The 144,179-nt window shown below is 34.4% G+C and overlaps 5 protein-coding genes across 8 annotated transcripts; 3 read left to right on the plus strand and 2 right to left on the minus strand.

The window, feature by feature from the left end:
* Positions 1-2,100: 2,100 nt before the first annotated feature.
* Positions 2,101-28,329, minus strand: LOC127841097 (IQ motif and ankyrin repeat domain-containing protein 1-like). Its single transcript, XM_052369655.1, has 15 exons — positions 28,238-28,329; positions 24,722-24,878; positions 21,922-22,100; positions 19,728-19,892; positions 14,393-14,525; positions 12,040-12,164; positions 11,356-11,418; positions 10,420-10,559; positions 9,776-9,830; positions 9,031-9,123; positions 8,535-8,649; positions 7,638-7,737; positions 5,033-5,167; positions 4,420-4,548; positions 2,101-3,904 (listed from the first exon to the last, which is right to left on the minus strand). The coding sequence occupies exons 2-15, from the start codon at positions 24,867-24,869 to the stop codon at positions 3,736-3,738; spliced, it is 1,749 nt and encodes a 582-aa protein (XP_052225615.1). The 5' UTR covers positions 24,870-24,878; positions 28,238-28,329; the 3' UTR covers positions 2,101-3,735.
* A 5,959-nt stretch (positions 28,330-34,288) lies between these two features.
* On the minus strand, positions 34,289-87,115 carry LOC127841095 (uncharacterized). Of its 4 annotated transcripts, XM_052369652.1 has the most exons (6): positions 86,969-87,115; positions 83,707-83,843; positions 77,287-77,416; positions 76,157-76,750; positions 75,866-75,990; positions 74,276-75,264 (listed from the first exon to the last, which is right to left on the minus strand). In XM_052369652.1, the coding sequence occupies exons 2-6, from the start codon at positions 83,779-83,781 to the stop codon at positions 74,413-74,415; spliced, it is 1,776 nt and encodes a 591-aa protein (XP_052225612.1). In that variant the 5' UTR covers positions 83,782-83,843; positions 86,969-87,115; the 3' UTR covers positions 74,276-74,412. The 4 variants fall into 4 exon arrangements, with proteins under 4 accessions (XP_052225613.1, XP_052225614.1, XP_052225612.1 ...); XM_052369651.1 differs by lacking the exon at positions 86,969-87,115 and having other exon boundaries at positions 83,707-84,035; XM_052369653.1 differs by lacking the exons at positions 74,276-75,264; positions 75,866-75,990; positions 76,157-76,750; positions 77,287-77,416; positions 86,969-87,115 and adding exons at positions 34,289-34,582; positions 35,402-35,449; positions 36,755-36,844 and having other exon boundaries at positions 83,707-84,004.
* LOC127841103 (transmembrane protein 68-like) lies at positions 38,495-51,362 on the plus strand. The gene is made up of 10 exons (XM_052369668.1): positions 38,495-38,547; positions 38,819-38,916; positions 39,812-40,010; positions 42,550-42,717; positions 44,379-44,477; positions 45,231-45,325; positions 45,691-45,754; positions 47,390-47,465; positions 48,560-48,623; positions 49,050-51,362. Exons 2-10 carry the CDS (start codon positions 38,836-38,838, stop codon positions 49,158-49,160), a joined length of 957 nt encoding a protein of 318 aa, XP_052225628.1. The 5' UTR covers positions 38,495-38,547; positions 38,819-38,835; the 3' UTR covers positions 49,161-51,362.
* Positions 63,171-69,651, plus strand: LOC127841094 (uncharacterized). Its single transcript, XM_052369650.1, has 7 exons — positions 63,171-63,191; positions 64,627-65,217; positions 65,426-65,581; positions 66,085-66,487; positions 66,874-67,461; positions 67,632-67,762; positions 68,126-69,651. The coding sequence occupies exons 2-7, from the start codon at positions 64,693-64,695 to the stop codon at positions 68,951-68,953; spliced, it is 2,631 nt and encodes an 876-aa protein (XP_052225610.1). The 5' UTR covers positions 63,171-63,191; positions 64,627-64,692; the 3' UTR covers positions 68,954-69,651.
* Positions 87,116-126,597: 39,482 nt separating the features above from the next.
* Positions 126,598-134,386, plus strand: LOC127841112 (teratocarcinoma-derived growth factor-like). The gene is made up of 4 exons (XM_052369680.1): positions 126,598-126,739; positions 132,373-132,481; positions 132,918-133,066; positions 133,668-134,386. The coding sequence occupies exons 2-4, from the start codon at positions 132,456-132,458 to the stop codon at positions 133,874-133,876; spliced, it is 384 nt and encodes a 127-aa protein (XP_052225640.1). The 5' UTR covers positions 126,598-126,739; positions 132,373-132,455; the 3' UTR covers positions 133,877-134,386.
* Positions 134,387-144,179: the final 9,793 nt, after the last annotated feature.

Genomic DNA, 144,179 nt, shown 5'->3' on the forward strand with positions numbered 1-144,179 from the left:
CAACGTAAACCTGTTGTTAATAAAACCTTAACAACTGCTAACTAAAGGTACCTATTAGTACATTTGTTCAAAGCGTTGTGAACCTCTTAAACCAATAGTTGCAGAACGAAAGTTTTTTATGCATCAACTCAAATAAAACCTATCTAGAAACACTCGTGCACTGTTTTGATTTCTTGATTTCTCGTGAGGACAACCAGAATTACCAAATTAGTCATCTTAAAACAAAGTTTAAATTACCATTGACAAGAGCATGAAAACCTACGGTAATGATGAAACAAAATACATGTCACGCATAAATTAAACTCAACTGCCCCGGTGTCCAATTGCTATCAGCGTTATATCACAGGAGGGGCCGTATCAGCCATATCGGTACCAACCAAGTTTACAAGGTGCAAGGGGGTCAACAGAGTGCCCCGAGATTTTGGGACGCTCTTTGAATGTTCAAAGGGAAGTAACATTAGAAAGAGTTGCTTCCCTCAGTTAATTAAACCAATTGAGATATGAATGCACTCCGCATTCTTGATGTGGAGGAGTTAACATGTTGATAACTGTGCGGAATGTCATTATGAAACCCGATGAAATTGATAACGATTGCATTGGAGTATTAATGGTGTTTAAGTCATTAAGATAGCAAATTACTTCCCCGCAGTTGTTGGGACTATGGTATTATAATGCAGATAATTATACAAGTATAGTTGTTAATTGCAAAATTGCACATAATGCTTTATTACTGGAAAAGTCAAAATTTGTCCCTAGCAACACAATTTACTGTTTTTTTTTGTATAAAACAAGTCGGATTAAAAGAAAACAAATGCGTGTAACATTTGATCCCAATATACTTCTAAATGCTGCATCATATGCGTCATACTTGTTAAATACAAGAAATCAATCCGATTACCCTTTCAATGTTGAGGGATGCTTCAATCATCGATCGCACCTGTTCAGTGAAGAACATTCGGAGTTATTCTCATATCATACTTGAGTCGTGCTCTGGGAAAACTGGGCTAAATGCATGCAGGAAAAGTATCGTACCTCGGAGACTAATCAGGGACCACACTTAGCGCTTTTATTGAAAGGTGATGCGCTGGCTTTTCTTACCCTGGCAGCTTATGGCATAATACCTATGTTGCTTCATACACTTTAAGAACAACATTTTATTATACGGATTCTTTAAAGAATGTCCTTGACTGTTGTTACAAAACAAAGACTATACAAAAAAAAAACAACACGAGATGTGTTTGTCAGAAACACAATGCCCCCAAATGCGCCGCTTTGAAGCCATATATTTGACCTTGAAGGATGACCTTGACTTTTCACCACTCAAAAAGTGCAGCTACATGAGATATCAAGTTGCTATCTTCAATAATGCAAAAGTTATGACCAAGTTTAAAGTTTTGGGACAGAATGACAGACAGGCCAAAAACATTATACGCCCAAACATTCTATCCGAGGGCATAAAAACATGAACATTAAACATCACATAAACAGCAACTGAACTGCCCATTTTCAGCTGTTAACTTTAATGTTTAATAATCAGTGTTTATCAAAGCTTTGTTATATTTTAAAAGCTGTGTAATCAATCTAAGGGACGCAACTGCAAAATATAGAATGGTATTTAATAAAACTAACCTTTTTCAGAAACTAACGAATTATATTTCTTCCGGTACCTTATGTAGAAAATAAATCTTAATTAGGTATAAATAAATATTCACGATGAATAATACATCTACATTAGGAATAAATTGTGACTTAATAACCAAAAGGAACTTCATAGTAATAAAAAACAACAAGATATGTGTTTGTCAAAAACACTATGTCCCCTTTTGCGCCGCTTTGAAGCTATATATTTGATCTTTGACCTTGAAGGATGACCTTGACCTTTCACCACTCAAAATGTGCAGCTTCATGAGATACACATGCATGCCAAATATCAAGATGCTATCTTCAATATTGCAAAAGTTATTGCAAATGTTTAAGTTGGCGCAAACAAACACACAAACAAACCAACAGCGAGGGCAAAAACAATATGTCCCCCACTATAGTGGTGAGGGACATAAAAAGTGTCTGAAAATAAGTGTAAAACAATAAAGAATTCTCATATGGAATATTAATATACTTTAATAAGAGTATGAGACTGAGGGCAATGTACAAACAATAAATAAATGCCATCAATTTACATTATGCATATATCACAGATATTACTTATCACATTTTATTAGAACAACAATCGCTAAATATCTTCATGTTAAATAGTATTCTTTTGCACACACAAAGTCAACATTTGATCCTCCCAATCTTGCAACAACATATGCTCGCCCAAAGAATGCTATATCACATTAATTGGCAATCTTTATATGGGTAACATATGTGAATTAAAAATTGAAGGAAGAACTTTGGCAAGTTTATACCCTGGTACATGGTAAATGTATTTGAATAACGTTACAGCAATCAATACATGAAAGCAATATATAGACCAATCTGCATAATTTTATCTATTTTCATTTTTTTAAATAAAAATGTTTTCTTTTAAATAAATTAAACATGAAGTATACAAATGTACATAATGACACATTCTTGCATTTTCACATTGGTTGGAATAAAAATATTTGCCTTTTCATTTAAGCAAATTAAAATAATCTAAACTTTTGTTGATTTCAACACTATCTATTTTAGTAATACACTAAACTATGGTCAGATCTGGTTGTGCACATGTGTCTTATCGTCAATTTACCAAGACTAGGAGACTTAAATGCAGTACATATACTTTTTTACCAAAACACTTATTTTCCTAGATCTGTAATATGATTGACATAAGCAATTGGAAGCCCCTATTAATATACTATTTTTATGTGTAACAAACGTAATAAAAGATTTGAAACAACTATCTATTTATGATCAGTTTGAAGGCCTCAGAAGTAAATTGAAAGAACACTTAAATATTTAAAGCCTACATTTTAATTCTTTTTATGAAATACAGAAGCATTATATACAGGTTTATAAAGAGTGAGTTAAGTAAAGTGGACATATTGTAAGGTCGCAACAATTTTGCACCTGAATTTTAAAATAGCTATTGTAAAAAAGTTAAATATTGCTTTTATCAACTGGATTTAGATTTAAACAAGGGACAAAATTGTCACAAAACAGGTTTCAAAGTGAAAAAAGTCTGATAAAGGGAAACAACTCAAACTGAACTGATTGTTTATAATTAACCCCCTTTGTTTCAAAATAAATCTATTTTTAGTCGTGGCGACCTTGACCTTGGAGATATTGACATAATTCTTTCGTGCAACACACTGTCCTATGATGGTGAACAAATGTGCAAAATGATTTTAAAATCTCACAATGAATGACATAGTTATGGCCTGGACAAGCTCATTTATGGCCATTTTTTACTTTTGAACTCAAAGTGTGACCTTGACCTTGAAGATATCGACGTAATTCTTTTGCACGATACACCGTCTAATGATAGTGAACAAATGTGCCAAACAATTTTAAAATCTAACAATGAACGACAAAGTTTATGGCCCGGACAAGCTTGTTTCGCCCACCCGCCCACCGACATTCGCCAATCTAATAACCTGTTTTTTTCGTTCGGAAAACCTGGTTAAAAATCAACAACACATTAAATGATAATGTGACAAAACAATAAATTCTTGTCAATCACATGAATTTAACATGCATTTTGATTGGCTATTCATGTGGCTGGAATATGCATTCTAATTGGCTTATCTGTAATCATGTGACAGGAACATGAATTCTGATTGGATATGTTCGATCAAGCAGATTCTCAGGGGGCATTGTATTCTTAGTGATGATGTAGACTTTGAAGTTGCACGTTCGCAGGTCTTGGAATTTGTTCTTCTGATAGTCCGGGGGATCACCTTCCCTCACCAGCTTCAGGTAGCTGTGAACAGTGAGATGAAAAACTGTGAATAATTAATTGAGAAACTTTGCATTGTAAACCTGTGAACATTGAAATGTGATGATATATAATTTTATAGCAACATATCTACAAAATTTATGTCATAGAGACAACTGTAGTACTATTTTTTTTTTAATTTGTCTTTATTAATTACTGATTAAATTAATCTTTTAAAAGCATGAGAAAAGACCACCAAGTCAATAATACATGCTACCAATGAATGTAATATTATATTCACTGACCCAGTAGTCAAAACCTGTATAATAATTATTTGCCTATATAAATAATTAATAGTAAATATAACTTACACGTATAGAAAAATAGGCAAATTAGAGTCGCAAAATATGAAAAGAAATATAAATTAAGGCGTTAAAATGATAATTGAAAAACATAACATAAGGAATAACAACCTTTAATTGGCTATTATTTGAAGGTTATACTTTATTAAGATTGAAATTATGATAATTTCTAGAACTGGCCCCAGTCTGGACACTCACTTTTCCTCCCTCATAATTGACTTGTCCATCATCATGTTGAGTAGCCCTGCAGTGACCTCATCAAAGCGAGTCTCCACAGCATGGAACATGTCCACCTCCATCATGTCTATCACACACGGCTTACCAAACCTGCAGGAAATTTCAAATATAGCTTATTTATTAACAGACAGGTAATTCGATCCCCTAAGGTTGGGTAGGCATTTAAATGTTAAATAAAAGAAAAAAATCTAAATTTTAAATTAATAAAACACACAAACATTTTTTTAATTTGCAAATATTTGAATATTAAAACGGTTGAATTATTGTGAAAAAGAACTTCAAAATGTGAAAAGAACATGTAAATAACCTATTGAGTTACACTATTAAGTTTGCCCCTGTTAGTGTGACCACTTGAGGGTCTTAATACAAATGGTCTTTGAATAAAGATTTCTTCAGTTTATTTTGTTGAAAGTATTGGAGCTGCCTGCGTAGCATCAGACCAGTCTGAGCATTTTACACAGTCTGGTCAGGAGCTACCGTGTCATCTATACACATGGTTGCATGGCCGTATATTGAAAAGAGCCATGTTTGCACAAGGCAGCTTTTTTTTGGAGTGTGATTTCCTACGCCCTACCTTACAGAACCAAGCACGGACATTCGTATCTTCTCTTGCTCCATCTGTATGGGACTGAGAGTGTTGATGTAATTGGTGTCACGGTAACGCAGAAAAGTGGCTGCCTGACCGTTAGGATCAATAATGAGGGGCCATCTGCAAGTGACATGAAGTTGTTTTAACTTTCGTCTTATACTTTACACTGAAGAAAGTATTTTATATAATAGTGTTAATTTATAATTTAACACATAAGAAAAACAGATTTTGGCATTACATACTTAATTTGAATGATAAAGAGAATGAAAGACCAACTTAATGTGTAACAGTTACTGATGACCACCACAACAAGTGTTTGAACACAGATAAATCCAGTAGTCACTTGAAAAGCTCTAACATTTCCATTGAAAAATAATGTTATATATTAACAAGTGCCGCCCATAGACTTTTCTTCTGCTTTGATAGTAAAATGTTCAGTTTCTGTCAGTCATCTGATATAATATTCACAAGGACATATTTAAAGTTGAAAATCTGTAGTAGATCTAGTTATATTGTTTATGCTAGTTAAAAACTGACAATTTATAAAATAAAACAAGGAATGTGAACACTAAAAGAAACTAGATCTTCAACTTTTTATCAATTACCGGTAGGTAGTCAAATTCATTTAAGTTTGAAAACAAGGTCTGCATGTGGGCAACCTTAACATAAAAAACAGCAAAATACTAACAACCAAACTCAAACTAGAGCTTTGTCACAGACGTGAAGGAATACCCCCACATGCCGCATTGACACAGAATATTTTGCATGTTGTCTTCACAAAAAACAGCTGACACCATGCTCAATGTTTAAAATGCACTAAGTGACCCCGTGACCTGGTTTTTGACCCTGCATGGCTTATGTTCAAACTTGACCTACACATCATCTAGATACAACTTCTGACCAAGTGTGGTGAAGATCGTATGAAAACTACTTAAATTAGAGAGAAGACACCATGCTGAATGTGTAAAACGTACTAAGTGACCCAGTGACCTAGTTTTTGACCCGGCATGACCCATATTCAAAGTTGACCTAGACATCATCTAGATACAACTTCTGACCAAGTTTGGTGAAGATCGGATGAAAACTACTTGAATTAGAGAGCGGGCACGGACTGACCGACAGACAAGCTCACTCCTATATACCCCCCTAAACTTCGTTTAGTGGGGGTATATTATTGAGAAGAAACCATTGCTCTATTTAAAATAGCACTGACCTTGACTCAACTGGCCCTTAATGAAATTATACCATTGGACTGCATCTATGCTTTCTACGAACAAAATTACAGCATACTAATCCAAAGTTAACTTATGGAGCAGAAACACTTTTCTATTTTCACTTTTTCAGTAACAGTGACCTTGACCGCATTTGCCTAAAATTTCTATTAACCCTAAATCAGATAGTAACCTTACTACACACACATTTTTAGCGCAAAATCTTCTTCCTAATTGAATTAACTTGGCACTAATTATTATCTATTTTTAATAAACAGTGATATTAATCTTGATCCAACTGGCCTCAAATGCAAGCCCATTATAGACCCTGCATGTCAGCTAGAGATTGGAAGTTTTGCATGCAAATTGTTACCACAAGTTTCTTAGTACAAAATGGACAATAAGGGACAAAGTTTGCTTAATTGAGGCTCAGTTTTATAGGCATTGGTCAGGGACCTATGATGATTGTGAACACATGTGTCAAGTTTCAAATTGAACTTCTGTAGAAGTAACAGAGATCTGTACTTGTTGGATGCAAACTTTAAAATGAATTTCAGCCACAATTCCTTCCTTATGGTAATTCCGCTGTGAGAATTTTAGTATATATAACTAAACAGACTATATCTTAATAAGATGTGTTTGTGAAACACTATGTCACCCCCATATATCTGACCTTTGACCTTGAAGGATGACCTTAACCTTGACCTTTAACCACTCAAAATGTGCAGCTCCATGAGATACACATGCATGCTAAATATAAAGTTGCTATCTTCAATATTGCAAAAGTTATGGAAAATGTTAAAGTTTGACGCAAACAAACCAACAAACACACAGACAGGGCAAAAACAATATGTCCCCCACTATAGACCGGGGAACATAAAAATGTTTTTATGCTTTCTTTCAATTTTACATTTGTTAATCTTTCTTGTATTCTCAGATGCAGAAATAGGTTCAAGAGAATGCACAATCGCGTACATTTTATGTGCCCATTTTTATCTTTGGCTTTTGATTGCAAATCCACAAGAAACAAGAAATATGTTTGTCAGAAACACAATGCCCCCTATTGCGCCGCTTTGAAGCCATACAATGACAAGACAGGCCAAAAACAATATACCCTCAATCTTTCGATCCGGGGGCATAAAAAATATCAAAACATAATAATTTTGTTTAAAATTGTGTGTAAAACAAATGATCATACAACAGCTAAAATATTGATCAAAAGAAGTATTTTACACATTGTGTTTTCGTTTCTTGCCACACTTGCCAGACATGTTTATCCAACCCATTGTAGAAAGCCCATAAATAACAACTAAAATGAAGCTTCAAAGACAACATTAACATTCCCATGTGACTGATTGTCCAGCTTGTGTATCCCTTACTTGCCAGACTCTGATATCCTGTTGCCAACATCTCTCAGCAGGACATCATCCAGCTCTCTGATTGTGACCTTGACACCGGGAAGGTCATTATCATCCAGCTCTGTAGGATAGAAACAGCACACACAGTTACAGATGCTTTGCATTCATCAAATTTCATACATGTATGATTATCACACAGATATTCACATGAACTATTTTTTGTGTGCTAGATAAACTTTCACAACGCGGATAAAGAACTAGTTACATTGCCTCAGACAGGCAAAGTTATGCACATAAAAAGCTACCGGTAGTTCAATTGTCAAAGCAGACAAAGTTTTGGTAAAAAGTACAAGATAAATTGTCACAGCCGGTAAAGTAATGCAGATAAAGTGCTAGATAAATTGTCACTGCCGGTAAAGTAATGCAGATAAAGTGCTAGATAAATTGTCACTGCACAAAACGTCATGCGGAAGTGCTTGATAAATTGTCACAGCCGGTAAAGTAATGCAGATAAAGTGCTAGATAAATTGTCACTGCACAAAACGTCATGCGGATAAATTGCTTGATAAATAGTCATTGAAGACGAAGTCATACCGATAAAGTACACGATAAATTTTTAAAGCGAGCAAAGTAATGCAGATAAGGTGGTAGATAAATTGTCATAGAAGACAAAGTCATGCAGATAAAGTGCTTGATAAATGGTCATAGAAAACAAAGTCATGCAGATAAAGTGCTTGACAAATTGTCATAGAAGACAAAGTCATGCAGATAAAGTCCCAGCAGACAAAGCAAAGTCATGCGGATAAAGTAATTGATACCTTGGCACAGATGACAAAGTAATACGGATAAAGTACAGATAAATTGTCCCAGCAGACAAAGTCATGCAGGTAAATTGATATAAATCATCCCAACACTTACCTTCCCCACCCTTCATCTGTTCTCTCAACCTTAGTTTGGCCTGTGCCAGTTTATCTCTTGCCTTGTCTAGATCAATCTTGGCAATCTCTACGTCACATTCACAGTCCTGAATAGCCTGCAGATGACAAATATGTGATAGCATTAGTAATAAGCTTGGATATCTCTATGTCACATGTGTATCTTTTCACTAGACCTCTCAATGCAGTAAGAGGCAGATAGACCAATATATAATATCATGGTACATGTATTGTATAGCGCATTAAAACATAAAGTGCAAGATGTTCTGACTTCTTAAATGAGTCTTTTCCACATACTAAATAAAATCCAAGTGGAAATTACATCAAAACAGGTACATTAAATGGCAAGAATCAAATCTACAAATGTCTTTTATACAAAATGTAAACTAAGAAAGCTGCGTACAAAAATGAAATTCTATTTTTATAGGCCTGAAATAATATGTTTTCAAAAACATGGTCCACAATTCTTTCAATCCTACCTGAATGGTGATTTCAGGCTTTGCAAAGCCCATCGTGGGTGCCTGGTCATGCTCCATGATCCTCTTCTGTAGCTCACAGTATGCATATTGATACTGAAATGACATTGTATGAGTCGCGTTATGAGTAAACTGGGCTTAATGCATGTGCACAGGCTAATCAGGGATGACACTTTCCGCTTTTATGACATTTTTCATTTAAATGAAGTCTCTTCTTAGCAAACATCCAATTTAGGCGGAAAGTGTCGTCACTGATTAGCCTGTGCGGACTGCACAGGCTAATCTGAGACGACACTACGCACATGCATTAAGTCCAGTTTTCTAAGAACGCGACTCATATGTAATTTAGTTCTAGTGGTCTAGTGGTGTCATTCCTATCACTCTTAGAAGGCTATTTTTTCTAAGCAAAAAATGTAGTTCTCTTTATTTATGATACTAACAAAATATATATGGACAAGGAGAACATATTTGAGGAAAATTGAAAGTCACATCATTAAAAACTGATGTTATCAATAAAAAAACTTGATTTGAGATCTTCTATATAGAAAGGTAAGGGTCCCCATGGGCTACCCATTAAAATGTCCATTCCTGCATTTGAATACTTCTGCTTTGTTTGCATGTTTACTTTAATGACTGACATTCATATATCCTTTTGTAGGCTAGTTTAAATGAATTCATTGTATATTCTTTGATAATACTCCACCAATTAACAACTCACTATTTATTGGTAATACACATTCTTGGTTACCTTCTTCTGGGCAACATCAAAGACTTCTTGTGCTTCCTTTACAACATTCTCAAGTCTGTAATGCATTCAAGCACATTATTGCTCACACAATAAGATACAAAGAAATGAAACATTTGAAGCACTGCTGATAACTGAGCTGTGTTATGTGAAAATAAGTGCCATATGCAGCCAGCATAGCTCCACATCAGCCCGCCTATATGAAGAGACTTGACTGGAGCTACCCAGTTTGCCAATGAGCCTACAAAACCTTGGATGACTTTAAAGCTGGTTGCTTGATAATTTTATATTTATAGATTAATCAAAATTTGAAAGTTGGGCTGGTTAAAAAAAACATTTTTTTTTAAATATGAAAGTCTTTGAACATTTCGTCCCATTAAACATGTTGCCCCTATATGCTTAATATTATTATAATTATTAATTATTCGAACTACAATTTTGTATTAAATATTTTACACAAAATACCACAATAAACAGTGAAGATTTAAAGCCTATATTTCAGCCCCTAACATACTGATGAGCAGCAAACAGCATATAACCTGAAAAGACTGCAAATTACATGTAGGCTGTTCTGGTTTTATGCTGGTTGAATAAAGCCATTTTCACCCATATTATGAGCTGAAAAGGCTTAAACATATGTCCCCTACTTATTAGTCTCAGCCTCCCGTTTCTGGCGCTCCATCTCCTTGATTCGCTCTTTCTCGGCCTCCAACCTCTTCAGAAGAGACTCTGTCTGCTCCAGGTCCCAGCCTTGTATCAGCTGCTGGATGGCCGTTACCGAGGCAATCTGAAACATTGTTGTAAGTGCATTGTAACCTCTTGGTGAAAGTCACTTTTTAATGAATATGTGTTTTGTTTTGATTGTTTGGTTTTATTTCTGGCTGTTTTCAACAGCATTTCTGTACTATCATGGTGGTCAGTTTACCAACTAGCACTTTTCTTTTGTTAGCTGGTGAACCAGTACAAAATGCACATACTTTTCCAGTAAGTTACAACTGCTACATTAAAATGAATAGAGATAAGGGGCGAATGATTGACTGATTTTTTATTTAGGTTTAAAACACATAATATACAAGTTAAAAACAAGAGATTGCCAAGCAATATGGTCCCTTACCGGTGAAACTCCACCATTGTAAGTATTTTTTTAAATATATATTTGTTGCCATAGCAACCAGAATTATTGATATAGGAACAAAATGAAATGACGTGCATAATGTCCATATTGCCATCTATCCATTTTTCAAGTTTCATGAAAGAATATGAAGAACTTTTAAAGTTATCACAGGATCCAGAAAAGTGTGACGGACTGACAGACAGACTGACAGACAGAGCGCAACCATAAGTCCTCTCCGGTTTCACAGGTAGGGAACAATAAATAACCTTAGAAAGCATTGTCTGATTTTACCTCAAAATTCTCAGAGAAGAGACTTGAATCTTAAATAAAATTGTCACTGTAAAGATTTGAGTTATCTAACCTAATGGGCTAGATTTTTTGTAACTACATCATGGCATAAACAGCTGTTAAAAATTGGTCATGGGCTCCATGTTGCTTATTACATAAAATGTGCATTTGCAGAACAAACCTGCTCAGGAGTCTGTCCATCTGAGGCGTACATCCGAGGGTCAGAACCATTTTGTAGCAGGATCTGCAATTTTAATTAATTGCAATATTAATAACAACACTATTATTTAGTGACATACAAGAACTTGGATTTTGAAATAAACTGTTCTAATGTGGTTTGTCTATCCCCATTTTGTCAATACATGTACATTTTGATATTTGGCAACGCCATTTTTTTTTAACATACACTTTCCATGGTTTACATAGAAAAAAATTAACTGATCGGCAATTTGTTCGGTGAGTGCTTCATTATATCTGACAGCATCTTTTTAGTTAGTATACACATAAAGGTGACAGCACATCTTCATTTAATAGAAGGATGCTACTTTGCAGTGCTGCAATTTACAAACTTGTATACCAAAGATTTATTAATAATATAACTTAAAGTATTACTGCTTAAGCTGTTTCCAGTATGGCTTAAAACGTGTTGACTTCTTGTGGAGTTTTCCAGTCATTTTAATAAGCAGTCTTACCAAGCAAGAATAAATACTTATATGAGTCATGTCACATGAAAATGGTTTATCTACCATATGTGGCCATCATTTACACTGCCAAGATCAGTTCTAAACCCCAAACAATCTTACCAATTATCCCCTTTCCTTACAAAGGTGCAATCATAAAATTCTGCCCTTCAGATGAGTCCTACCTCACATGCCTCCAAGTGCCCTGCAAACGCAGCCCTGTAGAGTGGGGTTCTCATGAACTGGCCCCTCTTGTTGGGGTCTGCCCCTCTCTCCAGCAGGAACTTGATGGCCTCAACATGACCCCCACCTAGAATCAAGGCAAAAGGTCAAACTTTGGACCAATATTCACTGACACATTTCAAAGATTAAGACTAAGGGTAGCAGATTACCAGTTGACAATATTTTCAAAACTGTTATTTTTTTAAAACATAATTGTACCCATACATCTTATTTTGTATTCACAATGATTAATTATCAGCATTTTTGCAATAAGAATTTTACTTAATGACTCAATGCCCTATTCCACTGAACAAAACTTAGTGGAATTACCAACTCATAATTATTATGACCAACCTTTATGTGTTCTTGCTGCTTGTGTGCTTGATTAGATGTCCTTTGGATTTCTACAGTTTATTTTTGGGAGTGAGACTTAAAGTAACAAAATGTAGAGGTCTTGTTTTTGTGTCGATGATTTAAATCCTTACATAGAAGAATTAACTGTTCAGTTTCAGTTAAAGACAGGCGGAAAAATGTAACCAGGCACTGATTTGTTACCTATATTTCTGTATTTTGTCTTTGTTAAGACCTTACAAATTTAACACATTGTGTTTACTATATAATAACTCTTGACACTTTACTTTAAGTTACTTAAAGGTCTCAATGCGAACCCATCTTAGGATGAATATAAACAAGAGCACCGCATAACGGGTGCCACGCTCGGCTGTGGGGGCAGTTTTGAATAAATGAAAGCTTGTCAGATTTTTTTTTAAGACGTAACAGTGACCTTGACCTTTGACCTAGTGACCCAAAAATGGGTGTGGCATGTAGAACTAATCAAGGTGCAGCTACATACGAAGTTTCAAAGTTGTAGGTTGAAGCACTTTGATTTTAGAGCCAATGTTCAAAACCTTGACAAAATGTAAAGGTTTTAGCACAAAGTGGACGACACAACGACGGACACGACGAGCTGGCTATGACAATACCTCAGGTTTTCTCCGAAAACAGCCAAGCTAAAAATTCAGAATCTGTTCCTGCTTCATGATTCAAGAAAGATATTTGGGAAATTAATTGATCTATTATGAAACAAACTATAACTACCACTATTTGTATCGTGAAATAGACCATAGCTTATAAAAATGTTTACTCAGTAACCTGTTTTTGATGCCACACTTTTATATAAAACTTTCTAGTGGTTAAACAAGTTGTGTTGTTCTTTCCATTAATTTAAGCTCACCCGAGTTGAGATTGATATATGTCATATACACAATAGTGTAAAAAACATACTGGTAAAAGATATGTCATATACACAATAGTGTAAAAAACATACTGGTAAAAGATAAAATGACTCTGTTTTAAAACATTTTTATCCTACCAGTAAATGATTTTTCATAAGAAAATTCAAGGGACATACTGGTAGTTTTAAGTTTTGGCGTACTGTATATGACTTAATCACATGGCTTATTTACATAAATATCATAATGATTTAAATACCAATAATAACAAGGAAGAAGAATCCTCCATCTATACTTAGTGCATGTGAAATTCAACAGCCATGTTTGTTTTTTTGTTTTAAAGCTTTAATGAAACTAGAATTGATATTTACACAAAACCACACTTTTGAAAGAGTTGAAAAGCTGTTGAAGGTTTAATCTAGAGAAAACGGATTTTTTTTAATCTTTTATACTGCTTTTACAAGTAAATTATAACTACTATTTTAAATGGCTGAAACACCGCAAATAGATTACTTATAACTAGGCAATTTTACATTTAGTAATCTAAATGAGTATTAAATTGTTGTTAGCACTTACATGTAAACATTAATATTTGTCTCACAAACCAAACATAGATTATTCCAGACGTGATAGGATACATTGAATATCAGGCTATAGTACCTTTCTGTGCTTAAATTATCCAAATCATCTCCAGAAGGCCTACAAGGCTCAGCTAGCTTTAATATGTAAACCCTTCTTCAACTCGCCGGATAAGTACATGTACATAAAGACACAAACCTTATATTCTATATATTTGGCGTGCATTTAGTATAATCGAAAAAAACAACAACAAAAACAAGACTATTGCCAAGCAATATATGTCCCCTACCGGCTCCACCATTGTCAGAATTTTTTTTATATATTTGTTGCCATAGCAACTAGAATTTTTGACAGGAACAAAATGAAATGACATGCATAATGCCCATATTGCCATCTATCCATGTTTCAAGTTTCATGAAAAAATATGAAGAACTTTTAAAGTTATCGCAGGATCCAGAAAAGTGTGACGGACTGACGGACAGAGTGCAAACAAAAGGTCTCCTACTTGCAGCCTCAGATATGGGTGTGTTCTCATTGGCATCTTCACACTCCACTACGTTCATTATGTGTCTGGCACGCAGAGCTTTCCCTATCACATCATCTCCTGGAACGCCATATTTGTTGTCTGCCTCCACTACCTGATGGGTACATAATGTTCAAAAGGTTGTTGCAGAAAAACTAAAGGTTTGCAACAAAATTCATTATTTTGCAAAGGATGGCAATATATCACATGCAATACGAAAACAATTCTAAGCAAGACTTAAACTGTGTTTCAATACCTACTATTATTAGAAATTGTACAAGCAAATAAGATTTTTTGAAGTGAATGGTTATTTTTGGCCAATGTTACTACATGTACTTTATTTATTCGTAACATTTGTTCTTTTCTTTTCCACCAGACATCCATAAAAAACAAACAAGCAAATTTCTTGAATTGATATCCCCTGCCAATATGCTTCTGGACACTCATACCAAGTTTCAATGAAATCCGCCAAAGCACTTCCAAGATATGGCTGTGGACACACAAAAAGCATTTTTTCAAGATACAAAGGGCCATAACTCTGTTATTATCAGATGGTGTACAATGCCATTTGGCGTGCATCATCCTTTTATCCATATATATACTCATACCACGTTTCAATGAAATACGCCAAAGCACTTCAAAGATATGGCTGTGGACACACAAAAAGCATTTTTTCAAGATACAAAGGGCCATAACTCTGTTATTATCAGATGGTGTACATTGCCATTTGGCATGCATCATCCTATTATCCATATATATACTCATACCAAGTTTCAATGAAATCCCCCAAAGCACTTCCAAGATATTGCTCCGGACGGACGGAAAACCCGACGGACGGAAGGACGGACAACGCCAAAACAATATCCCTCCGCCAATGGCGGGGGATAATAATGCCAGAAATTTTGTCTGGCCACATGCAATATTAAGCTTTAAAGAATTTGTTGCATTACCTTTGATTTCAAGATATTTTTATTGAAAAATAAAATTAACAAAGTGTAAGAAATCTTATTTAGTTCAGAAACAAAATTAAACAAGAGCACCGCCTTGCGGGTGCAGACCGCTCATCTATTTTCTTTTTAAAGGTGAAGGGACTTTCAATTTCAATCACAAAGGAGGGAGGGGTGCAGTGAAGAGGGGTGTATAGTGTGGGGATGTGGACATTTATTACATTATCTTCCAAAAATGCAAAAATAAAATGAAAAAAAAAAAATAAAAAAATTCAGGGGTGGGGGGGAGGGGATTCTTGGGCTGCGATGGTTGGACGGTATTTCAAAAATAAAACAATAAAAACAAATATTTGTGTTTTTTTAATCGTTTCAAAAAAAAAAAAATTGGGTGGGGGGGGTAGGGGGTATAGTGTGAGGGTGTGGTGGTCATTTGTGAGATGATCTTAAAAAAAAAAAAAAAAATTATAGGGGGGTGGGGGGGGGGATTCGGGGGGGGGGGGGGGGGGGGGCACGGGGGATGGTTTGGGTGGAGTCTATTGTGGTATGTCAGGTAAGAGTAGTTTTGTCAAAGTATCAATCAAATCTAATCTTAAATGAAGAAGTTATGGCAATTTTAGCAAAATTTAATAATTTGACCTTGAGAGTCAAGGTCATTCAAAGGTCAAGGTAAAATTCAACTAGCCAGGTACAGTAACCTCATGATAGCATGAAAGTATTTGAAGTTTGATAGCAATAGCCTTGATACTTTAGAAGTAAAGTGGATCGAAACACAAAATTTAACCATATATTCCAGAGTTATGCAACTTGTCCTTTTACTGTACCCTTATGATAGTTTGCGAGTGTTCCAAGTATGAAAGCAATATCTATGATACTTTAGGGGGTAAAGTGGACCAAAACACAAAACTTAACCAAATTTTCAATTTTCTAAGTATAAAGGGCCCATAATTCCGTCCAAATGCCAGTCAGAGTTACATAACTTTGCCTGCACAGTCCCCTTATGATAGTTAATAAGTGTTGCAAGTATGAAAGCAATAGCTTTGCTTTGATACTGTAGAAATAAAGTGGACCTAAACACAAAACTTAACCAAATTTTCAATTTTCTAAGTATAAAAAGGGCACATAATTCTGTCAAAATGCCAGTCAGAGTTACATAACTTTGCCTGCACAGTCCCCTTATGATAGTTAGTAAGTGTTGCAAGTATGAAAGCAATAGCTTTGATACTTAAGGAATAAAATGGACCTAAACACAAAACTTAACCAAAATTTTCAATTTTCTAAGTACAAAAAGGGCACTTAATTCTGTCAAAATGTATGCCAGAGTAATCTAACTTTGCCTGCCCAGTCCCCTCATGATAGTAAGTAAGTGTACCAAGTTTGAATGCAAAAGCATTGATACTTTCTGAGAAAAGTGGACCTAAACGCAAAACTTAATTGGACGCCAACGCTGACGCCGATGCAGACGCCGACGCCAAGGTGATGACAATAGCTCATATTAAAAAAAACAAGAGTTCCGCGGTCGGAGATGACCGCATTGAAGCCGGATTTTTGATTTAAATGACAGGAAAGTACCTTTCGTGTTTTTGTCAATGCAATACTTAAATTACTGAAATATTGTTCAAAGGTCAAAATGAAATGTAAGTACTTTTCAAGGCATGAGCAAACCTTGTGTTATGTTTTGAATGCATGCATATACATGAACAACAATAACATTTAAGGTCACAAATATGAACTTGAATTGACAATTAGGAAAGTTTGATCTCAATTTTTTTATTAGCAAATTAGTAACATATTGTTTGAAGTTTCCATCAATTTCATTATTTACCTACCAAAGTTATAAGAACTTTAACATTTTTACATTCAAGGTCACAGTGACCTTGACCTTAGAATGAATGACCTTGAAATGACCAGTGGTCATCTAAGTGTGCTTGCAAACCTTCATGTCAAGTTTGAAGACTCTATGTCCAAGCATACCAAAGTTATAACAATTTTAACATTTTAACATTTAAGGTCACAGTGACCTTGACCTTCAAATGAATGACATTGAAATGACCAGTGGTCATCTTCTAGTACTGGCCAATCTTTATTTCAAGTTTGAAGACTCTAGGTACAAGCATACCAAAGTTATAACATGAAATAAGAACTTTAACATTTTTACATTCAAGGTCACAGTGACCTTGACCTTCAAATGAATGACCTTGAAATGTCCAGTGGTTACTTACTAGTTCTGGCCAACCTTCATGTCAAGTTTCAAGACTCTAGGTCCAAGCATACCAAAGTTATAACAACTTTAACATTTTTACATTCAAGGTCACAGTGACCTTGACCTTCAAATGAATGACCTTGAAATGTCCAGTGGTTACTTACTAGTTCTGGCCAACCTTCATGTCAAGTTTCAAGACTCTAGGTCCAAGCATACCAAAGTTATAACAACTTTAACATTTTTATATTGAAGGTCACAGTGACCTTCACCTTCAAATGAATGACCTTGAAATGACCAGTGGTCATCTGTTAATCCTGGCCAACCTTCATGTCAAGTTTGAAGACTCTAGGTCCAAGCATACCAAAGTTATACCATGAAATAAGAACTTTAACATTTTTACATTCAAGGTCACAGTGACCTTGACCTTCAAATGAATGACCTTGAAATGACCAGTGGTTACTAACTAGTTATGGCCAACCTTCATGTCAAGTTTCAAGACTCTAGGTCCAAGCATACCAAAGTTATAACAACTTTAACATTTTTTATATTGAAGGTCACAGTGACCTTGACCTTCAAATGAATGACCTTGAAATGACCAGTGGTCATCTGTTAATCCTGGCCAACCTTCATGTCAAGTTTGAAGACTCTAGGTCCAAGCATACCAAAGTTATACCATGAAATAAGAACTTTAACATTTTCGAGCACGCCGCCCGCCACCCCGCCACCCCGCCCGCCCCGCCCGACAACATCAATCTATAAGCCGAGATTTTTTCGAAAAAAATCCGGCTAATTAAAATAGATGAGCTAACAAAAGGATTCCCTTACAGAGCGCTTGACTGATCTTATGCTTTTGTGATAATCATGTACACTTTCTGACAGTCACATAATATAATGACAAGACATATATTTTGATTTTGAAGTTGACTATCTCTAGTAGTTAATAGAATAAATTAATTGAAAGCTGAAAATTTATAGATTAAAAAAGGAAATGTGTCTATGCTAATAAACTTGATTATCAACTTTTGACAAAATAAGTTACCGGTATTTTTATATAATGAACTTTCCAACCAAGGCCTACATACAAGCTCAATACACACACAATTTAGCACAAAACCTCCATCCCAACTCAAGTTATGGAGCTGAAAACATTGTTCGACTTCTAATAACAGTGACCTTGATTCAACACTAGTCAAACCTGAGTTTTACTCAGTACAAATACAAAAAGGTGCATAATTCTGCAAAATTTCAGGTAAGAGTTATGGCTCTTTATTAAAGACTTTTCATGATAATCCCTGAGGGATGTGTGAAGTTTCAATAATATATTTTATAGTTACAGAGATGAGCCAAGCTCTGAGAAAACAAGGCTTAATACATGTGCAAACTATCGTCTCAGGCAAATCAGGGGCCACACTATCCATCTAGACTGGATTTTCATTTTGAAGAAGGTTCTTTTAAACAAAAAATTCCTGAAAAAGCTGAAAAAGTGATCCACGTGAAGTCTGCATAGGGTAAACTGCTCAAGACGACATTTAAAGCACACACATAAAGTATGGATTTCCCAGAACCCGGCTAAAATGCATTTAATGCATGGAAACCTTATCCTGAACCTGACTTTTTATCTTGCAAGAAGTTCCATGTAGAATACCTGTAGCAGAAACAGGGATACAGAGATATTTCAATGTAACCTAACCAGAGCATTAAGCAAACTTCAATCATTAAAGAAATTATAAGGCGTATAGATCCAACATTCATTTGAATGATCTAGATGAAAAATGGAACAAGAGCACCGCTTAACGGGTGCCACGCTCGGCTGCGGGTGCATTTTTGAAGTAATGAAAGCTTTCCAAAATTTTTTTTTTTTAGAGGTCACAGTGACCTTGACCTTTGACCTAGTGACCCAAATATGGGTGTGGCGTGTAGAACTCATCAAGGTGCAGCTCCATATGAAGTTTCAAAGTTGTAGGTGGAAGCACTTTGATTTTAGAGCCAATGTTCAAAACCTTGAAAAAATGTTAAGGTTTTAGCACGACGCGGACAACACGATGACGGATACGAAATGACACGACACGACGAGCTGGCTATGACAATACCTCGGGTTTTCTCCGAAAACAGCCGAGCTAATAAAAATTAAACATAAATAACTTTCAATAATGCCCGTTTCCCATCAAACCTCTTTGAGCACTATGGCCATCTCATCTGTGTCCCCGTCAAAGGCTGCCTCTAGCATGCGCTTCATTCTCTGCTTCTCCTCCCGCTTCCTCTTCCTCTCCTCTTCCTCCTTCTGCCGCTGCTTCTCTGCCTTCTCTTGCTCCATCTGCACCAGCTTCACAAAGGCCTGAAGGAAAATGTACAGTGAAAAGTCCATAGGTAAAACATACAAAGTTTGCTTGATAATGATTGCATCCGAAGCCTGAGGCTCATTGAGACACGATAAAGTCTGTTGAGTTGGAAGAAACTGTACAAGAAGATGTTGTGAATGCTTTAATTATGAAAATAAAAAACAAGGGACAAAATTGTCACAAAACCAGGTTTTCAACTCAAATTGTGACCTTGACCTTTGAGATAGTGATGTAATTCTTTCGCGCGACACACTGTCCAATAATGGTGAACAAACGTGCCAAATGATTATAAAATCTCACAATGATTGACATAGTTATGGCCCATACAAGCTCATTTATGGCCATTTTTGACCTTTGAACTCAAAGTGTGACCTTGACCTTGGAGATATTGACATAATTCTTTCGCGTGACACACCGTCCAATGATGGTGAACAAATGTGCCAAATGATTTTAAAATCTCACAATGAACGACATAGTTATGGCCCGGACAAGCTTGTTCCGCCCGCCCGCCAGCCCGTCCGCTTTGGAAAACCTGGTTAAAAAAAGGAAATGCCATAAAAACAGGTCTTCCGAGCTAAACATATAAATCCAACTAAATTAAAAATAATTGTGTCAATCTCAAGTAAAATCTGCTTGTAAGCTTCCTATACACAAAATGTTTTAAGTAACCAAGCAAAATAATTACTGCCCTATTCTCATTTTCCACTGACTTAATTGAATGAAAACTGTTTTTTATTTTATTTATACTAACAGTGACCTGGACCTTAATGTCTCCAAAAAGTACATTTAAAGTATGCACGATTGCTACAAACCAATTACATTTTAGCATAATACCCCATTCAAACTCAACTTATTCAACAGTGACATTGACCTAAAACGGACTAGAAAAACATTAAATCCAGAGCTATGTCTCTAATTAAGCTTATTATATTTAATGTATCATCAAGATTGGTTGCTGCAAACTGAATTTATTGAACAGAAACCCCTAATCAGAGGGCAGATAACATTAATTAGGTATGTTGTTGATAATTCAAGCTCCATAATGAAGAAGTGCTTCATGCTATTTGGCAGAGATGATTATAACAGAAAGATTACACAAAGTTTCATGATGATCCAATCCAAGCTATCAGAGAAAGAGAGCAGCCACCGTAAAATTGGCTATTTTGTAATACACAGGCCATAATTTACAAGTTCTCAATGCAATCAAGCTGGTTGTCAAACTTGGCAGATATACTTTGTCCATAAACATTACGATAAAGTTTCATTATGATCCAATTTTAACTGTTTGGGTTATTGAGTGGACATCATTCTCCTGAATGCCGACCACCCGCTCAATCGCGCAAGATACAGTTTTTTTTCCCTTCTTTGGGACCCGCCGAAAATCGGCCCTTTCCCCTCGGATTTTTTCCCCCTTAGCTGGTAAATTTTATCCTAGATTTCATTCCCCCCACCAAAATTTTTTTTATATTTTTTTTTTAGCCTTTAGATATATAAGTTAACCTGATCCACTGTAGAAAATAGAATAATATTGCATAATTAAAATATCTGTTGCCTTGAATTTGTTTTAAAAACAGTAAAATATGTTAAATTGATTATTTTAGACTTTCCTTTTTTTCCCCACAATCCGGCGTTTCACGCGATTTCCCCCCCCCCCCTCCCAAAATCTGGCGTTTCGCATGATTTTTTTCCCCTAAAAAAAGGCCAGGCCCGTTCCCCAAAATCAGATAAAAAACCCTGAGATAAGGTTGCCTTCAACTTAACAGGTAAAATTCTTTTGGTTGCAAAAAAGTAATTTTACAAAGCTTTCAAATACTGCTCCATGTAAACTGAAACAACAAGACACTAAACTAACAGAGGATGTTTTTGTCACAAAACACAGTACACAGTGAAATACTGGGTTGGTTCACAGAAATATTCAAGTTAAGAAACCTTGTAATATCATTTGCTTAGAAGATCAAAGGCATCAGTGACTATTTGTGCTAAAATCTTATGTGGAGCTTTATAAAGACTACAGCACATCCTTACTTCTTTCTCTAGCTTATCCATCAAATCATTATAATCTTGTTTCTCTTTCTTCTTCACATCAAGAAGTTTCTTGGCTCTGTACTGGCGGAACTTTGTCTGGATCTTTCTGGCAGATTCATCCTCTTTTGTCCAAACTTTCTCTTTAGGTTTTGTCTCACCTGTTGCAGGTTTTTTGGCACCTGAAAGAAACAAATGATCCACATAATGTTAGCCACATCTTGCGAAAATGGGTCTTATTCCATATATGGCCAGCGCGTCGCATTCGTACAGTATGGTCAAGAGTTATGTTGTACAATTTAATGAGACCACTAAACCTAGCATGACTTTATAGCAGACAGGGTAACTCCTGACAAGACTGTGTGACTGCGCAAGCTGGTATGAAGCTATGTTGGCCACATATGGCATAAGACCCATTTATGCATGAAGGGGCTCATAATTTCTTTTCTAAAGGATTGTTTACCCAGCACAGAGGCCCAGATAACGAATAAAGACAGCAAATGTCAGAGTAAATATTGCATACATGATTGAAAGATATTATGAGTATATATAACAATTGGGGACTTCATTTGATCACGTGAGTATTTTTCATACTCATAGGGTGCAATGCAGACTGTACATTTGACCGACCCAAATAAATTCTGAAGTGTGTTTATTTTCCTGCAATCTTTTTAGAAGAAAGAAAATATTTAAGCCCAGAACGAATATTTACCTGGAGAACAAATTGCATACCAGTGATTTTTTTTGCCCAAAATTACCGCCGATATTCGGCTGCTTCCCAATTGCAAAACATGACGTTTTTTCCCAAAAATCTGACCAAAATTTCATTAAAAATGACCAAATTTTCCCAATTAAGCCAATAAGATTACAATGTCATTTAGCGTTAATTTCGTAGAACGAGTGCCGATCAAGCTTGTCGAGTCTTCGTCGAATGACAACTGACTTACGAATGTTTGCGAATGTAGCCGAATACGATTTTACGTTGCTATCGACACATCTCTCTCTATATTGCGGAGGATACTGACGATAGTCGATGTATCCCGATTGTTAACGCCTGTTTTTACACACGTCCAAGATTGAGGCAAGCAGACGAGAAGTTTGCTATGAGCAGCGAAAATGAAAAATAACGCTAAACGAGAACCGTTCGAAAATTGAAAGAAACAAACATGATTTGATTTATATGTTAGTGGATCTGTGTATATTCAGATTCATATGCATATTCTGCTTTATTATGTTTATCTGTATAGTTTGGTGAAATAGCATTGAACTGAGGATGTCAATTGTGAAAGATATTAAAAGGTTAACAAATGAAATGTGTTATTTTAGCTCCATTTAATACAACATAAACACAGCAAGAACACTAAAGCGTGTTTGTTAATATTTGTTAATGTTTTCACCCTATCATATTTTACTTTAAAAAACATCCTGAATTAAAATCATACTCTTAAAGAGATTATGATTAAATCTATAGATTCTTCAAGATACATGTATATTGAAGAATCTATTGATTATTGCAAGTTTAATATGCATGTGGAAGGATATTAACTAAACGTTGTAAGAAGACATGAAAGCAACACTTTATAATACAAGGGCTGTTTGTAAAACATGCATGCCCCCCATATGGGCTCACAGTTGTAGTGACAGCCATTTTGTAAATATGTTTTTTGTCACTGTGACCTTGACCTTTGACCTAGTGACCTGAAAATCAATAGGGGTCATCTGCGAGTCATGATCAATGTACCTATGAAGTTTCATGATCCTAGGCATAAGCGTTCTTGAGTTATCATCCGGAAACCATTTTACTATTTTGGGTCACAGTGACCTTGACCTTTGATCTAGTGACCTCAAAATCAAAAGGGGTCATCTGCGAGTCATGATCAATGTACCTATCAAGTTTCATGATCCTAGGCATAAGCGTTCTTGAGTTACCATCCGGAAACCATTTTACTATTTCGGGTCACCGTGTTCTTGACCTTTGACCTAGTGACCTGAAAATCAAAAGGCGTCATCTGCTAGTCATGATCAATCTACCTATAAAGTTTCATGATCCTAGGCATAAGCGTTCTTGAATTATCATCCGGAAACCATTGTACTATTTCGGGTCACCGTGACCTTGACCTTTGACCTAGTGACCTGAAAATCAATAGAGGTCATCTGCTAGTCATGATCAATCTACCTATCAAGTTTCATGATCCTAGGCATAAGCGTTCTTGAGTTATCATCCAAAAACCATTTAACTATTTCGGGTCACCGTGACCTTAACCTTTGACCTAGTGACCTCAAAATCAATAGGGGTCATCTGCGAGTCATGATCAATGTACCTATGAAGTTTCATGATCCTAGGCCCAAGCGTTCTTGAGTTATTGTCTGACAACCACCTGGTGGACGGACCGACAGACCGACCGACATGAGCAAAGCAATATACCCCCTCTTCTTCGAAGGGGGGCATAATAAAAATGCTGTCAAATATGAACTTAGCAATTTTTATTCTGTTCTTATAATCATATTTATAATGTTTCGCAATTTCATAATTTATCGCGCTATTTTTCCCAATTTCATGGTTTATCGCGCTAATTTTCCCAATCCAAATGCCACAGGCTGTAACCAAAAAAATCACTGCATACTTAACACAAGTTGTGACAAGTTTAAGGTCAGGTAAAGTTTAAGAAGAGTTGGAATACTAGAAGCTGTCTGCTTTTAATCAGAATGGTAAATGTTGGTTGTAAAATTGGTAATATTGTAATATTTTCAGATAAAAATAATTTAGTTACAATTTTAAATTAAATATTTCTCAGGAACAAACCTTGAGCAGGTGCTGCCCCTTTTTTGGCTGGTGCCCCCCTGGTTGCAGCACCCCCTCTGGGTGTCCCCCTCCCAGCTGGAGCCCCTCTAGTGGCAGGTGCCCCTCTGCCAGCAGCTGGCTTGGCTGGCACAGGCTTCTTAGGGGGCATGGTTCAGAGCTGTTGAAACACATAAGGTAAACTTTGCATAGGCATATAGTTTGTTAATCTTTTTAACAATTGCAATTTACAAAAACACAAAAATTATTCTTTCAGTGGGTTATGCCTAAGGATTGTTAAAACCGAACGAGCGAGTTGACATTGTATAACAGTAGTCATTTGGTATGGCAAGCGGTTCGACGCATAATCCCAAGAAACTAGGTTTCTCATGAGAACCTAGGTTTTCAAATGAGAACCTAGGTTCTCATGAGAAACCTAGGTTTTCAAATGAGAACCTAGGTTCTTTTGAAAACCTAGGATACCAAACGAGAACTTAAGTTCTCAGAATGAGAACCTAGGTTCTCATGAGAACCTAGGTTCTCATGAGAATCTAAGTTCTATGTGTCTATGAGAACCTAGGTTCTCATGAAAAACCTAGTTTCTCATGAGAACCTAGGTTCTCAAGCGTAAACCAAGATTTTCAAATGAGAACCTAGGTTCTCATGAGAAACCTAGGTTCTCATGAGAACCTAGGTTTTCATGAGAACCTAGGTTCTCATGAGAAACCTGGTTTCTTGGGATTTCATAAACCTTGGTTTTCATGAGAACCTAGGTTCTCATGAGAACCTAGGTTCTCGTGAGAAACCTGGTTTCTTGGGATTTCAATAACCTAGGTTATCATGAGAACCTAGGTTCTCTGATAACCTAGGTTCTCAGAGAACCTAGGTTTTCAGAGAACCTAGGTTCTCTGAGAAACCTAGTTTCTTGGGATTATGCGTCAAACCGCGTGCCATAATTAACCTCCAGTTGTCTCCCATTGCTTGGTACACGCTGGCGGCATATGTGTAACACGAATAGAAATAGGCGTGAAACCGTGAATGTTTCTCCCCAAGAGCATTTTCTGAACAATGTTCAGACAATGCTCAGTAATATTCTACGAAACTTATCTGTTGAATATTTGTGACCACAGGCATTAGCCGTCAGTGACCGCCTCTTGTTCATGTTTCCGTGCATGGGTGTTATTTAGGAATGAAATTAGTAAAGTAATCGGTCGACATTGGTCTGAACACGTTAATAAAAAATTGAACAGTTTATGAAATACATCTTTAATTGTAAATATTATTTTGGGACTAAAAATTCAGATCAATCGTTACATAATATATTGTTACAGCATTAAATGAGTTTCAAATATTCAATTCCCTTGTTCGGGCCTCAAACGACTGTACGGTACAGTTTTCTATTTTAAGTATGTCTGTGACCTACATGTAGGAAGCAATCATTATGGTATAAAATACAAGTTTTATCCCTATTGATTATGTGTAATAATGTATTATTCAATAGTAAGATATCGGCAACACTGCAAGAAAAACTTATGCGCTAAAGACTTTGCAAACATATTTCAATAACTTGAGATATCTGCAAAAAGTTCTTAACGGCGTGTTTTCATTCTGTCCAGCCCGTGTGTAATCATATGTGAACCCCATTGATCCTGCGCCCTGAATAATATGTGTCCCGTATTCCAAACGAGCAAGTTTACGCCGTCCGACGCGTAATTATGAAAACATAGGTTCTCTGAGAACCTAGGTTCTCAGAGAACCTAGGTTCTCAGAGAACCTAGGTTTTCAGAGAACCTAGGTTCTCAGAGAACCTAGGTTTTCAAAGAACCTAGGTTCTCAAGAGAACCTGGGTTCTATGAGAACCTGGGTTCTATGAGAACCTTGGTTCTCATAATGAGAACCTAGGTTCTCATGAGAACCTAGGTTTTCTGAAAACCTAGGTTCTCAGAGAACCTAGGTTCTCAGAGAACCTAGGTTCTCAGAGAACCTATGGTTCCCAAATGAAAACCACGGATATGGCAAGCAGTTCGACGCATAATCCCAAGAAACTAGGTTTTTCATGAGAACCTAGGTTCTCATGAAAACCTAGGTTTTCAAATGAGAACCTAGGTTTTCATGAGAACCTAGGTTTTCAAATGAGAACCTAGGTTTTCATGAAAACCTAGGTTCTCATTTGAAAACTTTGGTTCTTGACGCCATGTGCAATCTTCAAGCGAGAACCTAGGTTCTCATTCTGAGAACCTAGGTTCTCATTCTGAGAACTTAGGTTCTCATGAGAAACCTAGTTTCTTGGGATTATGCGTCGAACCGCTTGCCATAATTTGGTTCATTCTAAATGCTTTGAAATGTGGTATGGATTTTATTTTTTATATTAATTGATACATAATATAGACATGAAATACATAGATTCAAACTCAATAACAAACAAGAGCCATGTTAACATGGCCATTCCCACAGAAATGTATTTCCTTGTATGAGAACATTTGTTTTAGAGAGTAGAATAATATTTGTAAAACATTGCACCTGTGTCATCTGTGACAAAACGGATACAAAATTACAACAAAATTAAATAAAGGGAGATAATTCAAAAACTACAGCCGATAGAGTTATGGTTCATGTTCACTGCATTTCCCCTAGTTGCCATATGTTTATATTTGTAGTTTCAAGTAAATCCCTTCAGTAGATGTAGAGTTATGCTCCAGACAAAACTTTACTTTGAAACTATATAAAGGGAGATAATTCAAAAACTAATGTAGATAGAGTTATGGTTTTTGGTCACTGCACTTCTCCTAGTTGCCATCTGTTTATATTCTAAGTTTAAAGTAAATCCATTGAATAGATTTGGAGTTATGCTCCGGACAATTTACTTTGAAATTGAATAAAGGGAGATAATAAAAAAAACTAACGTAGATAAAGTTATGGTTATTAATCACTGCACTAGTTAATATTTTATGCATTCAGTCTCCACAGGAGTGATATTTACATTGAAATCAGGTAACCAATCAGATGTGTCGTTTTAGGGCACTCTCAACAAATATGGCCGCCGTTACATAGACTTGGGTCATTTCGTTTTTCAACGATGTTTTGTTGATAACACAATCAATTGAATTTAAACTGTGTAAATTAAAGGTAAATGTGTTATGCAATAACAAAATTAATTACATAAATCCCTAAATTGAGTAACAAAACTTCAACAAACAGCTTGTATGCGTCGAAATTGGCCATTTTATTGGGCACTCGAGGATAACATGGAAAAAAACAACAAATCAAGAAATGAATTGCAATATCAACCTGCTGTTTTCGAATTTTTACTAAAAAAACGATCGTGACAATGTCAAATTTTTTTCTTAACGAATGCATCATTTGCAAACGTTCTGTAAAAGGATTTCACGCGGTCTCTATCCCCACGACTCAACAAGAACCCACCATAAATTGGTTAAGATCATTGTTAGTTTCTTAGTCATTGCTGCACACGAAACAATTAAAATTAATTTGAAGGTATATGCTATCGTATTTAATATATATAACAGAAATATTAACCACCTTGTAAATTGTAAAGTCACAGCGAATGTTTCGTCGGTAAACTACGCTGTGCGGAAAATGTTCGTCGCCATTTTACAACAAACGAATCCCGCACTTGACAGTTCTTTTTATTAGAAATTTCATTGGTTAAACATGAATTTACTCTACCTTACTCTAGTTAACTATACCTTACCATTAAGGTTAAACACCACAATTCTTTTCTATACTGTAACAGAGACGTAGATAACATCTACGTCTCTGACTGTAAAGATTGGCAATCGATAACGCTAAAATAGAATATCCTGAGTTTAAAATTAATTAAAAAAACACACACACACACACAAAAAAAACGTTTTATTTATTACAAAAAAGGTTTAAATTGTTGTTGAGTGTTTGTCTTTTCCTAAATGCTAAATACAAATCTGTGTCCGTGTTAAGGGCGAATGTGTCCGACTCATGGGCGAATTCAGTGGGTGGGAATCAAATAATTATTTGTAAAAAAGATTCATATGATATGATTGTTAAAGCATGCACAAGCTGAGTCCCGGCTTCGATCACATTTTTTTTTATTATAGACTTATACCGCTAACCCGTCCGACTCAAGGGCGAGTTACTCTATTCACCGCATGAAATGTGTGTGTGTGTTATTAATTGCACGTGCGTTCGAACCACACGTACATGTTTGTAAATAAATATTATACTACGAGAGATCACTTTATATATGTTCTTACATGGCTTATTATGAGTTTATTTTTCACCATCGAAATATATCGATGGTCCCAATTTAAAATGACGAACCTACATTTTTGGCATTTCGCGATTTTGATACTGTGCAAAGCGTGAAATCAATGCACATATACCCCCAAAACAACAAAATAGTTAACCAATCGCAACAGCTCCATAAAGTCACGTGATGTAATGACGAACCGCAATTGCTTGAAGTCAAAATAACGAAGCTGAAAAAAATTGTTACGTCGGCATTTTGCGCGCTTATTAATATATTAAAGTATCAATATAACCATGTATGTTAAGGCAAATTGACGAAACGTAAACGTTTGCTTATAAAAAAATTAAATGATGTACATTTTATAGCATTGATAAACGCAAAAAGATATCAAAATAATATAAAATGTTGAGGTATTAACTTAGTAACTTGAGGCCGCAACTAATAGCTTGTTCCTACAACTTATTAAGTTGAGGTTTCAACATAGTAAGTTGTTCCTTCAACTTAATAACTTCTGGCCGCAAGTTACTATGTTATAACCACAACTTAATGTGTTGTGGGAACAACTTATTAAGCTTCGACCACAACATAGTTTAAGCAATCAGATAGGCCGTTTCATCTTTACCGTTTTATCACGTTTAGTACCTGTATACGCGTAATATGGTGCGCCGATTTGAGCACTATCCCTGTAAGCTATGGATCCCGGGATTGAGTCCCTGTCTGAGCACTTGCCTTGTTTGCGACTGGGTTCAGGGTTCCATCCCCGGTCTGAGCACTAGCAACGTACGCGTCGGATCCCGGTTTCGAGTCCCATGTTTTTTTGATTTGAACCCGGGACCCTTCTTGTAAAGGGCGATTCCTCTGACCGGAGCTCGATCCCGGGAACCAAGATGCCTAAGTTTTCGACGGTCTGAAAATCTAATTAGGAGTTATCGACGGCCCCGGGTTTCGAATCATAGTACGAGCACTAGCCCTGAAAGCTTTGGGTCTCTAGATCAATCCTCGGTTTGAGGATTTACCCTATAAGCGACGGCTCGAATTCCGATGTGAAAATTTGCACCAACAGTGACCGGTCCCGGGTTCGAGCCCCAGTCTGAGTACTAGCCCTGAAAGCAATGGATCCCGGGTTCAAGCCTGTGTCTTACCACTTGCCAAGTAAGGGAAGGATCCCGGTTGCGACCCTCAGTCTGAGCGTTCGCACCGAAAGCTAAAGGTTCACACAGGGACTTGAACCAAACAGCCGTCGCTAACATACCATACTGAGCACTCGCCTTCTAAGCGACCGGCTGCCGAAATGAGCACAAGCTTCGTAAGCAACATTTCCCGCGTTCGAGTCCCGAAATGAGAGCTAGCCTCGCAAGCTATGGGTGTTCGGGTTCTAGCGCCGGTCTGAGCACTAGCCCTGTAAGCTATAAATCCCGCATTTTTCGGGTCCGGCGCTAAGACTAGGACTTTGATCAGGGTCCGTTCGCTTAAATGGCAAGTACTTAAACCGGGATTTGAGCCCGGGGCCCATAGCATACAGGGTGAGTGATCAAGCAGGGCATCCAAACCGGGATCCGTTACGTAGGGAGCGAATGCTAAGACTGGGATCCAAGTCGCTTACAGGGAAAGTCCTTAGACTGGGGCTAAAACCCAAAGACCCATCGTTTAAAAAGGGAGGTATCAGACCTGGATTCCCAACCGGAATCCGTCGCGTATGTGCCTAGTTTTCACACCAGGGTTCAAACCCTGAACCAAGTCGCTAACTTGGCGATCGCTCAGATAGGGGCTCAAATCTGAAATCCATGGCTTACATGGCAAGTGCTCAGATAGGGCTCGAACGGGGATCCATAGCTAACAGGGATAGTGCTCGAACCCGAGCACCTAGTAAAATAAGGGGTACTAATTGTGATAAAACGGTAAAGATGAAACGCCCGATCTTATTGGTTAAACTTAAATTAGTGGCCTCAACATAGTTAGTTGGTCCCACAAGTTATTTAGTTGAGGCAACAACTAATAAGTTGGGGGAACAAGTTATGAAGTTGTCGCCACAAGTTTCTGAGCTGAGGCCTCAAGTTAATAAATAAGTTGTTCCCACAAGTTATTTAGTTACAGGAATAACTTAATAAGTTAAATGAACAAATTACTAGGTTGAGGTCATAACTTAATAAGTTTTGGGAGCAAGTTATGAAGTTGTGGCCACAAGTTACTAAGCTGAGGTCTCAACTTAAACAGTTGTGGGGACAACGTACTTAGTTGTTTCCACAAGTTATTTTAAAAATTGTTCCCACAAGTTACTAAGTTGAGGCCACACTATAAATAAAGAATTGCGGTTGTCACCTCTGTTCCACCGTGTAAAACAGAAAAACACGCATTGCTTTGCTATATCTAACGGAAAAAATGGACAAATTTATTCTATTGAAACAAAATCTCTTACAATAAGCTGTCCAATTTGCCGAAACATCACATAAATGCAAGTCTAAATGACGAACATACATTTTACAACAGATTTATTAACTTAACGTCAAATTAGTTCCATACGAACATGGTCCATCATGCGACACTTTTAAAAATGTTTAAAATAGTCTTTATTTGACTTTGTGCAAGAAATGTTTAACAAAAATACGTCTCCTGAAAACCTGTGTTTTTGTAGGTTCGACATTTTAAATTGGGACCATCGATATGGTATTTTAATATTTGATAAACACGCAGTGTTCTGTCAATCAAATCATACTTTTAAAGCCGCGAAATGCGAAAATGGGTCCTATGGCGCGTTGGGTAGCTTATTTAAAGTCCTGTCTGCTCGGTTTAATAGTCTGGTCAGGAGCTCCGATGTCCGCTATAAATCATGCGATGTTTCATTAGGTATCTTGTGATCCAATGCAAGATGCGCATGCTGGACCATATAAAGATGTGCAGGTCGCATATGGCATACGATCAATTTTCGAATGACGCGGGTCTTTAAAATGTCTTTGTTTCATATAAAGAAACATCTTAGCACAATATTTTTCGATCGAAAATTGAAGTCAAACTGTGTTATTTATAGCAAACTGGCAACATTCGGTAGCCTTTTCAGTCTTTCAAGAACGATTACCATACCAACTGAACGAGTAAGGCAAACATTTGTGGTTAGATAATTGAACGATTTCCGTCTTATCGTGGCACTAAATTATTTTGGTAGTTTTTGTTTCCTCATCTTTAACGCGAAACTGTTTTATCCGATTAACCGATAGTCCATTATGTTTTCCCCGGACGATTTAGTGACCAAGTATCGTGTCAAAATTTATTTAAACATATATCAAAAACAATAATATCGAAAATAAGCAAAACAAACTTTTTGTGTGTTTTCTGTTGAATATAAGCGAATGTGGATAAATAATTTCCGATGTTCACGAATTTTCTCAATTGACAGCGTTTTACTTATCATTCTGTAACAATAATGAAATAGAATTTATATGCATATTAAATAAAACATTTTTCTTTTAATATTGTTTTGCTTTACACAATAATTGTTCTATTGATCACTTAGTATGAAAGTTTTATGTTTTTCCCCCGTTGACATGATAGGAAATTAGCTGTTATTAAGGTTGGGAACTAATTGCCTCATCTTTGAACGTGTATGTGTGTATTTCAGAGTTCATTTAGAAGTCCCGCTGCGTCTTCGCGAATGCATCTATTAGCGGACCTGTCCATGTGACCTTTAAGGAATGCTGTGCTACGCGATTATATCGAAACACGCAGTGGATTTTTCATTAAGCACAACTGTTATGCAAACTATACTGTTCCGCGCCGCGAATTCTTTCTCGACGCGGATGCGGGTTGAAAGTGATTTGGTGAACGGTAGTACCAAGCATACCGATTTTTGAAACACAACTATTAACATTATCGAACAACTTAAAAAGAATGGCAGGATGAAATCATATAAAAACTCTGCTTGAAAGAAGAGTGACCAGGTCTGTCTTGAATCTGTCAGCTAGGACTAGGAGACTGCTATCGGCAGCTGATTCCAGAGTAGGATGGCTGCAGAGGAGTGCCTGTACACGTCTGCTCGGCACAGTAGGACAAGGAAGCACACATTTCTCCCTTTCAATGGTGACACAGTAGTTGGATGTAGGTTTGATGATACTTTGATTATGTAGCGGGTTATCCTGTATATTAGTACCAGTAGAGAATCAGTACGACGGGTTTGCAAACCTTGGGAGATTATATGGCTTCTGCTGCTCGTTGTTTTGTAGTTTTATGTGAAAAATCTTTCAGAATTGCACTGGACTGCCTTTAGCTAGGATTTGTTTTCCGCAGTAGAAGGACCCCATGCTGCAAATGCGTTCTCCAGTGTGTATGTTTGCTATATTGTAAGTCAATTTTTCGTTTGTCATATCTGGCCATACTGAGGAATGAAAATAAATGTTATAATTGTGTATACGATGTATAGGAGAACTTGTTTAATGTGTCAGGTGTTTGTATGTGTTCTGGTGGATAGTGTTTTACTATAGACATTTAAGGAAAACTGCCACCCCCAGCCTAGCCTTGTTCGCACTGTAGAAGTGACATTTAATTTCTTTATCATGAAACCTTTTCAAATGATATCTAAACAGAGTTTGAAACTGGATCCTGTGATGTGAAACACTCGGTCACATTCAAGGAAAAGCTTGTGTACACTCATGAGGTCACCTTTATTGCCAAATCTTCATGAAATGGTCTGAACATTTGGTCTACTGATTTTTCATACAACTTTGTCTGAACAAGTTTTTCTGCCCAATTATATATAATCAGAATAAACGTGTTCCTCACAAATGGCATTGAAGTAAACAATATTTGACTTATGGTGCCATACTAAGGTTGTTAATTAATTTATATGTAACATACCTTGAATTATTTTATATGTAACATACCTTGGTTTAAATTTTCCAGCATTTAATATTGAAATCATATATACTTGTTATAAGTGATACAAGAATTTATATGTTGGGATAAAACATTGCATTAATACAAATATTTAGTAACTGGATCAAATAATATGGTACTTTTAAGAATAATAAGTTGGCATGACAAACAACGCACAAAAGGACACATTGACTAATTTGTGCTTGAGTGAGCTAAAAATACGTGTAACTAAATACTTGAGTAATGCCACAAAGGAAATTAAACTACCCATAAAACAGAAAATATAAACACCATAATTCCATTTCATGGAAAATATCTGACAATTATTATTTATAAATCATAAGAGACACAGCTATACAAAACAAAAACGATTGTTTTTGCCAATTCTTGGCACACTCAATATGTGCACATTTAAAAAACAAATCTGAATTATACGTGAATACAGTAATTTTTATAGTAGAATGACAAGTTTAAAGAAGTAATACCATGGAATTTTATTACATGCTTACCCACAACATTAATACAATACAATCATATGTTGTTTTATGGTATAAAATCTATTTGACTGTTATAGGTAATACAAAATTAACAATGCAAAACATTCAGAACTAATGTTGCATTGTAATAGGTAATACAAAATTTACAATGCAAAACATTCAAAACAAATGTTGCATATCACTATAATAATGCTGTCATTATTTCAATCCATTCTTCTGTTATTTCTTTTCTTCCTGTGCGGTCCTGGCTGCCCTCACATTTTCATAAATATTTTTGTCCTTAAACAAAATGTTAGTTAATTAATAAAAAGTTAAGCCTTAACAGGTTTTAAATGCTTGTGAATTAAAATAAATTTAAAGTGTGCAAAATTTCAGGGAAGATTTATTTTTTGTGAGAACATTTGAAACAGACAATTTAAACAAAGAATGAGGTAGTATTTTTAGAGACAATATCCATTGGCAATCATGCACTAAGTATCTGCTATCCATGAGGCTGGGCTTACCATGCAGTGAAAGCATGTGAATAATAAATTATAAGATGTTATAATCAAACCACACGGTCAAAAGGACCTAAAGAGCTCACTTGCAACCTAAAGCAACTAAACCGTTTTAAGCAGGTAATATGAACAAGCTTTCACAATTGCAATATACGTGAAAAACTGCAGAAGACAATGACAGAGATACTTTTAATTAGACTGAAATCATTTTCAAACTCAGCAGAGTTATCATTAAAAGGAATGTTTGGAGTCCATGAAGATTGAGCAATGACATCTAGAGTGTTTATGATATTTTCTTCATTGACCAAGTTTTTGACGCTTAATAAGCCAGTTGAGAATTTACTGTCACAAGGTATTCATAAATCGATGCATGATGAAAGCGACATGACTGACAAAAGGCAATCACAAAACCTTACCATGAGCTCATTGTGGTCAGGTGATTGCTTAAGTGAATTAAAAAAAATTAATACGTTTTTTTTATGGATTTGTTCTTATTACAATTAATTATGATTTAATACATTGTACAGTCATGCTTTACTTGTTTTTTAATCATTCCTAAAAATAACCCATTTTTTACCTTTACTGTATACTCTATACTTACTAATCTTCCACTCATTGAAAGCAGTTCATACATCTCTGGTTCTTCCCTCTGAAAAATGTTTCATAAAGAATAGTCAAAACCATCATCAGCCATACTTGCTGGGCTTTTATTGCCATATTAGAGTCACTGGCTCTCATTGAGGGGAAGATATAGCTGTTTTCCCAGCAGGGGGATGCACATGATAAGATGACCTTAACCCTTTCCCACACACAAGCAAAGTGAAAATGGCTATGTGCAAACAGCATAAAAACCAGAACAGCCTGCGAGTATCTCACAGTCTGTTCAGGTGTTATGCTGTTTGCTACTCATCAGTATCTAATAGTTGGAAATGAAGCCTTGAATATAGTATGAAAGGTCTTTAATTATATGTAATTTTATAAGCGACTACAAATGTGTCAAAATACGTATCTAAGTGGTAAAGGGTTAGACATGTGCTACCTTCAATCAAATAAGTACATAAAGAGATACAAATTTGTTTAACATTATGTTAACTTGACATGTCTCAATACAAACGGCACAAAATTCTGCTGAATTGCAAGTTAGACATCACATGATCATCCCGAAAATATATGTTTGAAGTTTACATAAAAAATAGAGATTATAGGGAAATAAAGTACCGGGTATATAATTTTATTGACATTTAATTCTTACAAAAAAGTTTTTTTTTTTTTTAAACTTTAAATTGGGAATTTCAGCATTAATTTGGTAAAAATGTATACTTATTGAAACTGAGGCTGAATTTAGGCCACTAATTTTACAAGGAAACCCTACTGGTTATACAGTAGTGAGTACCCAGTATCAAAAGGACCTCCATTTGAGAAATTGTCATAGGTCCCTTCTGACAACAATGATTAGTTTGGTAATACAGACTAGACCTGTTTGTGTGGCATAAAATCTGAATAAAAATAATAATGTTTTTGTTACATAGTAGACATAGTTTCTTAGTTATAACTAATCCATCCGTTATGTGTACTCCACGATAAAATCGTGGACAGTTACTTCGGAGACATATGATGAAAACCTTGATGGTATCCTCGTGGAAAGTGTGCATTTCATGCATAATTCATTTAAATCCAAACATTTATTTTTACGCATAATATGATTTAAAAAAAACACCAACTAGTTGTATCGTTATCGTCTTAAAAATAATTTATAATTGAAGCAATAAAAGACTAAGTAAGATCGGCAATGTAAATATAACGATTTTCAGTTAGCCTGCGGTACGGAATTTTTTCCCCGATTTTTTTGCTTCAAAAACTTTTTTTCACGATTTTTTAGCTTTAAAAAGTAGATGCGCGTTATACATAAATGCGCGTTATACACAACGTTTTACGGTAAGTACTTATTTTGTACCTTAAGCCTTGGGAGAAAGAATTTCTTCTGAAAGTAGTCTGTGTGATAACTCCACCAAACAAACACAGGAAAATATATGTACAGTCCGAACTGAAAACAAAAAACACAAACATGTTTATTGGTTTATTCAAACATTTTTTTTCATATAAATATATTTCTATTAAATACATAATTAAAACAAAATATTTTCAAAATATAATATTATTATTTTATATGATTACAGACGTTTAAGAATTTAAATAAATAAATGTTCTTAAATTAGCTTTTACCATTGTTTAAAATTAATTAAATAATTGTGTATCCAGGTGATACTGTCTACCAGTGTATTACGCTTTTGTCCACAAATATACATTTTTTATGAAGCGAAGAAACTACATCAGATTGACGTAAAATTAACCATTTTGGTGCAAATATAAACATTAAGTTAGATTTGTTGATGCATTTTAGCTCAGATATAGTCAGCATTATACACCTGGTCATCATTCATTTTATTTGTTGTGATGGTACCGTCTACCAATGTTTTAATGATAACCGATCTGGATGGTTGCGAGAATAAAGTTCAGTTTTGACTTTAGCTTACTGGGACCTTTTCACAGATTTTTGGCAGGTATTTTAGTTTGTCATTAAATGATTTATATTGATAAATGAAGACATTGGATATAAAAAGCTCAAGTAAAAAACAAGAATAAAATAAAAGAAAGAAAAAAAAGTAACTCTCAACTGGGCTCGAACCACTGACCCCTGGAGTGAAACTCTAATGCTTAGACCACTCGGCCATCTGCGCTCATACAATGAGTGATGTATTTTCTACATTATATAAACAATCCTTGTAGTGTCACAAAATATCATGACAACAACAGCTCTCATTAATTTTCAGGTTTCTAAATTGTCAAAAGATGATCATGTAAATAGTGGATATTTTAGAGCACGGTAAATTTTCAGCATTACTGTTTCCTCACAAAAATCATAACTGCAACGAAAATTTGCTAATCTGAAATATTTTTATAAAATTTTGTCAATTTACCAAAACTTGAAAAGATCCCTTAAAAGGTTAGATTAACAAAATACAAAGTGTTTCATATTTTATTTCATATTTTTATACACAATTTACCAAACTTCAACATTTCCTACTTAATCCAATAATAACGTATCAAAATTAGTGTATATTTTGCCTATATTATCATATTTTGTAAAAAATAATCTAATCATATACCATACTAGCTAAAGGAACTTCAGCATACAGTTTATAAAGTGTTGAAAGACCTATAAAGTCGCGCCAGTCAAAAATCATAAAAAGCGACATTTAAAGTTATGGTAGCCAGAACTAATACCATACTACTATCATTCAGAAGGCTATTATTAATCTTTTATACAATATGATGTGAGCAAATATTGGTAACACTTAAAACAAATAATAAAAATAAAAGAGCAGATATATTGCATATTTATGATTACATTGGTAGATGGTACCCACTGGTAGACATTACTAGTAGGATACTTTTTTATTTGGTACGAAACATTTCAGTGTGACTAATCTATATTACATGTACATCTAAATATGTTTTATGTTGAGAACACCATTCACATAAGTCTCACAAATGCATTGAAGAAATGCTATATGTTTTACCCTAAAAACTTCTAACTTCCATCGCCACATCATTGACTTTTCATGTGATATGTTTTCAATGTTAAATGCATTATATAATTCAAGTAAGTATCATTTTTTGTTGGATACTCTTCAATTTAAAGATTAGTCCGGAAAATTGGTAACCCTCAGCTGCAAAAACATTAATGTAAAGAACTTCATTTGTTTCATTCAAAAAAGAAACATCAGAGTTGTCAAATTAAATATTTCATCTTTCAACTGTTCGCTGTTAATTCTTTTCTTTTGTCTATAAATACCGTAAATTGATGTAATGTAATTGTTATATAAATTCGGACAATATATTTTCGGACAATATGATTTAGCATCTCCTTGATCTGAGAACAGTGTTTGTCATACTCAAGACTATGGCTATACTTATGTGTTAGTATATGATGTCATTGTTTTGCATAATATTTCAGAAACTTGATTAGCAGCCATGTTTTGGTCCATGACAGAGGACACACTTACATACATTTGGATTCAGATTGAAAGCTTGGACATTGAGTATTGGAAATGGGTAAGATTTGCCAATAAATAAACAGGAGTAATAATAACTATTTAATTTAGGAAGTAATTTGAAAATTTGTATACAGTAACTTGGAATTTAGGAGGCCGTAGTGGCTTAGTGGATATGGTGTCTGCCTAGCAATTGGGATGTCATGGGTTCAATCCCCACTATGGGAGCGTTATTTAGATCTATACAAAAGATACGAAGTACTGGTTCCTTCCAGGTCTAAAAACTCCTTGTAAAGTTAAAGTTTGTTGATGCTACAGGGGAGCACTGCTTCTAATGGGAAAAGAAGAAACAGAAAAAGCATGGTGTTTACATTTGATTTCCTTCCCGCTATCATTTGTACATGGTTTAACCTACAATATTTAATAAAAACCATACGCCTATCAGCTTCTTCAATTTGGATTAACCAAATAATGTATTTTGTATGGAGCTTTCCATTTTTTTCTTACAAAGTTTAAAACAGGACTTTTTTCTGTTCTTTGGGAAGCAGCCTTTGGTTCCTCAATTTGTAAAAATTGTCAAAAACTTTGTAAAGTTTCTAGAAACATGAGTCACTCAACTTGTTTGAAATTTGAGTCTTGAACTTCTCAATATGGTCACTTAGAATGACCCCCCCCCCCCTGTAAATTCTTGTTAATTAATACTAGTTAATTAATAGATACTGCTAAGTAAATCAGGAGCTTTCTTTCATAGAAATTAGCATTATAACAATGTGAGCTCAAATTCTTTGAATGTTAGAAGAATCTTCGACTTAGCAGGTAAAAAAGATGTCTTTCTGATTACCTTGTTAAATTGGGGAACTAGCTTGAAATAGTAAATGACCTATTTAATGCACTGAATTTCTGATAAACCATCAGAAAGAATTTGTTTTACAATGTATTTTGTTTGATGCACTTAGGTTGCCTGGATGATTTACCCTGTCATTCTGTCGTTCCTCCTGCCACTGATAATTCCCATCCTAGTCTACTGCTGCGCTATCTTCCTGCATGTGTACCAGTACAGACACCGACTAAGGGATGCATACGTGCATGACTTCTGGGATGGAGCTAAGAAGACAGTGGCTGTCTTCTGGGAGGCGCAAGGCAGAATATGGCATGGTAAATGATCTACCTCTGAATATTTAACCAGGTTTTCCGAAGGAAAAACTGGTTATTAGATTGGCAAATGTCGGCGGGTGGGTGGGTGGGCGGGTTGGCGGGCAGGTGGAACAAGCTTGTCTGGGCCATAACTTTGTCGTTCATTGTGAGATTTAAAAATCATTTGGCACATTTGTTCACCATCATTGGACGGTGTGTCGCGCGAAAGAATTACGTTGATATCTCCAAGTAGTGTTTTTCCCAGGCCATTTTAGCGTGGCGAAAAGCCACGCCGCCCTCCCGGATCGCCACGGTGCCCTTTTCAAAGGCAAATTTCGCCACGCGCCCGTCATTTCAAAGGCAAATTTCGCCACGCGCCCTTATCGATAACATCTTTATTGCCTTACGATCTAACTTGGTTCGCTAAATCAGCGTCCTTGATTGTCTGTGACGCTCCGACTGTGCTTGATTTACTTGAGAGACGTCAACGTCTAATCGACTATATAATTTGAGCAGATTTAATCTATTACAGTGCTCGATTTATAGGTAGACTGCTCCAAAGCTGTGAATTAGTCATGCGTGAATAACCCCGTGTCAGTATCAATCTATAATGCCAGAGGCTATGTTATACCAAGCACATTACTTCGGAGGCTTTTGATGAAAAACTCAATGTTATGCTCGTGGCAATTGTGCATTGCATGCATTATTCAGTTATATAAAAACATATATTTTTACGAATAATTACATTTAAAAACACAAACAAATTTATTCTTTATCGCTTTCGTCTTTAAGATAATTAGATCTAATTATTGAAATAATTACTGAGACGTATACTAATTTAACAAAATGCGAATCGCGTATACGATTTAACGTTGCCATGCGCATCTGTCGCTTACATCATTTGACATTTGAACAACATGGTGGACTATACAGAATTAAATTGCGACTCGGCAAAAATGGCAAATAACGTTGTAAACGATCGAATTAACGATGGAGATTATACATTAAGAAGGAATTAATGAGATGTCTGTGATAATCAACGATGCATAAAAATGTTTTAGATAGCAACAACATTATTTATTTATTTGTAATCTACTTGGTGGATGTATGTCACGGAAACGAGTGTTTGCATATTGTTAGCGATCAATTTACTCGCAATGTTATTTTAAACATCTGGCAAGATTATTGTTAGAAAATGGGATAAGACAAACATGGTTTCATTTATATGTTAGTGGATCTGTGTATAATCAGATTCATATGCATATATTGCTTTATTATGTTTGTCGTGCTGTACAGTTTATTGAAACAGCATGGAACTTAAATGTACATTGCAAGGTAAATATATTAATATAAATCATAGTAAGTTAAATACATCAATTACCATTTAATGTGCTTGTTTATATGTTATTTTTTCCACAACTGCTTCAGATGCGATTACATGTTGCCCCGTAATTCTGGTATTCAGGGAACGTTTTTGCCCTTTTTTGCCTAAACTGCGCGCTAAAATGACCTTTTTGAAAGTAATACGCCATGCCCCTTTGCCCTCCTGGGAAAAAACACTACCAAGGTCAAGGTCACACTTTGAGTTCAAAGGTAAAAAATGGCCATAAATGCGCTTGTCCGGGCCATAAATATGTCGTTCATTGTGAGATTTTAATATCATTTGGCACATTTGTTCACCATCATTGAACGGTGTGTCGCGCGAAAGAATTACGTCGATATCTCTAAGGTCAAGGTCGCAACCACTAAAAATAGATTGATTTTGAAACAAGGGGGTAACTATTAAAAATCAGTGACAATGAACATTTTGAGTTTGAGTTGTCTCCCTTTATCAGACCTTTTTTATCAAATCAAAATTAAGGTCGCTATGAGTAAAAATAGATTGAATTTGAAACAAGGGGGGGTAGCAATGCACATTTTGATTTGTCTCCCTTTATCAGACATTTAAAAAAAATAATAATTGAAAACCTGGTTTTGTGACAATTTTGTCCCTTGTTTAATTTATTAAACATACATGTGTGTAACAACTTGCCCAAAATGTTCTTCTATATTATGATTTGTAAAGACTTACATATAACTGAAAGTTTGAAAGCACTCACTTCCAAGTTTTGGAAATGGTGTGATTTGTTCAATTTTTAAATGTATATACTTCCAAGACCACAATTTGGACTACAAATGAGGAGTAAATGATACTAATTGATCCCTAACTTCCATAACTGTAAGTTTATACAAACTCAGCAATTGTTTTCAATTCAATATTGGAGAGCTTTGTTGCTTACTTAACCAATAAAAACTATACAATCTCAAACCGTTTTATTCACAATACACATTTTGAAGTCCTTTATTTAACATATTACATATAAGCTGTAGGTCCTGGGTTCCACCATTACTTCGGAGCTTTTTTAAGATTTGTCCCAAAAATAACAATTACTGGTGCTAACCAGAAAACAGTGTCCATAGCTAAGACTTTTAAATTTCAATCAATTAGTTTAAACTTAATGAAAGCACCGTAAGACTCCACCATTCAATTGTTCACTGTGTACTGGTACATTGTTTTCAGGCTTTGAGATTGTAGGTCTGGATAGAATCCCAGACTCTGGGCCTGCCATGATCATCTACTACCATGGCGCCCTGCCCATGGACTTCTACTATGTGATGGCCAAGTGCCTGTTGCAGAAACAGAGGCAGATACATGCAGTGGGAGACAATTTCCTCTTTAACATACCAGGTACAGTTAACCTATTTATGCCTAGTGGACTCTCCCATCCTTCTAAATTGGATCAATTTATTTCCAAAATTAGAGAAATCTGGTATATTTATTTCTATTTTAAGAATATTTCTTACAGAAATTCCTTTAAGCATACAGCACAAACCCAGATGAGACACCGCATCATGCAGCGTCTCATCTGGGACTACGCTGTTTAACAAGGCCTTTTTTCTAGACGCTAGGCATAAATAGGTAAATGGGGTGAAGTACAACAATGTATTGCTGAGATATGAGAGAATAAATGTGTTACATTGTCTTGGCCTTAAGCTGAATTGTAATTGCATTGAACTGAATCATTATTGCCTTTATCTGTTGTTGCATGCTCCTGTTCCCTGGCAGTAAGGAAGGAATCAGTTCAGTGTGTTCGTCTGCTCAAATAAACAAAAAAAAATCATTTTGCAATACAAATAATATGTTACTAATCACAAATAAAGAATCATTTTAATAGCACAAGAAAGTTGAGGATGGGTGTATTTGAGTTTTTGTAAGGGTTGATTCGCAGGTTAGTTTGCCTACATTAAATATTTTATTTTTATGGAGGAAGCTCCTTCCACATTTCTCAAGAAATGAACTTGGAACCTCAAATTTGTCATTGCCTTTAAGTGTAGATGTGCAAGACATTTTTCATTTCCTGTGATCCGCACCTTCCTGAATTATTTGCCCTTAAAAATAGCTGGCAAAATTAACTGCGTTTGTGTTGGGAGTATTAGATACAATATACCTTTTCACATTCATTTATTGATATCTGTAGTTTAGAAGTTGCCACCCTTTGATAAAAAAAGAAGACAAAATATGCTCAATTTTGTGGTTATATGTTAAAATGGCTCAAATGGGGAATATTAAACTTGTCTTTATGAAAAAGCTCAAATTTGAACCTTAAAAAAAGGACCTCAAGTCAAACCTCTGAAGTTATTGTCCAAGTAATAAGAATAGTGACTGATACCTACCAAGAAAATATTTTGGGAACTCAAGGTCTTGGCTTGTGATGTTGAAGTACTTGTTTTTGTAATGTGAGGCCAAGAAAAGTTCTGGTTGTATTCTATAAAGCTTATGCATTTGAGCCATGCGCTTAAACCCTTTGCATGCTGGGAAATTTGTCGTCTGCTAAAATGTCGTCTGCTAGATTTCTAAAATTAGCATTTTCTTCATTTTTTTTCGAAGAATACTATCAGAAAAGCAAACAGTATGGATCCTGATGAGACGCCACGTTCTGTGGCGTCTCATCTGGATCCAAACTGTTTGCACAGGCCTTCAAAATTCGGTTCCCGCACTGAAAGGGTTAAAAACTGGGCCTTATGCATGTTTATAAAGTATCTTCAAGATAAGAGTGTGCAGTCCACACAGGCGAATGTGGGATTACTATTTCTGCTGGACAGGGTTTGTTCAGAGGAGATTTTCTTTAAAAAAATAACTTCCGTAATAGCGGAAAATGTTGTCTCTGCACTGGCTTATCTGGGAGAGTACATTACACACATGATTTTCCTGGAGACCTGCTAATCTACATCAGTCCAACCTGTATAACCAATCTAAAATAAATAGATTAAAACTAAACCAATTATCGGCTAACATAAAATGTTGTTTTAAAATTTGATTTGGATTGTAACTGTATGTCTTGTTTTCAGGTTTCCGGCTGATGATGGACGTGTTCTGTATCAGTCCTGGCACTGTCCATAGCTGTGCCCATGTGCTGGAGGATGGACACATACTGGCTATAGCTCCAGGTAGTGCATGCTTCTATACCAGAACATGCATGGGTTTTAGTTAAAGAAAATGACAAGGGGGATGGGGATGTCGCCTTTTATTTGTGGTCCCATACCATTTTCAAATGTGTGGCCTGCTTTCCATTTTTATGCTCAATCCTTTTAAAATATGTCTCACACTTGCTGGTTTTTATGCTCCCCCAAACATTTTTTGGGGGAGAGCATATAGTCAGCGCTTCGTCTGTGCGTCCGTGTGTCTGTGCGTCCGTGTGTCTGTCCGTGCACAATTTTTGTCCGGGCTATTTCTCAGCAACTAATGATCGGAATTCAATGAAACTTTATGGGAAGCTTCACTACCAAGATGAGATGTGCATATTATCAGCGTTATCTGGTCAGATGATTTTTCACAGAGTTATGGCCCTTTGAAATTTTATATAAAAAATTCTTGTCCCCCCAACTACTGTGCCCTCAAGAAGTTTCCTTTTATCTGAAAATATAGTGCAATATTGTGACCAAAAAAAAACTTTGGGGAGCATCACCCGTCTCTGACGGTTTCTTGTTTAGTCTTGCTAAGTTCCTATATGCTTATTGTCTGGCACCCATATCTATGATTATGTTTGTTCCAGATATCTATTACATATTGATAAATCTCTGGTTTACACAAAGAACTACATAATTTGAACCAAAGTTTTCGCACTTGTTTCGTATAAACAATATACTTTCTGTGTTTTGGCATCATTCTTGAAGTAATATGCAATTTTACAATTACTGTAGGTGGAGTGAGAGAGGCACAATTTGGAGATGAATATTACCAAGTTATGTGGGGGAACAGATATGGGTTTGCCAAAGTTGCCATCAGCACTAAAGTAGTAAGCGGTACTCTTTGTTTTCAAAGCATGTTGATACTGTTATATCATTGCGAATTTATGTATTGATAAGTTTTTTTTCTAGCTAAACAAATCTGCACAATCTTTTTTTATAGGGCTTTAAAACAGTATGGGACTTCTGTGTGACTTGTTATACAGTTTATTTTTGTCCACGCCAAGTGATCAACACATTTCAAAATTATGTCTGTTTAAACTTAGCCATTTTTATGGGCGAAGCATAAACTGTTCAATGTTTGATGATGATTTTACTTTTACATTTCTTGTGATTGAATTGAAACTGTTTTGTTTAAGTCTGTTTTATTCTGAGGTCTTATATCACTACATGTATTTGTGTTGTCTTATTTCAGCCAATTATTCCAATGTTTACCAGGAATATACGTGAGAGCTTAAGAACACCTGGTTGGGGTCGAAGTAAGTTAACCCTTAAAGCGCTGGAGCTGAATTTTAAAGGCCTTTGCAAACAGTTTGGATCCAGATGAGACGCCACAGAACGTGGCGTCTCATCAGGATCCAAACTGTTTGCTATTCTGATAGTATTCTTTGAAAAAAAATCGAAGAAAATGCTAATTTTAGAAATTCTGCAGACGACATTTTAGCAGACGACAAATTTCCCAGCATGCAAAGGGTTAATGCTGATAAAGTTTTGAGCATTTGTGAAGAAGGGGCTTTTTATTTCACCTGAGCAGAAAGTGCTCTTGGTGAGCTATTGGGATCACCATAAGTCTGTCTTGGTGCGCATTTTCAACTTTTAGCGTGTTACCAATCTGGAGGCCACATTTTTTTTCGAATTTTGCTGAAACTTGGTCAGTATGCTTATCTGAACATGTATCATTATCAGTAATTAGCAATAACATCTGACAATTGTAAAAATTATTATGGCTATAAGCCTTGTGAAAACTTAACTACAACAATATAAGTGTGACTTATTTTGTATGGCTGCAAAACTTGACTGCGAAACTTTTCGCAAAATTTTCACTCATTTAATGTTAATCACATTGTCTTTGTTGATAAAAATGCATGTTTTTATGTTACTGCTTTATAACATTTCAATAAACATCTTCATTTGTAAACAGAACTGCCGTTAAACTCAATTGAGGAAACAAAACAACTCAATTGAGGAAACAAAACAACTCAATTGAGGAAACATAACAACTCAAATGATGAAACTAAACAATAGAAAATGGATCGTGAAATTTCCTGTAGTTTCATTTTAATCATTTATTGAAGAGACCAATTTGTTTATGTAAAACACTGTAAAAACACATGTTAAGAGTGTCTCTAAAGGCAAAAAGTTCGAAATAGCTCACAGCAATAATTGGAACATTCAATGGAATGAAAAAGCAAATTTTCAAATGCTGATTTTGGTATTGTATGCCTTCTCTTTGAGAAACATTATGTAAACTTGATCTATGTATTATACCTTTGCAAACAAATTTAACATACATTATATTTGGGTCATTCTGTTGTTCAGGTTGTTTGTTTTCATAAAAAAGAAATGCATAATTGGGTCAAACTACGTTCACATTTTTCAGGTAATGAAATTTAAACCTACACAATTTCATCATAATGAAGTGTTTATGTATAAAACACTTTTCATTCCTAGTGATCCCCACATTCCTTAGTTATCTGCCCTTTAACATTGCTTGACCAGGCAATGTGTGGGTATTATGGTACTTGGAGTAACCTTGGTGACAAGTATTATTATGCAAAATATTATCATCTTATAGTGCGAAACTGTAGTTCTATATCAGGCATTAGATTGTGCAGTGTAACTGGGGCATACTACATGACTGTGGTTTCTGATGGGTTGTATCACACAAGTTGATTATGTGATTTATTTTATGAGCTCTCAAAGCCTGCCCGTAACTGATTAGTATTTGACAGCTCATTGAACACCAGATCACACTATCAACTCATACGATGCCACTCGCCTGAACACCACAGTCAGGTAATATTCCAGATACCTATATCAACAAGAAGCTGCATTATTAATGTATCGAGACACATTTTATCATGTAATACGCATGAATTATGTCATGTTTTCAGGCAGTCTCAGGTGGTTATATGAAAAGTGTCGTCTTCCTATAGTGCCTATATATGGGTTGTTTCCTGTGAAATTGACGTAAGTTGAAATAATGGAAATAACTGTTACTGAAATTATTTGATATAAGCATGTCAGTTCTTGTATTCATATGTAAACCAATCAGAGGTATTGACATTCAGTTGCATTAATTAGTGCAAGCAGAGTTATTTTCAAGTTAATAAATAATAAAAATGTTAGTACTGGTCTATAACTTATCTATCTTTTTATTAAATCAGCACGCTTTTATTTATTGTTATTAACTGTTCAACTCTTATATCCATTCATAGTGTGTTAATTAAAAATACTTAACTTATATTTATGCTCCCCCAAAATATATTTTGGGGGGAGCATATAGTCGCCGTTTCGTCCGTCCGTCTGTCCGTGCTTCCGTCCGTCCGTCCGTGCACAATTTTTTCAGGGCTATTTCTCAGCAACTAATGACCGGAATTCAATGAAACTTTATGGGAAGCTTTACTACCAAGAAGAGATGTGCATATTATCAGCGGGTTCTGGTCTGAGTATTTTTCACAGACTTATGGCCCTTTAAAATTTTCCATTGTACATATAGTGCAATTCTTGTCCAAGCTATTTCTCAGCAACTTATTACAGGAATTCAATGAAACTTTATGGGAAGCTTCACTACCAACAGGAGATGTGCATATATTCAGCCGGTTATGGTCGGATGATTTTTCACAGAGTTATGGCCCTTTGAAATTTTACATTAACTGTACATATAGTGCAATTTTTGTCCGGGCTATTTCTCAGCAACTAATGACCGGAATTCAATGAAACTTCACTACCAAGAAGAGATATGGCCCTTTGAAATTTTCCATTAATTTTACGTATAGTGCAATTCTTGTCTGGGCTATTTCTCAGCAACTAACGACCGGAATTCAATGAAACTTTATGGGAAGCTTCACTACCAAGAGGAGATGTGCATATTATCAGCGGTTCTGGTCGGATGATTTTTCTTAGAGTTATGGCCCTTTGAAATTTTCTATAAAAAAATTATTGTCCCCCCATCTTCTGTGCCCTAAATACTTTTCCTTTCATCTGAATATATAGTGCAATATTGTGACAAAAAAACCTTTGGGGAGCATCACCCGTCTCTGACGGTTTCTTGTTTTTTAAAGTACTTATTTTGGACCACCTATATATCCGGACGAGTCCATGACGCCTGAAGAGTTGGCCCAGAAGGTACCAAATAAAGTTTTGTTGCTCAATAAATATTTATATTTACAATCATAAAATGAACATGTAAATGATTCAAACCAGTGTAAGTCATGTACGCAGCTGACTTTTAAAAAATGGTTAATTATTAAGTTACCCCGGTAAGCAAACTGGATGACTATTTCAGGTTGAATAAGAAGAACATGACACAAGTACATGTTGTATGGCCAATTGTTATTGCTATGTACCGTTATATCTTTGTGATGCCCAAGTCCACTTAAACTATAGAACATTAAATTATGCAGTGTTTCCATTAAACATCTTACCAAAATAAAAAACACCAACATTAAAATAGTCATTATATTTTGCATGCACAATAATAACTTCTTTATCTTCTAACTTCCTCTAATCTGAGTGAGATGTAAAGCATTCACTCTATCGTGTCTGTTTCAGGTGAAGCAAGGAATCGAAGCATTGATCAGTGAACATCAAATAGTTCCTGGAAATATTTTGCGAGCGCTTTCAGAAAGGGTCACGGGGGATAATGATCTTAAATTTAACTGATGTTAATATGTTCTTACAAATGATGTACATGTAGTTGTAATTTCAGGGAAGGAACTCTATTGGTTGTATTCTTTACAAGCCTTGAAAGGCTTTAAAGGATTTATGACATTAGATTCTTGACAAATTGACATCACATGTTACACTGGTAGTTTGTATGTACCTTTCAGATGTCAGAAGGTACATGCCAAAGTAACTTAATCAAGAATATATAGAGATAAGTGTATAAAGATGTGTAATTAACAAGTAGATGAACATATTTGGTCACCTTTCTGATTAAGATGTAAATTTATTGGATTTGGCAGCCATGGGCTATTTTCACCACTTAGATATAAACACACAATTGGTCTACTCAATCTACTGGCCAATTTTAAATAATGTTTTATCATCACATTACTGGATGGATCCTGGACCCATCAGAAATAAATCATGAAAGTGCCCAAGTGGATATTTACATTCCATGTGTTACTTGGTTCCTTGAAGTCAGATGTGTTTATGTTGTTCTTTGATGTTTGTACGTGATTTTATACAGACATATTGTATATTTGTTATGTTATTTTTTCTGCACTTGTTTCTTGTTGTATTTCGCAATATATGCTAGTCACAGGTTTTGGAAAAATTATTTTCAAGTCCAGCACTAATTCAGTATATTTTGCAATCATTTTGTATACGTAAGTTAGTAAGTATTTTACCATGTTATTAGGGAAAAGAAATCGGGTTGATATCAAAGCTTAGGAAGGCCCCTTTCAATGAATGTAATTTATGACGTTTTGCAGAATATTTTGAAAAAAAATCAAGTTTTAAAAGGACAACTGTCAACAGGCTAGTGTATATTGCCTTAGATAAATTATAAAGCAATTAACAATGATTTTCACCAGACATTGTTATTCAATTTATTGGTAAAGTGAAAATGTTTACCCCATTCATGGCATCAGATTATAATTTCTGAGTAAGAATATTTTTTTAAACTGAATAATGCACTAACAGAGAAGAAAATGTCCCTTAATACATGTGAACCAGTCATGTATAATATGTCAGAGATCTGCACAAACTTCTTTATTAAATTCCAAAGTTACTTTGTGCACTTTACCAGCTTGTCTTGTTTAATTTGTGTCAATTATTACAACTAATAAACTATACGATACTAAGGTATCTGCATTTAAATATGAGCTTGTCATTGTTTATGTTTTGAAATGATGTATTATTAACTTTGTAATAGTGATGTATTTGTGCAATCATTTAAACAACTTAATTTAATGTTCACTTGACTGTAAAGATTTATTTATATTTTGTATTGACTTTCCCATATTCTATTTCGTTATTGCATTGACATGTATACGAAACTGTATGTGCAATACAAAAAGCACAAATTATGAAATAATAACGCCCTCGAAAGGAGGCGATGTTGGAGTTACTCTGTTGATTGGCGAGTTAAAATGAAAATGTTTGAAGTTTCAGGTGCAAATTACTGAAGGCATTCAATTGAAATTGTTAATATGTCATCACCATGATTTGTAGATGTGCAAGACACTTCTTTCCTTCGTTGTTTGAATTATCTTTTATTGAACATAGCTGACACAGCAGTTAAGGAGTATTAGTCATGTTGTGGAAAAACTCTGGATCTAGTGACCATGTTGTTTTTTGTGGATTTTTTTTCTTTATGATGATTGTTGATCTCATTTCTCATCTTGATAATTGTGCAATATACTTTTTATGGCTGAGGATTAATGCAACCAAGAACAAAATCACTCATTTTACAATACCGATAGTCCCATAATATTTGTTGTTGCTAACTATATATGATTTATTTTATGTTACCGGTAGCTATTAAAAGAGTGAATAATCGGATATCAGAGTGAATAATCAGATAATGAAAACTACTTTTGATGGTATATTTTAACATGAATAACATTTGTATATTCCCCGTTTTTTGTCGTTACTCCAGTCCGTTGCTATCCTGCAATAACTCAAAAATTACCTTAGCTAGGTTGTTGAAACATTATATGTGGATAAAAGGTCTTATGGGAAATAAAAGTTATTTCAGATTTTGTTCGACAAAACATGTTGTGGATTATGTTGCAGAAAAAAAGTGCAAACTGTCAGAAGAATACATATTGATTCAGAGACACATATTTTATAAATACTTTATGTATTATTGTTGTATCGTGTTTTTGCATAAAATAGATAATAAATATCGAAACTTTGTTTCGTGTTGCACATGTTTCAGTGTTACTGTGTGGAGTCATTAAATCATGTGTATTGGAATTAATTCTGGATACACCCTGAATAATGCGTGAAAACGCAAGGTAACAGAGGCTGCGAGATAACAGTAAACACGAGGGCTCCGGTAGTTTCTCAATTGATGTTACCAATCTTTGTTTATTCATAGATCTTCGAGCTATATAGCTAGCTAATAACATCCTAAGTAGGTGGCATCCACTGACAAAAGTTTGCAAAATTTGTTAATAGAATTATGGGACTTTGAAATGCATACCAATTATATTAACTTTTTACTCTTCTATTTTCAATACTGCTTTTATACATTCTTTTACAGTAATAGTCTTTTTAAATAACTGGTGTCCTAGCCAATTTCATCCAATAAAGACACTGTAACGGAGCAATACTCACTTGGTATATCTTAGATAGACACATTTATTATATAAACTTTTATTTGGGAAACACTTATCTTCATTTGGATCCCGCATTTAAAAAAAATAATCGTTTGGTGATTTCTTTAGACAAAACGTGCTTATTTAAAATGTCATTACAAGAAAAGAGGAATTTATATTTTTTTTTTCACAATGTTTGGTAAGTAATAAAGACATCTTATCATCAGAACATCATAGTCGAAAATGAGTGATACTTAAGCGGAAAGATGTTATTATATCAACCAGTAATGTGTGCGATCAACATGCACTTCATACCACAGCTAGCATACTTCGTTATTTTCTATTACTGCTTTTTATTCAGAACAGTTTCAATATACATTTTACCAGGTGTTCACCAATTTAAGTCATGTACCAAAGCGGACGCATTAATTACATGATGATGATTGTGATCAGCCTTCTACATAAGTACAGGCGTATTTTGTCAGATGTTCATATTAGCTCCCTTCTGTTTCAAGTGGAAAGTTGCATTTTTTTATGACAAAAGCATTATCAAAGTTAAAGCGGGTATATACGATTTTTTTATATGTGTTTAATTGTTAAAATATGTTACAATAACACAAAATAGGCAAGAAAAATTATACATTAAAGCTGAATTTCATAAAAATGCAGCAAAGGCAAATTAGCGCCCCGAGCCGATAGTGACGTACATATTTTCCTACAATAACAGAAGCATTCGACTTTGCAGTAGGATCGGAGATAGTGTTCGTGTGTCGTATAAAAAGATATCGTTGCAGGAATTCAAATATACCGTTAAACTAAGTTTAGATGCACATCGTACATGTATGGTATACATGCTGGCGAATTCGGCTGTACAGCCGTTTTCAATTTCAGAATTAAATATCTAGCTTATTTTGCATTTTTCGACACATGTTCTTCTTAACTTTTATTTTAATTTATATTGAAATATATATATAATAAGTTTTTTTACACAGTTTATATAAATTCATAAATATTTGACAAAATCGTATATACCCGCTTTAAGGATTGCAAGCAAATAATAACAATGTAATACCAAAATGTGCAGAAGGATCAGCAGCGATTAAAAGGTATGATCAACTTTTTTTTGTAAAGTAGAGAATCAATATCTTATTGCAAGTGAAGCAATATATCCATAATGTCTGCAGAAGAAATTATACAAGATACATGGAAGTCATGTAGGTTTAAGAAGGACGCTTTAATCAATCTGTGCACACCGACTCTTTCAAGTTCATTATGTTGAAGGGCATTGGTACTATGACATAATTTGGAACGGCTGACAATGATAAAGGAAAGATACATTAGCTGCATTCTTAAAAACCACGAGTTTGTATATAATGAACACTTTACAACATATAGACTCAGAAATAAATTGTCAAATTAATTGTCCAGAACAAAATCCGATCACGGCAGCCTGAATCTTATAAAAAACACAACATGCGAACATCAAAGTGTATTGGGATGATGTTGATGGAAAGGCGAAAAAGATAGCTTATGAACTTACTGCATATGACGAAAAAACGACTTTGAAAGTGCGATGATACCACGCAAATATATTATTCAATCTCACAAGAATTCTTGGTTTATGTCGTTAAATGGATATCTTCAGGGGAACGACATCCTCCAACAGCGGTTGTCAATTTATATGTGTCTGCAATATCCGCCAATTCAAGCATGAAATTCAATGCAAATCGTATTAACATCAAAGTTCAACGATATGCGTAGTGCTTCACTGAAGTTTTATGTTAATCAGCTAGCAATCATGAGTGATTGGTGCCAAAACGTAACCTCTTTTCAGTCATCTTACAGGAACTGAAGAACTATAACATTGTTGAACTTTTATGGCGATGCACAATCATTTGCACAGACAATGGAGCTTGAAACAGCCGTGTTACGCGGTCATTAATTCATGAACCATATTTCCAAAACAAAACAACAACAACATTTCAACTGGAAACAATAAGATTGTGCACTTCTGTTGTGTAACATCGATTGGTATAATATCAGGTGCTTGTGCAACATATTCCACACACAGCATTGTGTTGCAAGAGACCACAGATTCATTCGTCGCAATCAATGACGAGCCATCTCAAGTTCCCATAGCAATTAAACGATATGATTGTTAAACCAAAAGAGTTCACAGACCTTGTTTACCAAGCCGTAAGTTAAGCGCAATTGATTTATTCAGGCAAAAAAACGTGTATGACTTAAAAACGGTGGATTTTACCGTATTTATTTTATTTTTCTGCAGGGTAATTGGCAGATCCTTATACAATCAGATTGTCACATCAATTTACTATTCGGTGGGTCACGCGAGTTGCGTATCGTGTTATTTCTTAAAAGTTGACCCAGTATTTGTAAACAAAATATTGCAAGACATGTACATTTCCAGAAAGGAAATTCATTCATGCGTTGAATAAAACCGAGATCGTGAAAATCGCTGCAAAATTGTTGAAGTAATGGCTGTTCAAAGCGATACACCCTGTTTTCGGGTGATTTCGAGTTGAGTACCTTGAATACCTTGTTATATATATACATATTTGATAGTGATTTTTTTCAGAAAAGTTGAGTTTTCATTATAATTATTAATATGATTATTTATCATTCAAAATGATGTTTCACTAATCAATATCATAGTCACACGCTTACCACCTGTGGTTCAAAGCACTATTGACTATAATCCAACTGTGAATGTTTCAATCAGCAAAAAATCGACTGTGCAATGTATACTTGACACATCTGTTTCTGCCGCCAAAGGAGTACGGCAAACATACATGTTCATACTTTTGATTTTGGCGTGGATAATAAAGCATAGTCGTTGTTTTTTTTACAAAACTGCAAAGTGATTGTGTTCCCATTTCAGCGCACATGGAAGTATGCTCAAAATGAATGGTATATGGTAGCGGGTATATACGATTATGTCAAATATTTATGAATTTATATAAAATGTGTAAAAAACGTATTATATATATTTCAATATAAATTAAAATAAAAGTTAAGAAAAACATGTGTCGAAAAATGCGAAATAAGCCAGATATTTAATTCTGAAATTGAAAACGGCTTTGCAACCGAATTCGCCAGCATGTATACCATACATGTACGATGTGAATCTAAACTTAGTTTAACGGTTTATTTGAATTCCTGCAACGATATCTATTCATACGACACACGAACACTAACTCCAATCCTAATACAAAGACGAATGCTTCGGTTATTGTAGGAAAATATGAACGTCACAATCGGCTCGGGCCGCTAATTTGTCTTTGCTGCATTTTATGAAATTCGGCTTTAATGTATAATTTTTCTTGTCTATTTTGTGTAATTGTAACATATTCTATCAATATATTACAATTAAACACATATAAAAAATCGTATATACCCGCTTTAATGAAGTAGTAATTGAGTTAAGCATATACGCCGGTGGATCACTTGAGCAAGTGATGAACAATACTTTAAAACATGAGTTAAAAGATTCGAAACATCAGTAAGATCAGGCAATTTAGACGAAATTATGGATGAAGTACATTATCATTATTGATATTATACTTACACTTATTCAAGCGACAAAAGAACATGATTTTAATCTTCACATACAGTAGCAGCCTCTTACCAATTGTGCCTATTGTACTTCGCGTTTGACCATCAGAATCATGCATACTATGTACTAGTACATCTTATGATATTATGTACTAGTACATCTTATGATACTATGTACTAGTACATCTTATGATATTATGTACTAGTACATCTTATGATACTATGTACTAGTACATCTTATGATATTATGTACTAGTACATCTTATGATACTATGTACTAGTACATCTTATGATACTATGTACTAGTACATCTTATGATACTATGTACTAGTACATCTTATGATACTATGTACTAGTACATCTTATGATACTATGTACTAGTACATCTTATGATACTATGTACTAGTACATCTTATGATACTATGTACTAGTACATCTTATGATACTATGTACTAGTGCATCTTATGATACTATGTACTAGTACATCTTATGATATTATGTACTAGTACATCTTATGATATTATGTACTAGTACATCTTATGATACTATGTTCTAGTACATCTAATGATACTATGTACTAGTACATCTTATGATATTATGTTCTAGTACATCTTATGATATTATGTACTAGTACATCTTATGATACTATGTACTAATACACCTTATGATACTATGTTCTAGTACATCTTATGATATTATGTACTAGTACATCTTATGATACTATGTACTAGTACATCTTATGATATTATGTACTAGTACATCTTATGATACTATGTACTAGTACATCTTATGATATTATGTACTAGTACATATTATGATACTATGTTCTAGTACATCTTATGATACTATGTATTAGTACATCATATGATATTATGTACTAGTACATCTTATAAGATATTATGTACTAGTACATCTTATGATACTTTGTACTAGTACATCTTATGATACTATGTTCTAGTACATCTTATGATACTATGTACTAGTACATCTTATGATACTATGTACTAGTATATCTTATGATACTATGTACTAGTACATCTTATGATACTATGTACTAGTACATCTTATGATACTATGTACTAGTACATCTTATGATACTATGTACTAGTGCATCTTATGATACTATGTACTAGTACATCTTATGATACTATGTACTAGTACATCTTATGATACTATGTACTAGTACATCTTATGATACTATGTACTAGTACATCTTATGCCTCTCGTGAATCCTGGCATTTCGCACCCAGGTGCCAGTGAAAGAAATTGATACAGTCAAAGTCGATCATCTGTCCCTTAATAAAGTAACCCACTGGACACCACAATGCAACAACCAATTAAAAGACACGCGCAATGCACAAGCCACTGAGTGCCCAGTATATCGAAAATATGTGTGACGTCAACATGGATCTATGTTTATTGCAGATTTTACACACGAAATAGTTCTTTATAGAATATAGCAATCAACGAAACTTCAGGGACTCTATCGGGAGACAAATTCGTAATGTTCTTATCTTTTACTTTTACAACATACACTGAATTATAAAAAATGATCAACGCCTTAGAACGGCCAATGCAAAGATTTGGGGGTTTAAATCTGTTTGAGGGCTGACCAAAACTCACACTTGCGCTAGATTCGTCATTGTCGGCTCAGATACTACTTAAAAGTACCCCTAGTACTCCTCAGAATACATCGATCCATGTTGATGTCATCAGAGCACTTGCATAATGTGCTGTTCTGAAAAATCACCAAATATTGCGGAATGTTTGGGTTCTAGTTTTCAACTTTTATTTTTAATAATAAGCAATATATAAAACATGTGCTCATATCAGAGGATGCTAAAATTACATATAAAAAGTCACCAATAATATATTTTTTCTCTTGTGACTATGAAATAAGTGTGTGTACTTCGAAGTTTACGAGGTCCTTCCGGACCAGAGGCGAAGACCCGGAATGTGTCCGAGCACTCCTACCTGTTTTATTTGAAAGTTGGGAGGAATATTAAATTATAACTGCAATTTCCAGGGTTTTAGTTTATCGGAAAGATATTAAATTTTGATGTGGTCTTACGCTGAAGGGGAAAACTGTTGTGCCCGGACGACACACACCTGTCTATGGCGCACCAAAGGGGTCGAAACTTTAACTTCTGCTCGAGCAGAAAAAAATGCTGCTCGAGCAGCATATTGCTGCTCGAGCAGCAATTTACTGGTCGAGCAGCATTTGAATGCTGCTCAAGCAGCAAAATTCCTGCTCGAGCAGCAATATGCTGCTCGAGCAGCATTTATTTTTAGAATAAGCCATTGAACCCGTCAGCCAATAAAATTTAAGCTTACAAACGGACGACATAAGCTATCTCTACGGAAACGAAATAGACCGGTGTAGCGTGAATATTGTCAGATCGTGAGATCTGTCACATAAATGGGAAATCTGACGATTTTCACAGTACCCCCGTGAGATTGCTCCGATTAGTCGCCGTGAAAAATGTCAGATTGATGAAAAATAATATTTTACGCATTTTCGGACATCTTTTTTTCGGACGTTGAACCTAAACACGTTGTTCACAACAAAGATATCAAAACAGTAGTTCTAACACCATGCAAACATTTGAATTTTAAAACGATTTTCGTTTTAAATGTTTTATATATCGATGATGTACATGCATTACGTTGTAAAGAAATATGGTAATATAGTAATGCCTAATTTACAGTCATATTTTCAGATAATATATATATATATATATATATATATATATATATATATATATATATATATATATATATATATATATATATATATATATATATATATTATTTCAGCTTAAAAAGTTAAAAACTGATTATGAACCAAATTCAGTTCCAGAAATGTATAATCCCAATCGGTGTTTTTATCATTATTTTAGCTTATTCACATGTACACTCAATTCAGGAAAACTATTGTTTTATATTTCACACAATCATAGTTACCACTATCATCATTTATTTTATTTGTCAATAAGCTCGATTGGTAATTGTCAGTTTGGCTCGGGTAATTCTTTAAAGTACCCCGTAGTTCTTAAGTATACTTTAATGTACCCCGGGTACGCTAAATATACTTAAACGTACCGTCGGTCTGTCTGTCCGTGCAGTCACTCACAAACTTTTCAGGGCTTTATCTCAGAAACTCAATATAAGTTTTCAACATGAAACTTTATGGGTGTATAAATATAGCTGAAGAGAGGTGCCATGCACAAGAACCATAACCCGTCGCTTTCTGAAATAAGAGTTATTGCGCTTTGTTGTTTTTGTATGATGTAACTAGTGCTATATCTAAGATACTATACAAGATTTTAACATGAAACTTCATGGGTGTATAATTATCAATGCACAAGAACCATAACCGTATACTTTCTTACATAACGGTTATTGCCCTTTCTTGTTATTGTTATTTTATGATGTAACTTTTCAGGGCTATATCTCATTTATAGAACCATGCATAAGAACTATAACCCTTCACTTTCTTAAATAAGAGTTATTGCCCTTTGTTGTTTTTGTATGATGTAACTTTTTAGGGCTATATCTCAGAAACTATAAATACAAGATTTCAACATGAAATTTCATGGGTGTATAATTGTCAATGAGAATAAGTGCCATGCACAGTCTGATGTTACTTTTCAGGACTAGGGGAAAACACATATGCATATAGACACGCATACAAAAACATCTTAAAAACACATGTACACATACATACACAGACATTAACAGCAGTTGCATGAAAGATACAACAATGTTTTGTTTAATTATTTCAAAAATAATTGTGTTAATATTATCTACGTTTCCTTTATAACTAAAATCGTCCTTATTACTTAAACCTCCTACATTACTTAAACCTCCTACTATATGTAGAAATAATCATTTGGGTCTGCTATTTGTGCTTTTAAATTCCATATCGCAAAGTTATTTTAAACATGCGAAAACGAAATTACACAGCATAATTTTTCAGACAAATTTTATAACAATTATTGATATGTACATTGATGAAGTTGAGGGCAATATATTAAATCTTAAAACGTGTTTGAACACAACAGTTTGTAACCATATTACTCATATTGCATACTTTACACACCGTCCAATAGCTATGAATACATTATAAGTACGTAACAATATTATATCGCAACAAATTATAAAACTTTATTTTGTATCTATATTGTACGAAAAACCTGTGTGTTGATCTCACCTAACCCCATACTATATTCTTAGATGGATATAAGAAAACGATGGGGTCGGCGACTTTTAGCTGTAAATTTCAATAATGCTAAGTAATCTTAAATTTGCGAAAGCGAAAATATCTAAGATTATTTTAGGCAGTCATTTTTATTTCCTTTTTGATCGAATGTTAACATAAAAATATGCTTTCCTAACAATAGTTTTTATATTTGAATGTTTATTGCTTAATATATCTATATAAGTAACTCTTTGTATTCCTGTGCTCACATAACATATCGCGTAATATTTTGTTTTTAGAAACACACACGTATAACCATCCTATTGCAAAAACCAATAGACTATATAGAACCATATTTTAAAGCACATAATGTGTACACAATTCGCCCTACTGTTATTCATACAAGACAGAAACATATTTTTTACATAGTATAAACAAATTATTGACATAATTTCAATTAAAAAGGCCTGCACATATATCAACGCTTACAAACATACTCACATGAACATACTAATATATATAATAGACAACAAAGCAACTGTGATGCTATGTTAATAGACCAAAAAATAGACAAGTGTTCTCTGCATGAATAATATTAAAGGAGAACATATTAACTTAAAAAGAAATAAAGTGATTTTATAACACAAGTAATCTCATCAATGTTTTAAGAGCATACCAATATAACATCGCATCGACCTCGGGAGCATGCCATGCATCATTAATTTTATTCAATAGATTGTCCGATTTACATTATAACGTGTTGTGAATATCACCGTTAGAAAATGGTTGCATTACAAGATTCAATGACTTATTATCATTGCGGCCTTTACAGTGTATAAAAAAGAAAAGGCGGTCTTTTTAATTAAATACTATTAATATGTGTACGAGCATTTAATATAGTATAACAGTAGTGTTCGTAGTACATGTAAATAATTCTGTATTTACAACAACATTATTATGTTTTATCTAGAAATTAACATTTTTATTTATTTATGTATGTATTTATTTATTAACTTATTTATTATTTACACGTGTGAATGGTTATGACTATTCCCAGTGTCTAGTGTATTTATGACCATGGTAGATCAATCCATTCTTGGTAGTCTTCGTATCGAACCACTATGATCTTAACTCTTGATTAAGGTACATACTTGCCGTCGAATTGTTATGAATAAATTTGCACATTTCACATGCCACACATGTGCATGTTAAATATTCATAATGACATGCCCTACATCATTTAAATAGTATCGTTCCAGTTCTTTAGACATCTGAACAAAGATGTTACACCGTTCACAGTCGTGTAATCAAGTCATCTGCTGAGCGGTGCCTTTGAGGTCGATCTCCGTTGCACATGGAACACATACGGGCGACAGAAGATTTTTTTTGTGCATTTATATGCTGAAAGTCCTGTCAAATACAAACAACCACTGACATATGCAAAATTAATTCAACAGTCAACACGAGCTTTTTTCCAATGCGGTTTTAGTGCAGTGGTATCGATTTGCATAAGCTTCCATGGCAGGGTTGCCGCGAGGCTAGATTTTCTGATTATGGTTACACAGCGCTTGAAATTTTCATCAACGCATTTAACCTGTGATAAAACTGTAATTTGCATTCTGCTACTGACAAATCAAATCACTAAAGCACTAATCAGCTATTTACGTATGGATGCTTACACAAGACATGCGATAGATAAATGGGTTGCTTCACAACTAAATCCAATTTGGTCCAGGTGTTTGCACCTTCATTGTATATCACTTTCACGCCAGTGAGGTGCGACAAACACTAACCGGATTTTTCTAATTATCAACACGTTACAATTTTACATCATTGTGTGGCCAACCTTGACACTATCCTTTCTTTTAATTTTATATAATGCTCGCCGTAAATCTATTCTACTCAATAATCTGTTCAGGCATCAGCGCTCAGGCATCAGAAAACATGTATTCTACATAAAGTTGTATTACAATGACTACACATGCACATATCAATACTGACTTTTCTCAAACACTTTCAGCATCAACAATTTGTTTCAATTAATGCAAAGGGTTTGCCATATTTTGTAAAACAAAAATGCATTTCACATTTTCTAACCAAAAAATAAAGATCTCAACGTTCTCGGCACTACGAGGTTCTTATTCAGAAATATAACATTAAAGCCCATACTTTCCATGAGAAAGAAGAGACCCTGTACATGAAGTATATTGTTTGAATGATTTTTACTAGTTCATACATCTTACATAAAACATAGGATAACTTTTTATTTGCGTAAATGTCTTAACATCATATTAAAAGTAGAATCAATCCATTTGTTTTGGCCATCAAACATTTGAATAAATGCATGTGTAAATACTCACATAAAAGTTTTTTATATTTAAAGAATATTTAACATGTGCACAAAGCACTGCATGCAACAACCAATATGTAGGTAAATAAGGTGTTTGTGATCTCCAATATATGCCTACGCACACATACCTACATGACTGAACGAACAAGTTACATTTGTATATCAAATATCGCGATGTAACGGGTCTGTGTATACGTATTGTAGGACATTAAAATTAGAAAAATAAAGGTATACAAATGAATGTAGTTTAATAATATGAAGTAGTGCAGATTTTGATAGAGAACATGCAGGGGGTTTGCTTTTTTAATCGACTTACAAAAGGGGCATCACTTTTAGCACACACCCCCTTTCGCGGTGTCGTGAGTCTGTGCATTGAAACAGTTCCTGTGGTAAAGCCTGACATAAATAATTTCAATGCCGTGCCGCATTTGGAAAACTTTGATTGAGCATGTACGACTTTAAATTTATGTAGGACTTGGTACTTAAATTTTGGGAGGTTTATACTTTCTTTATCAATTTTAAGTTAGAAAATAACATGAATATTTACTTGCATAACACTTGCTTTTACAACAATTCTTCATCAACTTAAAACTTTAATATTTTCCTAATTCTAAAAAGTCAATGTTTCAACATAAATCATGCACTATAGGATTTTGTTTTGAAACGTTCGTCTGCTTTATTGTGTATTTTTACAAATATAATCAAGAACATATAACAAATTAATTTACGTTTTAAGACGAGTCATGCATATGATTGTTTTGTTAAATTACTACTTACTTTTTATGTTTGGTTACATTTCAATTATCTAAATGAGGGCATTATATCAACACGAACACGTTTATCATAAAAAGGGGTTAAAGTGTATGATCTGAACAGTTTGGTGAAATAAATTTTGTGATAGTTAGTGGATTCAGTTGAGGACAAATATTGTACACTCTTTGTGGTTTAAATAAGATTTAAGAACGAGTTTGAAGGTATGCTCCTTAAAACTGTGTGTTTGTCATAGAAGTGCGATTTTGACGAATATTTGGAATAAAAATAAAATTATTTAAACATTATTCTAATTACAATATATTAAGATAAATGTATAAAAATGAAAGAACATGTAATTTATGAAACTTTTGTCATTTTATTTTGGCATTTGGCTGGTAAAGCGTACGAACCCACCTGTGTTTTCCAAATTCAGATTTTAAAGAAGTTGACTTTGGCTTATGAAATGACATAGTCGCTTCAAATAACATTCCTTAGTGAAACCAACAGCTTGGAGTTGCGATGGGAATGATACCAAAACTGGCAAAAGTGTGAGTGTTTGAGAGCAAGCGTCGGAACGACATACAGTTGATTATTACCACAATACCCAGCATTGTGTTTGTTGCACAAGAACCCACAGTAATGTTATGCACATTTCTAAATAAAACAATGCGCGCCATATATAGAATAAAACAAATATGCAATCCACGAGACAATTAATTAAAGTACGCATTATTTCCTTTATTTAAGTTATTGCATCTTTCTTTCTTTTACGCGTTAATTTTCGCATTGCAAACTATTATACATATATGTATAAAGTAAACATGTTTTGTAACAATACAGCTGTTATTGCAAATACACCACATGGAATCTAACAATAATTATCATTTTATTAATGTTTATACTAATGCTTCAAACAATAAGGTTAAAACTTATAACTGCTTTGCTAATAAACAACGATAGTATTGTATCTGTACACGGTTCTCTTGACAAGCATACACATGCATTTTTCGCGTGCTCATGCCTTCATATAATTCAATAAAGCATATTTCATTTGTCTTTGTCGATCTTGTACAATTTCAATTATCTCATCTACTGCAGATTATCTTATGTTGTTATTGACCCTGTCAACGTCGACTTTCCGTTAGAATCTCTTAAAATTATCTCTAAAGAAGTTATTGGAGTCATTATTTCAAGTATTTAGGTCAATCGTGTCGACTCGAAGAGGTTATTCAAGTGTTCAATTTATCGGGAAGTAAACGACTTTGTAAATATGTATTGTGCGTTGAGCTTTTTAACACAGTGTTTTATTTACCATTAAATGCGTAACGACTTAATAAATGTCGTTACTATTTTAAACGGGTAAACATTAATTATTCAAATCAAATTTACTTCAAATCCTTGATCGGTAAATTGACGAAATAAACAAACATTCTTTCAGATTCGCTCATTTTCGTTGTAGTTATGATATTTATGAGGAAACAGTAATACTGAACATGTACCATGCTCTAGAATATCCATTATATGCATATGTTGACGATTTAAAAACCTGAAAATTATAAAGCGTTGCAACGCGAAATGTTTGAATAATTTGGAGAGTTTTGTTGTTATCGTTATATTTGGTGTTATTACAAAAATTGCTTATATATAGTATATAATTCATCACTCATTGTATGAGCGCGGATGGTCAAGTGGTCTAAGCAATAGACCTTTATTCCAGGGGTCAGCGGTTTGAGCCCAGTCGATGGTTACTTTTTAAAATTTCATTATTGGATTTTACTGGAGCTTTTTAGATTCAATATTTACATTTATCAATATACAGCATTTAATGACAAACTTTTATACATGCCAAAATCTGTGAAAAGGCCCCTTTAAACAGTTATTTATGTAAAGTACAAATATAATTATTTTATTATAAGCATATTTTTTTTAATACTGGCTATAATGAATTATGAATAGCTATATAAAGATAACTTATCGTTTCAGTTTGTCAACAAATGATGTGTTAGGGAAATTCCTAATTGATATGAAAAGGATTGAGTAGATTGCACCATGGATTACACCACAACTGGGATTACAAAGGAGGAAATTTTATGGTTGAATGCATGCATTGCTTTGGATATCACAAAGGAGGGATTGTCTAGTTTTGTTGACAATGAGATTAAGCTTTTCCAAGTTGCGGTTGGGATTGGCTGTGGGAATTGCTTTACAGAGAATTTGGTCGCATGTCCAACGGATGGTATGTGTGAATATGCCAACAGCTGCACTTATCACAATACACCAGCTTTACAACCGCTAAAGTGTGAACGGTGTGAACTTGTGAAGCAAAACATTGTATCGAATCACAGATACCGACATCCGTCCTGGAAGAACACGAAGGCACAACAGTGGGCTAACAACCCTTGGGAGATCGCTAAATGCTATATTCCTTCGGACGGATATTTACATGTGTCTTCTGTACAGGAAACCGACTTGACCGGAATTATAAGTCTCTTGTTAAACTGTTTACATTTTAACAAATGGTTTTCCTTTGAAATCGCATCACCGGAACCCAGAAATGAATGCATTTTAACACGGGTTTGTACGATGAAATATGCATTGAACAGATAATATAAGGTTTCCTAATTACTAATAAAAAAAAAGATTGTTGTTTATTCAGAAGGATGTGTTAATACCTAATATTTCAATGCAAAACAATCGTTATATAGTAGAATGTATTTAACCAATACTTTGAAACCAGTCGTTTGCAACGTTGAGTCATTTGTCTTTTCTGTTTCCATTTAAGGTATGCGAAATAATCGACAAGGTTCACACAGCAGGTTGTGAGATATCAGAGGACAGTCTTCAAGATATGTTTCATACACTGTCAACAATTCTATGCGACCCCGTGCGTTTAAAATATGATTCCAATGCATGTCGGGCAAACACCAAGCTTGAACAGGTTCGTATTCTACTTCATTAAGGTAATGGTACAAGAAAAACGAATGCTTTAAACGTTTTGGTTATAATTAAGAAGAGGTAGTTAATACGCTCAGTGACGGTTACAATTTGCATTATAAAAAAGACCGTCCATGTCAATATGTCCAATTCACGTAATGACACTGGAGAATTTTTTAGATGAAGAAAACGCATTATTTGTACAATAACAAAGAATAACATTTTGTATACAATAAATGGTTGTGCCGCTTGTGGTGTTTCTTTGTGGCCCATGTGTAGAGGGCCAAAATAGACACGACAATAGACGCACGTAGGTATTACTGCGGTTAAAGTTTGAATATTAAGTTTTGGTAAAGTCTGTGATTGTTAAACTAAGAAACGCAATAAGACAATTATGTCATGTCATGCTATTTGTATTAAAATATGTTGGCATATACACGCAAAATGCCATCCCTGCAGTATTAAGGTATTAATTGAAGTGAATTCATTTCTTCTTTTTCCAATTAGCTTAAAACTGGGCAAATGGCAATACCACCGAAATATTATGTTCAGTACATGACAGCAAAACATGTAATCGAGCAAGAAACTTTACAGCAAGTGTCAGAGGTTGTGCAAAAGACACTTCAGAGACAACTGAAATCTGAACGAAGGGTTGCTGAAGATAAAATACCAACTGTGTTTCATCAGATTATACAATTAATTTCGATAGGAACTCAAAAGATACAAGGATTAAACAAAATTCGTTTCGAAAACAACGTTTCATATGAATCCGATGGAATCCTGTCTGTTAACATCAAAAGACAAAGGACGGAAATCGATGTAAACGAAGTGAATTCACCAGCTCAATCCCACATTGTAATATATCAACCAATATCACATAAGGGCGATAGATGCACCACTGAAATGCAAAGTGAGTGATACACCCTACATGTTATATTCTATAAATGGACATCTAACTTAACTACAAGCTTCATGGTATTGCATTTAGACATAATGATTCATGGGTCGTGATAAAGTACATATAGTTTGGTGATATGTGTCTGTTTAAAATATGTTTGTTATTCCGGTGTTAATTAACCTAAGACATTGATCAATACTTTTTTTAATAAATCAAAGAAGATCGCATTAATGCATATAAACCATTTTTGTGTATTTTAAAGCACATTATTAATTATATTGATTGACATTTACAGTAATACAAGTTTTCGTGATCACGATTATTAAATGACACCAGTATGTTCACGAATTTGTACACTATTTATTGTATGCTTTACTAATTTGACAGCGCTATTTCAGAAACTGGAAGACCAATGCAAACAACAATTAACGCTGAAAAAAGTAAACATGTTGCAAACTCAAATTTTGTCCGTACAAGGTTTGTTATGGAAACTCTAAGGATAACTAAGTCCACTTTGGAAACAATCAAAGGAATATTGACACTTTGTGTTGAGGACTTCAGTCATACACCTACAGTTCTAAATGAAAAGTTGCAAAACATGATAGACAGCACTTCAGTTCAGGTGTTAACAACAAAAGAACTTTGCCAATCTCTTATAGATGTCGACTCAAAAGATGAACTGCACTTATCTTCCGAGGAGTTGTTCAACACAATACAGAACGCCCGCGACTTTATATTGATTGTTGTTGATGATGCATTGCAAAACACAGTTTATGAGCTATTGAAAAGAATTGAAGTATCTATACCTCTAGGTGTTTTGCTTGTGACTAATGATACCAATAGTGAGATACCAGCGATGCAAAACGTTTTTTTCAGCAGAATTGAGTCCGACAATTTTAAATTAAAACATGTCGATTTCCTTGTTAACCGTTGTGCACATGGTATATTGTCAACAATGTATTCCAAGTTTGCTGAGGATTTTACCAGTAAGTTATTTTTTAATTTATTTAACTCAGTATGGTTACTTTAATACTTTAAATATATGTATATATGTAAAGTATTTAAAAAATGTTGAGTAACCTTAAAAATATGGCGTTTTCTGCTATAAAATGTATATTTTGTTGTAAATTATTTTGTATGCGAATGCTTTTTTGAGATGCCGATAAAGAGAGCTCCCTAAACGTACGTGACTTAATCAAGTCATCATTTCAAAGAAACAGAATTTCTAAAGCAGAATGGCCAAATGTTCCAGAAGAACGATTCCACTATCCACAGAACATCGATAAGGTAAAGGAAGAATGAAATAATCGGCCCTTTTTTATTATATACACGTGTAAATAAAACACTATCAATAAGTTTACTTTCATTAAGACGAAACATAAGACAAAAATGAGACGTTTTCAATCCGCGAAACAAATGTATTATATGTATATTACTTTCTGGGCGATGACATTTTAATTGAAATATGGTAAATCACTGTGTAGAGGACAACTAGCGGGTAATAAATATGAAAGATCCGATTAATGCGACGTTTAGGTATAATATCTGCTATCGTTTAGCGGCAAATTCTTTTCCTCACTAAAGGATGGAAAGAGTATATTTTCGCTTTTAAGCCGGTTTACATATCAATTTACTTCATTTTAATTTCAGGCAGTGAAATCTATTGTATGCGAAAAGGGAATTATTGGATGCTTTAAGAAACGTGGATCACTTCATATTTACGTTGATGCATCCATGTCACAAACAGACATTGAAAGTAAAATCCTGGATAAAATGAACACACATGGTGCCGTCGGATGTAAACTAGTATTCGAATATGGAAAAATTACACACTTCTGTTCATCCGGTGATATTGCGGGTGAGGGGACATTAGGAGGGTTCGTCCGAAGTGAAACTGAAGGTTCGGCGGATATGAATGAACACTTGGTCGCGCTTATTTCCCCACATGTTGCGAATATTCCAGGGACAGAATATCTTAACGTTGGTCGAAACCGGATAAGGCTTGGTCCTATTCGTTGTATGCAATATTCTCAAACAATAGACATATATCCTGTAAAAGTGGACGATTTAAAAATTCGTAGTTGCAATACAAGATTCAGGACGGAATCTGGAGAAGAATTGTATGCTAAAAGCGGCATTGAAATATCCCGAGGCGCAATTGTTCATATTTGGGGTCGAAGCATTAGGCCTGGATTAGGTATAGTTGAAGAAAAAGATATTGAAAGGGAAAATGGAAAGCTGGTTGTCATTCGTAACCGCTATCCGGATAGAGAATTTGCTATGCCAGGCGATAGTGGGGCTATGGTTTGTTATTATGACGCTATAGAGCAAGTACTCTATGCTGTTGCAATGTTGATGGGACCATATACTGGCGAAAACACACATATTCGATACGTTGCCCAGATACTGCACGATGGGCTTCGCGTACTTTCAAGTCTTAATCACTGTTCGTTAACATTATGCGAGGACAGTCATTGAAAAGTCGCATTAGCAATCACATTACTTAAAATGTGATGTTCCTATATGGGATTAAGAGTCCATCCACTATGTTTAATTGTTAATAAGTAACAAAAAATCAATTCAAATGAATGTCATTCATAGCGTAGCATTACGTCCATCTTTCATAACCTGTGTTATGCATTATTCGCTAAACATACTGGTGACTGAATTATGTGTATATGTACAGGGATTTCGTAAGTAACATGGCTTACATGCCACCTGATATCTCCTTGTGTGTCGCTTTGCTAACAACATGTCAGCTGTCTATTAACTTTAATTGAAATACGGATTTACTTCAAAAAAACGAAATGGCATCTTCGTTGTCTCATTTTTGGACGCCCATACATAAAATACTGCAATCTACATAAATTATTTTCTAATGAATTGGTTTATCATTTTATATGTTATGATGCAATTCATATTATGTCGAATCGTTTTCAATGTTTATTTTGATGCAAGTTTCGGTTTATGAAATGTTCATATCTCGTACAATGCACAAAACGTTTGTTTTTTGAAAGAGTAATGTGTTTGTGAAAATACCAACATTTGTATTCACATACAATCAACAGAGCAGATGATTGTTTTTTCATTGTCAAAAACCGTGAAATTATTTTATGGAATAAATATATATATAGATTGTACATCATTAGTTGTAAACAATAAAACTCCAGAAACTATCTTAGGGGATAATGCTTTTTTCTTATCCACTTCTTTTATAACCCAACACAAACTATAAACATACAATAATTAAAACTGCCAGCTGCTCCTTGGAACGGTCAATGCAACGAATTAAGGGCTTTAACAGTTTGAAGGCATACTCTTTCATACATACATTTTTGTGAACAAAGTATTGTGTTAATAAGAACAAGATTTTTAAAACGATTAATGGATTGGTTAAACAAAATAAGTGTTAGGTAGAAATATCAATCTGTTGCAACTACATGTACATAGCAAAAACTACTGCCTACAGCCTCTGACGAATGAAATGTCATATCATTGAAATTATTATTTGGTTCTTCTTCCTCCACACAGCACACATCTAACTGTTGAGGTATATCGTATAACAAACAGTGAAACTCAAGAATCAGGAAATTATTGTTCTTATCACTTCTTTACAGAACGCGAACTAAAACAATGAAAGGATTCAAACTTGGATACATACCCTTTATCGGTCAATGTGTTGTTTTTTTCGGACTGAGCGATCCAGTAAAATACCTCAGTGTCACAGGGCTCAATTTAGAAATGACACACAGATGAAGCGTGTCAGTTTTCACTACCCGCATTGGAATGCCCGATTGAGATAGTCATGAAAAAAACTTTAACAGGCGTGTTTGTTAATATATGTAAACTCCGATAGCGTATAAAGACAAATACTCAAATAAAGTTAAGTATAAGCATTACTATGACAGCGCTTTAGATTCTATCTCAGTAAATGTCTTTATCTTAGACAAAATCTTAGACTTAAACTTTCCTTTTGAGATATACGTATCAGATGGTTAAAACGGTGATACACTTCATTTGTATTGTTCTTTTTTTATTGGCCAAAAAGGAAAATATTCAACATTAAGAAGACATTTAACAAAAGCGATCTAGTGCATTAACAAAGTATTTTGGAAGAAAAATCAACTAGTTCATAACTTAATTCATGGAGCATTTTGTATGTAAAAGAGTATCACGTTTGTACACTCGAGAAATAATTCGGTTACGAACAGGTAAATGTAAATTGAAAGTTGTCCTCACTGATTTTAAACATGTTATTTTTAAGAGATTAACTCTCCTGAATCAACTTTAAAGTCGTTCATGGACGTTCTAACACCTCCGAATGTTGTCATATGGACTCCTTACTGTGCAAAATACAGCACACCAGGTACATTGTCAGTTCAAACAGTGAAGGCAATATAAACCCATCAAATAACGGAGTTTGTGTCATGACACCAAATGAACATCAATCGTTGGTTATATATTGAACAATTATTACAATGTATTAAGCGAGGCAATCTCTTAATCTCATGATACTAAATTTTCAGCTACTGTGAAATCATTTATTTTCGCCAGCACGAAATTTCGTCATTTTTATAAAAATGACGTTTTCGTCAGCACTTAAATTCGCCAATTCCAGACTTTGAAAAAAAAATTGCTTCAGTCAATATCCGATTTTTTTTTTCCGAAATATATCGCGTTTGCGAAAAATCGTAGTGAGGAAAGAGGGAGGACACTTGAGAGTCACTTGCAGGAGGTAGGGCCTGTTTGTCACATGTCAAAATACTAGTCTTTTGTTATCAGGTGATCAGTAATTTGCCCCCATTGGTGTATCATTATTATGATTAGCGGATTAGTGGGACCGAATAACCGTTAACCCGGGTTTGAAACAGTGAAGCCAGTTGCCAATTGGTCTTATTCATTTATTATCATGGCCAAACTTAAAACAATCTTACCTTTATCGGCGCAAATTAGACAAGGTGCGAAGATTATTGGTAAAAATTAGTGTTAGCAAACTATTTGGTCAGTTTTCAAAGAAGTTTCAAGAGTTTTGCATTGTAAATTTTTGATTACTTTGAGTACAATAATTTTCGGAAGTGTAAAATTAACAGTGCATTATGGGACAGCGGTTTCATAGGGAAAAGTTTAGATTATATTGTAACTACCAATGGACGAGTGAGTTTAAATTAGATTGAATGCAATGGGATACAAGGCAATGTTTTATTGCGTCATACTCAGTCATTCGAAACACGTGTTTTCAGGGGATTTCCTGAAAATCGCGCAAAAATAAAAGTGAATTTCTGAAAACAATTTCCCTACGTTTGGATGGAACTAATCGTCATGATTGCTAATTTTTCTTTACCTGTTACGTTTTCAATTGCTACAAGTAACAATTATTTGAAACATTTATCGTAAAACTTGTAAAAGATGTCAATGATTAAAAAGATCGATAGCCCATAAAACAAAGCACACGCTATTTTACACCTGTATTGTAGTTAAACGCAAACAACCAAACACAAATCAAAATGTTCTGTATTTATTTGTAATCAAGGCGGAGAATGTATTGTAATCAAGGCGGATAATGTATATACGGTAAGTATATACATCATCATCTTTTAAATTTGATTATTATTGTCTTTGATCCGGATCTAATCCGGTGCGTGGAGGCTGTATAATCTTCTGCAACAACACTGAAAAACACAATACACACAATGGGTAATGAAGTTGTTAACAATTAGCGCTTATCATTACAATTCTTCCTAAACGAAGTCAACGCAGTTGATACAGCTGTACTGCTTTCGCGTTTTAGAGCAATGTCGCGTGTCAGTTAAGTACACTGTGTAATCTACACCCTTTTGTGTCAAAACCGGATTTATCTTGATTACGTAACAGACGGAGTATGTATGTGTGGATTACGTTGGATTTTAGTGGCTCATGCCTTTGGTTATTCAGTCTTAATTTGTTCAAATATGGGACATAATTGTTCGTTAGGATCTTGAAATCGTCAATCGGTCGACCGACGAAATATACGAAAATTAATGCCTGACGATATATAATGGTTTCACAGTATTAAATATTGATCTTAAACCAGCAATTAATACATTTCAAGTCATAATGTCAAGCAATTTGGAACGGCGCAAATCTTAACAAATTACATGTAATATAGCCTACTCGTGATTCCAGAGCATCGTTAAGTCTTTCCGACATTCACGCGCAAAGTGTATAGACATCTTAATCATCGGAACATCATCGTCGAATATGAGTGATACTCAAGCAGAAAAGATGGTATTATTTCAAACAGTAATGTGTCATATCGACAAGCACTTCATACCACAGCTAGTATACTTCGTTATTTTCTATTTCTGCTTTTTATTCAGAACCGTTTCTATATACATGTTACCAGGTGTTCACCAATTTTAGTCACATACCAAAGTGGACGCATTCATTACATGGTGATGATGTTGATCAGCCCACTAATACTCAGTACATGCGTATTTCATCAGATGCTCATATCTCCTTTCTGTTTCAAGTGGAAAGTTGCATTTTTTATGACACAAGTATTATCAAAATTATGGATTGCAAGCAAATATAAACTTAAGGTAGCGCACCTCTAATGGGCACATATCCAAATATAATCTAATTAATTATTTTCTTAATCAGCATCATTTCACTGAACTACATGCAAATTTGCAGGTAGGCTTTCCATGCTTTTTAAAAAAATATACCGATTTTTTCAAAACCACCCCCACGCTCGGCTTTTGTCCAGTTTATTTTTTACCCCTGGGGTATATAAAAGTTCCATAATTCATTAAAATTTCCAAATATGGGCATGCAGTTGGTGTGTACAGATGCTGTAAAGGTGTTTAAAGTTTAAACAAGATGAAATAAGTATTCTTTTACAGACATTTATTTTTTACAACTTTTTATCTATGGAAGAGCGCCATGAAATGTAAGTGATTTCAGCCAAGTAAAAATTGGGTCGGTTAAAAACAAAGTGTCATAAAATTCAAAATAGTATAATTTAAGTCATATTTTAAACTTAGTTTTTATAGAAACACTATATACAGCAAAAATACCAAGAACTAGACAGATTTACCGTTTACTTTTTGAAATAAAAATAAAAATGCAACATGCATGGTTCGTATTTTCAACAGTAAATCACCCAATTTCGCCATAACGTTGTTTTAATTTTAATAATTGAAGAATGTGCATTAAAATTGCAACATATTTAACAATAAATATAGCTTATATGCCATATTAAATCAAATTACGTTAGAAAATAAATAAAACGCGTCGCAAAAAAGTATACGTCGTCGGCAGGATTCGAACCTGCGCGGGAATATCCCAAAAGATTTCTAGTCTATCGTCTTAACCACTAGGCTACGGCACCTAATAGTAGGCTCTTCAACCTTCGAAGAAATCGCGGGAAATCATTAGAGGCGCGCTACCTTAATGTGTTGCCAAATGTACAGAAGACTCAATTAAGTCAGCAGCAATTTAAAGGTCTGATCAACTTTTTTTTAGAGTTAGTGATCAATACCTTATTGCATGTGAAGCAATTGACCATAATGCCACAAAATTATTCACAACAAACGCGCGCGTCTACAATAATCTCTGTTAAATGTAACTATGCAGACATGAGTACTGTCTAAAATATCGGAAAACTATTGAAGAGATTGGTTTTAAAGTTATAAGTATACAAATGAATATGTCTCATCTATAAATGATATATATAACGATCAAGTACAAGAAAGATCATAGATGTGTTCATCCAGATAACAAAAACTACTAACAACTTCCAAAGACTGAAATATTACAGAATTGAAGATATGTACACATATTTATTCATAACGAAAGAATTTTATTATAATGTTATATTTTTTCCTAAATTAATAGTTTGGTAACTACGATGATTCATTTATTTCAAAGATCTAGTATCAACTTTATTCTTGAAACGTCTACGGGTTGCTATTATCAGAAAAAAACAAAGTACATTCGTTGATTTCGGAAAGTGCTCTCAGTCCGTCATCGAGTACTTGAGCGGCGTATCGTCCTGCAGTAACTGCTCCATTGGAATTACATCGTCCCATCAACATTCCAACAGCATAGAGTTCTTCTCCGTGTGGGTCATAGTAACATACCATCGCCCCGCTATCACCAGGCTCTGCGAATGAATGTTCATGATCACGGTCCCTTACGAATATGATTTTTCCATTCGATGTCTTTAAGGGTTTCTCTACCACAATACCTAACCCTGGTGATGTTTTGTGCCCCCATATATGAACAATTGATCCATTTAATATTTCAATATCTTTAGTGTTTCTGAGCTTTGCTAGCTTCACATTATCATCTTCGGTCCTGAAGTTTCTATCACACTTATCGTTCTGATCGGGATCGACCATAACTGGATATATGTCCATATCCTCAAGGTATTTCATTCCATCAATAGATCCAAGTTTCGTTTTATTTTGCCCAACAAGGAGGAACCTTTCTTTTGTGTTCTTTGCTACGTGACGTGAAATAAGAGCAACGAGATTGCGGTCTTTCAACTCCGACGTAACGTTCATTTTTTTCATAGCAAAACCCCCAAGCGTTCCATTACACGCCCAGTCTCCCGAAGAACATAAGTTTTCCATAGTTACGTATTTGAATACAGGTTTTAATTCACTGACACCATGGTTGATGATTATATCTTTAATTTTCTTTTCAATTTCTGAACATTCCTGAGGCGAGTTCAGGTAAACGTAAAGAGTCCCGAGTTTCTTCAAGCACCCTATGACGTTTTCTTCGCGAGCAATCTTATCTATGACCTTCAAGTGAAATAATTATAAGCATATTTAAAATGATCAAATAATTACTGTGAATGTGATTAAATGCAAAGTTTTACTGTCAACGGATGCCCTTTAAGCAGAATGAAAATTGCATCTGGGTCGGGGCTTGGAGAAATCTAGGACAGCAAATAAAACCATTATTTGAACTATGACATTATTTATTTTTACACGTGTTCAAATTCAAATAGAGAGAAAATCAAAAAGGACAACTGAAATTAAAAAATGATATAAAGTGTTATTAATGTAAGTCTGGAGAAATAGCAGAATATAATCGGTAGAATTTAATTGTACCATTTATGTATTCAACTCAACTCAACTCATTTTATTCAATAATAAGGCCTCCGGCCCATAATATATAGGCAACAATAGAAATCATTTACATACCTCGATGAACATTTTGCTTAGAAATGATATGGTGAACATTAGTACAAACATTGCAAATAGTTCTTTCACAAGTGGAGCTTATTAATGAATAAAAGTCGTTCAGTTCAGTTGACATGGCTATTTTAATTCCGTGTTGTATGGACCGTTTATGTATTTGATAGACTATTGTGGAGCTAAATTGAGTAATGCAATGTACCTCGTCAATATTGTGCGGATATATGCCATGTTCTGGTATCTCAGGGCATTCCAACTGAGGTATCATGTTCCTTTGAAACGATGACTTAATCATGTCACACACATCGAAGGCGGTGACCTGGTCATCTACAATAAAGGATACATCACATTCCGCGTGGCTATTAGTAGCAATAGTGTACTTACCACACTCCCCACGTTTACTGTTTTAAATGACTAATACAACGCGTTTACAAATATTTTTGACAGTTTTGTTTAATGTATACTGAAAATATAACAAAAAAGCGGTCCCTACCAGAACCAAAGGGTGCCTCTGTCAATTTTCTGTAAAGAACTGCCAGTATACGATGAACACATCGGTTCAATAACGAATCAGCCTTTTTCATGATCGTATCGGGCATTGCAGTATCGAACAAAACATTAGAGAGATCTCGGTATTGGGGAGCTCTATCCTTGTTATGAACAACTAAACCGGCAACAGGAATATGAGCATTTAGGTTTTGCAAAACCTCGCAAATTGTTGTTTGCATTGCATCTTCACCTACAATCAATGTAAATTCTCTTGTTGATTTTATTGTGTCGAACAATTCGTCTTTAGGAAACACCTTCGTATCGTTTGATGCGACGTTTCGAAAATATGGAAGACACTCTTTTGTTGCGACAATGTGAAATGACTTGCTGGATATCATGTCAAGTTGTTGTTCATTTAGCAAAGTAGGTGAACATTTTATGTCATGTGAACAAATTGTCATTATTCCCTTTATTGTTTCACACGAGGATTTCATGACTGGAAAGTGTTTTTTATCACATTTTATTTGCACGAAGGTTGGTTTGAAAACAGCCTTGATGTTTCTTGAGTTCTTTGCTCGTGTCTTTAGTCGCTCCATTTCTACAAAAAAAATAATGAATACATATTATTTCGTTTATTAATCTATATAAAATAATGTTTATGACATTAAAAACAAAGTTGATTTTATGATACATGAGTTATGTGCATACAGTTTAATCATGTCAAATCATAAATATAAACCATATTATTACGAGATTTTGAGATTTAACAATGCAAGCTGTTGAAGTTAATCCCTATTTAATGTTTTGTCATACCAATTATTGCAGTACTGCGCTCCAGAATATTAGTCAGGAGATAAATGAGTGTTTATAGGACATTATAGGACAACGCATACAACTCTGCATTCTTTAACGAAATCGGTGGAGACGCTTAATGTTGCGTCATCGTCTTCAGCAGATTTTAAATGCAAAGCAGAGAGAACAGTAGAAACACAGGTACATGTCATAAAAATCTATTAATTATATGAATCAAACGACTGCATCAGTAAATAAAAACTGTTCCTGACCTATTGATGTGTCATTAAAATGCTGACAGTTATATGACATACGAGCATACTATGAGAATAACTCACACACCTGACCATATCGGAACAGTAGCGGCGCATGCACTTCGTGTTCTCATTGCCCTTGTTACGCTGCCTGACGATTGTTGTGTAAGTATAGATTTTGGTCGCTTTCTTTGTCGGGTCTTCCGTAAAGACATTTTCTGCAAAAGTGGCATTTGAAACAAAGCTTTTTAGGTTGAATTAATACGAAATGGAACTGTAAATCACATACTTACAATTTGAAAACGAATGTACCTGCTTTTGAATTCCAGGTATTTGCGTTTTGGTATTACTATATGTATTTAACATAAAATACGACGAAACTAATGTACATACTTAATGTGTTGCTTCACCAATACCTGCAACATTCGCGAAATATTTTTGAAAATATGTTTTAATGGTAAACGTTTTTTAGCAAACAAATATTGTCCAACATTTTGGCCTTATATAATTAACTTTTAGCTCGCCAGATTAATATGTTTCTATTTAACTATATAAACATATATTATGCATTGGAATATTTACCTATATTTATATGTGGTTTTGTTCGTTTATGTGTTTTATACTTTAAATGATGAAGCATCAGGGAGTTTCTACCAATTCCTTTAGTTAATAAAATTGTTAAAAGACACACATATACAGCGATTGATGAAAGAGTCTTTAAACAATGCTAAACAAAGATTTAAAATATAGCAAGAAAAATAACTGAGCACCCTTCAGTTAAAACCTATATCAGTGTATTCACTATATACATATAGCCAGTTTCTGTGCGTAACGCTGTATTATAAATCCTGTTTGTACCATGTTTAATATGCTACATACACAAACAATCAAAATAATACATGTATTCAAAGTTTAACTCAAATAACTTAGCGGAAACGTTTTTAATAACAGTAATTATGACCTGACTGGCCTAAATAATTAGTGACCATAAAAGCAATCCGATGCTATGTTTGTATTAAAGCTTCATACGAACAAACTTTCAAAATATTACTAGATGCTTTGATGAAACCAAACAAAATTAAAGCATAGTATCAATCTTTTCAGAGAATCTTTTATTTTTATTTATTGCTTAAATGACTGGAAAACATTATCAGAAAATCGGATTTAAAATGGTATCATTTTCGAAGACAAAATCCCGCTCAAGAACCACACAATTCCCCGGGGTGTAAATTGACCACCAATACAACTCTTGAGATTGAAAGAAACAGCCCAGTTTTTCAGCACAGTTGTCAATACGGGAAATTGTTACTCGGTCTTATTTAATATGCATGTCTTGCATCATTTTTGAAATTGTGATCGAATGCAAGCATATTAATGTATATAAGAATTTGTTGAACATTTCATTTGATATCATTTGCTTTTTTTTCATGTTACATGCCGATGTTACCTTAACCTCAGACTGGTTCACTTCTGTCTATCCTCGCGAGTGGCCAGCCTTATAACTTGGATCATGGTTAAATAGGAGTTGAGATTATATAGTTTCGGATACTATATATTCTTACGTGGAAAAAAGAACAATAATACTACGCAAAAATTGCCTCTGCGTAACTTAATGATATCAAAACACACGTAACCCTCTGAGTTGCTAGAAAATGACGATAATCTAGAAAGCACATGTAGTATCCTGTACACGGATAATGTTTATAGAGCATATAGCATTAACTTATTGCAATAATGTCCTCACTTTTTGTGACAAAAACAAGTTTTAGATTTATTTTATTCGATATGTTAATGACACAGGGTCGTATGTGTCCGTAAGTCTAAGATTGTCATAAGTAGCATAGTAAAACTGACCCCATGTAAATATGCTCATAAACATATAAGTTATTTTGTTTTATGTTTCGGAGGATTGACGTTCAATAAACTATTTTGGAGGCTAAACAGATTTTCAGACTTAAACCCCAAATTTAAAAAATCAGCTTTTTAAAGCACTTACAAAGTAAGTCATTATTTGCACATAGTAAATTGCATACAAAACAAGTATACATAATCCATATTAGAAAAATAATAAGACGAATATCATAATAAGTAATTTGAGAATACATTTTTCACTTCTTGTCGACAGTGTTTCTTGTTAATATCAAAACAATACGAATAAATTCTCTGAAGTACCTCGTTTAAAAATCAATACCTTATTATTCAAATAAGCTTTATAACAAATGATATAAATACAATGTGAAATGCGACATATCTTTATATGTTATAATTCTTTAAATGACAACGACGCGCCCTCTGGGCTACTAAATACCCGTGTTTGACTAAATGCAAACATGACATATAAATGATTTGGGGAAATGCCGCCCATCATATCTTTTTACATGTTTTACCAATGATACTTTGTTATATAAAAACATTAAGTACTTTGTAACCGACTTTAAATCGTGGGAATGGTGCACGTTGATAAAACAGATGTTGCATCGTATGTCAAAAAAACCTGCCGTATAAATGACTAGTGTTTACTAGTATTACACACATTTGCGTATTAGCAAAGAAGCCTTGATTTGCAATGTATAAAAACGTGCAATCTGAGTAGGATGAAAAGAAATAATTGCTTAAAACAAGAACTAACGACACCCGCACCTGTATGGCAGTAAAGTATACCACACCTTCTTGCTTTATGACTCGCAGCGTTTTGTATTGTTTTACATACACACAGTGCATCAAATTACTTCGAAAATATGTATATTGTATCAATATCAATTCATAAAATGACCCATTTTAGTTAAACAAAATATTTGCATGATGCTAAATATCATATTACATATATGTGTCATAGATACGGACATATGCTGTGACATATACAAAGAGTATGTCAACCAAATGGGTATCATGCTTCGTTTATTTTTATATATTAAATGTACCTTTTCATAGATTTTGGCATGTTTTGAAGTTTATCATTAAATACGTTATACATCGTCGGATACCCACGTTCGACCCATTCCGCTACCTCATTAATGCTGGAGAGTAACGTTATGAATTAGTCGTGGGTATCCGACGATGTACTTTATATTGATAAATGTAAACACTGAAAAGCTTCATAAAAACAAGAATAAAATTAAAGAAAGAAAACAAGTAACCATCAACTGGGCTCGAACCACTGACTCCTGAATTAAAAGTCTAACGCATAGACCACTTGGCCATCCATGCTTATACCATGAATGATGTATTTTATACTTTATATAACTGTTTTGATTTCAATAATGATTCTTATTTACAAACTATGGGTACTGCTGTGGGTAGTCCTTTGGCACCGTCTTATGCTTTGCTTTTTATGGGTAAATTTGAGGAAGATTTTCTTAACAATACCACTATTAAACCATATATTTGGCTTAGATTTTTGGATGACATTTGTATGATATGGAATGGCTCTTTAGAAGATTTAAACACTTTTATTAATAATTTAAATTACTTCCATTCAACCATAAAATTTACCTCTCATATATCTCAACAGTGTGTATCTTTCCTTGATGTTTCTATATCAAAAAGTGAACTAGACACTGTGGTTACAAATATTTTATGCAAACCCACTAATATGCACTTATACTTAGAGTTTACGTCATCTCACCCCATGTCCTGTAAGCGGAGTTTTCCATACAGTTAAGCAAAACGCTACAGACGTATTATTTATGATGATGATGTGTTCAATCAGTCCTTATCTAGTTTATTTAAATATTTTAAAAGTAGAAATTATCCAACAAATGTATTTGAAAATGGATTTTCTCAAGTGAAAAATATGACACAGGAAAGTGAATTATGTGTTACTCAGAGAAATACTGATTCATTAATACCATTTACTGTATGTTTTAACACATCACTTCCTAATATTGCTAAAAGTTTACACACATACTGGGATTTGTTAAGATTATCAAACAAAGAATGTGTTAAGTCTTTACATTAATTTAAATCTATTTGGGCCTATAAAAGACCTAAGAATATACGTAACAGCCTTGTAAGATGTTCAGTATCTTATAATAGTACTGATATTCATTTATCGGGTCCATGTAACCGACCAAGATGTACACATTGCAAAAATATAAACATAATATAATATAAAGAAGTGAAACTCCAGCTGCTGGAGCAGTATTGAAATCTCATTATATACAATGAGTTGGTCCTTTATTTAAGGCAAACAAGGTTTCTAAAAATAATGAAAATAACAATACCGCTACCAGCCTCTGAAGGCTGAAAATATAACAACATCAAAGATGTGTACGGGGATACACGCTGCTGCATCCACGCAGCACACATCAAACTGTTGTGCAATTCAATATAAAGAAGTGAAACCCCAGCGGCTGGAGCAGTATTGAATTCTCATTATATACAATTAGTTGAAGTTCAAGTTTCAATAGTAGTGTTACTGGTTTATCGTATGATTTACGCTATGATGTGGATTGTACTTCGCGCAATGTTATATATCTTATTACATGTAAGAATTGTAATAAACAATACGTCGAACAAACTTATCAGAATGTTTCCCGCACAATGAATAGCCATAGATTTGATATCAGAAATTGTTCAATAAATCCCATTTCACATGTTGCTACACATTTTGGATCCACCAACAATGATTGCACTTTATCAGATTTCTCTTTTGTACGCATTGATGTTGTTCAAACCAATCTAAACCGTTTATGCAAAGAAACATATTGGATACATAAATAATAAACTGCTTTATGACATATAGAACATAAACATAATTTACATATACATTTGATGTTTGTCTATTACTATATTTTTTAGCAATTATATTATTATTAATAGACTGTTGTATCATCACTGATCCATCTTTGTATTATGTATTATGTAATATTATGTACTTTTTTTCCGCCAAACCACGTTACGTTATTGTATGACGTTGACGTCACTTCCTTTGTATTTGTTTATATTAATGTGCTACTGATGAAGGCTATGGCCGAAACATGTTTGGTAATTAAGACATTTTAATGAACAAAAGTGACGAGTTTGTACGATTTATTTTATGTTAATACTTTATATAAGAAATCCTCGTGTCACAAAATATTACCACAACCACAGAACTCTCCAAATTATTCAATTGTTTCGTGTTGCAACGCTTTATAATTTATAGGTTTTCAAATCGTCAAAAAATGTATTTAATGGATATTTAAGTGATATTATGCGCATCTAATAGTATATGCTATGTGTATAGGTGTCTATCGCAACCGTTGTTTATATTTGGTGTTTTCATTTCATATACACTTATATTTGTTAATGCAGCATCAACATACTAAAACAATATCCCGGAAAGAGAAAAATAATGCATTTGAATATCAACCGAATTTTCGTTTTGACAACTGACGACAGAAATGATTCGATGATTCAATGTTTAGTTTTAGTGCAGATTCGTTCATACGACACAAAGACACAATTATGTTTTACGGATCATTTTAATTTCCTGCAACGATATTTATTCAAACGACACACAAACACTTACTCCGATCCTAATAAAAAGACAGTTCCGCTCGGCTAAGAGGACTGGGACAGTCATGTTAAATATCGAATATAATATATATTTTTCTATAAACAACTGGTAGCAAGATGAGTTGCAGATAATTGGTCAGTTAGCACATTTTAAAGTGATATTATGGGCATCTAACAGTTTATGGGTGTCTATCGCAACCGTTGTTTATTGTTGGTATCTTCACTTCATATACACTTATATTTGTTTATGCAGCATCATCATACTAAAACAATATCCCGGAAAGAGAAAAATAATGCATTTGAATATCAACCGTAGTTTCGTTGACAACTGATCATGCATGTACGATGTGAATCTACATTTAGTTTTAGTGCAGATACGTTCATACGACACAATTTTGTTTTACGTTTTATTTCGGCTTATAGGACTGGGTGGGTCAAGTAAGAATATCGAATATAAAATATATTTTTATAAACAACTGGTAGCAAGATGAGTTACAGATAATTGGTCAGTAACCACATTTTAAATAACTTGTTTTACCTGTTAATTCTTTTCAGCTGAATTCAACAGTGCAAAAGGCCCATAATATCACTTTAACTAACACTTTTGACATGTTAATTCTTTTCAGCTCAATTCAACATTGAAAAATGCCCATAACATTACTTTAAGAGCATGGTTAATGTTCAGTGTTACTGTTTCCTCATAAATATCAAAATTTCAACGACAATTTGCGAATCTGAAACATTTTTTTCATTTTGTCAATTTACCAAAAAACGTGAAAAGGTCCCAACCAACCAGAACAATCTGTTTCATGCACATGTTTTACATCAGATCTGATATAATTTTTACTTTAACCTTAAATTTTAGGTTGAATTTAGCGAGGTTTCGAGAGCAAATTCAGGATTACGTCAGTTTGCAAGTGGCTTTACTTTATAACCATACTCGTTGTTTGCATGCAAAATAATTTGAAATGAACCAAGACTAATTCTCTAAAAGAACATAAACACTTACCCGGTTCGACGTGGTAGCATGGTTTTCTTCTTTGATACCCACTGATCGAGACAGAAGAGGGTTTCGAATCTCCATGTCAAGTATCCTGAATCCTGCAAGTCTGTTGACTATGGTAGATGCCTTGCTATCTCATAAACCTAAGAAATAATGTTCACATTATTAATAAAAGAGGCAAAGTTTTCCGATGATTAAGAAATATTCATTTACAATTGTTCCATGTTTTAAACAATTGTCATGAATCGCCGAACGCACGGAATAAATACCGTTGTCACTACATCATAAACCAATGGCGGTAGGATGTAGTGAAAATGTTATCATACATGTATATGTATTGCCTGTTTTTTTTCTAGGCGTGGAACGATAGAGATAATGGCAAAGATAACTTTTAAATGTCAAATTAAAAATAAATTCAAATTAGAACTCGATAAGGGCATACTCGTGAAATGCATGCACTATCTTAAAGCGAGACTAAACGATGTTGTCAAATATTTATGAATTTATATAAAATGTGTACAATACTTATTATACATATATTTCAATATGATTTAAAATAAAAGTTAAGAAGAACATGTGTCGAAAAATGCGAAATAAGCCAGATATTAAATTCTGAAATCGAAAATGTCTGTACAGTCGAATTCGCAAGCATGTATATCATGCATGTACGATGCTTCGGTTATTGTAGGAAAATATGTACGAAATATCTTCGTCACAATCGGCTCAGGGCGCTTATTTGTCTTTGCTGCATTTAATGAAATTCGTCTTCAATGTATAATTTTTCTTGCCTATTGTATGTTATTGTAACATATTTTTATCAATATATTACAATTTAACACATAGAAAAATCGTATAGTCTCGCTTTAATAGCATGATAAGAAAAAGAAGTAACCGTAGGCCAAAACGTGTGCTTACAACAATCTGACCGACCTTTACCCACACTTTTCGTGCCGACGTCAACTTTGTTCATATTTCATTTTGAGTTTGTTATTATTGTACCACGGCAACGAAGTAGTGGGTTTTAGATTTGATTCACCAAGGACCTTTGTCTGTCTGTTTTTCAGCCTGTCCACCCGTCCGTCCGTCCGACCTTCTATTTGTCTGTTGTCTGTCTGCATGTCTGTCTGGCTATCAACATTATGATTATGAATAAACACTTAATTAGCATAGTCACTTAAAGCATTTTCCCCGAAACAAGAACGTCTACAAATGTTATATTTGGTATGTACAATTTTGTTCACCTGATACCACAAGGTTTAGTGCATTATTATTTGGTCTGTAACACGTATTGAGGTTCTATACAATCTCTTTGTATCAGCGGTCAAAACTGAAGACACCATCGGAGTTATTATTTATACATACTTACATAGCAAAATAACTTAAACACTCCTCTTCACATAAAAACAAGGTACAGTATATGCTATATGAAAGAATGTTGAGGATATTGCTCGGTGTTTTAAAATTATGCCCCTGTGGTCAAACTGGAGGGGCCCGATGGGTACCTGTCACATATTGCGCCGTGGTGTGTAAGAAGGTTTTGTTCGTCACTATTGTGACAAGCTTTAGTGTTTGCTATAATTTATCACATTCGATATATTATTTTGTTCACGCGGGTAATTAGTATGCAATATTGCATTGATGTAGCCGTGTGGTATGCAGAGCCAAAAGAAAATGTTTCGCGGTTTGGATGCGCTTATGGTCATTTCTTTTTCAGAAATGTAATTGAAAGCAGTGGAACTGGGGAGGTCATTTTATAATTAACATCTCGAAAGCGAAACATTTTCTGTTGCGGTTCTAACGACAGTTAAATGTGAAAAAAACCAATTGAATATAACTTGCCAATAAGCCCTAAAACACGTTCAGTTGTGTCTTAAAAAAAGCACATACATTATTTCCGTCGATTAAAATATTCAAAATCAGAAACAATATTGGTTTTGAAACCCCTGCACTGTTGGAACATCGTCCGCTTGTGTTATACAAACATGTTTACTTATCTAAGTATCAGAAAGTAAAAAGCTAGGAACAAGGCGAAATATAATCACGTGTATGTCCAGTAGCCTTCTTGAAACTAATTTTTGTCTTTCTGTCGATTTTATTGCTTGCTTGGTGTCATTTATTAAAACATATTTCCGCTTTTTATCCATGAAAGGAACAATATCCGACCAAAGTTCATTATTAAAGTGATATTATGGGCATTTTGCACTGTTGAATTAAGCTGAAAAGAATTAACAGGTCAAAAGAGTTAGTTAAAATGTGGTTACTGACCAATTATCTGTAACTCATCTTGCTACCAGTTGTTTATAAAAATATATTTTATATTCGATATTCTTACGTGACTCACCCAGTCCTATATGCCGAAATGATCCGTGAAACAAAATTATGTCGTTGTGTCGTATGAACGAATCTGCACTAAAACTAAATGTAGGTTCACATCGCACAAGCATGATCAGTTGTCAAACGAAAGTACGGTTGATATCCAAATGCATTATTTTTCTCTTTCCGGGATATTGTTTTAGTATGTTGATGCTGCATTAACAAATATAAGTGTAGATGAAGTGAAAATACCAACAATAAACAACGGTTGCGATAGACACCCATAAACAGTTAGATGCCCATAATATCACTTTAAATCGTATGATATGTGTTTATAATAGTCTGCTGTGTGCTTGCGATAGTATGCTGTGTGTTTGTGATGTTATAATGTTTGTGTGGGATGGTATGCTGTGTGTTTCTGATGATATGCTGTGTGTTTGTGATGGTATGTTGTGTGTTTGTGATGGTATGTAGTGTATTTTCAATACACCGAACTCGATAACCTGAAAATAAAAAAATAAATAAACAAACTACTAGATAGCCCACCCGATCTCAATGGCGACGTTGGAGTACGTGTCTGCTGAGTGGTGGAATCTTATTCCGAGACGAAGTCGGAGAAAACAACTTCCACCAACGGAGATAAATTCACTGGACTGTTTATAGAAGTGGAATGACAGTGCTCGACTGAGGGGTTGATTTGAATGTGAAACAGAATCAGTGGATGGAGATAGTGAAGAATCAGAAAAGACAGTGGTATTGATGTTGAATACTGGGCCTCGTATTTCAGCAATATGAGTTTAAGTGGCCATGTCCTCTCCAATCATGTAAAACTGTACAACATGATCGGTACTTAAACTAGCGTCACTTCAATTGCTTTAGTTTTGAATAGGATTTTAAGCAATATAAAGGCATTTTATGTTACATGAAAGAATAAAATCGACACGAATAAAGTTACCTCTTTGTCAACATTCTTTTCCGGTTTTTTAGTTGAGTGTAATCCATCTGCGGGAAACTTCCCATTGTGGTTTCCAATCTCCTAGCTATGTTATGGGTCATTTACATCCTGTATCACTACTTTCGCATGAGTTGCATTATGATGATCTGGAATTAGTAAAACCTGAAGCTGGGGTTCTTAAAGCATGTTAACTACAACGCATTAAACTGATAATTGTATTCATTCCATTACATCGTACCTATAAAAGTTGTAATTATACTTACTGCTCCGGGTTTTGTTTTTAATTTTAAACAAGTCTCTTTTATAATTTTTATTTACACGTGTGTGTAAAATGATTATTAATAAGATAAATGTGAGGAAGGGCTCGCAATCAAACGATTTATAACCGCAATGCTTTTTATAAGCCGTGCTATGACGGTGGCTTCAACTTTAAGCCCGGTTTGTGTTGAATGTTGTAATGTACGAATTTTCTTGTACTGCATGCATAAGCATTTGGTTATTCGCCTGAAATAAACGACTAGCAAACATTAATGCTTCTTTAGTTGTATTATTCTGTTAAATTTTAATGACTTTGAATACAAAATAATTTGATTTTAAGTCCCAAATAAAAGGATACTGAACGCCCGCGAGCAAAACAGTAAAATCTGTGATGTCTGACTGAGACCAAACAAATAAGAGTAATCCCCAAAATACAAATAATCGGTTGGTGTAGACATGGCTGCTTTAACAAAGTAAGTAATATACATAGTTTATACTTCATTATTGAAATATATTTCGTTTATGAATTCTTTAACATTTTATAACTTCATAAAACGTGCCGTTAAAGTTGATGCTCTAATGCATCGCTAACTAACGATCGACGAACCTGCGATATGAGCGATAAAAGTATTTACTTAATATCTTCGGGTTCAACGGGTCGTCCAGAAGGACGAAAAATAATCGAATACTTCCTCGCTTACCTCAATGCGCAGCTGCAGCATGAGGAAAACAGATTGTGTAATACATGATTGTTTAACAGTTAAAGTATGCTTTATGAATAAGGACATTATCCTCCAAGATTAAGGCCTGGTTAAAGGTGTTAATGTTTGCTTAAACAAGTTTAATGGACGTTTTAGCATGTTTAGCTTTAAGACGTACTTGATAACAGACACTTGTTCAGTTAATGCACACACACTGCATGTATATAGATTACATAGCCAATCATTCATTTTCTCCTATTTGTACTTACATGTTAAAGTCAGACATGCATTATAACATACATGCATTCGTGCACAAACCGGTTGGTTTAATTCAAAGTAGAAAGGAACTGACACGACTTTCTATTATATACCATTATTTAAACAACATATTCAAATATTTTGTTGCGAGTTACCGAACGAATTTCAAAGCTAATGTTAATAAAAAAAAATCTATGAAATGATAAAAGGTATAAAAAAAATCAAACAACTGAATTTGCAAACAGAGGCTTACCATTAATTTTTCTGGTTTACTGAAATGACTTCATTTTACTTTCACTATGTCATTTTGCCACAATAACGTAAATCAATGGAAAGATAGCAAACTATTTTAAGCTTTAAGAGCAATAGTTACAAAAAAAATTTTGAGATACATGGAATTTTGTTTGCTGTCGGTAGAATTAAGATTTTAACTCACCAGTTATCAGAGATGTTTTAATTTATTATCTATAATCATGAGGGGGTGCAAATCGATCATCGAACTCAACCAACATAATGTATTTGCATTTTTCGTCGTAACACACGTTTAAAGCGTGTATATACGATCTTGTCAAATATTTATTTATTAATATAAAATGTGTAAAAACTTATTATACATATATTTCAATATGAACTAAAATAAAAGTTAAGAAGAACATGTGTCGAAAAATGCTAAATAAGCCAGATATTTAATTCTGAAATCGAAAAAGGCTGTACAGCCGAATTCGCCAGCATGTATATCATGCATGTACGATGTGAATCTTAATTTAGTTTAACGGTTCATTTGAAATTCCTGCAGCGATATCGATTCATACGACACACAAACACTTACTAAAAAGACGAATGCATCGGTTATTGTAGGAAAATAATTACGAATTATCTTCGTCACAATCGGCTCAGGGCCCTAATTTGTATTTGCTGTATATTATGAAATTCGTCTTAAATGTATCATTTTTCTTGCATATTGTGTGTTATTATAACATATTTGTATCAATATTTTACAATTCAGCACATATAAAAATCGTATATACCCGCTTTAAAGGGTGGATGGGTTCGTAGTCTGTTTAAGATGTTATTATTTACCCCCGATCACTGAGAAATTGGTTGTCCGTTTACATTTGGCGCAGTATGCAGCACTGTTAAACGATCGTAATTGTCTGTATGGGTTATACCGTGATGATTGAGCATTAACACTTAATAATGTACTTTTATATTTGTTATGTGCACTTCTTCTGATGCATAACTTTCGTAAAATCGTCTTTATAAAGGTACCATGATTTATTACTTATCATGTATTGTAGCAAAACATAATTCTTAACAATGAAAATTAACTATAACTGTTAACAGACACATTACCTATTTTAAACCACGTTGAAATATGCGAAACAAGATATACAGCAACCCTATATTATGCACCTACATGTTCAATTAGTACAAATCATCAAAATGCAGGAGAAGTGTGTGTTTTTTCAATTGGGGAATACGCTCTGAAACATAATAACGTAGCGAGAAAACACACACATATTATATGTTTAATTCAACAAATGAATGATTTTGAATCATTTCACGTAACCCTTTAATACGAACGTGTTTCGCATTAGTTGAGCGTGGGATGCCTTTTACCAGCATCTCAACGTAATTTGAGACGTGTTGGGGAGGCCCAGCTGTCTTGTGCTTACCTTTTATGCTATGACTGTCAATTTTCGTGCTGCTTTTAAGTAGTTATTCTAGCGTTTTTGTTCATTTGAATACCGTTTAATTTAATCCTTACATTAAACAGTCTTTACGGTTCGAATTACTGAAACTGGACATTTTAACATAGATTTTGTGTGCGGCATTTTTGTTCGACTGACAGTTCTGTTTGCAAATAACACGCAAGATTTAAAACGGGAATGAAGTTCATGTAATTTCGTCTGATTTCGTAAATTTCCTTCACCCCTAAGAGTCTTCGATATTGGATTGGTGTGTAACCCTAAGGTGAAGGTTGGAATACTTTTTCACTGGAAAAATAAATAAAAATAAATGAAATAAAGTGATAAAATAAAGTGGATGTTGGAAATACTTTATGACTAAAAGGTATGCTGTGACTTTATAATAGATGATGCTAAATGATGCTTGATATAAAACATAGAATTAGTAGAGAACACTGCGTTTAATAAATACATTCCTCGACGTGTATGTCAAAAACTATACTGTGCGAAAACAATAAGGCAACAAACATGAATAGTGACAGGAATATTTCAAAGACGATAACAAAGGGTAAACAAGAACAAGACAGCGAAAAGGAAAGTAAAAGAAGAAAAAGAAGCGAAGCACTGTCAAGTACAAGTGAACAAGAAAATAGCATGTCAGAACAAGCGACGCCCAAAAAAAGCAATAGAAAACAACAGAAGAAGAAATCAAAGAACAACGATGATCCGATTAATGAAATCGATATGGAACCAAAAGTAGTTGATGATGAACTGACTGAAGTCATAAAACAGATGAAACAAATGAATAGCAAACTAGAACGAGTAGAATCCGCGATGAAGAAAATGGATAGCAGGCTAGAAGGTACAATTAAAAAAGGTGACGGTACAATTAGAGAAACAATCAAAGACCTCTTATTAGAAATGAAAGAAGAGCTTTTAAAGTCAATGGTAAACAGAATAGAAGTTTTAGAAGGTAAACTTTTCGAAAGAGATATGGAAAATGACAAGCTTAGAACTCGATTAGAAACATTGGAAAAGAGCATAACAGACATAAAACAGGAAAGCGACTTAATTGTTCGGAAAGCAATAAGAGAAGAAGAAATGAGAAAACAGGGTGAAAATGATGCTGAACAATATAGCAGACGCAACAATATAAAGATCAAAGGAATACCAGATCCAGACCCAAATGAACCAGCAACAGAAACAGCGACAAAAGTAATAAATTTTTTCAAAGAGAAAAAAATAGCAGAGATCTCAATGAATGACTTTGATATCGTGCATAGAATACCAAATAGAGAAAGCAAAAATCGCGACATCATTGTTAAGTTTGTCTCCAGATTTACAAAAGACAAAATTATACGAAACAGAAAACTGCTGAAAAATTCGAACGTTTACGTGAACGAAGACCTGACGAAAATAAATCTGCAAGTATTAATGTGTGTCAAAAAGAAAATGATGGGCGAGGTGAAAGACGCCTGGACCAGCAATGGGATAATCAAATACCGGGACCAAATGGGACATGTACGCACTGTGAAACAGGACGAATACCAGGAATGGCTAGACTTGCCATGGCCAAACCGCAGACAGTAAGAAAAAGGATTATACTCCTTTTTTGAACAGTATACATACACAAATATAGTGTTTGCTCGTGAAAAGTCATGTGCGTTATACATTCACAAAATGCTCGTGCAACATTCTTTACCAATCACAAATAAATACCGATCTGTATAAAATGTAAACCGTTATTGTGCTTGGACTAACCATACAATAAGCAAGAAATTGTAAAGCGGATTAAATTAATCCGTGCGCTACTTAAATAACTATTGAAATATTATAACATTAAAAACACTTCAATGTTTATTGTATGAATGTCAAAAATAAGTTTTAAAACATATGTAAAAGTAAAATAATAATTTATACAAAAATGCTCAATTAAAACAATAGTGAAGTAGTATGACTCCATAATATGTTTTTAAAATTATCAAAAGCCTAGTGAGAAGCTTGATATTTTTGCTTTCGACAATTTAAGCCTCTACACACGGGCTGTAGTGGAATTTATAAGATATTGCTTAACATGAAATCATCAAAAAACTTGTGGAAAATAAATTTAAAAGTAAAATAATAATTTATACAAAAGACTCAATTAAAACAACAATGGAGTAATATGACTCCATAATATGTTTTAAACGTACCGAAAGCCTAATGAGAAGCTTGATACTTTTGCTTTCGACAATTTAAGCTTCTACACACGGGCTGTCGTCGTATTTATTAGATATTGCTAACTTGCAAAAACATTTAGTAGTATACCCTAGTCGCGAAAGATATTAAAGTAAAACTGTTTACTACTATAATAGTGTATTAAATAAAAATAAATCATCTTTAACATTTTTCGTTGGAAAATTGGCATTTTTTACGTACAAATAAAATTAAACAAATGTATTATATGTAAACGTCTTGCAATTGCTAATGATAGTTAATTGTTAAACTGCGGGGTGTTTTTGTACGGACATAGGTGTGTTAATCTTGTTGTATAGATGTCTTTCATGCATATTACTAAAACTACTGTGTGTCGTTACTGTACATGCATATGCTTGTGAATCGTTTTGCATAATCGTTTTTTGTGTGTATATTACCAAACTTCTGTTTGTTTCTTGCACATACATATGCTTGTTAATCTTTTGTAAAGCTGTCGTTCATGTATATTACAACATGAGATTACTGGCTGCCTGCCAAAGTTCATTATACCTAGATAACGAAATGAAATTCCAATACGTACGATTAAATTTATTAGTTGAACTACTTTCCTTCTTCAAATGTAAATAGCGAGCCCGTGGACTGTAACTGCAAACAAGATGCGTGGTTGTACCCACTACCATACTTACTATATACGAACACATGTATTTTGTATAACTGCGCAAGGTTGTATGGAACAAATGTGCTTTAATAGTTTGTTTTGTTTTTGTTCATAATATGTTATTTTGTACCACAGCCTCGCTATTTGCGATAAAATACTTATTCGTCATTTGCCATGATAAATACCATATTAAATACCTTTCAAGGCAACGGGGAATCTCTATAGTGGAAAGCTCAATTAAGATGTATGTTGCAAAAGTATGTATGTTACAAAATTGTATTTACATGTTTAGATAGTTCTACAAAGCGCACAGCTTAGTTACGATGTATTTTGTAAAATTGTTTATGCTGTAAAATTGAATCCGTCTGTAAGACGTACAATATTATTTTGATGCGATCTGCCCGACATGCACACACGCCGCACACACGCCGCACAAACTCGCACACACACGCACACGCATTCACACACCCGCTTACATGCACAAAACGCAAAAGATATCGAAAATTAAAAGGTAATAAACGTTAAACATGCATCATATAGCAGAACACAAGTATTTCAAACTCCAAATTAAAAGATAAATAAAAAAATAAGAAAACTTCGTAATAAAACTTCACATGACACAAACATACAATACAATATAACGTTACATATTTTAAAGCAGTCAAAAAATATAAGAAGACATATTCTAAGCAGAACTCAGTGCAATGCGATTAATCAAATATATTATACTTAATATACAAATTGTTACATTTAATGTCAAGGGTTTAGGGACTAAGAATAAGCGTGATGAAGTATTAAGCTGGCTAAATCAAAAGGCATTTTCTGTTGTTTTATTACAAGAAATTCACTATAATGCTCAGAATGATAATACAAATTGGGGAGCTTCTTGGACAGGGCAATATTTTTTAAGTGGCGGTAGCTCCAATAGCAATGGCGTAGGAATTCTTATTAATAATTCATGCAATTGTGACATTATTGAATATAAAGAAATCATAGTTGGAAGAATGCAACTTATAAAACTACATATATCAGATAGCAACGTAATTTTGATTAATCTATATGCACCAAATAATGATGACGTCAATTTCTATAACACATGAGAGAATACTATTAAAGACTACGAAGACGAAACATTAATAATTGGAGGTGACTTTAATGCCGTTTTAGACTATAACTTCGACAAATTAAATGGAAGGGACAATTCTAACCATAAAACATCAAATAAAATAAATAATATCATAGAAAATTACGATCCCAGTGATATATTCAGAACAAAAAACCCAACTGCAAAGGTTTATACATGGCATTCCAACACGCACCCACCAATTTTTTGCAGACTAGATTATTTCTTAATCTCAAACAACATTTTAAATGCCGTGTCGGACTGCCAAATACCAAATACCAACAAGCAAGAAAGAGGACCCGGGTATTTTAAATTAAACAATTCGTTATTACTAGACACTGAATATCAGTCAAAAATTAAAAATTAAATAAATTTAGGTGTTGAGTTTAATCAAGAAGCTAACCCGAACACCTTATGGGAACTAATTAAAGGAAGAATAAGGGATGAAACCATCAAATATTCAAGCCATAAAAATAAAATTAAAAATAAACAAGAAAATGAGCTACTTCAACATATTATAAACATTGAAAATAAGTTATTATCAAATTCAAACGATAATTTACTTTTAGAACAATTAAATAATGCAATACAATTATTACATGAATTTAATAATACTAAAATAAAAGGTTATATGTTAAGGAGTAAAGCTGAATGGATTTAGGGAGCCGAAAAAAATACAAAATATTTTGCTAATCTGGAAAAATATCATTCTGAAAAGAAAACGATAAAACAAATAAAAATTGACGAAAACAAAATAGAAGAAAATCCTGAGAAAATCATACACCATATAAAAGACTTTTATCAAAAATTGTAAAAAAAGATAATAATATCGAGGAGAGCAGCCATTCGAAATTTTTTAACAACAATGTAAATAGAATAAATAATCCGGATAATATAGAGCATCTTACAGAATACGAATGTGCAGAAGCCTTAAAAGATATGAAAAACAAAAGTAAATTCACTAAATTATTCTTATGATAATGGCAACTTAACAGAAATTCAAAAACAAAGTATCATAACTTTACTTCCAAAAGGAGACAAAGATCTATTAACATTAAATAATTGGATACCAATATCACTACTTAACTGTGATTACAAAATAGCATCAAAAGCAATTGCAAATAGAATAAAAAAACACCTCCCAGCCATTATAGGCACAGAGCAAACTGGCTTTGTGAAAGGAAGGTATATAGGAGAAAATGTAAGATGCCTGTCAGAAGCTATTGAAAAAGTGAATATTTAAAATGAAAATGGGCTAATTTTTTTCTCAGATTTTAATAAGGCATTCGACAGTCTGGATCATGCTTTCATGAGGAATAGTTTAGCTAAATTTGGTTTTAACTCCGCAATTATAAATTGGATTAATTTGTTTTACAAAGACGCTAAGTCATGCATAACAAACAATGGTCACTTTTCTGAATACTTTAACATACAAAAAGGTGTTAGACAAGGCTGCCCGCTGTCTCCCTACATATTTATAATTTGTATAGAATTATTGGCAAATGAAATAAATACAAATGAAAATATTTCCGGTATACGAGTGAAAAATACAGAAATTAAACAAACGCTCTTCGCAGATGACGCATGCTTCCTTCTGGATGGATCAAGATTATCAATTGAGACCCTTATTGCAACCCTTGACAATTTTTCAAAAATATCAGGCCTAAGATTAAATAAAAATAAATGCACTGTTCTGCGCATAGGACGTATGAAATTTTCAAACATTATTTTCTGTAAAAAACACAGTTTTTCATGGACATCGGAAAGTGCAAAAACGTTAGGTATAACATTTTTGAATAACACGGACGAAATGACCGAGTATAACATCAAACCAACGATTAAAGAGTTTAAAAATTGTCTCGCAAAATGGCAAAAATGGAAACTAAGTTTAATGGGAAAAATTACAGTTTTAAAAACATTCGCCTTTCCGAAACTTATATATCCTTTAACAGTTTTAAATAATCCAGGCAATGAAATTATAAAAGACATAAAGAACTCAATGTTTTCATTTTTGTGGGATAATAAACCAGATAAAATCGCGAGAAACAAAATTGTTCAAAACTACAAAAATGGAGGACTCAAAATGATTGATCTCGAAAATTTTATAGACGCGCTAAAATCAAGCTGGGTGAAAAGGATGTTATATCAACCAACAACAAAATAGGCAAAAATTTACAGTGACATGCTTGAAAATAATGGCAATCTCTTTATCTTTAAATGCAACCTAAAATCATCAAATATAGACTCTTTGGAATTGAAATCTAAATTTCTATCTGAATGCTTAAAAGGATGGTGCCGCGCGAACTATAAAGAAAAACAGACAATCATAGGGAAAGAAATACTCTGGAACAATTCAAATATATTTCTATTGAATAAAACATTGTTTTACAAAACATGGTTCGATCGAGGAATTACACAAATAGAACATATCTTTAACTACATTTTCATACCTTCACAGAACTTCAAGAATTATATGATTTGCCCCGTTCTGATTTTTTAAAATACCACACGTTAGTTGGTTGTATACCAAAATGCTGGAAAAAAAATTAACAATGAAGAAAGGTCATACGTGCCACCTAGTTACCTTATTAATAGAATCACCCCGACAACAAAAATATGCAAATTTATAAACGAACTGTTAATAGAGAAAACACATATAAAAAACAACAAACAAGAACACAAATGGGAAATGCTTTTTAATAAACAGTTACATTGGGAATCAATATTCACAAATTATATTCAAATCACAATAAATTCCTCCTTAAGAACGTTCCAGTATAAATATATGATGAACATTGTTCCCAACAACGAAAATCTGTTTAAACATGGCATTGTAGAATCTAGTCTCTGTGATTTATGTTCAATGTCTGTTGAAACTAATATGCATTTGTTTTGGAATTGTCCTAATGTTCATATTTTTTGGAACAACATTGAGACATATATAAAATCCCAACTTAGCATTTGTACTGATTTCAAATTGTCTTATGAATGTATTTCACTTTGTAATACTTTTATCAACAATAGAAACTGCTCAAACTGTATCATTTTATTGTATTACTAGGAAAATATTTTATATTTAAATGCAAATATCAACGATGTCCACCAATTTTTCAAAGATTTTTGGAATATTTTAAATACAAAATAAAAATCGAAGAGATTATCGCAAGCTGGAAGGGTAAAACTGAACAACATACTCAAAAATGGAATAATTTTGTGATTTAAATCTGTTTTCTTAAATTTAAGGGAAAAAAGAAGATAAATATGTTAATATATCTACTTCATATGCTTTTCTACTTGTATTCGTTTGTGTCCTTCATTATTTAAAACATCACATCCTTTTTCATTTTCATGTATTCCATATGTTTATATATATATATATGTACTTTTCCCTGTGTAAAATGATGGTATGTGCATATATTATGTAGTGAATAAAGTACTAAAAACGGAAAAAAAAAGAGTCTTCGAGTATTTGGGAATACTGCGATTATTTTATCAATATCGAAGAAAGACATTTGTCTTAAAACACATTGATAACAATTGACCTTTCGACAGCCGATTGATTGACAGGCTTATTAACCAATCAGATTACAGCATAGATTAGGCCCGTTACTATCCGCCATTTTGTCCGTCAAACTCGCCGTTGTCCGACACATAAGCTTATACGTAATTCTGTGTTTTAAACAAAGAAAATGGTTGAAAGGTGCTGTTATGGCACTTGTTATTCGGACACAAGGTATCCAGAACGGTTAAAAGATGGAAGTACGTTTTTTCCGTTCCCTCAACCGGGTACTAATCTTGAAAAATTCAAACGTTGGATTCGTCTTTGTGGTCGTCCACACGAACAGCTTAATCTCAACATATTAAGCGATCGCCCGAAAGCAAAACACAGTCGTTATAATAAGATACTACGCGAAAATAGAAAATGTAAGTTTTGCAACGGACACGTTATAAAAAAGAGTATAACTTTGTACTTGTTTATCCTCTATATAGACAAATTAAAAAGGAACATTTAAAACCATTTTTCAAAGGTGGCCAGCGTTAAATAAATTTGACATTCTAATGCAGTCGGCAAATAAATAAGACATTATAAACTTTGCTAGATTTTTTTAATGCTAATGAAATCGTAATAATAAAGACAATCAGTTATTATTTTTAATAATATCACATAGAATAAAACATTTTTTATTTCTTTCGGTTTAAGTCTTCCAAATGTAATGTAAGTTAATAAACTATTTTCAAATGCGCAAGTAATTATCAATAGGGGCCAATAAGTGTCATTTTACACCATATGTGGGCTTTCTACTAATCCGTTATCAAAACAGATGCCGCAAACTGTGAATGACCCTTTGAAAACCCGGTCTGATTAGCGAGTTTTTTTGTACATGAAAATTCTTTCAACTTTTTATATTTTAAACATTGCAGAAGATAGTTTTCGAGGAAATAATAATATATAATAATATATTGTGTATGTTACTTTTTTGACGACTTTGACTTTGTTATACGATTATAACAATGCGCATGGGTCATTTTGACCAAACGCATTGTAGATATGCGTTATATCGGATTTCAATAAAAACGTTCTTCGTCTTCTATTATAATAAATTTACTTACCTGTGCCACATTTGCGATGTTGCCATCGGTTGCAAAAATTAACGGCTTTTAATTAAAAAACTGAAACATCTATTACTCAAGGAAAAATATTGTGACTAACGAACAATTCATACTGTATGCGATAATTGGCGATAATTTTGCCGACTTTGATGATAAATTTAACGTAGACCAATAAAAAAGTTTTGACTATTTAATAGATATGATAATTATATTCAGCACCACTATTCAATGATAATAAAAACTATTGTATGGCCTTTCTGGTATACCATGAGGCCTTTTTGGTTCACTTATGCAGCCGATTCGCGTAGCCATTTTTATGACGGACTTCGGCGGAGTGACCCCCCTTGAAATCGGTGGGCGTGGCTTCACTCTCGCTGTCGAAAGGTCAATTAAGCGACTCTGTGGTGTAGGGGGAAAGCAATTCGCTTTTGCATCAAGAGGTCCCGGATTCGGTTACAAATGCAGGCATTTTTTTCCAATCAACTTTTGGTTTATGTTAACTTATTTTAAACTATTTCAAGCATAGTTGTTCATAAATAAATAATTTATTATTTATAAATGATATTTAAAATAAAAATAAAAAGAAAGCACGTCAATTTTCTCATGTAAACATGTCACCTGTCGTAAACATTTCTGAAAGCGTATTTTTGTTTCCAAGGTTTAAGTGAATTATTTCATCCTGATTTGTGTTTGTTTATGAAACGCTTTGTTCGTCACGATATGAGTTGATTGTGAATTATCCATCATCTTCAGTTCCCAGAGGAAGTGTCCGACAAACGCAGAAAGTTGGTGCCACGAATGAAGGAAGCCCGCAGCCAAGGTAAAAAGGCATGGATTGCGTACGACACACTGTTTGTCGACGGGAAGCCAGTTCGGGACTAGGAGTGCGTCGGGGATGAGCTGCGCGTACTATCATGGAACGTACATGGACTTACTGCTTTGAAACGAGACAGCGTTGATTTTATTAATATTGTTGCTAAACATGACATATTTTTTCTATACGAAACGTGGACTTCCGACTCAAGTGTCGTTGATAAACCCGGCTATAAATCTTTTAATTTCTACAGAAAATTCCAGCATCGAAACGCGAAGCGCGAGTGGTGGAACTGTTATCTATATAAAAGATTCTATTTCTAATGGTGTTGAAATTATTCGTAACTATCTGGACACTGGTATATGGATTAAATTGGATAAAAATGTTTTTCATATGGACAAAGATGCTTATGTATGTGGTGTTTACGTATGGGGTGAAGATTCCCCAGCGTACAATATTTTTAATGTTGATATATTTGACGTTTTAGAATCAGATATTAATTTATACGACTCATTGGGATATGTTTATATAGTTGGAGATTTTAATAGTCGTGTAGGCTCTAAATGTGATTATATTATGCATGATAGAATGACTGATTGCATTGATGATTACGATTATATTCCAGATGAACCACTGTACCGGGCCTCACCCGATAATATTGTAAACAGTCATGGTGTTAAACTTATTGATCTTTGTCAATCAACCAGTTTACGCATTCTTAACGGTAGATTGCCCGACACTGACAAGTTTACATTTATAACGCAACAAGGCGCGTCGCTTATTGATTATCTGCTCACAAATGAAAGCAATTTTTCACGAATAAATAGTTTTACGGTTGAAGATCTTAACGTTTATAGCGACCATACACCAATTAGTTTTTCGATACATGCCAATTTTGATTATCCGGAAGTGATTAGTGAAAATTATGTGAAAATACAACGGGATGTATCTAAACGGGATAAATTCAGAAGTGCTATTATTAGTCGACTAACCGAACTTAATAACTTGACATGTAGTCATAGTAGTAATCTACAAAACAGGGAGTCTATAAATACCCTGCTTAACTCTTTTACAACAATTATGCGTGAAGTAGCCGATCCGTTGTTTTTAAACCATTCCTCGCATAAGAATGTTTCTTATAATGATGCAACACATGTTAAGCATGCTGACTGGTTCGATAATGAATGTGTTCAAGCTAAAAATATATTTTTACAAGCGCTGCGAAATTTTAATTTCGGCAAACAACAGAGAGTAGGCATTTACTTTGCGCACAAAAAGCAAATTATAAATCTTTAATAAATAAAAAGAAAAGGTTGTTTGAAAATAATAAGCTTTGCGAGTTAGAGAATTTAAAGCACGCTAAACCTCGAGAGTTTTGGAAGCATTTAAAAAATAATAAGAGTAGAAAGAGTAACAACATTTCTAATGATGATTTCTTTAACTATTTCTCTACACTAAGTAATGATATTTCGCAGTGCTCAAATGACGAGGCTGAGCAATTTTGTCGCACAAATGATTTTAATAATTGTGATGTCCCGTTTCCGGAACTTGATAAACCAATCACCACTGACGAAATTGTAAATACCGTTATGTTTTTGAAATCGCGCAAAGCATGTGGATATGATAATCTGCTTAACGAGTATTTCATGGAAAGCGTTGATATATTAGGATCACATTTGTGTGATATATTTAATGCTATTTTAAACTCTGGGTATTTTCCCGATAAGTGGACCGAGGGGGTAATTGTACCTATACATAAAAAGGGGGATACGGAAAATGCTAGTAACTACCGAGGTGTAACACTTGTAAGCTGTTTGGCTAAATTATTTACAACTGTAATAAACAAGCGCGTTGAATCTTTTTGTAACGAAAATAATAGTATTTCGGACGCTCAGTTCGGATTTCGGAAGGGAAGATCAACAGTCGATGCCGTTTTTATACTCTTGTCGGTTATTCAAAAATATCTTAACCAAAATAAACGTCTTTATGTTATTTTTGTCGATATGTTTAAATGCTTTGACTTAATCTACCGGAATGCCGTTTGGTTAAAAATGTACAAATCCGGTATTGAAGGTAAATTGTTAAGAATTATACGAGATATGTATCAGAAAGTAAAATCTTGTGTAAAATCGTGTAGCACCTATTCCGATTTTTTTGAATATGCAGTTGGCCTGAGACAAGGTGAGGTAACCTCGCCGATTTTTTTTTCATTCTTTGTTAATGACCTTGAACTTTATTTGCAAAATGAACCTAATTCTGGTTTATTAATAGACGATATTGTGTTAATGCTTTTACTTTTTGCAGATGATATGGCAATTTTTGCGAAATCGCCAGAGGAATTACAAACCAATATAAATCTTTTGCACTCATATTGTATAACATGGGGACTTATTGTAAACACAGACAAAACAAAAATTATGGTTTTCAGAAAGAGGGGCAGACTGTTAGCAAATGAAAAATGGAGCTTCGATGGGAAAGAATTAACGGTTGTAGACGATTTTAATTATCTTGGTACTGTTTTCAACTACACTGGGAATTTTAAGCTGAATCAAGAATATTTAGCAGGTAAAACTATTAAGGCATTGAATATACTACTACAACATTGTAAAAAGTACGAACTGAAGCCAAAGATATTGTGTCAACTCTTTGATTCATTTGTTGGTTCTATTCTTAACTATTCAGCAGAGGTATGGGGATTTAAACAAGCAAAAGAACTAGAGAGAATTCACCTTAAATTTTGCAAACGTATTTTAAAACTTAAAACTAATACATCTATATGGGGAATTAGGTCGGTACCCACTGTTCATTTCTAGGTATCTAAAAATTATTAAATACTGGAGTAAAATTATACATACGGATAATATTATTATTAAAAAGGTTTATGAGCAAGCCAAGAAAGATTGTAACAATGGTTTTACAAATTGGGTTTCTAATGTAAAGTTATTGCTGAATAATTATGGTTTCTCTTATATCTTCGAAGATGCTGACAATGTAGATTTTAAATCTTTTATCATCATTTTCAAACAACGTGTCATAGACAATTTCATTCAGGAATGGTCCCAGAACATGCAGACAAACCATGTTCTTACTAATTATGTCCTCTTTAAAAACATTTTCAACTACGAATCATACCTAGATTTACTACCAAGCAGCCTTAGAATGTTCTTTTGTAGACTAAGACTGTCGGTCCACTCCCTAAGAATACAAACGGGTAGATATGGTAGAAATAGAATTGATAGGGATCAGCGTTACTGTTTATTTTGTAATTCACAAGATATTGAAAATGAATATCATTTCATGCTTATATGTCCATTCTCAGATGAGATTCGCAAAAAATATGTACCAAAGTACTATTACCAACGCCCATCGATGTTTAAATTTTTGGAAATGTTGGGCATTGATAACAAGATCAAATTAATTCAAATGTTATATTTTTTTTATAGTTAAGACCAGGTATACCGTATGTACTTTGCTACACACCGTATGTGCTGATATAATATATTATATGTAGTAATGTACTTTATTGTATACCGTATGTACTAAAACTATGTATTATATGATTAACGTGACATGAATCTAAATCATGATTTGTTTTTTTGTTATACTGACGATGTACATTTTGCAAGTCAAAATAAAACATATGTTCTGTTCTGTTCTTCACAGGTTTGCATAATTGAACGACCGATTCACTTATAAACATCAAAACAAACTTATAACGATTAACAATCGAATCACCCAAAAAATACATTTTAATAAATCGATTTGTCAACAGTCCATGCTTCACGAGACGTTATATCCGGTATCACAAAGCATGGGAAAGAAACACGCTGTATACGGCAGGCTATTCTAGCGGCTGCATCATCCACGCACTGTTCGAGTAGACCGATCGACAGATAGATGTCGTTATTAAGCAGTTATTATAAAAACTATAATATCTTTGCATAAATAGACAAATCTCGGCTGTCGTATATTTATTTAAATCACTTATGTATATGATACGCATTTGAAAATGAGCGTAAATTATGTTCATTTAATTTAAAATTACAATAAATTCAGGCCCGTAGGCAGGGTTTTTAAAAGGGGGAACATGAAAATGAAACGCAAATTCCTGCATTCTGGTATTTTTTATCTTTATTTAGAAACTGAAGTTATAGAGCATTTTTATATGAAAATTCAATTTCATTGACCATAATAAGTGACTGATGGACATGAATATAATATAAGTTATAACATACATGAATACCCTACTACCGTTTTTAATAACCACCTTTTTCGATCAGTCACGGAAATACACTATTTAACACGGTGTTTAAAGTAACATTACTTCTCAAAATCAACGAAAATTTCGTACAATATTTCGTAAAATAAAGCTAAACAATTAAAAATCATTGTTCCTTATGGCCATTGTCGAAATTTCAACGCCAGATGTGGTCCGGTAAAATAGATGTTTGTGCATAAAAAATGCTCGTTTTTATTATAGTTTTAGCATGGTACCATTTTTGTGTTCGTGTGTCGTATCAATAGATATATTCGCAGGAAATTGACATGAAATTTATTGTGGTCACAAATAAATAAAAACGAGCATTTTGTACCTACAAAAATCTATGTAATCTACTCTCATACCACATCTAGCGGTGAAATTGTGGCTATTGCTATAAGGAACACTGATTGTGTACGTGTTAACTTTATTTTACGAAATACTTTACAAAATTTTCGTTGATTTTGAGCGTTATAGAGACTTTAAGCCTAACGCACAAATAATTCATATTCTTCAGCCATTTTGCTTCAACGGATATTGGCGAGTGCTGTGTATAGAAACGTGTTGGCAAAGTTAATATGGCGGTATATAAAGTACATGCGAACAGTAATTTCGAAATCCAAGTTCTTTGTTTACTACATTGATTATTGTTTTTATTAATGATATTGAAACTAAAATGTCATTCTTTGAAAATGTTGTATTAAATGACAGTTATGATCAATAAATCAGCATTATTATGTGCGTTTATTATATTCATAATTTTGATCATATACATTGAGGGATATTGATGTGCTTCTTTTCGTTTGCGTCCATGTAGATAATTCCGTGATATCTGAGGAAAATCTAGTAAACTCTTTAATTAAGTGAAACCGAGCTACGCACGTCCGATATAGAACCGGGACCTGTTGCCGTCTTGGAACTAAATCTGAAACGGGTTGCCTCCTAGCGTCATCCACCACAATAACGTATGCAAGCTGACCTTTTAACATTACCATGCGCAGTAATCAGGTTTCGGCCTACTCGGTGGCGCGCGCTCATATACAAGTTTAACACGCTCGTAAAAGTGCGTTTTCTTTGGTGTCAAAGACTCGTTTAGTATTACAATTCATGTGCTATGTATATGTTTACAGAGACTTTTAGCAAGCGTAGAGTGCAGTTTTATGGAGAATAAAAGTATAGCATTCATAGAGAAATATATTAAATTACATACCAGACGTTATTTAACTTGCACGCTATAGACATATTTTAATTACCGAACAAAATATCGAAATAAGTGTGATGTTCATAATTAACGGACATTGATTATGCAATAATTGTATATGCGTGCGAGATATTATGTTTTGTGTAGACGTTTTTTTGCAAAACACGGATATAAAAAAAAACTATTTTGGCGGACACATTACACAAAACGTTGTCGAATAAATCTTATATATTGACAAACATGTACATCTAAACTTTTCATTATTGTATGGCAGAATACGATATTTTTTGGTAGTTCATTATCGATATAATAGCGATGTATTTTTACACGTGTCAACTGTCTTAAATGTAACCCTTATATATTGCCATGTCATCAATGAATATTGAATCAACTCTAGAAAAGAATAAAATCTAATTTGCCGCTCGATTGTGTAAGTGTGACCTTATTGGCGATTGAACATTTACAAAATCGTTTTCGCGTTGTAATAGAGTAACGCGTGTCACTCGCGAAATTTTCAATGGCCACTCTTGCTAAGTGAATATTAATGGTGTGTATTTCTGTAAGAAACGATAAACAATTAACTGGCGTTATGATTGTTTTATTAAATAATCCGACAATGAACACCATTGAGGTTAGCATTGGAGATTGCAAAATTAAAATGTCGTGTGCAACATATTTTCAAAAATATCCAAATGATGTTCATTTCAAATTCTGCATTCAACATTTTCGAATCGGATTACCGACTGGTCATTAAAGTGTTGCCTATAATGACTTAAATATCTGAAGGTCTTTGCAACTCAAAATGTCTACGAATCCTCTTGACTTGGGCTGGCGTAAGTGCCGAATTTATTTTGTCAGGCCTAACGACTATTTTACTGAAATCCAACGTCTTAGGACATCGCAATTGCAGTTAAGTGGTCTTTCTAAGATAGGTTGTGATATTTACTCTTAAAACACCAGCCGTCATCCAGATTTACTTCGTTAGTCATTTTGCTCAAAGTACGACACAATCAGCCAGGCGAAAAAGATAAGCGACAAGATACGAATATATAAACACTTAAGGATGGGTACCGTAAACCCCTTCTTAAATATAATCAATAAATAATGAAATACTCATATAAAAATGGTCTTCTAAACGTTGACACTATATTGCTGGACTTTTTGCGCTGCTTCTTTTTTTTAAACGGCGATCTATCTTATGACAGACAAGCAGTCATTGCAATATTCGTAGCCAATACTACGGAAAGATTTTGCAAGAGATTCGTTCACAAAGTATGTACACACACCGATCGAGAGTTCACTGGTATTAGAGAATATTACCGAAAAGCTCGATGGGCATGAATATATTTATAATAATGCGAGTATTATGAAAATAAACTTGTGTGATACTGTGACTTCTCGTTGTTGAATTTATAGATATTAAACAAATGAAAATAGATATGTTCCGCTATTAAATGCTACAACAGTTTTATAAGGTATTTATTTCAGATGATGACAAATTCACTAATAAACAACAATACAGACGAAAAAAACCATTAACAATGGAATCACTGGAAACATACATATTGCAGCAATCGATGTGCCAAGATGCCACAAATTATGTAACATTTGCATGTGACTCGTACTTAACTTGACGCTTTTTCCGATACAGCGCAAGTAACACGCTGTTAAAAAACTGGCTGTTCTGGCGGTTGCATAATCCACGCACGGTTTACGACAAATCCGGTCCCGGAAGTGGTGTTTTCCTTGAAGGTATAGTACGCATGTGCAACTAGGCCGCTTGACATATGTCTGGCAGAGGAGTCGTACTAATATTGAATTACTTCGTTTCCATAGTGTCTTGCTTTCAGGTTGAAAACAAAATACCTTCAAAAAGCAAGGTTGTCGTCAACGTGACACAATCTGACCCGGATGTGAGGTCACTCTCGTTGTATTCATATTCCTGGTAAAAGTAATCTGCGCTTGGAATCCTGCTTTCCAAGTCAATAAGATAATCCGGGTTATTTTTGTAACCTTCCATATACCTCTGTTGTTCTGGGAAATGAATGATGTATGACTGTATTTATTGAAAGTCTTTTTTATAATAGCGTTACGTAATTTTGAGCGAGATTAAAGTGATAATAATAATAATAATAATAATATTTTACACATACAGTATTCAAAAATAATATAGAATCAACACGCGTGTTAAAATAATTTAGAATTGATGAAAAATGTATTAGTCTGTGATTTTTATAAAAATAAATTACACATTTTAAGAATTATCAAGCAATACATTGACTTAAGTTACATACCACATCCGGGAATTGTGGTTGCCTTGCATCTCATGTCGCCATCCAAACAGTGACACAGATGGCAGCCTGAAGCCATCAACGTGCCATGCCGTAGTGTACCACATGACCTATGACGTACTTCCTTCTCGCAGTAGCGCCCGTAGAAAGGTCTGAAAAATTGATTGAAATGGAAATTATTATTAAACCAATATTATATTTGTGTAAAAAAACAACACCTCGGCTATCGAATTTTTATTTAAAGTCTTAGTTTGTAGAATACGAAATTAGGCAATGGAAAATGGTGTAAGTGCTAATGAACAAATATTTTATTTAACAAAAAACTAAATGCATTTATTGGTGTTCTAAGATGTAAACAGTCGTTAAACTGCTGGCCTACTGACATCCTCAGTCGAGAGCCACCGATCACTGAATGTTTCGACCCATTAATCTCGATACATTCTCCTGGTGGTGGGTCCGCAGGGGTTGATCAATCCCCCACGTGTCAGTAGACGGCTGCCAGCTCCTCTCTTCTCTCCTTAGCCAAAGCCATTTCGATGCTCTCTCCGCTGCATCCCCAAGTCTGTTGACCGCTCGCTTTCTGTCTCTTCCTGTCAGGCCAAGTGCAGTGAAAAGTCTCCAGAAAGACTTTGACGGAAAGCCTCGAACGCCGACCTCCACTGTGAATAGCCACGTGTGCCACCCCTTCTCCTTGCATTCCCTCTGCAGATCAGCATATTTTGCCGTTTTCCTCTCCATCGCCTCATCACAGCGCGACTCCCAAGGAACTGTGAGTTCAACCATCACCAGACACTTGTCCTTTGCCGACCAGATCACCATGTCGGGGCGTTGTGTTGTCTGGACTACACTTGGGAAAAACAGCCTTTGTTTCAGTTCAACAACCATCTCCCATGACTGCGCACGATCTAGAATCGATGCTGCTTGCGTCTGCTGCTTCTTGATGGTTTCCCCTTCCTTAACAATCTGCATCTTCCCGGTCTCTTTCACAGTCCTCTTCTTTCGCCTCTCCTTTCCACTATGTCTGCCAGTTCTTGGAGGACCTTGTCGTGTCTCCACCTGTATCTTCCTTGTGTAAGGGCTGTCTGGCAAGATGATAGTGTATGTTCTAGCGTGCCTATCTTTCCGCAAAGTTGGCAGGTTGGGTCGTCACGTTTTCCCCATCTGTGCAGGTTTGCTGGTGAAGGTAGCAGGTCGTAGACTGACCTGAGCAGGAAACTGATGCACAGAGGTTCGCTACGCCAGATATCCGCCCATGTCATCTTCTTTCCTGTAGTCTGCCACTTTGTCCAAGCACCCTGGCACCCCATTGCCACTGCCCTTATGCCTCAATCTTTTTCTTCGGCCAGACGTACCTCTGCCTGGACCATCTCCCTCCTTGTCCTACTGTCCGCCTTCTTCCAGCTCCTCGACTCCGCAGAGCCCAGACCTTGTGTTCCCACTGCCGTTGTTCCCACAATGTCTTTGTGTCGCAGGCGGCTCTCGGCTTGCGCTACAGCCTGGATAGCGCACCTTCTTCCCGTCCTGGTCTCAACACCTGCTCTTCGGACCATGTCATCCCTTGAATCCTTCAGCGTCATCACAAGTCTGGCCTTTGCCACCTTGTACTCCTCCACCAACGAACTCAATGGGAGCTGTAGTTGATTTGATCGTCCATAGAGCCCAATGTTGCTGAAGCTGGGTGGTACGCCAAGCCACTTTCGCAAATGCCTACTAATGGTTCTCTCCAGTCCTTCCACCACTGTTGTTGCCACCTCATAAAGCATCAGTGGCCACATCAGTCGTGGGAGAAGTCCATTCTGGAATAACCAGGCCTTGAATTTGCCAGGTAGTCCGCTTCTGTCAATCTCCTTCAGCCCTTCAGTGAGCTGGTTCTTGATGCGCTTGATGTTGTTCCCATCTTGGAGTGTAGCATCATACCACTTCCCAATGCATTTAATGGGGCTGTCCATTATCGACGGTATGTCCTCACCTTGCACTGTCAAATTGAATTTTTTGGTAGGTTGGCCTTTCCTGATAACAAGTGCTCTGGACTTTCTGGGTTTGAACCTCATTCTGGACCAAGTTGCTGCCTCTTCTAGGGCCGAAAGCATCCACCTTTCTGAATTGACGTATCAACGTAGTTGTTGTCAGTAAGGAACGTTGTCAGTCGCTTGGCTAGGACTGCACAGAATATCTTCCCCTCTACGTTGAGCAGAGAAATGGTCCGAAACTGACCAATATCCTTCGAGTCCTTCTCCTTTAGGGCGAATATTCCCTCTGCTCTCTTCCAGCAATCCGGGATTTTGCCCTCTCCAAATAACTCTAAGTAGGGTCCATAGTTTCCGAAGTATGCCTGGGCACATCTTATAGACACGATAAGGAATGCCATTCGGACCTGGGGCTGAGCCTGTCCTCGCTTTCTTCACTTGTTTACTTACTCGGGACAGTGGCAGAATGAGTACATGATGCAGATGCCGCCGTTCAGACAACAGTTGTCTCCCTTAGAGCTGTCGATTGTAGACTTGCTTCCCTTGCGAGCAACGCCATTGTGAGATTGTCTCCGGGCGTCTGTCTGTACGAAACAGCACACTATCAGAACCACACACGCACTGAAATAGAATTAGATACATGAAATAATCAATGTGTGCACCGGTATTCCATATGTATTCATGCAATTGAACAATCGCTTAGTTTGTATCCTGTATTAGTCGAATATACACTAAAACAGCGTTTGATCGGCTACGAAGTGAGAAATACGAAACTGTCCGTTCTGTTATAATATCAACATTTTTTTTTGTTCTATGGCGAAGAGTATGCGTTCCGTATTAAAGTCCTTACTTATTAATTATGTCCATGTTTTTAATGTTTCATTTATATATATATATATATATATATATATATATATATATATATATATATATATATATATATATATATATATATATATATATATATATATATATATGGGATATGCGTGAACAACCAGATACACAGACATAAAAGCAGACAGACAGACAAACAGACAGACATATTCCTATATATACACCAATATATGCATGCTATAGACATATTTTAATTACCGAACAAATTATCGAAATAAGTGTGATGTTCATAATTAACGGTCGTTGATTATGCAATCATTGTATATGCGTGCGAGATTTTATGTTTTGTGTATACATTTTCTTGCAAAGCACACGTATAGAAACTATTTTTGAGAAAACATTACACAAAACGGTGTCAAATACATGTTAAATATTAACTAATGTGTAAATCTAAACTTTTCAATATTGCATGGCAGATTACGATATCTATTTCTAGTTTATTATCGATACAATAACGATTTATTTGTCCACATGACAACTGTCTTAAATGTAATCCTTATATATTGTCATGTCATACATGAATATCAAATCAACTCATCAACTCTAGCAAACAATAAAACGAAATACGCCACTTGATTGTGTAAGTGTTACCTTATTGGCGATTGTCCATTTACAAAAATAACGTTTTCGCGTTGTACTAAAGTAACGCATGTCACTCGTGAAATTTTCAATAGCCACTCATGCCAAGTGATTGTTAATTGATGTGTGTATTTCTGTAAGAAGCGATAACAAATCAACTGGTTTTATTATTGTTTCAATATTAATAATCCGACAATGAACACCATTGAGGTTAGCATTAGAGAATTTAAAATCAAAATGTCGTCCGCATCATATTTTCAAAAATGATTTACAAATGACGTTCATTTCAAATTATGTATTCATTATTTTCGAAAATAATTACCGGCTGAGCATTAACGTTTTACCTATAAAGAATTTAAAAATCTGAAGGGACTTTGCTTGACTTGGGCTGGCGAAAATGCCGAATTTATTTTGTCAGACCTAACGACTAAATTACTGAAATCCAACGACTTATGACATTACGATTGCAGTTAAGTGGTCTTTCTTCTAAGATATGTTGTGATATGTACTCTTAACACCAGCCGCCATCCAGATTTACTTCGTTAGTCTCTTGGCTCAAAGTACGACAAAAGCAGCCAGGCGCAAAAGATAAGCGACACGATACGAATATAGAAACACTTAAGGTGGGGTACCGTAAACCACATCTTAAATATAATCAATAAATATTGAAGACTCAAATATAAAACGGTCTTCTAACCGTTGACACCATAATACTAGACATTATTTTTGCGCAGTTTAAAAAAACGGTGATTTATCTGATGACAGACCAGCAGTCATTGCAATGTTCGTAGCCAACCATATGGGAAGATTTTGCAAGAGATTCGGTCACGAAGTATGTACACACACCGATCGAGTGTTCACTGGTAGTGAATATTACCGAAATGCTCGATGATAATGAATATATTTCTAATAATGCGAGTATTATGAAAATAAACTTGTCTGATAATGTGACTTTTCGTTGTTGAATTTATAGATAAAAAACAAATGAAAAGAGATGTATTCCACTTTTAAATGCTACAACAGTTGTATAAGGTATTTATTTCAGATAATGACAAATTCACTAATAAACAACAATAAAAACGTGAACAAAATTAACAATGGAATCACTTGAAACATACATACTGAATCAATCGATTTGTCAAGATGCCATCAATTAAGTAAAATTTGCATGTGCCTCGTACTTAACTTGTCGCCTTTTCCGATATAGCGCAAGTAATACGCTGTTAGAAACTAGCTGTTCTGTCGGTTGCAGTATCCGCGCACGGTTTACGACAATTCCGGTCCCGGAAGTGATGTTTTTTCTTGAAATTATAGTGCGCATGTGCAATTAGACCGCTTGACATGTGTCTTTCAGGAGTTGCACTAATATTGAATTACTACGTTTCCACATTGGCTTGCTTTCAGCTTGAAAACAAGAAACCTGCGACAAGCAAGGTTGTTGCCAACGTGACACAATCTGACCCGGATGTGACGTCACTCTCGTTGTATTCATATTCCTGGTAAAAGTCGTCTGCGTTTGGAATCCTGCTTTCCACGTCAACGAGATAATCCGGGTTATTTTTGTAGCCTTCCACATACCTCTGTTGTTCTAGAAAATAAAAGATGTATAATTGTATTGATTGTAAGTCTTAATTTACGATAGTGTTACGCAATATTAGGCGATGTTCACGAAACAATTAAAGAAACGTATTATTTTAATCAGTGATACATTAAACAGGTCTTGATAATATAATAATAATAATTTACACATATTCAATTATAATATAGAATCAACCTACTTGTTTAAATAACTTAGAATTATTTGAAAATGTATAAGTCTGCGATTTTCATAAAACATAAACTACTCATTTTAAGAATTATTAAACAATAAGTTGACTTAGGTTACATACCACATCCGGGAAAGATGGTTGCCTTGCATCTCATGTTGCCATCGAAACAGTGACACAGGTGGCAGCCTGACGCCATCCACGTGCCGTGACGTATTGTACCACATGGCCTATGACGTACTTCCTTCTCGCAGTAGCGCCCGTAGAAAGGTCTGAAAAATGGATTGAAATAGAAATTATTATTGAACCAAAATTATTTTTTGTGTAAAAAAGACACCTCGGCTATCGAATTTCTATTTTAAGTCTTAGTTTGTAGAATACGAAATTAGGCATTTGAAAATGGTGTTAGTGCTACTGAGGAATATTTAATTTAACAAAAAAAACTACATGCATTTATTGATGTCTATGTTAACTTACTCGGGGCAGTGGCAGAAAGAGTTCATGATGCAGATGCCACCGTTCAGACAACAGTTGTCTCCCTTAGAGCTGTCGATTGTAGACTTGCTTCCCTTACGAGCAACACCATTGTGAGATTGTCTCCTAGCGTGTGTCTGTACGAAACAGCACACTATCACAACCACAAACGCACTGAAATAGAATTAGATACGTGAAATAATGAATGTGTGTACCGGTATTCCATGTGTGTTCATGCAATTGAACAATCGCTTGCTTTGTATTCTGAATAAGTCAAATAAACGCTAAAACGGAGTTTGATCGGCTACGAAAGAAGAAATAAGAAACGTTTATATAGCGAAGAGTATGCGTTTCGTATTAAAATAATTATTTATTGAGTATGTTTATGTTTTCTTATGTTTCAATTAGCCTATTTGTATTGAATTTTCTTTATACGTATATATATTAAAATGACATTCTGTATGCAATAAATACTTTCAGTATATTACATACCAAATATGGCAACAAGTAAAAGTCATTTTTGTTAAACAGCAAGATTTATCAACAAGAAATCTTTTCTTCCAAATGTTTAAGTTTTTCTTTGGTCGATGTATGCTACTGTTAGGTTGCAACAAATCTGTGATGCTTGAGCAATCCAACTTGCATTTTATAGAGATAAATTAGTAGGCGAAAAGAATTAAATTCAGGATGTATTCAGGCATTTTTTACGCTGAAATGTGATAATTGAAAACTTGCATATAACAATTTCCATGTAGTTTGGAATTGTGTCGGCAATTATATCGTTAACTATGTTGTTAATATGCTATTAACACGTATTGTATGTCAATTACTTCCTATTTGTGTGTCAATTTGTAAACTTGTGATCTACATACTTAAATAATTAATAAGCGATTATATTATCTTTGTTCTAAATGATAACGTGTTGTGTATATGTGTGACCAAAATTTATCTCGTGAGAATTTTTTTCGTTTAGATAAAGATAAAATAGTTAAAGAAACGATTCAACTTAGATATGTTACATATTTAAACAACGTATAATTTCATAACGTAAAACTTAACTGATGGTCACATAGTATTTTTAATTATTTTAATAGCCGAATTTAATACACAAACATAAATTCAACTAATAACAATTTAAAATAATTATAACTTGAAACGACGATACATCTTCCGAAATAATTACAAGCTCAAAGATCAAAGTATTGTATCGCGAAAATGTCTTGCTATTTTTTTTGTTGATCGGTAATTTGTATTGAAGTTTTATGTTTAAAAAAAAAGCTTCATGGATCAAATCTGATACAATAACCAGGACCTGTTGACGTCTTGGAACTAAATCTGACACGAGTTGCCTTCTAGTGCCATCCACCAGAACAACGTTTGCAAGATGTCCTTTTACCATGCGCCGTTGTCAGGTTTCGGCCTACTTGGTGCGCGCACTCATATAAAGGTTTAACGCGCTCGTAAAAGTGCGTTTTTTTGGTGTAAATCAATCCACTTGTGCCTTTAATATTTTTTTATATTTTTCCAAAATAAAACATGTAATCTTATATTAAATAACGTCTTTATGACACTTCTTTGGAACACGGCCTAGATTCCACCATTTTTCAATTAAACGTTCGTCTAACAGGCGAATGATATGGCGACAAAAGTGGCGGACTACTGTAGATGCGAATTAATTGTGCGGAAAGAGTAGCCTCCCTTGATAATTATTTTTTATACTAAAAGCAGTTAACCTAAACGGACAGTGACGGAAAGTTTCCATAATAAGATCCCATTGTTCTACAACATTTGCTCCCCTTTGACCTGACAACGAAAAAGTTTCTCAAACTATAGTTTTCAACAAAAGAGTGGGCTACCTTCGATACAGTCCACACTTTTTACAGCTATGAGCTTCGATTCTTCGGAACATCAAGATACCAAAGGGAAAAACGAAAACAACAACAAACACATATATGGAATAATATATATGTAGCGATATGAAGTTGTAAATTTGATCATGCAGTAGAACATATGCTTACTAGAATTGTAAAGAAAGTAAGACTGAGTCACCTATACCTTGATCTACATAAAATCATTGTATACATGGCAAAAGTAAATTTCAATTATTTTCACTGTTTAAATCAAATAAGCTTGCCGTTAAGTATTACAATTTATATGTTATTTTTATGTATACAGGGACTTTTAGTAAGCTTAGAGTGCGATTTTATTGAGAAAGTAAAGCATTCATATATATATTGAATATTGAATTACATACCAAAAGTAATTTATTTTGCATGCTATAGACATATTTTAATTACCGCACACATTATCGTAATAAGTGTGATGTTCATAATAAACGGTCGTTGATTATGCAATCATTGCATATGCGTGCGAGATATTATGTTTTGTGTATACATTTTCTTGCACGTATAGAAACTATTTTTGAGAAAAAATTACACAAAACGGTGTCAAATACATGTTAAATATTAACTAATATGTAAATCTAAACTTTTCAATATTGTATGGCAGATTACGATATTTATTTCTAGTTTATTATCGATACAATAACGATTTATTTGTCCACGTGACAACTGTCTTAAATGTAATCCTTATATATTGCCATGTCATACATGAATATTATATCAACTTATCAACTCTAGAAAACAATAAAACGAAATACGCCACTTGATTGTGTAAGTGTTACCTTATTGGCGATTGTCCATTTACCAAAAAAGGTTTTCGCGTTGTACTAAAGTTACGCGTGTCACTCGCAAAATTTTCAATAGCCACTCATGCCAAGTGATTGTTAATTGATGTGTGTATTTCTGTAAGAAGCGATAACAAATCAACTGGTTTATTATTGTTTCATTAACTTATCCGACAATGAACACCATTGAGGTTAAAATTGGAGAATTTAAAATCAAAATTTCGTCCGCAACATATTTTCAAAAATGAATTAAAAATGATGTTCATTTCAAATTATGTATTCATTATTTTCGAATAGAATTACCGGCTGAGCATTAACGTGTTACCTATAAAGAATTTAAAAATCTGAAGGGACTTTGCTTGACTTGGGCTGGCGACAATGCCGAATTTATTTTGTCAGACCTAACGACTAAATACCTGAAATCCAACGACTTATGACATTGCGATTGCAGTTAAGTGGTCTTTCTTCTAAGATATGGTGTGATATGTACTCTTAAAACACCAGTCGTCATCCAGATTTACTTTGTTAGTCTCTTGGCTCAAAGTACGACAAAAGCAGCCAGGCGCAAAAGATAAGCGACACGATACGAATATAGAAACACTTCAGGTAGGGTACCGTAAACCACATCTTAAATATAATCAATGAATATTAAAGACTCAAATATAAAACGGTCTTCTAACCGTTGACACCATAATACTAGACATTATTTTTGCGCAGTTTAAAAAAAAAACGGTGATTAATCTGATGACAGACCAGCAGTCATTGCAATGTTCGTAGCCAACCATATGGGAAGATTTTGCAAGAGATTCGGTCACGAAGTATGTACACACACCGATCGAGTGTTCACTGGTAGTTAATATTACCGAAATGCTCGATGATCATGAATATATTTCTAATAATGCGAGTATTATGAATATAAACTTGTCTGATAATGTGACTTTTCGTTGTTGAATTTATAGATATTAAACAAATGAAAATAGATGTGTTCCGCTATTAAATGCTACAACAGTTGTATAAGCTATTTATTTCAGATAATGACAAATTCACTAATAAACAACAGTAAAAACGTAAACAAAATTAACAAAGGAATCACTTGATACATACATACTGAATCAATCGATTTGTCAAGATGCCATCAATTAAATAAAATTTGCATGTGTCTCGTACTATACTTGACACTTTTTCCGATATAGCGCAAGAAACACGCTGTTAGAAACTAGCTGTTCTGTCGGTTGCAGTATCCGCGCACGGTTTACGACAATTCCGGTCCCGGAAGTGGTGTTTTTTATTGAAATTATAGTGCGCATGTGCAACTAGACCGCTTGACATGTGTCTTTCAGGAGTTGTACTAATATTGAATTACTACGTTTCCACATTGGCTTGCTTTCAGCTTGAAAACAAGACACATGCGGCAAGCAAGGTTGTTGCCAACGTGACACAATCTGACCCGGATGTGACGTCAATCTCGTTGTATTCATATTCCTGGTAAAAGTCGTCTGCGTTTGGAATCCTGCTTTCCACGTCAACGAGATAATCCGGGTTATTTTCGTAGCCTTCCACATACCTCTGTTGTTCTGGAAAATAAAAGATGTATAATTGTATTGATTGTAAGTCTTATTTTTATGATAGTGTTGCGTAATTTTAGGCGATGTTCACGAAACAATTAAAGAAACGTTTTATTTTAATCAGTGATACATTAAACAGGTCTTGATAATATAATAATAATAGTTTACACATATGCAATAATAATATAGAATAAACCCACTTGTATAAATAATTTAGAATTATTGAAAAATGTATAAGTCTGCGATTTTCATAAAAAATAAATTACTCATTTTAAGAATTATTAAATAAGTTGACTAAGGTTACATACCACATCCGGGAATGGTGGTTGCCTTGCATCTCATGTTGCCATCGAAACAGTGACACAGGTGGCAGCCTGACGCCATCCACGTGCCGTGACGTATTGTACCACATGACCTATGACGTACTTCCTTCTCGCAGTAGCGCCCGTAAAAAGGTCTGAAAAATGGGTTGAAATAGAAATTATTATTGAACCAAAATTATGTTTGTGTAAAAAAGACACCTCTGCTATCGAATTTGTATTTTAAGTCGTAGTTTGTAGAATACGAAATTAGGCATTTGAAAATGGTGTTAGTGCTACTGAGCAATATTTCATTTAACACAAAAAAAAAACTACATGCATTTATTGATGTCTATGTTTACTTACTCGGGACAGTGGCAGAAAGAGTTCATGGTGCAGATGCCACCGTTCAGACAACAGTTGTTTCCCTTAGAGCTGTCGATTGTAGACTTGCTTCCCTTACGAGCAACACCATTGTGAGATTGTCTTCTAGCGTGTGTCTGTACGAAACAGCACACTATCACAACCACAAACGCACTGAAATAGAATTAGATACGTGAAATAATAAATGTGTGTACCGGCATTCCATGTGTATTTATGCAATTTAACAATCGCTTACTTTGTATTCTGAATAAGTCAAATAAACACTAAAACGGAGTTTGTTCGGCTACGAAAGAAGAAATAAGAAATGTTTATATAGCGAAGAGTATGCGTTTCGTATTAAAATAATTATTAGTTGAGTATGTTAATGTTTTCTTATGTTTCAATTAGTGTATTTGTATTGAATTTGCTTTATTCGTATATATATTAAAAATGACATTCTATATGCAATAAATACTTTCAGTATATTACATACCAAATATGGAAACAAGTAAAAGTCATTTTTGTTAAACAGCAAATTTTATCAACAAGAAATCTTTTCTTCCAAATATTTAAGTTTTTCTTTGGTCGATGTATGCTACTGTTAGGTTGCAACAAATCTGTGATGCTTGAGCAATCCAACTTGCATTTTATAGAGATAAATTAGTAGGCGAAAAGAATTAAATTCAGGATGTATTCAGGTATTTTTTACGCTTAAATGTGATAATTGAAAACTTGCATATAACAATCTCCATGTAGTTTGGAATTGTGTCGGCAATTATATCGTTAATTATGTTGTAAATATGCTATTAACACGTATTGTATGTCAATTACTTCCTATTTGTGTGTCAATTTGTAAACTTGTGATCTACATACTTAAATAATTAATAAGCGATTATATTATCTTTGTTCTGAATGATAACGTGTTGTGTATATGTGTGACCATTATTGATCTCGCGAGAATTATTATCGTTAAATAAAGATATAATAGTTACATTTTAAAACTTTTTTTAAAAAAGTTCTAAAATTTAAACTTGGAAATATTACAAATTCAAACAACGTATAATTCATTAACCTAAAAGCTTAACTGATGGTTACATAATCTCTCTAATTATTTATAGCTGAATTAAATAAACAAACATAAATTCAACTAATAAGAATTGAAAATAATTGTATTTTTAAACGACGTTACATCATATTGTACAAATGGGGAAAACTCATAAAAAAACATCCCAACTAATAAATAAGTTTCAAAATCGCATACCAGAAATTTGAGTATAAAAAGTGAGTTCTAATTTACTTAACATATTATTTGGTTTTATTTTCATGTTTTTTTTCTAGTAGTGCCAAATATTGATCATCATTTAAAGTGTCATACTTTTGACACCTTGCGCGATGATTTTGTTCATGGTGTCATGTATGAATAATTCATCAGCTATGTTATAAACCTACAGACGGCTAAACAAATGTAATCCGTTTGCAAGGCGATTGGAGATGGGTTAAGACGTTCTTGAGACAAATAAAGAGAAATTCTCAGTGTAAATCACTATCGGAAAAACACGTGTCGGACGCGTGGCACTTTTATTGACTACTCGGATGAATATTAATGTCTCCATAAATTTCTAAACACATCAATTAACTTTGATTGGCGACATGCTTGTTTGATAAGATAATTCGACGTTTGAAACAGTCGGTGATATTTTTTGTAACTGAAAAATAAATATGTGTTCTGTAACATTTCTTTTGTTTCAGAAATATGTTTGGATTTAGAATAGTGTTATTTAATTTAATCAGTTACAGCGTATGGTGTTCTGAATCGTACACAAAATTCAGACACAGAGTGGGTTTATTTGCCACTGGTTGACAAATATAGTTCGAGTCTTACATGTTGACAAAAGAGCAAAAATAACATGAAGTTTTTGTTCTACGCTCTATTCGAATCGGAACTATATGTTCATCAGAATAGAGCAAATCAAGCATTTTATAACGAAATGTGCATAGTAAATCGACAGCCATCAAATAATTAAAATATCAGAAGGTCACTTGAAAAGAAAGTGATAATACAGTAATGCGAAGTGTAAATGCCCCACATATATATTTGTATTTAATTTGTATATTTACTTTATGTCGTATGTTAACTGTTATATTTTTCAGTGATATGTTCAAAATTTTCGAAAGTTGTTGCGTCAGATACAGTAAGTGGTTATTAAACTTAACCATGATCGGATCTGCATAAATATGTGAATCGCAAGATGTCAATACGATATCTACCATTTGAAATCATCTAAAAGTTTTCTATACATACAAGCACAACAATTGTTTTTTATTGTTCTCACATTGGAAATGATTTTTTAATGCATGTAGTGTTTTTTTTAAACATCACTCGCGTTCCGTTGTAGCCCGGAAACTGCCGGGACAGCATATCGGCGAATAGTTCAAAAGTCATTGCCGCTATTACGAATCACTTTAAACGAAGCCGTTGTTATACAGTTTCTCTCGTTTGATTAATGATTTGAGGTATTTGACAATTAGTGAGAGATTATTTGTACTTAAACCTCTAAGTCAACTACCCGTGAGGTGGTCAGTCCATGACGACGCAGATATTCGGGATATACCAGACACGCGAATTGCACAACGTGAAGATTAAGTCGCCAAACGACCCCAAGTTAGTCATGAGTGACCTTTTGGAATGGAGCACGGGCTTTGATTTATCGCCTTTGTGGTTTTTACGTAAATAATAAGCTGGTCATCCCCAAATGTGCGGTTATTCTCAGCTGTACGTGAGCGTGGGACAATAATTGTTAAGTCGAAAATGCTATTCGGTGTTGGCTTTGTCAATTTTGTTCTAATGAAATAAGATGACTAAAATTGAAACCACCATACTATTTTGACTTAGACCCCTGAGTTGTAAATTCGCCAGTAATAAACATATTTTATCATCAGTCTATCTTTGTGTTCCTGAATAAATGTCGAAACCCGGTACATGTATGCTGTACACCTTGTCCGCCTAGCGACCGGAAGGTCATGGGTTCGATCCCCACAGTGGGAGCGTTCTCTAGATCTCCCTTAACGACACCAAGTACTTGTTCTAGGCTTAGGAAACGGAATCCAGAGCGTTTCAATAAGCCCAAGGTTTTTAACACAATCGAGCTTAAATAAATAGGTTTAAACTAAACTAAACCTTCGGCTTTGACATCGGTTGAAACTGAATGCAGTGGACTTACTTTTTTTACTCTTTTAGAATTATTAAACACGCAACATATTACAGAACAAATCTGGATAAAACCGGCCAATCGTTAAGGAAAAGGATCGAGATAAAAATTTCGTTGGAAGAAAATCCGAAAATGAAGGAGCGGAACTTTTTGAAAAACAAAACACAACAACATAAGTTAATTTATGCATCGTTATAAACACAAATACACAATTTTGCGTTAACATACTTGTATATTAAACTTAAAAATACAATTCAATTGTTTCTAAGAAAACATTTTCCCAAATTATGTCTGTATTTGTATTTGGTGATGTCTTGTGAAAGAGTGTGCGGTGGATAGGTTTCTGAGGTTGCAATTTTGTATTAACCCACATTTCTGAATAATTCCGTCAAACTCGAATGCGCCCACTCAGAATAGAAGTTCTGTTCCAATTGTTCCAATGATACTTTATTGATTAATATATATCGTATCGACGATGTTTTTATTTTCGTGTCGTAATCCGAAGTTTTGCGCCTTTGTGTTGTTTTTGGATCGGAAGCCAAGTGTCTGACGAGTTAAATCTGAATGTTTACTGATATTGTAGAGTAAATATCACAGCGTATCTGTCCCAGACCACTAACATGCAATCAAAATGTCCTGAGTCTGGGAATATCAGATAAGAGTTGCGTCGTACGAAAATGGGTTCTAGTATTATGCCATATGCTGCCAGCGTAGCTCGAGACCAGCCGACGATATCGCGCAGTTTGGTCATTGGAACTATGTCCGCTATAATGTCACACAAAGTTTCGGGATTTAATAGCGGACTTCGAGATTTCTTAGCCGCGTATACTCCGAAGGACCATATTCGCATTAATAGGCTCAGTTATTTGTGCATAATGTCGGAAACGAGTAAATAAAAGCTAGACTCATCCCGTAAACCCCACAGACAGGTGCATTGAGACATTTTTGTTTTGCTCATTTCAATATGCTATCGAATGTAAGCTGTTTCTCACATATGAACATCACCACGAAAGACTTATTCGTTAGTTTGGTAAAAAAGAAAGTGCTGCATACAGGAAACGCCCTGTTCCAGTGCCGACCCTTTGCATTTAGCGCCCAGTGTGAAGTGCCAAGCAATATCCCCAGGAGTTTATGTCTCAAATGAAAGACGTATTATAAGCAAGGTTGAGTTGAGTGTGTGGGGGGGGGGCGCACATTGACCCTAAGGTTTAATGCTAGTTTTTTCTAATGAACCACGAACTTGACGTTTGTATAGTACTGTGTTTCTCGAAGTTTTGTATGTCCTTCCGCGGCTGGGCCTGCATTTTGTAAGGACACGGAGTGTGTCCCAGAGCTCCTACTTAACTAATGTTCATGACTCACGGAAGTTGTGGTGAATCTAAATTAAAGATGCTGTTTCCAGTTTAAAAAAAAAAATTGAAAGTTTTTTAAATTTAAGTTTGGTCCTGCGCTGTCGGGGAAAGTCGGAGGAAACCCTGTCTGTACGGTATGGTGACCACATACCAAGCTCACATAGGCGGGACAGGGGTTCAACCAAAGTCTCCTATGTGAGAAGCGCTTCTTCCAGTCGATGCGCTAACCGTTTAGGCCTGTTGAGTATCATAAGATTTGCGTTACTTTTGAACGTCTAGTGCCATGGTTACTGAATATCGTGCACATGCACATAAGCTTTGTATCGATATATTGGTCACCCCAGCGAGGAACGTACGGCAAATAAATGTTCGGCTTGGTGAATGTCTGATTTGTATGAATAATACAAATCACGTTCACACACACGTAAACGCGTTGTTTTGTTTTTGTGGCGCGCAATGATAATATTATATATGAGTTTGTCATATGTATTGATTTGAAAAAAATGACCCGTTGCTCGTGCTCGTTTGGTAGTCAACAAAAATGTATGTATGGCTAACTTAAAATTCGACCGGCACCGTGTGCTTCTGCACGCATAGAGCGGACGGTGATCTCTGTTTCTTGTACATGTATTCGTTAATTGCAATACACCTAACGTTTTGCAATAGAGATACGATTAAACAGAGAATACAATAACATTTGCCCTAATTTCCAAGACCATCATTGCAAATGAAAAAAAAACTTATTTACCACTTATGTTATCTAATAATATTTCATGCTATGCTAAAACGAAAGACTGTTTGAAATACCTTAATTACAATTTTCAAAATATCTCGTCTAATAAATAACTTAATTTTTACTAAAAATGACAATTATACGGGCACAACTAATTTTCTGTGTACACCTGAGTTCACATTTGTATTTGATAAGTTTGTTTATGGATCGTGGTAATGTTGTATTAGAATTATTTTAAAAAAGCATTGACTTTCATGAAATCGGACGAACTTTTTCTGCACGCGTTGAAAATCAAAAACGTGTCAGTCATTAACAAAATTCAACATCCCATAAACGTGATAACGTGTGATTTATCACTACAAGCGAACCTGATTAAGGAAACGTTCTGATTGGCTGTCGATTCAAGTGATATGCTAATTTCCTAAGTATTCAACCAATCAAAAGGCGTGAACTATCATAACACCTTATTGACAAGTAAATCACGAGCCATACATATAAAAGTACAAAATCATTGGTAAACGTATATTTAAAAACGAATCGGATAAAACGACCGTTAATTGCAGTGTTTACAAAATGCATTTATGCATATTTGTTTAGTCTTGGAATTTATAATCAAATGAAGAATGAAATATACATTGATGATTAGGTATACATAAATCAATGTCATAGAAGTTGTTTAACGTATAAACTTCATGTGTCAGTGTTTAATATTGTTGTAAATGAACTTTCAAATAGTTTTACATATGGAAAATCGCTTTGGCAAATCTGTAATGTTATAATTATTGTCATTCTCTTCATAGTCATATAGTCTAATCAAAGTTCTTATTATCTTTCCTGGTATTATATATGTACCAATAACGAAAGTTGTCAATAATAATAAATTATACTTATAAATCATATAAGAATGTTTATGTTTCAGTGTGTTTGCTGGTATCGTTCTGAGTGCAGCGCTGGCACAGTCGACAACTCTTGGTAAGAATACAAAGTTCAAAACGAGATTTAATTTGCGATTTATCGTTGTTTATTGTCTCGCACAAGAATTGCAAAGAGTTGTTCATTGGTAGTTAAACAAAAAATAGAATACACTCATTTCCATTCTTAGTTTGGTAAATAATTGTGACAAATAGGTAATGTATTTTGCTAAGTTTGGCACATGGTCGCTCTATTTTGGGACGTAAGATATTGAGTAAATATTGAGTGCATCTATTGGTAGTGACAAGAAACTGCATTTTGCACTCAAGTTAAATCAGTATCAAAAGTGTGGTTATAAACTTAACATGTTGTTTTCATTTTTAATATGAATTTAGCATACACGTATTAGATACCATAAAAGAAACTTCTTAATGATAATGTCAGACTCGCTTTTCACATTTCTAAATGCGCTCTTGTCCTGTCATCATTATATTTTATCAGATGATGTTGTTTTAAATCTGATATGCCATCGCGTCTTTTATCACTCAATGGCCCATTTAGGCACCCCTATCAGCCAGGTGGGTAGGAGGGGTCGATCACATATCGAGGAGCCTTACTTGTCAACAGAATCCGATAAGGCTCATAACATGTTGTTATTTATGCAGTTATTTATATGTTTGTCAAGTATCGCAAGACTCCAAATACACCCATCATTATGTAATGTCATATTGACACGTTATATGTCCGTATAATGTCAAAACTGGCGCATGTATTAATTTTAATATGTGTAACGAGAAATTGCTTATATTTATGTTTGTTTTATCTAATTGTTCTTTATGTTGTCTTTTATGCTGCTTATAAGTATGCTCACACAAAGGTGCATGTCATATATACAAATATTTTGAAAATGTGACCAATTATTTGTTTACACATTTTAACAAAAAACATTGTTATTTCACAATTAATGCGAATGTTTTTCTAACTTAAAAATACTTAAGATTTGAAATGAAGTTATATCGAATTACAAAACGTCATTATTTAAATTGGCAAAAATCAAAGAATGGTGAACCAAAAAATGTGTTCAAGTAGCCTTTTATTAAGATCTTTCAAACATAAAGGAATTATTGCATTTAATTGTATTACAAATCATTTGTATCTCGCAAAACGCAAAATTTGGGAAGATGTCGATTATAATATAATTCGCTTAATAGCTTCAAAAAGGTTATTATCACCACGGCTATTCAAGAATCAAAGACATTAACTCGTTAACGGCTTAGGTCTTTTGTGATCGGGTATCGAGTGTTGAAAGGATGGATTGACACGTGGGAAAGGGGTTTTGTTATGGTATGGGTGTTTTAAAGCGACAGTAACACGAAGCCTTCATTGTTATTTTATTTCAATAAGGAATAATGCATTTTTGATTACTTCGATTAATAAATAAAACTGTTTTAAAATTCACAACTATAAAAATTGAAATATCATGAAACGCGACATGAGTAACTATAAGATGTATTATTTTGTAATAATGCTGCTCTTGAAAGTCAGCTTCATCAATCATCAGCACCATCACCATCATTATCAGAAGCATTATTATGAGCAGCATCACCATAAGCATCATCATCAGCAGCAGCATTATCAACAGCACCATTATAACCAGCACCATAATTAGCATCATCATCATCAGCAGCACCATCATCACTAGCAGAAGCTTTATCAGCAGCACCATTATCAACAAAATCATTAATAGCAACACCATTATCAGCAGCACCATCATCATAATCAGCAGCGCCAATATTAGCAGCACAATTTTCGGCAAACCATCATAAGCATCATCATCAACAATATCAGCAACATCATTATCAGCAGAACAATCATAAGCATCATCATCAGCACCATCATCATAATCAGCAGCAGCAGGGCAATTATTACCAGCACCAGTATCGACAGACTATTATTAGCATCATCATCAGCATCGTCATAAACAGCACCACCATCAGCATTATCATAATCATCATCATCCGAGCAGCATCCTCAGCAGCGCCATTATCAGAAGCACCATCAGAAGCAGCATCGTCCGCAACAGCACCATCATCAGCAACAGCACTATCAGCAGCAGCAGCAGCACCATAATCTTCTTCATCATATTCATCACTATCATTATTGATTTATTTTATTTTAAAGTACTGCTGAAGGAGTCAAAGAAAAATCGGGAACGGCGCCGTCACTCGATGAACGCCGAAAACAAACTCGGTGAGTTAAAGCAATGTTGGCTCTGTGTTTTACGGCAGCGGGCACTAATGTGTTGTCACTACTGTTGCTGTTTTCACGCACCGTGCATGGAAGAACACTTTATACGATGCTTTTGTGATGGTCACAACAGTGCGATTATTTGGAAAATCTGCAAATTGATACTCTTTATTAAGAAAAACATTCTGTCGAAAATGCACGCACTAGTCCAGTTGTACATTACGGCGCTGTTGTTTTCGCCCACCCCTCTAATATTACCGGTAGATTCTAGAATACCGGTAGTTTACCACAATTGGTTGTTAATGTACGCGGATTCGCTATACTTTAGTTTGATCATTTCTATCTGTAGTTGTTAAATTGTTTACTTTTCACTATCACTTACTAGATTTCTAAGCCCTTGTATCTTTAATCTTGATAAACAGAATATCATAGTCCTTATTATGCATTATGTGGGCCTAGCGGCGATAACTCTTTCCTACTGGCGCAGTAGTGAATCTGTGCGGTAGATTAGTGTGCGAGATTAGATGGACAAGTTGCCGTGTAAACATTGTGATTCAATAAATCGCTTTATCCTCGAATGTTTGTGCTTCAAATAGAGTGTTTGAGATTGGTTTTATGGCATTAGATATACTAACTTTGTGTCGATTTTGATGGATACTAAATATGAAGTAAGATGTGATAATGACTACCATTCCCGTATTGTTATTTTTGAGAACGGTTTCAGATCCTTCAAAGTAGACCAGGGACGTATACAAACTTTGAACAAAAAAGCGTAAAATTGTGAAATGATCTGAAACAAAATTTATCGACCCACATATAACCGCTCCACCTATTTCTAAATCTAAAAATATATTATAAGCCCGACAAACAATTAAAATAATGATTTTTTCAGCCTGATATGTTTTCTGTTTTATTTAAAATCAGCTTATCGTAACACACACGTATCTTGTAACTTATTAAATGACAATTAATTAGGGACATATAAACAATCTTTCGTGATGTTGTTTAAGCTAAACTAACATTTTCAGAAGAACATATTGATGTCAAATGTTTAATCTAAATTTATACTTTTGTTGAAAAAATAAACAAGACAAGTGAAAACAGTTGACAAGGGATGTTGTTTAAGATAAAGTAACCGTTTTTAGATGGTCGCTTTAGCGACCGTCTAATGTGTTTGATGTAAAATTCAGGTCGATACGGCCTGGGTATGATTAGCCCAATTCCCGCTTACACTACGCGCGAAGAAAGAGTTGTATAATTTATGCAAGAGGTTTGAGTTTTCCAATTATGTTTATTCACAAATGGAAACATTATATTAATATCGTGTTAAATGCAATAGTTTCGAATGGTGTTTTATAGAAAAGAATAAAAAAAACAATGATCGTATTGCACGTGTCGCGGAGGAGATTGTTTATGAATGATTAAAATAGTCCACTTTCTGCTGCGTCTGCGTGACGTAGTATTTTCGCTCATCTCATTCATAAATCTGAGGCTGGCGATAAACAAAGGGGAGTCCGGGTGAGAATTACGCACTAGTATAAGGTTACGCTTGTTTATATTCACAGGTCTCAATTAATAACACGTTGACCACGAGTTCAACAATTATTACAGGGATACGATAGACAACATAAAAATGATTCATTATCGCTGAAACTGTTAAAAAACATTTAAATATAACAAGAATATTCTCTAAAAAATGTAGTCTTGCTGTTTTGAAATAAGGTTTGGAATTTTGGTTTCTAAATAACTTAATTAAAAACAAAAGTTTAATTATAGTGTTTTTTACTTTTAGTCGCATATTTACCGCATTATAATGTGTGTTATAATAGGCAAACCATACATTAGTAAAATTCAATCTGCCTTCGCACATAGAAGGAATGGGTCAATTAGGTGCTGCGTTTCCTTTGTTTACTTCAGTTAGAGGTCAATTCTTTACGTAAAAGCAGGGTTGGCATATTGACCGGTCAATTGAGTATTGACCGGGCCGGCGGTCAATACCCGGTTAAAACCGGTCAATACTGGTCATTACTGGTCTTTACTGGTCAATACTGGTCGATTGAAAATTGTAGCATTTAAACATCACAAAGGAGCCATTTTATATTAAATGAATAATTATTCTGTAATTGATAAACTCTTTTCTGAGTTATTTATTGTAAAAAAAATCTTAAAAGCTGTAAAAAGTTACTTCTTTATTATTTATGGAAACAGCCACAAATACATAAGGACTAAGGCAATACCTTTATCTCAGTGTATCACATCTGCTACTAAAGTATTATTACTATTGTAGGTACCATAGTATTTCACTTATCTATTGATATATCTATTTGATAAGCAGATGGACAAACAGAACTCTTGTGTATTCTAGGGTAATAAATCTGGCCTCTAAGCCTTAATTGGTAATAAAATGCATGCAGTGTTATGTCTCTGATATTGACAATTAAGCAAATCTGCCCTTAGGCTATTTCATATCACTCACACAAAAGGAGATTGCATTGTACTTAATAGTTACTTTTAACTTGTTTTCTTTCTGTATTAAGAGGGTTTTTTCCCTTTCATATTTAAACGTTCAATTGGTATTCAAATGAATAAACAATCAAAGTTCTTGATTTTGCCAAAAAATAATGTTTTCTAATTGTGGGTCTACTCTTCTTTTAAATTATTTTTTCTTTTAATAATTATTTCTTAATATGTTTTTTATTTTTATATCAATGGAAAATGAAAGATTTTTTCACTATTTTGTTTAAAAAGTATTTAAAGAAATCAATGCAAAAATACATGACAAGTAAGGATCATGTCAAAAAGGTGCCATTTAAGGCCCTATCATCAGTTTTGGGTACCCTAACCTGTATAGGTGAAAAGACTGTTAGAAGACTGTAGGGACAGTGGGGCATGAGAAACAACTCATACACAGTAATTGACAGGTTCAGGTTCTTGTTGAATCAAGCACAGAATTATCTGAGCATTCATTATTCATTACAATTTTTAAAAAAGTTCAATCGACCAGAAAAATCCAATCGATCAACTTTGACTAATTTGCAAATTTTGAGTGATTGGCCTACAAATTGCATGAACAGGTATAAAATAGTGGGTATTAATAGCTTAAGACATTGTTGGCAACATGTCTGTTTAATTTATATTATCAATATTGTTTAATTAGGCATGGAATATAAATCAAAATTGGGGGTAAAGTTCAATCGACCAGTATTGACCAGTAATGACCACTTCGGGAGTATTGACCGGGGCGGTTTTAACCGGTTAAAACCGGCGGTTAAAACCGGGGGTGGTCGATTGGTGCCAACCCTGCGTAAAAGCAATCACAAGGCCCCGGCTTCAGAGGAATTGCGGAGCGTTCTTACATAATTAAAGTCGTAGTCGGATGGTATTTGCGTTTAGCGTCCTATTTGGTCACGTGGTTCTTTTTCGCGGGTGTTTTGGCATTCATGATATGAGGCTATTAATAGATGCGCCTGTCGATAAACAAAGGAAAGTTTACGGGCGATAACAACGCAATAGGTTACGCTCTCACATACAACTCAATGACGTAGTACAGGTCGTAAATTGAGAGATTTGGGAAAAAGTTGACGCTTATTTATATTCTCAATTTATAAAACGTTGAACATAAGTTCAACAATAACTTCAGCGATACGATAGACTAAAAAAAATCATAATCGCTTAACCCGAATATAACAAATAATTTATAATAATAATACGAATGACCTGTTTCATAACCTCGTTGAAGCTACTACATCGGGTATTTCTGGAAAGCGTTCTTGGTTCTCAACACATAGCGGCGATCTTTTGTATTTACGGGTGCTAGCAACGCAATAGTAGAAGCTTAGTAGAAGGTTTAGCTTGTTTATATTCACAGTTCTCAATACATTGACAGTTGGATATGAGTTCATCAATTACTCAGGCATACTATAGGCAACCTCGAAAATGCTTTATAATCGCTAAAACCGAAAACAACTAAATATATTATATTAAATATATTTATAACAATTTTAAAAATGTAGTCGGCGTATACGCCGACTTTGAAATAAAGTTAGCAATTTACTTTTCTAAATAATTGAATACAATTAAACAAAAGTTAAACTATTGTGTTGTGTTTTTCACTTGTAAGATGCATATTAACCGCATGAAATGTGTGTTAGCATTGTCAAACCACACATTAGTGTGAGTAAATAAAAAATATACTACGGGAGAGCACTTCACATGTGTCCTCATATGCCTTGTTATGAGTATCTTTCTTCATTATCGAAATATATCGTATGTTTATATTTGATTTAAACGCAGTTTTCTTTCGTCACATTTAAATCACACCCCAATAGCGCCGTCATGCGAAAATGGGTCTTATGCGTTTCGGCAAGCGTTTGTTAAACCAAACATGTGCTCTTGCGCAGTCAGGTCATAGGCGACGCTGTTCGCTTTAAAATCACTCAATATGTTATGTTTCTCCTTACCAGAAGGAGGGATAGCTGAGTGGGCTATTTGTATGATGGGCGCATATGGAATAAGACCCATTTTCGCATGACGAGGGTCATTACAAATCTCATTGCGAATTGAAAATCCCACATTTAAAAACAATGCTTTTTAATACAAAATTGAATTCAAAATAGCAAACTTGTTAATAATGGCAGCCTATCGACGCATTAAGGAATGATTTCCAGACGTGCTGACCAAGTACGGCAAACATTGTGGTATGATAATTAAACGATTTTCTCTTATCGTGACACTATACTATTTCGCTAATGATTGTTTTCTCATCTTGAAGGCGAAATTGAAATTCTGCGAGATGGATTGTAACGCGTAATTGTAACAGGGCCACAATTTGTGTCGTTTGAGCATACAGAGAGTAGTCCGGAATTCCTTACACTGAACAGTGCTACATCCTTTGAATTGAGCACATACGCAGTGATGTAGCAAAAATTCAGAGGTTGTATCTCGAATCAGCTTATTAAATATTCGAAAATATTCATGCGTGTCTGTTGGCGTTATGTTAAAGTCACTAAGATGAAAACTGAAACAGCTTCGCCTAAAAGCGCATTAGTGCTCTATACCTATGTTTATGTTAGCGTTGTTGACACCGTGTGAACTGCTCGGGTAACAAGTAAAGCATAAACAGCAATGTTTATATACTTTTATTCCTCCATATACAAGATACGAAGATTATTGTATATTTTGAATTTGTATATGGTGTCAAAAATCAAAAGTTTTGTACACGGAACTTTCATTATGAATTTATATTCTTGGTGAGATAGTCATTTGATATTAGAAAAAATATTCCTTTAATATGATGGTGACTGCAAATTTTCTTTATATTAAGTTCTCATTACCATTTTCATCATACTTTCTTTGCTTTCAGAACTTCCAAAAAAGCATGCTGTTTTTATTTTGTCTTAGTTATTTCTATGAAATAATAAGGATGATAAAAAGTGCACACAAAACTCGACCCGTGCGCTATGACACACACTTTTTAAAGTTGAATGGCGTGTGTTCATTTCAAACTTGCGATTGATTTTGAAAAATGAATTGCGTGTTAAATTATGCAATAGCGAACATCTTCAGTGCCTTCAGCGCTTTGATTAGTTTAAGAAGAAAGTTATGATATTATAAATTGGAAATTTACATGTATCTTTTCGTTTAAAAAGCAACAACACCACCAGAAAATTGACACATATACTATCCACAACGGTGCTATATAAATGTCAAAAAATCAACGGGATTGATATAATTGTCAACTGATCGGGTTGTTAACATGTGACACGCGTGTTTCTTGACTAGGTGTGATACACACGCAGGCGTTATAAATTTTGACAAGTGCTCGTGGCATGGAGAGTTGTCTCCCGTAGATAAGCTTAAATGCCGCTTAAGTTGCTGTCCGGATAGCGCAGTGGTTGGTAAACGCGCTAATCACCAAAGCGACCCGGGTGCAAGCCCTGTTTTCGGAAGCATGTTAGTTTTGTTGGTGGCCATCATGCCGGCGTCCTCATGTAGCACAAGACAACCGCCAAAATAAAAATATTCAAATAAAAATTACACATAGTTTGAAATTGCACCTATACTTTCGTCCAACTGCCGGGAATCAAATAGTTAAGAATCTAGAAGTGCTGTGGTACGCACTGGGTTCTCACATTATGCAGCCCTATAAACTTCGATATTAACACGCACGAACCCTTTGAAAATATGAGTATTGCATCTCGAAAATGTTTTTTGGTAATTAGTTTATTTCTCGGTAATATTTATTGATGTTATATGTTTATAAAAAAGGTTGATGGATAAACTTACGCTGTTTCAATTCCAGACCTCCCATCTGCTCCTAAAGGCGACCTGATAACTTCAAGCAGCAAGAGCGACAACTGCTGTCTGAACAGGGGAATCTGTATCATGAACTCGTTCTGCCACTGTCCGAAGTGAGTGCAAGTCTTATATGTACTTATTATTATATATACTTGACCATTAAGTTTGACAGCTTGCACAGCAACACAAAACATAGACAGAAACACAATTATTATAATCATCATCATAATCATTGAAATTTACGTCATCAGCGTCGTCATCGGCAGCACAGGTAGAAGAATCAATTCCACAACACAAACACAAGTCATAGACATCATCATTTCAGCAACATTTAGCAGCAGCGAAAGCATCAACTTAATGACAAAAGCCATTTAAAAATTTAAGAAACGTCTAATAGCATAGGCTATTATGACCAATAAACAGCAGCTGCACATCAAACACAGGCATTTTTAAACAATATTTCAATATACTTAAATCACTCATAGTATTGTGTTGATTTTAACTTCTTTAAAAAGATTGCATCGTTTTTATATGATACTATTATTTCAGACCTTATTACGGGCGCAACTGCGAGAAGGAAGTACGTCATAGGTCATGTGGTACAATACCTCACGGCACGTGGATGGCGTCTGGCTGTCACCTGTGTCACTGTTTCGATGGCAACATGAGGTGCAAGGCCACCACGATTCCCGGATGTTGTACGTATTATTATTGAGACATATTTTTTCACAATTTCTCATCATCAGCAAATGCTAGCCTCAAATCGCAATCTACAACGTTAACTTATTATGGGTTGAACTTTTATACTTATAGTTCACATGTTAGACATAATTAAAATTTAATGCGTGTAAGTTGATTATAATTATATATTATATATAATGAAACTTAAAAAGAAAATACTCGACAATTTTCTGCACGGAGTCATTTAATTCGTTTATCTTTTTTAAATTAAATTGCAATATTGTCACACGATATGTTTCATCTTCATATTGAAAAAATAATAAGCGAAATCTTAAATTAAAGCAAAATAATATTAACCCCTAAGTTTAATGTAATCCTTGTCTGCGAAATGTTTCTAAAGTAGTCTTCAATATTACAATATTGCAATGGTTTTCTGGAGAAGTCATTGCCATGCGAGTGTCTTGTATGCCCTTATAACGGGTGTTCCACCGATTCGTGATGATTTATTATGAGGTAATTCCCCGTGTATGTCTCATTATTAACTGTAATGACGTCTCTTTTTTTTTTAATTTCTTATTCCGACCAAAGAATACTGATTTGTTAATTTTATTGTTTCAGACGATATGCAATACGTTGAAGGCCATGAAAATGACCCGGATTATCTCGTCGGAATCGACATGTACGGGGCGAAAGATGACGACTTCTATGACACTAATGCCGATAACACGTCGGATGACGCCACATCCGGGGCAAGTGGAGTTACGTTCTGTGTACACATTTTCTCGTTAATGGGGATAACACTTGTGACTGTTATTAAGGAATCTTGAGAAAATGCTTGATTCGCAATCATCGGTTATAAATTACACCAGTTGACGTCACACAACATGTGACCTCAAGATGGACGTCACGCTTCATCTGACGTCAGTAGATCAAAGCGCCGATGGCAAAGTGAAGAATCGAGTTTTGATTGGAAGATATATGACTAACTTAGTTTAGCAGTCGTATTTAGATCACAGTCGTTGAGTCATACGAAAATGGCCTTATAACATATGCTGCAAGCATAGCTTCAGACCAACCTGTGCATATGGACAGACTGCGCAGGATTTTCCTGTCCACTGTAAAGTCACGCAAGGTTTCGTGGTATCATTAGTTGACAGAGATGCTCCTAGCCAGGCTGTGCATATGTGTGTGCGATTATTCGCTGATAATATTTATTGAACTAAACATATTCGAATATTAGCTATAACCAGTGGTGAAATCGGCAAACATAAGAAGGGTTAAGAGGTAAATGGAGATAAAGATTCAGTCGTTTAACCCGCATGTTCATCGGACATCGAACAACATATGAACAGGACGGATCGAAACAAATTTATTTTGAGTGCATAATAGGCACATAGTGTTAAAAAATCCGTGATAAGTTGAAACATGAACGACGGTTAATGATCTTTGATTTATAATTGCTCAATGTCATGTTTACCATATTGTGTTCATAGTTCATACACTATTCGTCTATTACCTGTTTGTAAAAAATGGTGCATATTGTTTGATTCTCTGTATACATTATATGTTATATATTTGCTTTATTAAATATTACACGAAGCTACGACGTTTATTTTGTGTTGCGTTAACCACAATTAGTAAATTAAGGACAAAATCCACAATAAATGGAGCAGCGCTTTGGGAAATCTGTGCTAACTGCTCGAGCGTAATGTGTCGTCTAAGATTCCTCACAGGCTATCATGAACGGCAATTTGAGCATCGACTGCACTTTGGTGTTAAAGAGACTTTCTTTAAACAAACAAAATTGCATAAAGCGGGAAGTGTCGTTCCAGACTAGCCTGTGCGGACTGGACGTTCTGATCTGGGACGATGCTGTACGCACATGCAATTGCTCAAGGGCCCGACCATTATACATTAAGTGCTTGTTCTAATGCATGGTGCGACGGGAGTTCTTGAGATCGCAAAAAAACAACAACAACAACGTACGTGCATCGCTGCCATCGTTTCCCCGTTTTGCCGTCTTAGGACGGGTTATTATTTAAACCTTATAATATCAATACGATAATTTGAAAAATGTTGACCTACAATCCACATTAAATTATTATCATTTTCAGATATACATCTGTTATTTAATTTTATATTTAGTAAATATATTCACTAACGTTCTTCATAAAGCAAACGTTTGACATAGCATGTTACATTGCTTTTTTGCGGGTGTGGGGGTGTTTGCTTATGTCTTTGAGCACAAATTCAAATACAAATAATAAAACAAGAAACTGCATTCCAAGTTTTAAGTTATACGTAATATGTTGGCGATCACGAAGTGTCATCAACTGTATCTTGTCAGGTAATGGACATCGCCGTATGGTAATCTTGAAGAGAAATAACGTCGTCAGTGAAGAGTTGGGTTTGGCGTTTGGACGTTCTCCGAATATTAAAATATGATATAATATGTGTCGGGTCTAGCAAAATATTGCGGAATAATAGTACAAAATGTATATCAGAACATTGGGTTACGTAAAGAGTTATGGGTAAAAATAAATGTTAAGATGAATAACGAAAGGAAATAGCGATACTTTAAGCGATAGTGAAGTTATTAGCCGGAAAAGGTCCTCGTTTAAGGAGGGCTCGGTGGAGGTTTGTATTTAAGCGAAGTCTTGAGCTAAGCGAACTATGTGATGTTTCCGAACACAAGTGTGTTTTTGGACCTGACCCGGTTGCTGCTACGGAAGCCATGAAGAAATGCTCGGGCTCGGGCCATGCTTCTCGCAGTCGCTCAACCACGAATGATCCAACAAGCCAATACCTGTTATCATGCCTGCAGAAGATGGTAAACTCGACAAAATAGAATTTGTTGTAGAGACTCTGGAGAAGCTTTAAGTTAAATTAAGTACATTTAAATGATCTTATGAGGCTGTGGACTTTTTTAAGGATTGTTGTACTTTAACAGATGAAAGGCTAAAATCAGGTTAGGAAAAAGTAGATATTTTTTTCAAAAGAAAAAGTTTAACGCGCTCGTAAAAGTGCGTTTTCTTTGGTGTAAATCAATCCACTTGTGCCTTTAATATTTTTTTCTATTTTTCCAAAATAAAACATGTAATCTTATATTAAATAACGTCTTTATGACACTTCTTTGGAACACCGCCTAGATTCCGCCATTTTTGAATTAAACGTTCGTCTGACAGGCGAATGATATTGCGGCAAAAGTTGCGGACTACTGTCGATGCGAATTAATTGTGCGGAAAGAGTAGCCTCCCTTGATAATTATTTTTTATACTAAAGGCAGTTAACTTACACGAGCAGTGACGGAAAGTTTTCATAATAAGATCCCATCGTTCCTACAACATTTGCTCCCCTTTGACCTGACAACGAAAAAGTTGCTCAAATTATAGTTTTCAACGAAAGAGTGGGCTACCTTCGATACAGTCCACACTTTTTACAGCTATGAGCACCGATTCTACGAAACATCAAGATACCAAAGGGAAAAACTAAAACAACAACAAACACATATATGGAATAATATATATGCAGCGGTAGAATTTGTAAGTGTGATCATGCAGTAGAACATATGCTTACTAGAATTGTAAAGCAAGTAAGACTGCGTCACTTATACCTTGATCTACATAAAATCATTGTACATGGCAAAAGTAAATTTCAATTCTTGTCACTGTATAAGTAAACTGAGCTTGCCGTTTAGTTGACAATTCATATGATATTTTTATGTATACAGAGACTTTAAGCAAGCGTAGAGTGCGATTTTATTGAGAATAAAAGTAAAGCATTCATAGATATATATATTGAATATTGAATTACATACCAAAAGTAATTAATATTACATGCTAAAGACACATTTTCATTACCGAACAAATTATCGAAATAAGCGTGATGTTCATAATAAACGGTCATTGATTATGCAATCATTGTATATGCGTGCGAGATATTTTGTTTTTTTATGTATACATTTGCTTGCAAAGCACACGTATAGAAACTATGTTTGCGTAAACATTACTCAAGACGGTGTCGAATACATCTTATATATTTACTTATATGTAAATCTAGACATTTCATTATTATATGGCAGATTACGATATTTATTTGTAGTTTATTATCGATATAATAACGATGTATTTTTCCACGTGTCAACTGTCTGAAATTAATCCGTATATATTGCCTTGTCATAAATGAATATTAAATCAACTCATCAACTCTAGAAAACAATAAAACTAAATTCTCCACTTGATTGTGTAAGTGTGATCTTATATGCGATTGTCCATTTACAAAAACGTTCGCTTTGTTATAGAGTAACGCGTGTCACTCGCGAAATTTTCAATAGCCAAACATGCCAAGTGAATATTAGTTGATGTGTGTATTTCTGTAAGAAGCGTTAAACAATCAACTGGTGTAATGATTGTGTCATTATTAATAATCCGACAATGACCACATTTGAGGTTAGCATTGGAGATTGCAAAATTGAAATGTCGTCCGCAACATATTTTCAAAAATGATTTCCAAATGATGCTCATTTCAAATTCTGTATTCAACATTTTTGAATCAAAATACCGCCTGAGCATTAAAGTGTTCGCTTTAAAGACGTTAACAAATCTGAAGGGACTTTGCAACTCAAAATAAAGACGTAAACAATCTGAATGGACTTGGCAACCCGAAAAAAGACGTAAATAATCTGAAGGGACTTTGCAGCCCAAAATATTGGCGTAAACAATTTGAAGGGGCTTTGCAACCCAAAATAAAGACGTTAAAATTTGTAGGGACTTTGCAACCCAAAATAAAGACGTAAACAATCTGAAAGGACTTTGAAACCCAAAATAAAGACGTAAAAAATCTGAAGGGACTTTGCAACCCCAAATAAAGACGTAGACAAATCTGAAGGGACTTTGCAACTCAAAATAAAGACGTAGAAAAATCTGAAGGGACTTTGCAACCCAAAATATTTACGTATCCTCTTGACTTGGGTTGCGTAAATTCCGAATTTATTGAGTCAGACCTAACGACGAAATTACTGAAATCCAACGACTTAGAACAGTACGATTGCAGTTAAGTGGTCTTTCTAAGATATGGTATGATATGTACTCTTAAAACATCAGCCGTCATCCAGATTTTCTTCGTTTGTCTCTTGGCTCAAAGTACGGCAAAAGCATCCAGACACAAAATATAAGCGACACGTTACGAATATAGAAACACGTAAGGAAGGGTACCGTAAACCCCATCTTAAATATAATCAATAAATAAAGAAATACTCAAATACAAAACGGTCTTCTAACCGTTGACACCAAAATACTTGACATTATTTTTGCGCTGCTTGTTTTTTTAACTGCGATATCTCTTATGATAGACTCGCAGTTAGTGCAATATTCGGAGCCAACCCTATGGCAAGATTTTGCAAGAGATTCGGTCACGAAGTATGTAAACACACCGATTGATTGTTCACTGTTATTAGTGAATATTACCGATTTGCTCGATGGTAATGAATAGTAATGAATATATTCATAATAATGCGAGTATTATGAAAATAAATTTGTCTAATAATGTGACTTTTCGTTGTTGAATGTATAGATATTAAACAAATGAAAAGAGATGTGTTCCCTCAATAAATACTACATCAGTTGTATTATGTATTTATTTCAGATAATGTCAAAATCACTAAAAAACAACAGAACAAACGGAAAAAAGATTAACAATTGAATCACTGGAAACATACATATTGAATCAATCGATGTGTCAAGATGCAATAAATTAAGCAACATTTGCATGATACTCGTACTGACGCTTTTCCCGATATAGCGCAAGTAACATGCTGTTAAAAACTAGCTGTTCTGGCGGTTGCATAATCCACGCACGGTTAACGACAACTCCGGTCCCGGAAGTGGTGTTTTTCTTGAAATTATAGTACGCATGTGCAACTAGAACGCTTGAAATGTGTCTTTCAGAGGGTTCGTACTAATATTGAATTACTAGTAATGCGTGTCAATACTGGCTTGCTATCAGCTTGAAAACAAGAAACATAAGAAAAGCAAGGTTGTTGTCAACGTGACACAATCTGACGCGGAGTGGACGTCACTCTCCTTGTATTCATATTCCTGGTAAAAGTCGTCTGCGTTTGGAATCCTGCTTTCCAAGTCAACAAGATAATCCGGGTTATTTTCGTAGCCTTCAACATACCTCTGTTGTTCTGGAAAATGAATGATGTATAATTTTATTGACTGTATTTCTATTTTTTATGATAGTGTTACGCAATATTAGGCGATATAAACGTAGCAATTGAAGAAACGTATTATTATAATAAGTGATACATTAAATGTCTTGACAATATAATATTAATATTGTTCACTTATTTATTAATAATGATATAGACTCAAGCCACGAGTTAAAATAATTGAGAATTAATAAAAAAAATGTATAAGTATGTGATATTCATAAAAATAAATTAATAATTTTAATAATTATAAAACAATAAAGTGACTTTAAGTTACATACCACATCCGGGAATTGTAGTTGCCTTGCACCTCATGTTGCCATCGAAACAGTGACACAGGTGGCAGCCTGACGCCATCCACGTGCCGTGACGTATTGTACCACATGTCCTATGACGTACTTTCTTCTCGCAGCAGCGCCCGTAGAAAGGTCTGAAAAATGGATTGAAATAGAAATTATTATTGAAACAAAAATATCTTTGTTTAAAAAGACAACTCGGCTATCGGATTTTTATTTTGACTTTTTTAAGCCGTGGTTTGTAGACTACGAATTTAGGCGTCTGAAAATGGTATTGGTGCTAATGAGCATACATTTTTATTTAACTGAAAATTTAATTCATTCATTGATATATATGTTTACTTACTCGGGACAGTGGCAGAAAGAGTTCATGATGCAGATGCCACCGTTCAGACAACAGTTGTTTCCCTTAGAGCTGTCGATTGTAGACTTGCTTCCCTTACGAGCAACATTATTGTGAGATTGTCTCCGAGCGTCTGTCTGTACGAAACAGCACACTATCACAACGACATACGCACTAAAATAAAATAAGTACATGAAAAATGAATGTGTGCACCGGTTGTCAAATCAACACTTAAACGGCGTTTGATCGACGAAAGAAGAAATAATAAATTTGTTTATAGCGAAGAGTACGCGTTTCGTATTAAAATTATTATTTATTAAGTATGTTAATGTTTTTTATGTTTCAATCGGCGTATTTGTATCAAATTTGCTTTATAAGTAAATATATTAAAAATGACATTCTGTATGCAATAAATACTATCAGTATACAACATACCAAATATGACAAGTAAAAGTCATTTTTGTTATTCAGCAAGTTTAATCAACAACAAAAAAAATTCAAAAAGTTTTTCTTTGATGTCGGTTGATGTATGCTACTGTTAGTTCGCTACAAATATGTGGGGCTAGAGCTATCCAACTAATATTTTATAGGCAGAAAATTAGCAAGTGAAAAATATAAATTCAGGATGTATTCAGGCATTTTTTAGGCTTAAATGTGATAATTGAAAATTTGCATATAACAATTTCCACGTAGTTTAGAATTGTGTCGGCAATTATATCGTTAATTATGTTGGTAATATACTATTAACACGTATTGTAAGCCAATTACTTCCTATTTGTGTGTCAATTTGTAAACTTGTGATCTTCATAATTAAATAATTAATAAGCGATTATTTTATCTTTGTTCTAAATGATGACGTGCTGTGTATATTTGTGACCATAATTAATCTCGTGAGAATTTTTTTCGTTTAGATAAAAATAAAGATAAAATAGTTTAAATTGGATATATTAGATAGTTAAACAGCGTATAATTGAGCAACTTAAAGCTTAACATAGTCTGTCTAATTATTTTAATAGCTGAATTTAATACACAAATATTAATTCAACTAATAACAATTGAAAAAATGTATTTTTAAACGACTATACATCATATTGTATAAATGGATAAACATTCATTTAAAAAATCCCAACTTATAAATAAGTACCCGATATCGCATACCAGAAAATTTAGTATAAAAGATTAATGTACTAATTTACTAAACATATTGTTAGGTTTTATTTTCATGAGGATTTTTTCTAGAGTTACCATATATTGATCATCATTTGAAGTGTCAATTCTTTGACACCTTGCGTGATGATATTTTTCAATGTGTCATATATGAATAATTCCTCAGCTATGTTATAAACCTACAGACAGGTAAACAAATGTAATCCGTTTGCAGGGCGATTGGAGATTGGTAAGGACGTTCTTGAGACAAATAAAGAGAAATTCTCAGTGTAAATCACTATCGGAAAGACACGTGTCGGGCGCGTGGCACTTTTATTGACTACTCGGATGAATATTAATTTATTCATTTATTTGTGAAAAAAGCAATTAACTTTGATTGGCGACATTCGTGTTTGATAAGATAATCCGACGTTTGAAACGGTCGGTGATATTGTTTGTGGCTGAAAAATAAATATGTGTTCTGTATCATTCCTTTTGTTTTAGAAATATGTTTGGATTAATAATAGCGTTATTAATCAGTTATAAAATAAACACTCGTATGGTGTTTTGAATCGTTAAAAAATCCAGACAAAATGTGGCTTTATTTTGCACTGTATGCCAAATACTAGTATATTTCGAGTCTTACATGCTATGACAAAACAACGCGCAATAATATGATTTTTTGGGGGGTACATATCACTGAATGTTGACACACGACATAAAATAAATATACAAAATAAATACCAATATATATATATCTTCGAAAGTTGTTGCGTCTGATACAGTAAGTGGTTATTAAACTTAATCGTGATACATATCTGCATAAATATGTGTCAATACGATATCTACCATTTGAAATGATTAAATCGTTTTCTATTCCTACAAGACTGCAATTGCTGTTTGTATTGTTCTCACACTGGAAATGATTTTTTTAATGCATGTAGTGGTCTTTTCAAACATTACTCGCGTTCCGTTGTAGCCCGGAAACTGCAAGGACAATTTATCGGCGAATAGTTCAAAAGTTATTTCCGCGATTATAAATCACTTTAAACGAAGCCGTTGTTATACAGTTTCTCTCGTTTGATTAATGATTTTAGGTATTTGACAATAAGTGAGAGATTATATTTACTTAAACCTCTAAGTCAACTACCCGTGAGGTGGTCAGTCCATGACGACGCAGATATTCGGGATTTACCAGACACGCGAATTGCACAACGTGAAGATTAAGTCGCCAAACGACCCCAAGTTAGTCATGGGTGACCTTTTGGAATGGTGCACGGTCTTTGATTTATTGCCTTTGTGGTTTTTAAGTAAATAATAAGCTGGTCATCCCCAAATTTGCGGTAAGTCTCAGCTGCACATGAGCGTGGGACAATAATTGTTAAGCCGAAAATGTTATTCGGTGTTGGCTTTGTCAATTTTGTTCTAATGAAATACGATGACTAAAATTTAAACCACCATACTATTTTGACTTAGACCCCTGAGTTGTAAGTTCGCCAGTAATAAACATATTTTATCATCAGTCTATCTTTGTGTTCCTGAATAAATGTCGAAACCCGGTACATGTATGCTGTACACCTTGTCCGCCTAGCGACCGGAAGGTCATGGGTTCGATCCCCACAGTGGGAGCGTTCTCTAGATCTCCCTCAAAGAAACCAAGTACTTGTTCTAGGCTAACGAAACGAAATCCAGAGCTTTTCAATAAGAAAGAGGCTTTTAACACAATCGAGCTTAAATAAATAGGTTGAAACTAAACTAAACCTTGCTTTACATCGGCTTTGACATCAGTTGAAACTGAATGCAGTGGATTTACTTTTTTAGAATTATTAAACACGCAACATATTACAGAACAAATCTGGATTAAACCCGACAAATCGTTAAGGAAAAGGATCGAGATAAAAATTTCGTTGGAAGAGAATCCGAAAATGAAGGAGCGGAACTTTTTGAAACAAAAAACACAACAACATAAGTTAATTGATGCATCGTTATAAACACAAATACACAATTTTGCGTTAACATACTTGTATATAGAACTTAAAAATACAATTCAATTGTTTTTAAGACAACATTTTCCCAAATTATGTCTGTATTTGTATTTGGTGATGTCTTGTGAAAGAGTGTGCGGTGGATAGGTTTCTGAGGTTGCAATTTTGTATTAACCCACATTTCCTAATAATTCCGTCACACTCGAATGCGCCAACTCAGAATAGAAGTTCTGTTCCAATTGTTCCAATGATACTTTATTGATTAATATATATCGTATCTACGATGTTTTTAATTTCGTGTCGTAATCCGAAGTTTTGCGCCTTGTGTTGTTTTTGGATCGGAAGCCAAGTGTCTGACGAGTTAAATCTGAATGTTTACTGATATTGTGGAGTAAATATCACAGCGTATCTGTCCCAGACCACTAACATGCAATCAAAATGTCCTGAGTCTGGGAATATCAGATATAAGAATCGCGTCGTACGAAAATGGGTTCTAGTATTATGCCATATGCTGCCAGCGTAGCTCGAGACCAGCCGACGATATCGCGCAGTTTGGTCAGGGGAACTATGTCCGCTATAATGTCACACACAGTTTCGGGATTTAATAGCGGACTTCGAGATTTTTTAGCCGCGTATACTCCGAAGGACCATGTTCGCAGAAATAGGCTCAGTTATTTGTGCATAATGTCGGAAACGAGTAAACAAAAGCTAGACTCATCCCGTAAACCCCACAGACAGGTGCATTGAGACATTTTTTGTTTTGCTCATTTCAATATGCTATCGAATGTAAGCTGTTTCTCACATATGAACATCACCACGAAAGACTTATTCGTCAGTTTGGTAAAAAAGAAAGTGCTGTATACAGGAAACGCCCTGTTCCAGTGCCGACCCTTTGCATTTAGCGCCCAGTGTGAAGTGCCAAGCAATATCCCCAGGAGTTTATGTCTCAAATGAAAGACGTATTATAAGCAAGGTTGAGTTGTGTGTGTGTGTGGGGGGGGGGGGGGGGGCGCACATTGACCCTGAGGTCTAATGCTAGTTTTTTCTAATGAACCACGAACTTGACGTTTGTATAGTACTGTGTTTCTCGAAGTTTTGTATGTCCTTCCGCGGCTGGGCCTGCATTTTGTAAGGACACGGAGTGTGTCC

This window comes from Dreissena polymorpha, chromosome 8 (assembly GCF_020536995.1).
Source record: "Dreissena polymorpha isolate Duluth1 chromosome 8, UMN_Dpol_1.0, whole genome shotgun sequence".
NCBI classification, from domain to species: domain Eukaryota; kingdom Metazoa; phylum Mollusca; class Bivalvia; order Myida; family Dreissenidae; genus Dreissena; species Dreissena polymorpha.

Coding starts and splice junctions, on each gene's coding strand:
- LOC127841097 (XM_052369655.1), bottom strand. CDS start 24,869: ATGCCCCCTAAGAAGCCTGTGCCAGCCAAGCCAGCTGCTGGCAGAGGG. Junction 12,165..14,392: donor ACCCATATCTGAGGCTGCAA/GTAGGAGACCTT, acceptor CCTTGATTCTAG/GTGGGGGTCATGTTGAGGCC. Junction 8,650..9,030: donor AGCCTGAAATCACCATTCAG/GTAGGATTGAAA, acceptor TGTCATCTGCAG/GCTATTCAGGACTGTGAATG.
- LOC127841103 (XM_052369668.1), top strand. CDS start 38,836: ATGTTTTGGTCCATGACAGAGGACACACTTACATACATTTGGATTCAG. Junction 38,917..39,811: donor ACATTGAGTATTGGAAATGG/GTAAGATTTGCC, acceptor TGATGCACTTAG/GTTGCCTGGATGATTTACCC. Junction 45,755..47,389: donor AACACCTGGTTGGGGTCGAA/GTAAGTTAACCC, acceptor TCATGTTTTCAG/GCAGTCTCAGGTGGTTATAT.
- LOC127841094 (XM_052369650.1), top strand. CDS start 64,693: ATGGATTACACCACAACTGGGATTACAAAGGAGGAAATTTTATGGTTG. Junction 65,582..66,084: donor CAAACACCAAGCTTGAACAG/GTTCGTATTCTA, acceptor TTTTCCAATTAG/CTTAAAACTGGGCAAATGGC. Junction 67,763..68,125: donor ATCCACAGAACATCGATAAG/GTAAAGGAAGAA, acceptor TTTTAATTTCAG/GCAGTGAAATCTATTGTATG.
- LOC127841095 (XM_052369652.1), bottom strand. CDS start 83,781: ATGGAGATTCGAAACCCTCTTCTGTCTCGATCAGTGGGTATCAAAGAA. Junction 75,991..76,156: donor AGAGGCACCCTTTGGTTCTG/GTAGGGACCGCT, acceptor CCTTTATTGTAG/ATGACCAGGTCACCGCCTTC. Junction 75,265..75,865: donor ATCCGCACAATATTGACGAG/GTACATTGCATT, acceptor TTTCACTTGAAG/GTCATAGATAAGATTGCTCG.
- LOC127841112 (XM_052369680.1), top strand. CDS start 132,456: ATGAACTCGTTCTGCCACTGTCCGAA. Junction 132,482..132,917: donor TCGTTCTGCCACTGTCCGAA/GTGAGTGCAAGT, acceptor CTATTATTTCAG/ACCTTATTACGGGCGCAACT. Junction 133,067..133,667: donor CACCACGATTCCCGGATGTT/GTACGTATTATT, acceptor TTATTGTTTCAG/ACGATATGCAATACGTTGAA.